Source organism: Myotis myotis, unplaced genomic scaffold (genome assembly GCF_014108235.1).
Source record: "Myotis myotis isolate mMyoMyo1 unplaced genomic scaffold, mMyoMyo1.p scaffold_m19_p_16, whole genome shotgun sequence".
Taxonomy (NCBI): domain Eukaryota; kingdom Metazoa; phylum Chordata; class Mammalia; order Chiroptera; family Vespertilionidae; genus Myotis; species Myotis myotis.
In genome coordinates this window covers 8294997-8439175 of record NW_023416320.1, presented here as the reverse complement: position 1 = coordinate 8439175, position 144179 = coordinate 8294997, and the positions used below count along the sequence as shown (strand labels likewise).

General features: G+C 44.9%; 3 protein-coding genes, 1 long non-coding RNA gene, 1 other non-coding gene and 1 pseudogene across 16 annotated transcripts; 3 read left to right on the top strand and 3 right to left on the bottom strand.

The window, feature by feature from the left end:
• The first annotated feature begins 12592 nt into the window (after positions 1–12592).
• LOC118670769 lies at positions 12593–13634 on the top strand (annotated as a pseudogene).
• Positions 13635–31318: 17684 nt separating this feature from the next.
• PLEKHF2 (pleckstrin homology and FYVE domain containing 2) lies at positions 31319–50154 on the bottom strand. Of its 4 annotated transcripts, none has more exons than XR_004972415.1 (3): positions 50016–50154; positions 32904–33923; positions 31319–31537 (listed from the first exon to the last, which is right to left on the bottom strand). XR_004972415.1 is itself a non-coding variant. In XM_036337771.1 (3 exons), exon 3 carries the CDS (start codon positions 33907–33909, stop codon positions 33160–33162), a length of 750 nt encoding a protein of 249 aa, XP_036193664.1. In that variant the 5' UTR covers positions 33910–33923; positions 43836–43956; positions 50016–50136; the 3' UTR covers positions 31319–33159. The 4 variants fall into 4 exon arrangements, 3 of the variants coding, with proteins under 3 accessions (XP_036193664.1, XP_036193663.1, XP_036193665.1); XM_036337771.1 differs by adding an exon at positions 43836–43956 and having other exon boundaries at positions 31319–33923; positions 50016–50136; XM_036337770.1 differs by having other exon boundaries at positions 31319–33923.
• A 372-nt stretch (positions 50155–50526) lies between these two features.
• On the top strand, positions 50527–54489 carry LENG8 (leukocyte receptor cluster member 8). The gene is made up of 6 exons (XM_036337773.1): positions 50527–50870; positions 50932–51287; positions 51454–52060; positions 52135–52663; positions 52747–52815; positions 52901–54489. Exons 1-6 carry the CDS (start codon positions 50662–50664, stop codon positions 53399–53401), a joined length of 2271 nt encoding a protein of 756 aa, XP_036193666.1. The 5' UTR covers positions 50527–50661; the 3' UTR covers positions 53402–54489.
• A 21604-nt stretch (positions 54490–76093) lies between these two features.
• On the bottom strand, positions 76094–104274 carry NDUFAF6 (NADH:ubiquinone oxidoreductase complex assembly factor 6). Of its 9 annotated transcripts, XR_004972414.1 has the most exons (10): positions 104091–104274; positions 101429–101528; positions 99984–100121; positions 95486–95542; positions 90787–90889; positions 89375–89508; positions 86293–86394; positions 84552–84687; positions 84272–84328; positions 79558–79642 (listed from the first exon to the last, which is right to left on the bottom strand). XR_004972414.1 is itself a non-coding variant. In XM_036337762.1 (9 exons), the coding sequence occupies exons 1-9, from the start codon at positions 104258–104260 to the stop codon at positions 79514–79516; spliced, it is 990 nt and encodes a 329-aa protein (XP_036193655.1). In that variant the 5' UTR covers positions 104261–104274; the 3' UTR covers positions 76094–79513. The 9 variants fall into 9 exon arrangements, 8 of the variants coding, with proteins under 8 accessions (XP_036193655.1, XP_036193656.1, XP_036193660.1 ...); XM_036337762.1 differs by lacking the exon at positions 84552–84687 and having other exon boundaries at positions 76094–79642; XM_036337763.1 differs by lacking the exon at positions 84552–84687 and having other exon boundaries at positions 76094–79642; positions 99999–100121.
• On the top strand, positions 91750–91884 carry LOC118671089. The gene has a single exon (XR_004972601.1). It is a non-coding gene; the product is annotated as a small nucleolar RNA SNORA20 (small nucleolar RNA).
• Positions 104275–124379: 20105 nt separating the features above from the next.
• On the bottom strand, positions 124380–141601 carry LOC118670726. Its single transcript, XR_004972464.1, has 3 exons — positions 141384–141601; positions 139013–139149; positions 124380–124432 (listed from the first exon to the last, which is right to left on the bottom strand). It is a non-coding gene; the product is annotated as an uncharacterized LOC118670726 (long non-coding RNA).
• Between the last annotated feature and the right edge of the window lie 2578 nt (positions 141602–144179).

Below are 144179 nucleotides of genomic sequence, written 5' to 3'. Positions count from 1 at the left end.
GCAGACAGGAGAAGTCACGATTTCCTAGGGAGTTGCAGTTGTCGGTCTTTTATGGTAAGTGGCTTTGATTCTGGTCAGTACCAAACATCAAAATACAGACATCTGCAGGCCGAGCTAGTACATTTAGGCTATTTCACAACCTAGTGAAACTCAACACTGGACATTCCCCATTTGCTCATCATTGATTATAACATCACCAGAATGGAAACTGCCAGCACGTGTGTCAATACTTGTGCTAGAAACATACATTGCTTCCGGGCGGGAGAAAGGAAAGCTTAAACTTCCCCTTTTCTAGTCTACAATTCTTACTGCAATTTTGGGACAGCTGTTGAGTCATCAAGTCACACATCTGAGCCCAACCTTGGCCATCACTGAGGCCTAGGGGACCCAGCCAAGGAAGGCTCTCCTGCAGGAGCCTTTACAGGGCTAAGCTAGTGACCGTGAAGAAAAACAAGATAAATTTGGCTCCAGGGACTTGGGACTTTATTTATTTTTTTTAATTGTTTTATTGCTTAAAGTATTACGAAGAGTATTATATATGTCTCCTTTTTTTTTTCCTCCCCTTGACCCTCCCCTAGCCTCCCATGCCCCCCAGTGTCTTGTGTCCATTGGTTATGCTCGTATGCATGCATACAAGTCCTTCGGTTGATCTCTTACCTACCCCCCCTCATTTATGGATAATTAAAACCATTATAAACTGATGAGCAAAAATAGATACAGAGGCAGAGCAACATCAAACAGACTGTCAAACTACAACCGGAAGGCTGGGGAGGGTTGGGGACTTGGGGACTTTAAAAGACTCAACATTCTGAGCCTACAGGTTTGGTGAGACTAATAAATTGAGAATCTAACCCATAGGGGGCAGGCGTGTACTGAGGACCCGATCTCCTTTCCTTCATGGGCTTTGGAAATCTTCTAAAACATCATCCGTTCTGTTTTTCATCAAAATCTGCCTGCTGTTTTTATCGGAATGAAAATAGAAATCGCCCCTGGTTGAAACCACCCTGTCTAAAGGGATAGGTCCCAGGCGCTAGATTGGTCTGACCCAGGAAATTTACTCAAAAGCACTTGTCATCTTCAGCTTGTGGAAGGAAAAGGAAACGTGTTAACTGATTCGCCTCAAAAACCAAGCCTTTAAGCACTTCCAGGATTCAAAGTTAAAGAGCAATGCGCTAATTCCTCACCTACAACAAAAGGTGGGGAATCAAGGTGGCTCAGCAGAGGTGGCGGAGGAAGTTCCTGGCACCAATTATCTGGGTGTCGGGAGTCTTGGAAATTATCAAGTCCAGCCAGGAGCAGGTGGGTCCCAAGAAAGAGTATTTTTGATGCTTTGCCTGCCCTTTAGCCTAATCCTTCTTCCTCTCAACTTGTCCAGTGTGTGACCTGCACAGGCCAGATCTCTCCAGATACTGCCCTGGGATTTTCGCCCCTCTTTTCATCTCCCCTTCTTCAGCCAAAACAAACCATCCTGTTAAGCCTATCAGGCTGTCCCCCACTGAAAACAACTCCCCCACCGAAAAAAGAACTGATAAATAAGTGCCCTCCACCAGCTGTTAGAGCTGATAATAGCTCCTAGTGGTTCTGCGCTCTCATGGATCATCTTTTTTAACTTAATTTTTGAAAAGACAATACATTCATGGGGCTCAAAATTCAAACAATATAGAAATTCTCATTCCTAGGCCTGTATGCCTTCCATTGGGCCATTCGCATCCCAGCTCTGTGGAAGTGACCATTTTAGTTAGTTTTTGTGTCTCTTTTCAGAGTTACTTTATACTCATACAAGCAAGTACAGATTATATAATTACAGAGAATTCTCAGGAGTTCTCAGGACTCTGTTAATCCTGCTACCAGTGGGACTTCAGACACTGAAAACCTCACTGAGCGACAGGCCTTTCCCAGGGCCCCTTCGTCATGACTTGTAAGTGGCTGCCCTCTCCGAGTTGAAGTTCCCTGCTCCATAAACAATTGGTTCCAATGGGATTCTGTCACAAGGCCATCACCAGGAAGAACCACAACCCGCTGCCTCACTTCCAGGTCTCAAACGAAGAAGTCATGGCGTTGGAGAAGCTCTGAGGCCCTTCTTTTCATTGGTTGGTTCACTTGAACATTCCTATGGGCCAGTCACGGAGCCAGACCCTGAGGACACAGATAAATTCCCTGCGTTCATGGCGAAAGGAAGACAACAGAAGCCAAGGCTGTCATTTAGAGTAATTCAATTGCAACTGACAGCAGATCCAACCCAAACAGGTCTATGTTTCAAAAGGGAATTGAAAGGTTCTCTAAGGGAAATGTGCAAGGATGGAGTTGGCTTTAGACACAGCTTGATTCAGCGCTTAGATGATGTCACTAGGAGCCGTCTCTTGGTTCTGCTCACTCTGGGTTGGGTAAGTTTTCAGGCTCCTGTTAAAGAACAAAACCATGCCAATTTGAAGATCTAATTGGCTTTATGAAGTGACTCATGTGTTGGGCAGCATCCAATCTAACAACCAGAAGGGCTCTGAGGGGTCATACAAAATGGAAGGTTTTTATAGGAAGAAAGGCAGAACAAGGGAGCTATTAGCAAAGAGTAGAAAGGATTATTTTTAGGCCAAGACAGCTTTATTAGAGGGTGGGGGGGATGCAGGGTTTTATCATGCAGATTGCCTCTCTTCCTATGGGAGGGATGGAGAGGGCCCGCACTGAACACCTCATTGGTGTTGTCCGGAATATTCCAGACTGGTTGTTTACGATTACATTTCTGGTGTATTCCAAAACTGCAATTAGGCCGTGAGCCCTTAGCACAAGTGACGCCATACTGGGTCTGTGGTTTTCTCTTTTAACACTATGAATGGTGGCCCAAGCAACCTCAGGCTCACACCATCACCACCTTAGGTCAGTGGAAGTGAGTCAGTGATCTCAGACTTAAACACTTGTTCACCCCACCCATCAATTACAAGTGAGGTGAACATTTGAAAGGGGAGCTGCAATGTGCAAAGAAGGAAACTGACTTGGGGTGAGGTGTCAGGGACGTGCTCCCTAATGAAGAAGCAGACCTCACTCAGGTGAAGGCTGTAGGTTTGTGTTCACGGAAGGAGAAACTGGCATGAGAGGCCCAGAGGCAAGAGAGAACAAAGCCCTTTTGAGGAACTTAAAGCTCCACAATATGATTGGTGCCCAGAGAACAGGTGTGGGGAGAGAGGGGGACCAGAGGGAGTGACCTGAGTGAGGCAGCTCAGATGGGACAGGAGCCTGTCAGATGGACCTGTCACCTTGAACCCAAGCCAGAATCCACTGCTGAACTCGACACCTCACGGTTCTCTGGTGGGCTGAGTGTTCAGACATGTCACCCACATGGTTGCTGGGGTCCCAGTGCTGCATGAATATGAGGATCAAATCTGACCAGTAGGTCACTTCCCTATTTTAAACACAGAGGCTCATATTCAACATGGCCTTTGAGGCCATCCCAGAGCAGCTGCTGCTCACTGCTGATGGGCCAGGCTGCCTGCAGTCCGGGCTCCTGTCTCTCCCCACCTTGGCTTCTCCCTGGCTGCTGGTCCCACACCCCCAATCCAGAGGGGAATCAGGACAGGTGTGGGCACAAGCTGTGAGCCTGTCCCTAGGACCTGTGCTCAGGAGCAGCGTCTGGCCTCAGGCTGTACTCACCGGGGCTGCCTCTCCCTCAGACACCCACCTGGACACCCACCCTGTGGACTGTGACAGCAGGAGGGTGAGCAGTGACCATCTAGGGTGAGGAGAGAGCAGCAGAGCAGGCGCCACAGGACCGAGAACATGGTCCTAAGCACTACCTCTGGGCTCCGACAGCTGCTGGACACTGATCCAGGCTCCACCCAGAACTCCTGCTGAAATTTTCTGTAACTTCTTTGGAGGGAGCTATGGCAAATGCGCCGTCTTCAGGGCCACATGTATAGGAAGGTGGACAACTCGATAAGAGAGTCAGGACTCTATTTCTTGCCCAGGGTTCTAGGTAGAATTTTCTCCCCACTTCCTCTCTGGTTTCTCATCTCTTTCTGACATATGTAAGATGCCCGTTTACATATGTGTTTTTAATTGTCAGTTGCCTCCATTACTCTCTGGAAGTAGACTAATAAATGAAAGAAGACTGTCGAGAAAATGGGGTTGGTTTTTGTACTAGTAGTTGCACAGAGGGGCCTTGGGTGTAACTAGTTTGCTGTAGACCAACCAGGTCCTCCCCGGCTGTAGGGCACTTCCTGGTCATCCTGTGCTGTCAGAGTGGAAACACAGTCCCCACAGGTGAACGGTCAGCTGCCCCTGTTTAGCTAGCTGCTCCTTAATGCACAATGTACAGTCTCCTCCTGCCAGCCAGAGAGTAGCTACAGCTGCGAGTGCACATCTGTGTTTGGCTAACAGAGCAGCCGGGCTCATGCCAATCATCGCTTTTATGCAAAAGGACAGAGAACGTGCGTAAAGCTGCACAGGCCTCCAGTTCTCTGAGTGTGGTTTATCTGCAGGAATTGCCATCTGCATGGTCTCATTTGTCAGCTAGAAAATTACCCTCCTCCGGGCCTACTCTTAGAACCTGACTTCAGCGAGCAACCCCAGAACCCCTGGTGGCAGAATTGCAGACTGTCCGAGCGCACGCTCTTCGTTCAGCTTTGCACAGTTGGTGAATCTCGATTTTATATTTCTCCACATTAGAACTACGGGAAGCCGCACAGAGCTGCTCGCTGGCTGGAGCTAGGGTTCCCAGACCTGTGAGAGGCCCTCCCAGCCGAGGAGAAGGCCCCTGCAGGATCCAGACCCTGGCAGTGCCCGGAGCCACCCGACTAGGACATCAACCCTATTGCTCAGCACCCAACCGCCCATTCTCCTCTTTTCTGCAGAGTGTCTCCAGGCACGTTATAGAGATGGCTTAGAGCTCTTTAAAGCAGGACCTAATCCCTGTGAATGTCAGTGCGACCATAACCAGCCCTCCCTCCTCCTCCCCCGCCAGGAGCTGAGCAGGGCAGGCGGAGAGCACGGCTCTGGGCCTCCCACAGGGTCTCCATCCCAGAGCAGCTGCTCCTCCCTGCTGACGGCCAGGCTTCCAGGCTCCTGCGAGGCTCCTTCCCAACAAAGAAACCGAGTCCAGCAAAGAGCCCAACAGCAACTGTCCCCACACAGTGGGAGGCCAGGTCTGAACAGCCATCTTCCTTGCCAAGCCCCACACCACTTACGGTCTCTTTAAAAACAAGTCCTAGCCCTGGCCCTGGCCAGTGTAGCTCAGTAGGTTGGAGCGTCATTCTATATACCGAAAGAAAGGTCGTGGGTTCAATTCCTGGTCAGGGCACATACCCAGGTTGCAGGTTCAATCCCTGGTCAGGGTGGGGTGCGTATAGGAGGCAACAGATCTATGTTTCTCTCACATTGATCTCTCTCCCTCTCTCACTTTCTCTAAAACTCAATGAAAAAAATATTCTGGGGTGAGGATTAACAAAAAACAAACAAAAAACATCCTCAGGTGAGGATTTAAAAAACAAAAGATAAAGAGCCACGCCCTGGATGCCTCACCTCCCACAAGCCCAGCCCCTCAGGAGTTTTGCTGGATACCAGGCCTTCCACTCCTGAGACAGCCCTGCCCGCCCTCCCCTCTCCCAGCAAAGCAGTCGCTGGGGGCTGTACACCAGCATCGCCTCCCGCACTTCAGAGGATCTGCCTGGCCACAGCGAGCAGCGCGCAGGGGGTGGGGCGGCTGGAGGGAAGACGGGATGGAGAGAACGCTGCTGGGACGGAGAGATCAGAGAGCGGTTATGACAGGGATGCTGAGGTCTCCCAGGACGATGGTCACATGAGACGGAAACTAGCACCAACATCCTCCGAGCTCGTGAGGACGAACCAACCTGCAGGTGGAGGGCAGCGATCAAGATGGCAGAGAAGGGTGTGGGGAAGTGAGAGTTGCCACCCAACGTCCATCCGCCCCTTCAGCCTCAGCAATGAGCAGTTTGTGTTTTCGCTGGAACCATTGCCACCGGATTTTCAAAAATCACATTGCCCAGCAGAGCTGGCAGCTGGGAGTGGCCACGGGGCTGCCCTCTGTGCCTCTGGAGGCCCGTGTCCCTCCCTCTGTGGCCGATGTGGAAGGCCGTTGTGCTGACTGAAGCTTGAACTGCATCTCGGGTCCTGAGGAGAAGGGTCCCGTCCTAAGAATGGCAGATAGTGAAGGGGCAGAAGCCTAGGTCCCCGAGGACTTCCTGAAACCCATCTTCCTGCTCTCGACTGTCTGATTCTGAGACATCTTAAACTTAAAACATACAATCTGGTGTGTTGGCGATTGCTATTTTAGGGTTTCTGTCAGGAGAGGAACTAATCCTGCACATTGCAGATGGTGTGGGAGGAGGGCACCGATCTCAGGAGGGTGGCACGGGCTGCCTATAAACAGCAATGAGAGGCGACAAGAAAACCAACTCTGGGTTCCGGCCCGAGGTAGATCGGGGGTGTGAGTACAAACCACCTCCACGCACAAGGGCTGCAGGCAGTTATGGTCCTTAGCACAAGCGAGAAGGGAGAGAGAGCTTCCGCAAGGAGTTGGCGGCCATGAAAGGGATGTGGTCAATGGAAGAGAGTTCCTAAAAGGCAAACTGAACGGCTTGATAAGGCCCTAGGCAGCGAGAAGAGTTGAAAGCTGTCAGATCAGAGCCTTCTATGGGCAACCACGAGAGAGACCCGTATTTAGACAGGTCAACCACGAGAGCCGAGGGTCGAACCAGGCTCACATTTTTCCATGGAGTTGAGCCAACTTCCTGCTCAGCTGGTCAAGTTTGGGGCGACTCTGCTTCTTCCCTGCAGCTGCCTCCTGACGGTAGAGGCGAGAGGAGGCCAGCCCAGGGCTGGGAGGGCAGGCAGAGAGGCTGTCCCTCTGCCGCCACAGCCACCCCAGCATGCCAGGGAAGGGGGGCGGCTCCCCACGGAGAGCTCCTGAGGGTGGCCCACCGTCTTCTCTCTCGGGCCCAGGTTTCCCGCTTCCTTTTACTGTGTGTTTCTAACCTCATCTCCATATTGACTTCAGAGGACTCTACTGTACATCTCCATTTTGCAGAGCAGACCCTTACCCAGAGTGGAAAGTGTAGATTGTGGGTCTTTAAGGGAACCATTTCCCGGGAAGAAGCCTGCCAGGACTCCAAGGGAAACCAGCACAAAACCAGACTGAGGCACAGGAACTAGGGACTGTCATTCCAAAGGGGAGCTACAGGGACCAGAGGCTGGAGAGAGCCTTGTCCCTCCCTAAGTGAGATGCCGGGACCGTCCTTGAGAAAGGAGCCGCATTCCTGACATTTTGGGCGGAACCGTAACTAGGTCCACAGTGCAGGCCCAGAACAAAGTCCAAAGGCTGGTGATAGGAACTTAGCACAGGGTTGGGCCCATTAACAACCAGGAATTCTTGCTGATGACGCACTCTTGAGCTGCCTTGAATCTCCCCCGCTCCTCCCCGACCTCCGTCCACCCAGGATGACACTGGGCAGTGGGCTCCGGTGGAGTGGGGCTGGATTCGGGGGCGAGATCACGGTTTCCGACTGTGGGGAGAGGAGCCGAGCAGAGGCTAAACATCAGACAGGCCCTGACAAATGGCGCAGGAGCCTGCAACCACGGCCACTGCCCCAGACTCACATTCCTCCTCTCTGTTAACCCCAAACAGAGGAATCTCGGCGTGCTGCAAGTGCCGGCCCACCAAGCCATGAGCATGGTGCCTGCAGAGCATCAGCTGCCTCTTGCAGGAAGACTCTGGAGGGTATTTTATATTAGAACTAGAGGCCCGATGCACAAAATTCGTGCAAGAGTAGGCCTTCTTTCCCCGGCTGCCGGCACTGGCTTCCCTCTGGCACCCGGGACCCGGGCTTCTCTAGCAGCCCCGGCTTCGTCCGGAAGGTTGTCCGGTAGGACATTCGATCAAATTAGCATATGACCCTTTTATAATCATAGATCACTGGGTGCCTTATAAACAAAACAAAACCAAAGCTGGTGTTCGGGTGACACCCCAAACCCATAAAATTAGTATTTCCAGGGGCGGGAATCGGGCCCGTGGGATTGTAGAGCTCTCCAGATGTTTCCAATGTGCAACTAAGGTTAGAACCTGAGGCTGAACTCTGGCTTGGCCTTGTACCAGCTGTGTGATTGGGGGCAATTCCCTCGCACTGTGCTTCCGTTTCCTCCCTTGTGAAATGCAGATACGACTAGCACCATTTTATAGAGTTCTTACGGGCTGAGCATGCTCAGGCGGTGCCCGGTACGTAACTCTTTCAGTGCTAAATGCTAGCTACTAATATTAATGGTAGTCAGGATACAGTTTGAAACCCAAACCTAAAAAAAATGGCTAGCCTCTTTGGCTTTTTGGGGGATTTGTCAAATCTCACCCTTTTCATCGGAGCATGATTTGTGGGGGTGGGGATGGGTCAGGTTCTGCGGTGTTGATGGGTGGTCACAAGTACTTCTAAGCAGGATAGGGTAGGAGAGAAAACCACGTCCCCACCCAGGCTGGTCAGTCTGTCTTTTTTGTTGTTGTTAATCCTCACCTGAGGATATTTTTCCATTGATTTTTAGGGAGAGTGGAAAAGAGAGGGAAAGACAGAGGTAAACATTGATGGGGGAGAAATACTTCAATTGGTTGCCTCCTGCATGCGCCCCAACCAGGGCCCGGGGAGGAGCCTGAAATCAAGGTAAGTGCACTTGACTGAAATCGAGCCCAGGACCCTTTGGTCCACAGGCTGATGCTCTTTCCACTGAGCCATTATATCTTAAAGTTAGAAACTACCTTTCCAGGGAATCATCTATTTTTCAGCATTAATTCTTCTCTTTTGGGGGTGGGTAGGTGGGTGTATCAGTTTTGAGATACGATTCACATGGTATACGAGTCATTCTTTTAAAGTGTACAACTCAGTGGTTTTTAGTACATTTGCAGAGAAGCAGATTCTCACTGTTTTCCTAACTTACCTTGCAAGCCCCAGTTGAATTCCTACCGTATCTGATGCTCTTGGTCCAGTCTTGGAAGAACGCTGGTAATCCAGCTCTGATCCATTCCGCACTGCGACGTGCCTGGTACGCCTGGTTCCTCCCAACGTGACCATTGGAGCATGATCCCGCTCAAAATGTGGTCTTCAAGTTCCTGTTGCAGAAGTCATGTCAGAAAAGCTCAGATCCCAGCAGCCGTGGATTCAGCAAGCAGAGCTGCCCTGTTGGCAGCCGGGGCCCCAGACAGGAGACCGAATGGGGAGAACGGTGCTTAGAAAGGGATGGGGCAGGGGAGGCGTGAGAGTCTCAGCCTCTCGCTGGCTCATGTCTCGCGAGGCTGGCGAGGCAGGCCCTTCCTTGTCTCCAGCACCTGGGAAAGGGTTAGGCCTCCGTTTCCTGCTGAAGGGCCAGTCTGGGAATAGGTTCCTATGGTGTCCTGGGAAAAGCATTTTAGGGACACTTGCAAAGGAGGAGTTGAGCAACAGTGGCAAGATTTATTTTTTATTTTATTAATTTTTTACAGAGAGGAAGGGAGAGGAATAGAGAGTTACAAACATCGATGAGGGAGAAACATTGATCATCCCTCTACTGGGGATGTGCCCACAACCAAGGTACATGCCCTTGACTGGAATCGAACCTGGAACCCTTCAGTCCTCAGGCTGACACTATCCACTGAGCCAAACCGGTTGCCGTGGTCGGCAAACTGTGGCTCGAGAGCCACATGCGGCTCTTTGGCCCCTTGAGTGTGGCTCTTCCTAAGCCTTAGGAGTACCCTAATTAAGTTAATAACAATGTACCTACCTATATAGTTTAAGTTTGAAAAATTTGGCTCTCAAAAGAAATTTCAATCATTGTATTGTTGATATTTGGCTCTGTTGACTAATGAGTTTGCCGACCACTGGGTTAGGGCTATAGTGGCAAGATTAGAAGGACGCACAGGGCACAGATGCCCTTAAAAGGCTGCCGCACTCCCCCAGGCGCTTCCCCAGTGGACCCAGCAGCAGTCTAGCCGAGGCCGACAGCTGCCAAAGGGAGACTGGGGTCTTCTTAAGCCCCCCTGGATTGCCTTGGGCTTGGGAGAGAGCAGGCTTCTTTCAAACCATCTCTTTCCTGGCTCTTCCTGGGCTTGCGTCCGTATCCTGTCTGATTTTTTCCCCAGATTGTCCTAGGTTTGTCTCCTCCCCTTTATGGTTGCCATTCTGACTTCCACTGCTCAGGCACTCAGTAAAAGGACTTCCCCCTTAAGTGTTCCTCCCCCCTTTAATCCGGGGACAAGGCCTCTGTCCTCTGGGGTGATTGGAAAGCCGGTCTTCCCTGCCCACTCGGATGGACGGACGTTAATCCACATGGCAGAGCGACTCCGCTTCCCCCTGAAGTGTCTGAAACGCAGGTTCCCAACTTAATCAGGCTCAGCCAGCTTTCTCCCTTCTCCTGTGCTAACACCTGACAGGCTCCTCTGCTCACACTCCCCACTGCCCACCCCGACCCCCACCCCGCCCCCGGTGACAGCAGCCTCTGAAGCTGCCCTGTCGCCAACGGTGACAGAAGCAAAGACTGTGGCGTTTTGGCCGCTGGACCCACCACTCAGGGCTGAGTCTATTAGCCGAAAAATAAAAGGCCATGTCAGAAGTCCCTTTAGGGCCTAACGTTTAGGCCAATCATTCCCAGTTGATGGTGCGTGAGAATCCCCTGGGAGGGTGTTAAAGACACCGTCCTGTCCTCAGAGATTCTCATGTCTAGGGCGCAGCCGGGAATCTGCATTGTTATAAGTACAGCCAGTGATTTTGGTGTAAGTAACTGAAGGGCGAAGCTGAGTAAAGAGAAAGGGGGGATGGGCTGGAAAGAGGAAGGAAAAGAAGGAAAAAAGGGCCCTGAGTGAGGAGCAGAAGGAAAAGAAGTCCTCCTTCCTCCCTCCTCCCTCCCCCGCCCCCCATGGAGGGCGGGGGAAGCTGCATCTGTAGTGACTTCTGTCCCTTTCTCCAAGCCGGGCCATCCCCGGGCCTCCTGCAAGCCCAGCTCCCTGTCACGCCTCCTCTGTGCTGCTTTTTCCTGTGGCTCCAGAAAGAGTGGAGGCAGCTCCCTCCGGAATTTCACAGCCCTGACATCCAGGCACCGGTTCCTTTTCTTCATCCTCTTGGCCCAAGGGGCAGCTCTCACTGCTTAATGCTTTGTGGGTGGTTTATGCGCCTGCAGGTGCAGCCACCACTCCCAGGGGCCTTCTGCAGAGCTGCCCTGGAGGGGCCCGGAGCTGGGAGGCCCGGTGGCCTGAGCAGGTGCTCACAGGCTGACGAGCGCTGTTACTGCTGCAGGGGTGACACCCCACACCCGCCAGGACTCCCAGCCCTGAGCACAGGGACCTGCCAGTGCCTCGCCCAGTGTTCGGCACCAGGTGGGCTCTCGGTCAAGGATGCTGAGGTGTCCTGGAGCCTTCACCTCCAGTCACAGGGCGGCAGTGCCCGGAGGGCTCTGTGGACAGGATGAGCCGGGTGTCAGTTCCTGGGGAAAGAAGGCCGAGTGGTTATGAGGTCTGCCTGGTCCCAGGAGGCTCACGCCTGCCTCTTCTCTGCCTGGTAGTTTGCATTCGTTTCCTGGGGCTGCCCAAACAGGTCACCACAACTTGGTGGCGGACACCAACATGAGAGAAGCTCATGTGCTCTCACGGATCTGGAGGCCAGAGTCTGAAATTACCGTCACAAGGGTCGCGCTCCCTCCGAAGGCTGCCCTGCCTCTTCGGGCCTCTTCCAGCCTCAGTGGCCCAGGCGGTCCTTGACTCGAGGCCACATAAATTCAGTCTCTGCCTCTACCTTCGCATGGCCTCTGATGCCTGTCACCTCTCCCTCTCTTAGAACGACACCGAATATCCTTTATGAGGAGCACCTGTCCAGCCCCAGCCCCCCACCGCACACCTGTTGCAGCTCTGTGGAATACTGTGTGAAGGTGAAAGTGCCGCTCAGTAATAGACTGTGTTCACTCAGTGAAAAAAAGAAAAACACTGGATGTAGGGACCCAGCTTTTAGGGATCCAGGGCCACCCTAAATCCAAGATGCTCTCATCTGGAGTCTGTTAGTTACACCTGCAAAGACCTCTTTTCCAAATAAGGTCACATGCACAGGTGCGGGGGGCTAGGACTTGGACCACCTTGGTGGGACAGGGGCGGGGGTGGGGGACCACAATTCAACCCACTACCCCAGCCTTGTACTAAATGTGTCATTGCTTAAGGACCCCGCACCCCCTTTGTTCCCCGCCTCCCACCCCCTGTGCAAACCTTTCAACACCTGAGGCTGGTGAGCCCCTGGCCCAGGAGGGGCAGGCCTGCCCGGGTGTCGTTTGGCTCAATGTGTCCCCCACTCCGGCTCCGGCCGCTAGGGCAGCAGGGGAGGTGGAGGACTGAGAGTCAGGAAGCTCTCTCCAAACATGACCCGGAGGTCCCTGTGCTGAGTCTCCCCAGGGGGGACTAGATGCAGAAGCCAGTGTGTGAATCTGGCTGGGTCAAGGTCAGGGTCAGGGTCCTCGCTCCACTGACTCCTGCAACCCCCTGAGAGCATCCAGTTCCATCTCAATCTAAGCATCTCCTGCTCAGCCACCCAAATGCCTGCGGGGTTGGGCGGCTGATCACCGGGGTAGGAGGGGTCGACGTCCCAGAACCTGAGCCATGGCCACCTCCACCGCCTCCTCTGAGCATTTCAAAAAGCCGCACATTTTCGCAGCCTCCATGAAGACCTGACGGGGCGGGGGCGGGGCAGGGACAGAATGGCTCCTGGGGACTGGAAGGCCAGAAGAGAAGTTGATCAGAGATTTTGATGAAAAGCAACAGGAAGCAAGTGAGATGCTGGCAGATATGGGAGAGGAAGTACGTTACGCACTGCTATCTTTCCAGAGCCCTATGATGTAAGTGTCAAATCTACCGAGGGATCTTGCCAGCCCCACCGGGCAGTGAGAAGCACACCTTTGATGGCCACACCTGGGGGCCAAGGTCACATGTGGCACAGACACTGTAGAGAACCAGCAGTCTCCACGGGCGTTGCTTTTACCAGGCACTGCCAGCCTCACCAGGCCGCCCAGAGTAGTGAGCATTCTCTTTTTTTAATTTCATTTAATTTTATTTTTAGAGACAGAGGAAAGGAGAGAGAGAGGGGGGCGGAGGGAGAGAAACATCGATGTGAGAGCAAAACATCAATCGGCTGCCTCTTGCATGTCCCCTATCAGGGATCCAGTTCGTAACCCAGGCATGTGCCCTGACTGGGACTAGAACCCGCAACCTTTCCATGCATGAGCAATGCCCAACCAACTGAGCCACACCGGCCAGGGCGAGTATTGAGCGTTCTCAGCAGATTGCTGCAGAGACTGACCAGCATGGCTCAGAAATCATAGACGAGCTGGTGTGTGTGTGTGTGTGTGTGTGTGTGTGTGTGTGTGTGTGTGTGTGTGTGGCGGGGGGTGGGGGGCTGGGGGGGAGCAAGGCTCATGCACCAAGAACAGACTGGTAAACACAAGTGAAAACTTGGACAAATGTTGAAAGTTTCTCATCCACGTCCAGATAAGTGACAGCCGACGAGCTGCTGCTTCCCATGGCCGCCTCCCTGGAGCTGGCCGTCTGGGAGGCCTGGCTCAGCACACGCTCTCTCCCAGGCCGGGAAGGGTTCGCGCACCAGGACGCTGGCCCTGAGGATGAGGGTGCTAGAGATGTGGAATAAGCACATGGCTGCTGTGAGCTACCGGTGCAAGGATGCACTGTGAGCCGGAACGGGGAAGAGGGAGGGAAGAAGGAAAACCAGTGAAATGTGAGGGAACAGCAACAAGACCAGTGTGGCCTCCCAAGGTAGTAATGCCGTCTATGACTTCTTTTCAACAAATAAAAGCCCGGCTGGCGTGGCTCAGTGGTTAAGCGTCAACCTATGAACCGAGAGATCACACAGTTCGATTCCCAGTCAGGGCACATGCCCGGGTTGTGGGCTCGATCCCCAGTAGGGGGCGTGCATGAGGCAGCTGACCATCAATGTTTCCCTCTAACATGGATATTTCTCTCTCTCGCTCCCTCTCCCTTTCTCTCTCTCAAAGCAATAAAAACGTTTTTAAAAATAAATAAAAATTTAAAAACCCGCTCCCAATCCCCCTGCCGCCTGTTGTGTGGTCCAAGCTGGAGGTGCTCAGTTCACTTCTCTAACCTCACTGCCAGACGAATAATGAAACGTACAGACCCAGTCCTTTCTCCAGCGGGGCAGCCACCAGTGGACAAGCCCTTCCTCAAGGCTTACTCGGGGGCGGAGGAGGTAATGGCGAAGGTTTCGGGCCCACAGCCGGCATCCCAGGAGCATTTTTGATTGATTAACACTGTCTCCCACCTCAGCAGGCCCATCACAATGTTCACCATGTATGAGCACATTCCCATTTTTCACCGGCACCTGGGTGTGCGGCGCTCAGCACCGCCAGGGGTGAGCCTGAGGGCGGGCAGTGAGGATTAAAGAAGACAGACAAGAGAATAAAGCCGGGAGCTGGGTGGGATGCTGATAGAGACAACGCCAGGGCCTGCAAGCCGAGTCTTTATTTTATAGCAGATTCCACGAGGCAAAGTAAGGGCGTGGTCAAGATGTTTACAATGTTCTCTGGGGTTTTGAATCTGCTCAATTACATGCACCTGAGCTCTATCAAGCTTTGTTTTGGCAGCACTTGCTGCACCTCCCGCCGCCCATATCACTCAGCCACCTGGGCCCACAGGTTCGGACCAGAAGGTCGAGCTCACAACCATAGCTTTGGCTATAATTGTGCTGGGAGGGCTTTGCCCTCCAGCTGGGACTTGCACGTGGCTTTGCCACGAGGGGACCGTGCCCTCTCATTAGCCTGAGGCTTGAGCCTGTCCAAACGCTGCAGCCGCTCTCCACACCTGGGCATTGGCAACTCCTAAATCTCACCTTCCTCCTGCGTGTCTGACGGACCCATCTCGGAAAACACCGCTGTCAAGCTCCACCTCTCCTGGCCCTCACCTGCTCCTCCTGGAACCTTCATCTGCCTGAAAATCGCCCAATCCCAACATCCAGCAGGGATCCCTCCTTCCCCCATCAGCCTCCCTGCTGCAGGGCCCTGTTCCTTAAAATCCCTGACTCTCTCCACCTCTTTGTGTCCACCTGTCTCCACACCGTCAAAGCCACACCGTTTCTCACCTGGAATATTGCCACCGCTTCCCTTCCTAGCCTCTTCCTTGCTAAGGCTGAGGATGACCAGGCTGAGGTTTCCAAGCCGCGGATCTAATCACCTGCCCGGACTGCACGGAGACTTCGGGCCAAAGAGTCCACATGACCAGCCCGGCTGCCTCTCCCGGGTGCCTGGCTTACTCTTATCCCCGCCTCAGCCAGGGGCCTGCAGGGCCACGTGCAGTTCCTAACACCTCCACCCCACCCTCTCGTTTCTCCAGGTCTTTGCATCTGCTGTTCCCTTTGCTGGGAATGTGCTTTTACCCATTCCTCACATTTATTAATTATTCAACCTTCAAAACTCAGCTCCTTCAGAAGGCCTTCTTCAGCCTCCCCTCTCCAGGCTGCCCTGGCACGTTGCCCTATGTGGATCTCTCACAACACTTAACAAATTGTATCATAAATGACTATTACTGGTCTGTCCACTCCAATGCCACACACCCCTACACCTCGCCGCAGGCTGTGAGCTCCTTAAAAGGTTGGAAATCTGTCTTTCCCTCTATAGTTCTAGCACTTGGCACAGTAACTCTCAACAGTCAGTGTCCTAATAAACATTTGTTGAAATGTTGAATGCCAAGGACAGCAGCATGATACCAAGAGATATATCTGGCCGATTCTTTTTTATTAGTATTATGACTTTTGTTTGTTTTTAGTATTCCACATTTTAAGACGACATTGCTATGCATGAAAAAAAAATGACATTGTTTAGTAAATCACACAAAAATCCAGGAGAAATCATGGAAACTATGAAGGATAACATGGTCATTTCAGAAAAGCAAGACAAAAAGGTAGGGCATGAGCTAAAACAGTAACATTAAACACATGTACTCCAAGGCCAAAAACCAATGTAGAAGTTCATGAAGAAACCTTCAGTTATGGTCTGTGACAGCACACAGGGTCTCTATAAATACATTTAATGTTTTTAGGTGGGGGTTTTTTTTCCCCCAAAGAAAAATATCATATTATATGATGAACAAGATAGTGAGCAACATCCTTAAAGTTTTATTGGAACACACCAGAGTGTTCATGTGGCTGTTTCTTCCAAAGGTTTAACATAAAATCCAACACAGTGAAGCTCTTTGGCTAGGATACTGGGCTAAGGTAGTGTTTGGATAGAACTTTCTAGCAATGAACATAAATGCAAGAATTACCGTTGAAACCGGCACATACTTAGAGAGCCAAGATTTTGATAGAATCTAGATGGCTATCATTTTAAGATTAAATTTCCTGAGGAGGGCCAACAGCACACACATCCGGTGCGGTTGCTTAAGAAGAGTCAAGTTTCTGGATGGCAGGTAACAGGGCCACACTCTGCGGAAAGGCTGAGGAGACTATTGAAAAGAGGAGGCCTGCCCCATCTCCGCCCAGGGCAGGGGTTCTCAGCCGTGGCTGCACATTGGAATCACCTGGGGATCTTTTAAAAATCCTGATTTCTGGGCCTCGTCCTCCGGAAATTATGTTTCTTTGTTATGGGGTGGGGCCACAACATTAGTAACAAAGAGACAGAATTTCCGGAGGACGAGGCCCAGAAATCAGGATTTTAAAAAGATTCCCAGGTGATTCTAATGTGCAGCCAAGGTTGAGAACCACTGGCCTGCCGTGGTCAATCAACTGCGGCTCGCGAGCCACACACGGCTCTTTGGCCCCTTGAGTGTGGCTCTTCCTAAGCCTTAGGAGTACCCTAATTAAGTTAATAACAATGTACCTACCTATATAGTTTAAGTTTAAAAAATTTGGCTCTCAAAAGAAATTTCAATTGTTGTACTGTTGATATTTGGCTCTGTTGACTAATGAGTTTGCCGACCACTGGGGCCTAGAGCAAGCATGTCAAACTCGCGGCCCCCCGGCTGCATGCGGCCCACAGCAAATATTTTTGCGGCCCAGCCAATATAACGGAATATAAGAAACATTTTAATAAAGAGGAAATGTCATAAGGACGTGAGGTCTGGGGCCAGACTGCTGGGTTTGAATCCCAACTGTGCCGCTTAACAGCTCTGCAACCTTGGACAAGTAACTTAGCCTTTCTGTACCTCCATCGCCTCTCCTATAAAACAGGTGGTAATAGTACCTACTCATGAGGTTGTTGCAGGAGTAAGTGAGTTTATACACTAAGGCACCTAGCACAGTGCCAGGCTTGTTCCCCGACCGCCCTCGTATTGACTCCTGGAGAAGCCTAAGCCAAATGCCCATCCTTGGGGCCAGCACCCTCCTCACATTTGCCTTCAGGTGGAAGAGATTTCAGATTCCAGTCCCTTCCTGACCAGGTGCCTGACCCCTTAGCACAGCCAGCAGGATGGGCCTGGGAATTCCTGTGTCCCAACAGCTCCAGCCCACACCCCCTCCCAAGCATTATTGTATCTGTATTCCTAGTAGGTCTACCACACAGCAGTTACATAATAAGGATTCCTGGATGGATGGCTTTCAACTTCTGATTCCTGGGAGTCTATAGACCATTTTGTTAAAATCTTTCAGATCAACATCAATGAAGCTCAGCCTCTCCTCCATTTCTGCCTCAGGTATAAAGGCCACTAGGAAATTCTTCTTCTTCTTTTTTATGATTTTAGAGAGAGAAGAAAGGGAGGGAGAGAGATAGAAATATCAGTGAGAGACAAACATTGGTCAGCTGCCTCCTGCACACCCCCTACCAGAAATCAAGCCCTAAACCCCAGCATGTGCCTCCATGGGGCTTCGAACTGGCAACCTCTTGATGCACAGGATGGGTGCTCAACCAACTGACCTCCCAGATGCGAGAGGTCAGACTCTGAGCTTCCTGGGTCATCCCCCAAACCTGGTGTGTCAGTTTCCTGTGATTACCATCACAAGTTGCCATAAAATGGGGCACTTTAAACAACAAAAAGTTATTCTCTCACAGTTCTGGAGGCCAGAAGTCTGAAATTACTATCCCTGGGATGAAATCAAGGAATTGGGAGGGCTGCACTCCCTTCAGAGGCTCTAGGAAAGAGAATTCATTCTTGCCTCTTTTAGTTCTGATGGCTGCCAACATTCCTTGGCTTGTGGCTGCATCACTCCAATATCTGCCTCTAGGAGATGAAGGTCGCATCATCCTCTACTCTTCTGAGTGGGTTATATCTCCCTCCACCTCCCTCTTATAAGATATGTGTAATTGCGTTTAAAGCCCACCCGGATAATCCAGGGTAATCTTCCAATTTGAGATTTTTAACCATATCTGGATTAAATTTAACTTAATCACAACTGAATTATGGTGATGTCCTTTTTTCCCATATAAGGTGACACAGGTTCCAGGGATTAAGATCTCGATATATTTGGGGGGACCATTATTTAGTCTAACATACCTGGCCATGCATAAATTCTGGATCAGGAAGCTCTAAATCATCCCCAGCCCTAAATCCATACCCCCAGACATCTCAGAGGATCTGCAGCAGTTAAGTAAATGAAGAAGAGATGGTGACATGGAAGTAAGAGCACTGAGCTGAGAGTCCTGTCCTTGAGCGCCACTTTGCCCGTTGCTAAGTCTGTGACTTGAACAAGTTGCTTAGTTTATCCAAATGTTTACTGAATGCCTTCTGTGTGCCAGGCACTGTGCTAGGCATGAAACAGTTCCCTTGTCTGAGAAATGGAAGAAATAGTGCACTGAATACTGTGATACTACATGGGGCAGTGTCTGGAATTGTACCTGAGTCATAGTAAGCACTGAATAAATTTTGGCTCTGACTATTACTATTAGACAGTCGGGGTTCAGTGGGTGGGATTTGTTTTTAACACTCAGGCCACGTAGGCATGAGAAAAAAACAGGACAAAACAGGATCATGGAAGTCAACAGAGAAAAGGGTCTGTCTATATCTTCTTCGGTTTTCACAACCACTATGTGAGTTGGGTGATATTTTGCCAAGGAAAGAGTGGAGTTCAGAAAGCTAAGATCCGCCCTAACCGGTTTGGCTCAGTGGATAGAGCGTCGCCCTGCGGACTGAAGGGTCCCTGGTTCGATTCCGGCCAAGGGCATGTACCTTGGTTGCGGGCACATACCCAGTAGGGGGTGTGCAGGAGGCAGCTGATCGATGTTTCTAACTCTCTATCCCTCTCCCTTCATCTCTGTAAAAAATCAATAAAATATATTTTTTTTAAAAAAAAGCAACTAGTGGGCCCCTGTGACCAGTTCTGTCCAATGGACTACAAGCAAAAGGGACACGTCTGACTAGCAGGGAAAATCCCAGCTCCCCGTCACCTGCCATTGTGGCCATGGAGCGCTCACGCTGAGATGGCATAACCTCAATACGGAAACAGCCCGCATCCCCGAGTCGCCGCTGGGAGGCAGCTGTCTGATCCACGGAGGGCTTCACACAGGTGGGAAAACAAGCAAAACACTAAACTTGTGTGTGTTAAGTCACTGCGATGGGGGTTTGCTTGTAATCACAGCATAGCCTGTCCTTAACTGACTAAACAGCCGCGTCTGTGAGCAGGTGTTTTTCCATCATTCTTTCTCAGTCAAGCTTCTTGAAGGAGCTGCCCGCCCTTACGGTCTTTACTTTCCCACCTCCTATCCGCCTCTCCGTCTCTCAGTCAGCCTTTACCCACCAGCCAGTCCACAGGTTAGCATCAGCCATCACCTGGAATCAATTCGGCCTCCTCTCCTTCTACCAGTGAAAAGGTACATTTTCAAAAACCTCACTGAAAGATTTCCAAGCACTTTCCTCTTTTAAAATTTTTTAATTTAAATATTTTTGCTTTTCAATAAATAATTCTTATTTTTTAATTACAGTTGACGTACAATATGATATTCGTTTCAGGTGTACAGCCCATTCTATAACTTACTAAGTGGCCACCGGCTGAATCTCGCGCCCATCCGACCCCATGCACAGTTATTACAATATTACTGACTATATCCCCTGTGCTGCACGTTCCATCCCTGTGGCTATTCTGTAACTCCCAGTCTGCAAGCACTTCCAATACATTTTGTAGACCACTTTGCAGCATACAACGGCCTTTTCCAGGTAATATTTCATTTACTCTTACCTGAAGCCTGAGGGATGTGAGGGACAGAGTACTGTGCCCATTTGGTAGGCAAGGAAACAGGTTCTGGAGGACAGGTGTCAAGCCTCCATCACAGCAAGGAAAACGGCAGAAAAAAATCCAAACCCAGAGCCAAGTGCAAAGTCCCTCCTCGTCCCACTGCACCAAGTCAACGCCCTGCTGCGCGGGTACCTACCTCATCGGCAGCCCACTGAAGGGGACCTCCGGGGTCCGCACAGCCGCCCCAGCCTGTGGCTCTGGCCCTGGCATGCCCCACCCCTCTCCTACCCCACCCCCACCCCCACTCCCACCCCCACTCCCACCTTCCTGCTGGAGCAAATAGATTAATTAGGCCATTAGACACTCGCCAACACTTGGTCAGCATTCACCTACCACTGGCAGGCAGGGAGCAGCTAAAATGAGAAGATTAGCCATTCCTGCCTATGTTGGCATTAGAACATATACTTCCCTGCACTTTCCCCCAGCTTTTTGTAGAGAAAGCACTTCACAAATAGGTCAGGCTCAGGGTGAGTCAGACAGAAGCCATTCAGGTCTGCTGAGGTCAAGAAAACTCAGGTGGAGAGAAATGTGCTAAGCAGCTCACTGCAGCCAGTGCAATTGTTTCTATGTGGAATTCTGGTGGGAGCCTCGCTCTGGGAAATGTTCACAGAACCTGCCCAGAAAATTCCAGGCACGTGACTCTCCACCTCACCTTATTTATTTGTCTGTTTATTGATGGTAAGATTTGGCACTGTTTCACTAAAGTTGCTCCGGCACAGTCTCCTGAGATTGAGATGGAGGCCCCCAAAAGTTATCGAGTTCACACGTGGGCCTCCTTATTCCTGAAGCGGCCTCTGAAATTCCTGTCCCTTTCCTCACCCTCTGGGGAGCCTGGCTGTCCTTCCGGGCCCGGGGCGGGGGAAAGCAATCTGGTAAAATTATGGCCTGGTAAGGTGTGCTTGTCACTCTTCCTTGAAATGATGGGTTCGATTAAACAGGATTAAATTTCCCCATCTCAAGGTACTTGATATAATGGCATCCGCAAGTCCCTTTTGCCATTAAGGGGACATGGTCACGGTTGGAGGATTTTGTGGACATCTCTCGGAGATATTATTTAGCCATTGTCCTTCCCTGTCCCTCAGGGAAGCCTTCGGTAGGATCTTTGAAGACAGCCTCCCAAGGGGATCGCCCAGTGCTGTCCTTTCTCTGATCCAGGCAACATGGGTGATGCCCTCTTCATCTAACTTTCTACAAAAATCCCTCAGCTCCTGCTTGAAGATACAGCCCACAGAGGTGCTCTGCTGGGTCCCCCCCCCCCTCCCCCGCAGTAGGCAGAAGTCATGGGTGGAGTTCCCTCAACGGATCACCTCCCAAGGTATCAGGCCTCCTTGGACCCCAAGGAAACATTCCAGCCCTGACCCCCAACACATTTTGGAGGTGTGTGCCATTCCCAAGAAACAGTTTAAAGCAGCCACATGGGGTGACCTGCACGTTCTTTCTCATTAGAGACATCCTCGACTTTCTGAGCGATCTCTCCCCCTTTCTTAGATGTAGGTTGGAAGTAGGTGATGTGCCAAAACCATGAGTTGCAGGACCGGTTTGGATACTTCTGAGCAAGTCTTCATGGATGGCCTAGCGCCTCGCTTTAAAATATATGCGGTGGAGCTAAGAGTGGGGGTGGGGGAGCTAGAAATCGCCGACTATTCTAAGCTTTGAGTTTCAGCTGATATCCCCAAGCAACTTAGGAAAGTCTAGCCTATCTTTCCGGACAAAAGAAAAAGTGACTCAGACAATAAATACGTAGGCGTGATGTGGCTTATCCAGGAGGTGACATTTTAACAGAGAAGGCGATGAATGACTGATTCCAATATTTGCATTGCTAATGGAAAAATGCCCCACATCAGTCACAGGAAGCTCTCCATACCCCGGGCCACCTCTACCTGACCCCAGCACCAGCCTTCTGCAGGGGGAGCTGGGCCCTGAGATACATCTGAACTGTCGCAAGGAGCCTGGTAATGGCCAATTGGAAGGCAGCTTGTGTGGTGCCAAAGGCCCAAGAGCTTGGTTTGTGTGCCCACCCTCCAGGTCGGGAGTGGTCAGCTGTGTTCAGAAGAGCGCTGAGGCTGGCCCGGACTTGGCGAGAAATAGTGTCACAATCCACAGGTATGGGAGGCAGAATGGTGGTTTGGCGCCCAGTCTGAGCCGGTGGGAAGGTGGCTGCAGAGTCACTCCTGGGCATGAATCCTGACTCCCCCACTTAGTTCTGTGACATTGGGGTTGTTGCTAAACCTCTGGGTGCCCATTTCTATAAACTGATAAAACCTACCTATGAAATAGGGTTCTTATAAAGATTCGATGAAGTGATGTTTGCAGAGCACCTGGGCCCCTAGTTACACCTAATAAATGTTACTTCCCTTCTTTCTGCCTCTAAGAAGCTCGCATGTCAGCGTTTTGGGGTACCTTTCATAGTGGGGAAGGGCATGTAATAAGAATAGAGCTACCATTGTTTAATAATTCTTCACCTTATTAACTACAGGTAAGAAGTTTTCTTACAGGTCCTGGGAAACTGGAGGATGTGCTGCAAGAAGAAAAACGACTGTGAGAAGATAAGAGACACCTAGGGCAGCGGTCGGCAAACTCATTAGTCAACAGAGCCAAATATCAACAGTACAATGATTGAAATTCCTTTTGAGAGCCAAATTTTTTAAACATAAACTATATAGGTAGGTACATTGTTATTAACTTAATTAGGGTACTCCTAAGGCTAAAGAAGAGCCACACTCAAGGGGCCAAGGGGCCGCATGTGGCTCTCGAGCCGCACTTTGCCGACCACGGGCTAGGGGCCCGGATGGGTCCATAGCTCAGAAAAGAAAATGCATTTTGAGAACAAAGGACAGGACACGCTTTGAATTGGTTGCTGTGTCTGGACCCTGACCCCCTCCGGGAGTTTGCCTCAGGAATGCTGACCATCCTCTGGCCCCAGGAACTGGCAGAGCTGGTCTTAACACCAATGAACATGAACTAGCTTGTTACTGGACTTCACCAGCCTGGAAGGAGACACATGGACCACAGACCCTGCAGCCACTCCTCCCACCCTTCCCCCTGGGCAGGCAGGCTCTCTTCATCCCGATATAACCAGCCAGCTGGCGGGAGGGGTAGTGCAGATTTTCGTGGCTGACCTGCTGCTCTCCCACACCGCCCGCAGGATTGGAATAAACGCTCATATGATTCACCCCTGTCTCTGCTTAATTGGCTCAAGTCGTGACAGGCAGCCCGGACCCATTAGTTGTCTGGCTTCACTTTCTGGCGGCTCCGGTGAGACCACAAGTGGGGAACTCCTCTTCAGCTCGTTTGTACAATGTTTCTCTCCCTCTTAGTAAATCAATAGACAAAGGGAGTCAGGAGGCCCTCGGACCTGCTTCTTGAGTCGTTTTCACGTCTCGGGTTCAAATTCCACTCTTGTTAATTTTTTTGGTTTGTTTTTAGTTAATCCTCACCCAAGGACATTTTTTTCCCGTTGACTTATAGAGAGAGTGGAAGGGGGAGGGAGGTGGAGAGAGAAAGAGAGAGAGAAACATGGATGTGAGGGAGACACATCCAGTGTTCGCCTCCCGCACACGCCACGACTGGGCCTGGGATGGAACCTGCAACCCAGGTACGTGCCCTTGACCCAAAATTGAACCTGAGACCTTTCTGTGCAGAGCCTGACGCTCTAACCACTGATCACACTGGCCAGGGTGCACTTCTATTGGTTTTTAAGATGTCCGGTTGTTTGGGGAAAAGAAATTCTATGGTCAGTTCTGTGAAAGTGTGGTGAGCTTAGAGAGAAGGGATTCGCATCCAGCTGGAACCGTGTCCCCTCTTTAATTAGGGCAGAGCTTCATTTGAAAGTGAATGCTTCGCGGAGTCTTCCCGCTTGGCTCCCCAAGCCTGTCCCTGCGGGCTGGCCCGAGTGGCGCTGGGCCAGCGGGTGGAGGAGGCACTCACTGGAGATTGGGGCGCTGCCCGCCCCACCGGGGTTCGTCCAGCTCGTGCAGAACGAGGAGGGCTGGGGCACCTGCTCCTCACTCCCCACTCCCACCGGAACTCGGCGTGAATGGCCTCTGGTGTTACTCTTTGTGGGCATATTCTGCCCACGTCCCTTCAGCGTCAACCCTGGCGTCTCTGAAGCTGGCTTTGTCTCCCACCCCATTGTTCAGGTCGGGCTGTGTTTCTGCATTTCGAGGCCCTTAAGGACTTCATGAAGTGGAAGGGACAAGAGCAGGGCCGTCAGACAGGACGCACAGGCTGCCCTCTGCCCGCCCGTCCCTGCGGGTCCCTGGAGCGCCCGCATCTGGAGTAGATGATAAAGGCTAAGGCGTAGCTGGCCCCTGACCCCCTACCTTGTCCTAACAAGCTGGACACAGGCATCCCTTAGGAAGGCTCCCGGGGCACAGGGCCGGCCACTCTAAGGAACAGTTTATACTTGCTGGTGTCACATTAAAAAAAGAAAAAGTCAGCGTAGGTTCACTGATGATAACACAGGTACCACGGTGGGGCCGGCTGGCGGTGGTGTGGAGGTTTGGGGGGGGTGGGGGGACAAAGGGACACATGCCAACTCTTCCCGCTTTCTTGTTTCTGTGAAGGTAAAATACTTTAAAAATTAAAGTTCATTAAAGGCCAAACATTTTTTTAAAAAAATATTTTTATTGATTTCAGAGAGGAAGGGAAAGGGAGAGAGATAGAAACATCAGTGATGAGAGAGAATCATTGATTGGCTGCCTCCTGCATGCCCCACACTAGGGATCAAGCCCACAACCCAGGTATGTGCCCTGGGCCAGAATCGAACCTGGGACCCTTCAGTCTGCAGGCCGATGTTGTATCCACTGAGCCAAACCAGCTAGGGAAAGATCTTAGTTCTTTGATCTCAAAAGAATGTCTTCTCAATGTCACTTAAGCGACCCTTCCCTTGGCCACCCCTGGACCTTGTCAGCACCCAGAATTGCTCTACCCATGAAAAATTAAATCCAATCTTGTTTGATCCCAAGTTCTCACTTTTCATTCCAATTACAGTCACCACATCTGTATTTAATTTCCACCAGACCTTCATTGTTTTAGTTCCTGTTTTCTTCTATCAGTCCCCTTCTGTTCTTCTCTCCTAGCAACTCCAGACTCCATGACCCATCGCATCAATCACTGCTTTACAAATAACCTCAACTCTGCCGCTCGCACTCACCTGCCAAAAGTCCCCAAATGTGAATAGCTCCAGCCCCATACCCTGACTCTCCTGACCCCGCTTCTAAACCTGGCTTCAAAGGGAACCTACAGAAACGTCCTTAACCTGGTGGTTGGGCCACTACAGTTCCTGGTCTCCAACTGCAACTGGACCTCCAGGACAGTCCAGCAAAACTTCCAGATTGTCTGCCAGTCTCCATGACAGCCAACTCATTTTCTTCATTCCTCAACACTTCTCCCCACCCTCCGCTCCTTCCAAAGAACAGCACGCCCTCAACTTCACAAGAAAAGAGAAGCCATCAGAAGGGACCTGGCCAGGCCACCGACAAGCCCATCTACATCTACACCGCAGCTTGCCTCCTCCCTCCAAGTGCAAAGGAAGCGTGTTCCGCCTGCGTGGATCGAAGACTCCTCCGTTATTCTTCATCTCAACCCCTCCCTCTCACCGACTCCTTCCTGGCAGCCTTTAAACAGGCTCAGCGGACTCCCAGGTTATAACAAAAACAGAACTCTCACCTCCGAGCTGCTCTCGAGCAAGTGCCCTTCCTTCTGTGGACAAAAAACGAGCCACATACTAAGCCTGACAAGCTCGGGAGAGGCCTGCATGGCGGCTTTGCAGACCAGGAGACCTAACGTAACCACATAGGATGGTCTGAAATTACAACTTGCTTCTAAAAGTGAGTCATGGGGGTAGACATGTCCTAGGCCAGTATCTTCTTGACAAAGGTCAAACTTAACTGGGTTTGTCTACTGTTTTTGCAGCTATGATAACATACCTTTGGAATGTCAGAGTCATCCCCTTTTTTCTAGACCCCCCAGGGCACAGAATCCCGCATTGTCATCTCCTCCCGTGTCCTATCTCCATGTACTATACTAGCACATGGTCATTGTCTAGAATAAGGTGCAACCCTGCCATTCTCTGGAGCATTTTCTCAATCTGTTGAGATTTTGCTTCCTGCCAATTATCGTCAGTTTGGCTCAAATAAAGTCGTAACAATTCTCTCCAGGTTTGGACACTGACACTTTCTAGCCAAACCAGATGCAAGGATTATTCACATTTTTCTCCTCCATGCCCTCTCCCGCCCTGGACACCACAACTGGACTTTGGACCCAAGTCTCCATAAAGGAGCTCTGAGCCAGGTGATCCACGACCCCCTTACTCACTCCAACAGACACTTCTGATGCCTTTCCGAAGGGAAATCCCTGCCGTGCGCCTGGCCTTCTGGCACTTGGAACAAGGGAGGGCAAGCCACCCTCCCGTTAAGTAGGAGCAGGCGGCCTGGTGTTCCGTGGCACACTGCACTGACGGATTAAATCAACAGGCAGCAGCGCGCCTTTGATGCTTTCAACACTCGCTTAAAGAAAATAGTGCACATACGCAGACTCGGAAAACATGCATCTTTCTCCGAAGAGGCGATACTCAAAAGACTTTTATCACGTTCAATGCACATGCCAGGCACTGTGTGAGGCTCTGAGCACAAAAGGTTAAACAAGGCAGCCCCCTGCCCCTGCCGGGTCCCAACTAGCCTAAGAAACAGGCACGGATGAAGCAACTCTAGGACAACAGCAGCAGAGGAGACTAGGGTGTGGAGAAGGCAGGGGTGAAGAGGATGCTGGGAGAGCTTTTCAGAAGCGGTCACATTGGAGCTGTTTTCTCAGAGTCAGGAAGCAAATCCCAACCTTTCAGAGTTCATTGTTCTAGGAAGGACTCACAAAGACTTGAAAAGAGCTGCATTCTTTCAATGCACAGCGTCCTAATTAGTGGCTGTCCTTCAAAGCCAAACAGGGCCACTGGGTAGCAGACTTCAAAGCCACTCATCCGGTGACAGACTAGGACACAGAATGACTTTCAATGAGAATAAGCCCTGGCTGAGCTACATTTTGTTAACGTCCCAATTATCTCCGTTGCTGGCATGCTTAATTTATTCCCTCATAACAGTCTTTTTCTCATTGTCATCCCAAAGCGAGATAAATCTTTCTTCAGGAGTCCTCTCTCGATGGGATATATTAACAAATTCATTAATTAAAAGATGCATGCACACTTGACCCTGAAAATTGTTGTTCTGTTTCAATTCAGTAAGTGAGCCAGTTCTTGAACCCGAGTCAAGTATTTCTCAGCAGGGCCTACCTTCATCTCGGACCAGAGGCTAACTTTACGGACAGTCCCTTAAACAAATGTTCACCCTTCAGAATGGGATGATAAGGCGTTGGTGGCATAGTGGTGAGCATAGCTGCTTTCCAGAATGGAATGATAACCTAACAGCTCATTCTAGTTTAAGACAATAGACTAAATTTCTATCTTGAGCTTAATTTTCATTCATTCCAGCAATTATGAAGCACCCACTATGTACTGTGTACACAGTAGGGATGGAAACTGAGCTTCCTTCACCATTTTCAATCCTCCCCACCATTACCTCATTTGCATCTCAGCACTTTCATGTTGCCTGGCCTTGTGTTATGACACACTGAAGCATGAGCTTCGTAAGGGCGGGAACTCCAGATGCTGCCAGAATGGCCATAATCCAGACGGCCTAAAACACTGCCTGATGGAAAGGACTTAATAAGATACTGTTTGTTCACCAGGTGAATGAAGGAGCCAGGCATTAGACCGTGTAGTTGAAACAGTCAGAGGACACGGGGCAGCATATGAAAGGAGTTGATGCGTGGGAGGCTAGGGACAGACGGGATGCGTCTCACAGTTGGTGAGTATAGCGAGCACAGTATTTCTACGTGGATTGTATGTTGATTTGGGGTGATTTGGTGGGAATATTCAAGATTATGGGAGAGCATCTAAATTCCTGCCACTAACTGGATAAATGAATAAAAGAGTAAATGTGTTTGAATAAATATCAAAGTTCTAAAATAAAAACTTCCCCCAGGAAGTCACATTTCGTAGGGAACAGACCCATTATGACAAACCTGGAGGGTGCACACATGCATAAATAAAGTGTTATACGTCCTGGAAAATCAACAACGAAATGAGGAAGGCAGTGAGGGCAGATGAGGACACGTGAGATCAGGCTTACCGTTAAGAGTGGGGATTTGCCAGTTTGGCCCATTTGCAAAAATCTTCAGTTAATTCCCTCAAACACACAAGACTACCCCAAACTTGGTATGGCCTCCTTAGGTTAAACATGGGAGCATGAGTTCTGAAGCAGATTGCCTGGGTTCACCAGCCTGGGCCTGCCACTAACTACAGGTGTGACCTACCTCTTTATCCCTGTAAGTTACGGATAATACTATTTATACCGCACACGATTAACATGAGAATTTGTTGACAATAAATGTACTTAGATCAGGGCCCGTCATGCAGAGTAACATCAAATGTTAGTTGTATTTGTTGTTTTTAATGAAGTAATTGGTGGTGGTGTTATGAACAGAGTAGCATGCCTAAGGATGAAATAAATTACCAATTATGATTTAAAGGCATTTTAGTTTCCACCCTAGTCAGTGACGTCAACTAGGCCCAAACCAAATGAGGGCCTATCCCAGAGAGAAGGCCAGTTTTAACAGTCCAGGTAAATCTTGCCCCTAAAACACACAGAACAGCTTTTAACGTAAATGAAAATCTAATTGAATTATTTACACATATCCACCATGAGCTAATAGTCAGACATTACATAAAGGGGAGGCTCCCATTAAAAAAAAAGAATCATATTCATTTATAACATTCAGCCTAGGCTCTGTAACTTGCTTTGGTTGGGATTAAGATAATTTGGCATTTTAGCAACTGTCTAAGCACAAGCTACCTTTAACATTTTGTCATTCTTTCTGCTTTTAAGACCTTAAAACAGTGGTTCTCAACCTTCTGGCCCTTTAAATACAGTTCCTCATGTTGTGACCCAACCATAAAATCATTTTCGTTGCTACTTCGTAACTGTCATGTTGCTACTGTTATGAATCATAATGTAAATATCTGATACGCAGGATGGTCTTAGGCGACCCCTGTGAAAGGGTCGTTTGACCGCCAAAGGGGTCGCGACCCACAGGTTGAGAAGCGCTGCCTTAAAAGCTGGTACTAAATATTCTAAATCACAGAAGCTATTTTTCAACTACTAGATGTAAAAATGTCAAAAACCACTAAGTTTAATGACATTAGCACTGAAGATTCCCTATAATCGATATATATAAAAGCCTAAGCGACCATTACGACCAGTCGACTGAATGACCGGTCACTGTGATGCGCACTGACCACCAGGGGGCAGACACTCAATGCGGAGCTGCCCCCCAGGCGTCAGTGCGCTCCCACAGCCAACCTCCTGTGGTCCCTCCTGCTGGCTGGCCAGCCCCAATCGGCCCCAATCGCTGGCCAGGCCAGGCCAGGCCGAGGTTCCCCACCCATGCACGAATTCATGCATTGGGCCTCTAGTCATTTGCTTATGATCATACATCAAGCATACTTTTTATCCGTTTACTCATGAAAAGAGGATTTTTTTTTTTTGCCTTTATTAGTACAGGTTTCAGCTTCTATTACCAAAGATTTAGATAAAACATCCCTTTAAAATGCTTTTTTATTTTTTTATTATTATTTTTTTAAAATATATTTTATTGATTTTTTACAGAGAGGAAGGGAGAGAGATAGTTAGAAACATCGATGAGAGAGAAACATCGATCAGCCGCCTCCTGCACATCTCCCACTGGGGATGTGCCCGCAACCCAGGCACATGCCCCTGACCGGAATCGAACCTAGGACCCTTCAGTCCGCAGGCCGACGCTCTATCCACTGAGCCAAACCGGTTTCGGCTAAAATGCTTTTTTAGAGATGGAAGTCTAGCCTGGCTGGTATGGCTCAGTTGTTGAGCATCGACCTATAAATCAGGTCATGGTGTGATTCCGTCAGGGCACATGCCCTGGTTTGCGGGTTTGATCCCCAGTGTGGGGTGAGCAGGAGGCAGCCAATCAATGATTCTCTCTCATCACTGATGTTTCTATCCCTCTCCCTTCCTCTCTGAAATCAATAAAAATATATTTATAAAAATAAGAAAAAAAAGAGCTAGAAATCTATGAAATTAGGAGTCATTATGCCCCAAAATATGCTTTATTATATCAATTTAAAAGTAAACTGGTTTTCAAGAAACCCAGGTATTCAAAACAATACAATCTTTTAAATTCACTGTTCTTGTTCTGCCAGTTTGCTCTGCTTTTTCTATTTCTCAATGACACATTATTCTATGTAATTATTTTCATTTAATTAGCAATATGTCCTTTGTACGTGTGACTATCAAGGTTTCTATTTACCTATTTTTATTTTTCTGAAATATACCATGATTTACCATATTGGCTCAAACACAAATGTAGAGTTATAAATTACAGTGGTCACTTATTTTTTATATCACAAAAACAAATTTCATTCACGAATTCTTCATCCAAATTAAGGTCCTATGTCTCCTTGACATCTACAGAATCTTGCTTCCTTTATACCAGTGGTTAACAATTTAGACCAAGTACTGGGTGTCCTGCACAGTCCAGGTAAATTTCATTCAGGAGAAATGGCATGAAAAATTGGCATCAAAATCATGTCAAGTTTATATATAACTTAAGATTTATAAAAGTTTTAAGAATTATAGGGGGAAAAATCTGGAAGAAAACACATGGATTCTATTTGCATGAAAAGGAGGGAATTTTTGTTCACTGCTCTACTCCAAGGGCCTAGAACAGGGGTGGGCAAACTTTTTGACTCGAGGGCCACAATGGGTTCTTAAACTGGACCGGAGGGCCGGAACAAAAGCATGGATGGAGTGTTTGTGTGAACTAATATAAATTCAAAGTAAACATCATTACATAAAAGGGTACGGTCTTTTTTTTTTTAGTTTTATTCATTTCAAACGGGCCGCGGGCCGTAGTTTGCCCACGGCTGGCCTAGAACAATGCCTGGCACAACGAAGGCACTCACAGCTTTGGAATAAAGCAAAAAATGGGTATTTCCATTACATTGGGGGGGGGGGGGGGCGGGGATCTTCAAGTCACAATATGCACAGAACAGAAGGTAAGTTGCAAGGTATTTTTTATTGTAAAGAAGTCATTTTTTATTATAAAGAAAAGTCAAGAGGCTGACAATGCAAATGTAATCACAGAACACTTTCCCTTGGTTCCTGACTCTGCTAGGCTCCTAGGTACCAGTAAGTCTCCATTAGCACTTCTCAGGTTTCATGTTTCTTTTTAGATATGTTGATTATATGATATATTGCTTGGAAACAAAAGTCCATCTGATATTAAAACAAACAAAATTATTGTGCCTTTCTTTCACATTTCCTATAGGGAGATCTACATATCTCAATGCTTTCACAATTTAACAGTAAAATGAGTGCCTTAACCAAACCAAAGAATCCTCCACACAAGTTACTGAGTCAAATCTCTCATAACATATGCAATATATCCAGATTTAAAGGCTTAAAAATAAAAGAATTTAGGATTTAAAACTATCTTTAGACTGATTTTTCATATTTGAAAGACTAGTTATTTGCAGCAAACAAATGGAGAGAGTATTGCAAAATGCATCAAGTTTTGTATGATAAATGTACTTTCAACATAATGGCTGCCTCAAAGCAGAGTGAAAAATTACCACTTCTCAAAAGCAATCTAGACTGACTCAGCAAAGTTCACAATTTAGAAAATCAATTGCTACTCTAGTTCCATACATGACAAAATTATTTCAGAAACAGATTAAACATACAATTGTCTTACAAAAATAGAAATATTGTTTGGGACTTTACAAAACTTTATAAAATATAACACTATATTTGTAAATTCAAGATAGTTTCACACTGAAATAGACAATACTTCCATAGAAGTCTACTCAATCCTGGTCTGTCTTGACCATTCTTACATATTATTTCTTCCAAATCTTAGCCTAAGTAGATCTGTGCTATCATAGGATTTTAATTCATCACAAGGATTTATAAGATTTTTCATTCTAGAAATAATGTTAAAGCAAATGTATTTATACCTACAAATGTCTTACTAAAAACAGAAAGTAATGCAATATGACAGTTCTATATTGGATAAATTTCAAACCAAATTCCTAAAAAATGACCTCCTATTAACTTAAAATTTTTGACAATTATAATTTGGTACCTATAAAACAAAAACATAATCATAACTATTTTATGGAAAAATATTTATGCATACAGAATGAAGAACCTCTAAATTTAGTTATTTGTAGCTGTCAGATGACAAGTATTTTCTAATTATACCCACTCATAAACACTCATTTTATCGATTCAAAGAGCACCAGTGTATTTTTATAACTAAAAGGTGAGAAAGTAGGGGTTTATTTCATGTAACAGTGCTATTATGATAAGGCACCACTTGGTATATAAAAAAGCCAAAGTATTTCTAAATCATGTATTTTTGTGACTGGTGTCTTAACCATTAGATAGAATGGTTAGAAAAAAAGCTTATATTATTAACTAACCACATTATACTCCTTTTTCCATCATTCTTTGCTTTTAGTTTTTCCACATAACAGAACACAGAATAAACAATGTAGTACATGATCTGTTATATAAACACCTTTTCCCAATCTTCCAAGAAAATAATCTAAAATTAAACAAGAAGAAGCCAAAACTTTACCTGCTATATTTGCAATAGGCTATCCCTGTAGGAGAGTGGGGAGTTGGGGGTTGTGAGGGGAGTGTGGCAGTGGTGGGGTTGGAGTAATCAAAAACAGGACCTATTTTCTATAGAATATATTGAGGCACATGGGTTAAAAGTTTCTCAGGCAAACGCATGACTGGAGCAAAACTGAGAGTGAGCTCAGAATTTGACATTCTCCCCAAAGCTGATTTCTCAGATAGTCATACCCAATTAAATATTTCAAATAATGTCTTTAGTCACTGCTATCATCGTCATCATCATCATCAGATACATCATTTAAAGGAGACTTTAATGACTGACTGTAAGAGTCTGATCTAGTAGGCTGGCATGAGGCCATGTCCCCAGTAGAAAGCAGGTCATAGCAGAAGTCACATATCCGCACAGGCTTAGAGGACTGGCTGGGAAGAAGAAATCTCTTTTCAGAGCAGGGTCCACAGACAACAAAACCGCATTTCCGGCAATGGTGGCGACGATTAACTGGTGTAAATTTTGCTTTCTGACAACGCATACATACAGTTGCCTCAGAGTCAGGAACCCAGACAGCAGCATGTTCATTACTGGGTGTCTTCCCACTTTTGGAGAGTAAGTCAGTAACACATTTATTTATATGATTCATCCATTCCGATTTCTCAGTGGCAGTGGCAGCATAAACTGCAAATGATTTAGTTGGTGTCTTGATAAGCCATCCATTCCTCAAGTCTCCCTCATCTTTGATGGAATCAATGGTGACATTTTCCAGAGGAATAATATGTTGTTTGTTATATTTTTTCTTCTGGATGACAATATTGCCATATACAAGAATATCATTAAATAAGAAAAACTGCCTGGCTTTGGGCTTTTTTCTGCACAACTTAGTCAATACTCCTTCTCCAATAAGAACCCGTCCGGGTATAGTTAAGGGTTGACCAGCTGCTCCAAAACAGTTTTCTACTATATTTATACGCCTAGTATTTGCTTCACTGTTTGCCAAACGATCCACCATCTTTTGCTAATAGCCTTTAAAAAAAGAAAGAAAAAGAAATTAGCATACAGGAGTTACAAATTCATGTAAGAAATTATATAACCTAAATTTAGTCTAACAAATCATTACTTGCACCTGAAAGGCAAAATGCTCCAAAATTATTTCCCTCTAAGACAACCACTAAGCATGCCAAAAGGGCTAATATCTCATAATTTTTAGAATCGTCAAAAACACTTATTGCCCTAACTGGTTTGGCTCAGTGGATGGAGCATCGGCCTGCGGACCAAAGGGTCCCAGGTTCGATTCTGATGAAGGGCATGTACCTTGGCTGTGGGCACATCCCCAGTGGGAGGTGTGCAAGAGACAGCTGATCGATGTTTCTCTCTCATCGATGTTTCTAACTCTCTATCCCTCTCCCTTCCTCTCTGTAAAAAATCAATAAAATATATTAAAAAAAAAAACAACAGAAAAACACACCACTTATTAACTATCTCCATATAGCATCATGCCAGTTAGGCAGTTATTTATAAAAGTATAAACTAACTTCTTACAGACCTAAAGGAACAACAATAGGACAATGACTATAAGTCAACTCTGCAAAATAATAGTTTCATGAAATTTAATCTCAGAGGGATTCTGAACAAGGGGGCCAAATATTATATAAACTAAGAGAAATGACTGATTTTTCCAGTAAGAAATTATCATTGAGCTAAAACCTTAATTATTATTGAGCTCTGACCACTGAGCTAAAGCCTTAATTCAGCAGTTCTCAACCTGGGGGTCGCGACCCCTTTGGGGGTCGAACGACCCTTTCACAGGGGTCACCTAAGACCATCGGAAAACACATATATAATTACATATTGTTTTTGTGATTAATCACTATGCTTTAATTATGTTCAATTTGTAACAATGAAAATACAACCTGCATATCAGATATTTACATTACGATTCATAACAGTAGCAAAATTACAGTTATGAAGTAGCAACGAAAATAATTTTATGGTTGGGGGTTATCACAACATGAGGAACTGTATTAAAGGGTCGCGGCATTAGGACCCTTTGTCTGTTTTGTTCTCAACCCACTGCCTTAATTCTTTCACATGGATTACCAGAACTATTTCCCAGCAAGTCTCCTTGCCGTTGGTCTTGCCCCTAAATCAATTTTCAGGCAAGTATCTCTCAAATGCAAATTTGACTGAGTTATTACTCAAAATTACTCCCCTTGACCTTTAAATGTAGAATCTTTAGCATGACAATTAAGTCCCTCCCTTATCTGGTTCTTGCTTATCTCTCCAAACTCATCACAGTCAGTTTCACCTCAGACTTTATGTTCCAAGAATACCCTACTCATAAGTCCATTTCATCCGTCCATTTCCTTTCTCATATTGCTTTATCTTTTACTACTTACTACCCACCAGCTAACTCCTGGTTATCCTTCAATACTCAGTTGATCTTATCATATCTAATCTAGAACCCCTTCCTTAAAGTCTTAGACTAAGCACCTTCCTCAGTGCTCTTCATGTTCTAGTACCTTCTAGCTGTCTCTTGCACAGGATATAGTGGAACCTAAAAGGCAGAAACCACCTGATATCTATCTTTGAAACTGACAGACTCTGTCATAGCAAAGATGCTCAAAAATGTTAAGAACATTTTTGAAATATGCAAAAAACCTGTATTAATCTAAACTTAAGCAATCACAGATTTAATCTCTAGATCCCCTGTTGACTTCACTCAAGTCCCAGAGTTGTGCCCTATTTCACAACTACTAATCTAATACTCTATACTACAATCAACTCATATTAAAGAGAAAAGGAGGCCCTGGCTGGTTAGGCTCAGTGGATAGAGTGTTGGCCTGTGAACTGAAGGGTCTTGGGTTCAATTCTCGTCAAGGGCACATGCCTGGGTTGCAGGCTCAATCCCCAGTGGGGGGTGTGCAGGAAGCAGCCGATCAGCGATTCTCTCTCATCATTGATGTTTTTATCTCTCTCTCCCTCTCCCTTCCTCTCTGAAATCAATAAAAATTTATTAAAAAGAAAGAGAGAAGAGGATTTAAAGTGTAAAGACTAACAGTATAGTCTAAGTTCCAGTATTCAGCTACACACTAATGATGCTGTAACCCTTCCTGGTCTCCATTATAAAGGAAGTAATTCTGATTATTCCTGAATTCTGTCTCACCCTCAATCTTGGGTCCTTATAAGTCTTCTTGCCTGCTCCCTCCTACCCACTACACCCCCTACCCCCCGTCAAGGATGGGTTGTGCCCTGAAAGTTGTTCCTAAGAATTAATATGATAATGCATGACTCCAAACTGATGCCTCCCTCTTTCTAATTAAGACAAATCTGCCAGCCAATTAAAGGTCTACTATCCTATTCACAAGTGCATCACAGAAGAGGAAATAAAAACAGCTACTAAACATAAAAAGAAGCTCAATCTCATTCATAACTAAAGAAATTACATTAAAACAGGATATTGTTGCACTTACTGGATTAACAAAAATTTAAAAATTTTCCAAAAACACAAAACAGGTATCCTCATACACTAAAAAAAATACATATGTGTACCCACTGATCTAGGAATTTAATCAAAAGAAATTTCACTCAAGTGTATAAAGATATAGACAAGGATATTCAACACAGTACTGTTTTATCAAAAACTGGAAAAGCTCTGAATGTCCATCAAGAGGAATTAGTTGAACAATTTATGATACACCCATAATAATATGATAAATATGTTAAGAATGAGATCTAAATATAGTGATATGGGGAAATGCTCGAGATATTTAGGTGGGGAAAGAACTGAACATCATGATCTCATTTTTATTTCAAATATACATCAAATCTAAAATGCTATAGATTTTAATACACACCCTCATTTTATGTGGCACCAAGGCAGAAAATGCTGCCAACTTAATCATGACATACCCTTGATTGTATGATATCCCAATTTCAGACATAAACTATAGTAAAACAATGTTCATCTTTAGACTCAATGATATATGGTGTAAATGCATAATCATAGACATTTGTAAATATGTAACCGCCCATATAGAAAATAAAATTAGAAAACCATCCTATTCTATATAATAAAAGCATACTATGCAAATAGACCGAATGGTGGAATGACCAGTTGCTATGATGTGCACTGGCCACCAGGGGGCAGACACTCAACGCAGGAGCTGCTCCTGATGGTCAGTCAGTGCACTTCCACAGGGGGAGTGCCGACCAGCCATTAGCCAGGCCCACAGAGCAATGAGCCAGGCCGTTAAGGAGCAGCAAGCAGGCGGGCGGTAAGGAGCAAGGGGTCCCAGACTGTGAGAGGGATGTCCGACTGCTGGCTTAGGTGCTCTATAAGTCAGAGAAACTTCTCTAGTAACAAATTATAGAAATGACCCCTGAAAACAGTCTTCCGAAATCCAACTTTACCACAACACTGAGGTGCCCTAAGCAAGATGAACTCTTAACGACTTTTGTGAGTGTTAGCATTATCAGGCCTACCCAGTTCTTTACGTATCTTACTCACTGAGGGACAAGAAAGCAGCAGCAGAAAACTACAAAATGTGACCCAACAGGAGCTGCCTGCGTTTCTGAGGAAGGAACACTCGTAAACACAGGAAGAAAGTTCCCCACCCACTGGCAGAGACGACATCTTTAGGATTGATTCCAAGAAGTAAAATTACTGGGTCAAGAGGCATAAATGTTGAAGGATTTTGCTAACTTTTACAAAATCTCCATTCTGAAAGGTAACACCAATTTACCAATCAGCACAATGACTGTATCCATCCATTTTGTCTTTTTTTTTTTTTTTAATATATTTTATTGATTTTTTACAGAGAGGAAGGGAGAGAGTTAGAAACATCGATGAGAGAGAAACATCGATCAGCTGCACATCTCCCACTGGGGACGTGCCCGCAACCCAGGTACATGCCCTTGACCGGAATTGAACCTGGGACCTTTCAGTCCGCAGGCCGACGCTCTATCCACTGAGCCAAACCAGTTTCGGCCCATTTTGTCTTTGAGACAGTAATTTTTTAATAGGACTATGGATAATTTTTATTTTTTATTTTATTTTCTATTTTATAATTGTATCATTTTCTAAATTTTCTATATGAACAATGAATGCTTTTGTACGTTTTGTGGTTTTCCACTTAATCTTTTTTGTTGTTGTTGACAGGATTACAGATGTCTACCATTTTCTCCCTTTTTGCCCCCCCCCCCAACTCAACCCCCACTCAACCCCAGGACTTCCCCATGTTATTGTCTGTGTCCATGTGTAATACATACTAGTATATGCATACACTGTATGTTCTTTGGTTAATCTCTTCCCGTCCCCTCTGCCCACCTTCCCATTCCACTGAGGTCTGTTATTCTGTTCCATGCATCCATCCATACCTATGACCCTATTTTCTTCATCAATTTATTTTCTTTAGATTTCACTTATAAATGAGAACATGTGATATTTGTCTTTCTCTGCCTTATTTCCCTTAGCATAACACTCTCCAGGTCCCTCCATGCTGTCTCAAAGGGTAAGAAGATATTTCTTTCTTATTTTTATTTTTTAAAATATATTTTTATTGATTTTAGATGGGAAATGAAAAAATGAAGAAATCTAAAATTTCAAATACAGTAAATGAAAGCGTAAACCAAACAAGCAAAAAGACTGATAAGGATATGTCCAGACAGCTTTTGCATCTTCTTCAAAGATGATGCAGTACTTTGGGCAATACAGTAATTACGACTATAAATAAGAAAACTTGACATTTTGGGGGGGGGGGAGGTCTCCACATCTAGCCACTTCACAGAACTCTAAATTTCAACAGTTTCCTTTGTTTTCTTTTCCAGCAAGTAGTGTCTGGAAGTCTCAATTCAGAGTTAAAAATGTAAGAACCATAGCAAAAGCATGTCACCCCCCAAATCTCTTCATTTTCATAAAGCCAGCTTTATATGCCAATTTTTAAAACTTAATTCAAAGTTTAAAGTTATCTCCTTTACAAATGTAGACAAGAACTGCATTTGAATTGTCCACCCTAGTCTTCTGGTAACATCTTGTTTCTAAAATAGTGTTCTTCAGTGGAGTGTCTACCACTTGAGAAAAATGTCATACTAGACAAATTAAAAACTCTTAAAAAAAAAAAAAAGAATACTATTTACAATTGAGAAGAGATCCCAACTGTCACAAAATACTATGGCCCAGTTCTTCTTACTGAAAATCAATACTGTATTACTTACCTCATCCTTGAAAGTGAGTTAAAACAAAAAATCATCTAATTATCTTCTTACATGTACCCATGATATCTGATATCAGTGAGCTTCAGTATTCAACTGTTTGTTATAATGAAAAAAAACCGAATGACCTATGAACCAGAAGACCTGGATTCTAATCTTAGCTCAGGCACTGGTAAGAGATTTCACATAAACGACAGATGAAGGAAGAGAAGAGGAGGTCAGGGAGGAGAAGGGAATAGGTAAGGAGGAGGAGGAGGAGAAGGCTGTGGCTGCAGTACAGCAACAGCAAGCAGCAAGCCTTACTTCACTACAAATTAATTTTTAATCAAAGTTTTGACTATCTTAATAAGAATCGGGATTTTAAAATCTGTGTTACTGCTAACTTGGGACTTCACAGAAAATGTATAAGGAAAGGAAGAAACAAACGGAAAGAAGAGGTAAAAACGAACAATAAATTACCCGAGGTACATCCTCCCTGAGTAAATGTGTTAAGTATTAGAGCAAACTACACCCTCTGCTAATGCATCTAAGTCAAAACGAACAATTATTCTGAGTGCCTAACATACGCAAAGAACAAGACAGGTCTTTTTAAAAATACTTTTATTCATTTTAGAGAGAGGAAGGAAAAGAGACAGAAACATCTATCGGCTGCCTCCTACACGCCCCCTACTGGGGATCAAGGCCACAACCCAGGCATGTGGCCTGACTGGGAATAGAACCAGTGACCTTTTGGTTCATGGGTTGACACTCAACCACTGAGGCACACCAGCTGGGCAATAATTTCAATTTTGTTAAATGATCCATGTCACAAAAAATTAAACTGAGTCATGGGCTATTTTATCCACGGTTTCACAACTAGTTTTTATAAGAATGCATTTTCTTTCCATTATATTTTTCTACTTTCAGAAATAAATATTCTACGAATAGTTCATTCATGTGGACTTTATTATGTACTTGGGGAAAGCCACTGATAAGAGAAAAAATTTAAAGCATATGGTAATACGTATAAAATAGCTCAAAATGATTCTTCAAATACAGAAGTGAAAAGTAAAGCTATGACTAATTTAGGGTGTCAGTACAGGCAGTTGCAAATAGGTTTGGCTTGATAGAAACTCACCATGATATATAAGAACAACTAAGTCATAGCTGAGGAGTTTAGAAAATTAGTTTGGAAAACCAGAAGAGCCACATTAGGAGTTACAAATGGTCTTTCTTTAGAAAGGTAGGAGAGAGGTTAAGAAGATGGACCTCAAGTTTTAAACAAGTCCTTTCTCAGGTCTTTAGCATTGAAAACATATCACACAAGGCAAAATTAACTACAACTATGATCAGGTAACTATTCAAAAACCAAAGGTTCCCTGGCCAATCAAACTAAATCCAAAATCTTTAACCTGGTATTCAATGCCCTTCACAGTTAAGGCCCAGCCTGTCCCAGTCTCTCATTCCAGTTTTACCTCTTTCCGTATGTTCTGTTACAGTCAAACCAGACTACTAGCTATTCCCTCAGAATATGCTCTAGGCTTCCTCCCCTACCTCTGGGTTAATATGTCCTCCCTCCCCTGCTATTCTGAAATCTTATAAGTCCTTCAAGATGCAGTCAGCTCAGTAGCCTCACAGCCAGATACAGTTTCAACTTTAAATCCTCATACCATTTTATCTGTACCACTTTATGGCATTTACATTCTACTAATCTATACTAATAATAGAGGAATATGCAAATTGTCCAGGACGCCATCACAGTAACAGTAACGACTGAACAGCAGGCTGCACGGGGTGACCAGGCCGGCAGGGGGTTAGTGAGGGACGACCAAACGACTGAACAGCAGGCTGCGTGGGGCGACCAGGCTGGCAGGGGGGGCAGTTAGGGGTGACCCGGCCGGTAGGGGGGCAGGTCGGGGTGACCAGGCCACAGAGGGGGGGCAGTTGGGGGCAACCAGGCCAGCAGGGAGGCTCAGTTGGGGGCAAAACAGGCCGGCGGGGGGGGGGGGGGGGGCGGCAGTAAGGGGTGACCAGGCTGGCGGGGGTGGGAGCAGTTAGAGGCAACCTGGCCAGCAGAGGGGGGCAGTTGGGGGTGACCAGGCCAGCTGGGCGGGCGGGGGGGGGGGGGCACACGCATTGGGGGCGACCAGGCCTGCAGCAGGGGCAGTTAGGGGCGATCAGGCCAGCAGGCAGAGGCAGTTAGTGGTGATCAGGCTGGCAGGGGGTGCAGTTAGGAGCCAGTGGTCCCGGATTGTGAGAGGGATGTCCGACTGCTGGTTGGCCCGGGATTGGAGAGGGTGCAGGCTGGGCTGAGGGGGGATCCTCCCGTGCATGTATTTCATGCACCGGGCCTCTCGTGTTTATAAAGCTTTGTGTACCTGTTTGTTCCCAACAGATCTGAAGGTTCCTGAAAACAAGATTATTTCCTACAACTGTGTATTCCCAACAGCACCTACAGAAATGTTTGTGTGTACATGCCAACAGGTGCACTGAGCTGAAGATGCCAGCTGTTAAAGTGGCAGCAGCTTCTCTGACTGGAGATGGACAGAAATCAGATTTTATTTTTGACATCTATACTAATCTTCACAGAAAACAGGAACCACCCCCCAAACATCAATTGCTTCACTAGACCCACAGATTTTAAATTTTTGAGCAAATGTTCTGGCCCATTTAACTATTGTATAGTATCTAATTATGAATTCCAACAGATCTTGTTTTAAGAAAGTCTCAATCTCATAATAATATATAGAAATGATTTCTTCTTCTCTCGCCAAAAAGCACAGCTGTTTAGCTAGCAAATAAAAAGTGTGTGCATATTTTCATCATCAACAAAATTCAGATAAAAAACTGCATCGTTTCAAAAAGTATTTATACAGGGGCAGCTGTACAGTGCTGACAGCTATTAGAAACCATTGTATAATATTTGAAAAATAAAGCTGGCAAAGCTCAACCAGAATACTGCTATGGAACTGGTTATCCCATCACATCCCTAACAAATTTTCTTTAGTATTTTTTCAAAGCAGTTACAATCTGCTCACTACATTTTTAAGGTTTTATGCTAGAAAGAAAAAAAGAATGAACCAGGCCCTGGGAGTTAAGACATATACCACAAGGTTTTTAATATAAAGCACAACGAGGTAAGCACAATAATAAACATATTAACAAAGTGGTAAGCAAGCTAAAAAGGAAAGAATAAAGGCATGGCTTGGAAAATGTAGCATTTGAATACTTGGTAAAGGCTGTGAACAATAACTGGAACTTCAAAATGGTAAGTAAAGGCATAAAAGCTCTGCAAGTAAAAAAGTGTTGTTTTTAAGAAAAAAGTCCCATATACAGCTGTAGTGGAAGCTGAGAGGAATTATTTAGTAGAAAAACTGGGGAGAACAAGTAAGACAAGAGATCTGGTTGGTTCCTGAGAGTTCTTTCTGAAGCTTTTGGAAGGAGTGGCCTGATTTGATCTGGATTTTTCTAATGGGAGATAAACTGAGGAGAGAAAGTCTGAGAGCATAAAGAGGAAAGTTGATGAGTCTGAAGTTTGCAACAGGAGAATAGGTTAGATTCAAAATTGCCCTGACTAACTGTGAAAGAATAAAGCTGAAATTAAATCCCCAGGTGTTTAGTCTATGCAATATGGAAGCTAGTAAAACTGGTAATAATATTCTGAGTTTCAAATAGAAAACATTTATAGGCCACTTACTCTTAACAAAGTAGTATTAAAAGACAGAAGCACTCAAAATCAACACTCTTTGTGGAGAAAGACAGCTATATCCCCAAGTGTATATAAACAAGTATATATAATTTATATCTTATACATTCGCGTGTGTTTCTGTAACAAAGAGGATTATGGAAGTAATTGATTGATAAGGAAGGAAAAAAACAAAATAAGGGGCTTTGGTATCCGTGTAGTGTGCTATAGGCAGAGGAATATAATTAACTCAAATGTGTGAACTCAAAGTCTAAAGGAGTAGAGGAGAAACAAACCAAAAACATAATTTTAATTTAAAAAAAATAAAAAGTGATGAAGCCTGGGGCCAAAAGGTTTAGTTGGGAGGTAATTTTGATTGGGAGAGAATTTAGGAAGAACTGTTAAATGACTAGAAATTCAAGCTGGGCCTTAAAGCAAAAGTAGTTAGTAGGGGATGATAATATGTAAATATATTCCCCAGAGAGGACACAGTTGAGCCCAGGACCAGATGAAAATAACAGTGGTAGAACAGAAATCTGGTAAGATGGAGAAAAGCCAAACTGCAAAGGAAAGTAAGCATCAGACGGAAAACAATAGAAAAACAAAGGTTTTTAAATAGGAAAATATTAAATATGTACACAGAAGCGGTACACAGGACAGACTGGAGTGACTATTAAAGAAGCAAAATTGAAGGGGAAAAGGTATTACAACAGTCTGTAAGTGAAAGGTAACGAAAGCCTGAGCCCCAATAACTGACAGCAGAAATAAAAAGGGGAAGATGTAGCCCTAGCCGATTTGGCTCAGTGGATAGAGAGCATCAGCCCGTGGACTGAAGGGCCCAGGTTTGATTCTGGTCAAGGGCATATGCCTGGTAATCTATTATTAAAAAAGGGGGGGGGGAATGTAAGAGATTACTGAGGTATAGCATTTATGATTTAGGAACCAACTGAATATGTGGATGAAAAGTGAATAAGACGTCTTCAAAGATTTAAGCATAAGCCATTGGTCAGGTGCTAGTTTTGTTCCAAGGGGGAGAAGAAATCAGTTTGGGACATATTTACCTTGAGGTACTTTCAGGGTATCCACAAGACAAACATCTGGCAGTCAAGTGGAAATACCAGGATGAGCAGGGAGCTCCAGGACAGAAAGCGGTTTAGTAGTCATTCACATAGCTGGCTGATGCTATGGAAGAGAGAAGAGGGGCAAGAAGTAGACTTTGGGAAACACCTCGTTTAGAAAGGAGAGAAGTAAGATGAGAACGAAGGGGAGACAACAGAGCAGTACAAAACACTTAACATGCTTTCACATGTTTCACAAGTCTCAGGGACTTAAATAGCCTTATTGTGCCAAAAGGTCACAATAAGCAGTGAAACACATGGAAAAATCAAAAAGTAATGGTAATATATAATATTTCAGAAAGCAGTACCCTTTGACCTTTCAATTTTTAACCACAGAAACTCATGCTGAGAAAAAAAACTATTGTGGGGGTGGAAGGAAAGGGAGAATACTACATAAAAAGTCTCCCCTTTGGCATTAACTCTAAAAGTGAAAAACAGAACCCAAATTTCTAGCCATAGGAAGGAATGGATACATATACTGTGAAAAAGCCAACTATCGTAACACATTTTACCACATAAACTTTAAAACTTCAACACTGTGGGGGGAAAGCACTAACGGAAAAACATTTGCAGGCACATAGATCAGTGGAACAGGAGACCCCAGAAATCAGCCCAAGGCATTATGCTCAATTAGTATTCGACAAAGGAGGCAAGAGCACACAATGGAGTCAAGACAGTCTCTTCAACAAATGGCGCTGGGAAAACTGGACAGATAAAACGCAAAAAAATGAAACTAGACTGCCAACTTACACCATACACAGGAATAAACTCAAAATGGGTAAGACTTAAATGTAAGATGTGAAGCCATAAAAATCCTAGAAGAAACCATAGGCAGCAAAATCTCAGACAGCTCTCATAGCAATATTTTTGTGAATATATATCCTAGGGCAATGGAAATTAGGGAGAAAGTAAATAAATGGGACTATATTAAAATAAAAAGCTTCTGCACATCAAAAGAAACCATCAGCAAAATAAAAAGGAAGCCCACTGTATGGGAGAACATATTTGGCAACGATATACCTGATAAAGGGTTAATATGCAAAACATATAAGGAACTCATACAACCTAACAAAAGACAATTCAATTAAAAAATGAAAAGGACCTAAATAGACAATTCTCCAAAGGGGACACACAGAAGGCCAAGAGACATATGGAAAAATGCTCAAAGTCACTGATCATCAGAGAGACGCAAATTAAAACGACAATGAGTTATCACCTCACACCTGTCAGAATAGCTGCCATCAACGAATCAACAAATGACAAGTGCTGGTGAGAATGTGGAGAAAAGGGAACCCTACTGCACTGCCGGTGGGATGCAGAGTGGTGCAGCCATTATGGAAAACAGTCTGGAGTTTCCTCAAAAAATTAAATATGGAACTGCCATTTGACCCAGTGATTCCACTTCTAGGAATATATCCTAAGAACCCTGAAACACCAATTAGAAATAATGCATGCATCCCTATGTTCATACCAGTGCAATTTATAATAGCTAAGATCTGGAAACAGCCCAAGTGCCCATCAGTAGATGAGTGGATAAAAAAGCTGTGGGACAGCCCTAACTGGTTTGGCTCAATGGATAGAGCGTCGGCCTGAGGACTCAAGAGCCCAGGTTTGATTCCGGTCAAGGGCATGTACCTTGGTTGTGGGTACATACCCAGTCCGGAGGCAGCTGATCGATGTTTCTCTCTCATCGATGTTTCTAACTCTCGATCTCTCTCCCTTCCTCTCTGTAAAAAATCAATAAAATATATATATTTAAAAAAAACTTATAAAAAAAAAAGCTGTGGTACATTTATACCATGGAATACTATGCAACAGTAAAAAAGAAGGATCTCTCACCCTTTGAGACAGCATGGAGGGACCTGGAGAGTATTACGTTAAGCGAAATAAGCCAGAGAAAGACAAGTATCACATGATCTCACTCAAATGTGAAATCTAGTGAACAAAATAGATCCAAAGACATAGAAGCATGGAACAGACTGCTGAATCTCAGAGGGAAGGCAGAGGAGGATGGCTGTGAGGGAAGAGATCAACCAAAGAACACGTATGCATACATACATAACCCATGGACACAGACAATAGAGTGGTGAAGGCCTGAGGTGGAGGCTGGAGCAGGCTAGAAGGGGTCACTGGGGGGAAAAGGGAGACATGTAATACTTTCAACAATAAAGATTTTTTTAATTAAAATAAACACATTTGCAATATATGACAAAAGGTCAACATTTTAAATATATAAAGGGTTCCTATAAATCAATAAGAAAAAAGGAAAATATCCCAAAAGAAAAATGGGTAAGATACAAATGGCAATTCCAAAAGAACAAATGAAAATTACTAGTTTAAAAAAAAAAAAAAAAGGTTGCCTCTTCGTGGCAATTGAATAAGTTAAAATTATATATTTTCATCTAGAAAACAAGTATTTAACAATCACCACAGCTGTGGCTTTTTTCAGAGGTGCTAGGCAGGGACAGAAGTAGAAAAAGTAAATGGTGACATTTACGAGTTGAGAATTGACCAGTTATAAACAGCAGGTCAAGGAGAGAACTGCACAGTGCTAGTGAGTTCGCAGGATGTGAACTACAGAGTTCAGGAGTGCAAAGAAGGAAGAAAACTAACATCCTGGGAGGGGCTGGAGGTGACAATGAAGACGAAGAGCTTGTTCATCAAACACGATGTAGGAAGGCTTGAATCACCATCTCTAGCCACAGGGCTTAAGACCAGAGGTGGTTGTGAATGGTGACAGGGTTAAATGACACAATGATCCATGCAGAATGTGATGGAGAGTGCAGGTCTGAAATAAATGTAACTGCTACTTTAACATGTATGCTCTTCACTTCCCTCCACTACAAATACATCTTTTCTAGCCTGAATGATAAGAATTTGGCTGGCACTTCACCTCTCTCTGCACTTTATTCTACCACAAAATGAAGAAAATAAGGAGAAAGGAGACTGAATTAAATCAATGGTTCTCAACCCCAATATTTTAAAATCATGGGTGAAAAAAAAAAGGTAAAACTACTTCTTACCCAAACCCAGTAATTCTGATTTATTTATTCAAGGGTGGAGTTCAGGCATCAGTATTGTTAAGGAGCTACTCAGGGAATTTTAATGTGCAGCCACGTTTGAGAACTGAACTAAGTATCTCCAAAGGTTCCCTTCCTTTTAAATTTTTTAAAATCTACTCTTCTAAATAATTCACCATCTCTCTGTTAATCTGTGAATATAACTTATTAAATATCATATACCAGGCACTTCCACAAATATCTTAGTAAATCCTCACAACTGTGAGGCAAATAGCTCTGTGTCCCTTTCACAAATGAGTCCAGTAGAGCTCAGAGAAGCGAAGGGACTTGTTCATGAGTCACAAGCTGGTAAGGAGCAGCGATAGAATTCAGGTTTGCTTTTTTGTTCCAATCCACTCTACACGCAACTTGCTCTCTCTAGCACTAGACCCAAATGTCTTCTATTCAGGACCTACCAAATTGAGAACACCAGTGTGTGGTTTATGGATTCACTGGAGAGAAAGTTATCATGGGTAGGGCACAGAATTAACCTCAAATTCTACAGTAATTTCATTACAGAATTACAGAATACCTTCTCATACAGGGGTCTTGCAACTTACAGTACTCTGCAAGCATATCTATGAAGCACATTTTATTCGGTTAAGCCAACATGCACATTGCTATTAAACAGACAGCTGGTGTAAAAAGCTGGTTGTCAAAGATAAATTTATCAATAGAAAAGCATTTTTTATATGCTTTCCATTAAGCAAGGCAAAATCCTAAGACAATTCTAACAAAACAATAACTGGTAGAAATAACTGAGATCTACTCTAGTATAAGCATCACACAAAATGTTTAGACATTAACTCTATTGCCATCCAGTGCAAATAAATTCAACTGTACTTTAAAATTCTGATTATAATCCTTTTGTTAACCCAGGGCTTCTTTGTTGTTTATATTTCAGTCCATCATCTACTTGGAAATTTCATAACATTCAAGTTCTGTGTTCCCAGGCCAAAATTTGAGTTACCAAGGTAAATTCTCACAAAAAAAAAAAGGGGGCGGGGGGGGGAGAACAGGGAACATTTAGCTACTATGACCATGAAAATGGAAATTTAATGAGACATTCATGCAGCATATTTACAAGGAACATGTGTGTACCCGTCCACTCAAACCTCCCCTGAGCATGTGCTGTGTTCTCTGCACTCGGGGGTTGGAGAGGCCAATCGGACTGGCCAAGCCTGCTGCCCGGGAGGTGCCATGCAGATCAGTGTAATATTTACTGGATGTCATGTGATAAGCGGATTATTCTTGGGGAGAGAAAGGGGCTGTGGTTAAGCAGGGCAGGACGGGAAAGGCTTTAAAGAACACACAGGCTGAAGTGAGTATTTTTAAGAGGAACTTTTTCAGTACAAGGAACCCTCGTAAACCAGCTCTTTGGAAAGTATGTACTTAAACTGAGAAACTAAGTTACAATCAGAAAGAGCAGCGAGACACAAGGTGGACAGAGACTGTCCCGCAGGAATGAGCTGTGCCTCCGACAAAATCCTGCCGCAGGGAACATGAGAAGGCTTCAGAGCCCTAAGACCCGGGTTAGAAACCAGTTTGGCTACTAGATTTGTAAAGTTAGTTAAGTCAGCTCCTTTCTAGATCATTCCTCATCCAGAAAAACAAATCTGTACAATGGCATATACTTGACAGTGAAGCAAAACAAAAAGGACACTTTTTTTTTTTTTAAAGAAAGAAGAAAATCAGCAATCAAATCTGAGCGTGAGCTATATTATTACCTATATGGGTTAAGAAGCCAATTTCTTCTAGGCGGGTGTTGGGGCTTATCATTCCAGGTAGTTAAGCGTCCTGCGGTTAATTTCACAGGACTTGACAGCTAAAACGCCTGCATGCAAAGAGAGCAATTCCTACTCCTTCCCTGGACAGTCAAGTAAATGAATCTGCTTGGATGCCTGGGTCAGGACACCAAGTTTGTGTGTGTGTGTGTGTGTGTGTGTGTGTGTGTGTGTGTGTGTGTGTGTGTGTGTGTGTTTGAAGCGCTTGCATGTGCTTTCCAAATAAGTAATTTAATACCATTCACCTGGAGTGCCGTCAGGATCCAAGGAGAATAAAAATAGCCGCCCTCGTTAATGCTGCAGGAACCTGCGGACCCCGAAAGCCGGCCGAGTCCGGGCGGAGGTCAAGGCTCACACCCCGGCAGGCGCGCGCCTCGCAGGGACCCACGAGGAGAGCAACTCGGCGCGGCCAGGACCGCTCGCCGCGAGGGACCCACGCGCGCCCGCAGGGCTCCCCGCCCGCGCCCCCGCCCGGATCCTCCTTTAACGAGCCGCTGCCGTCACGCACCGAAACACAACGAGAAGGTACTGATCAACTGATCAACACTTTGCGAACCTATGAATTACAGAGAAAGAAAAAAAAAAAAAGCAACCACACACACACAAAAAAGGAATTGGACAATTCCTCCTCCGCCCCAGCGCACGCACACGCGTCGCTGCCACCATGGAACCCACCAGGGCGCCCGAAGCAACAGGAACAGCGAGCCGCCGGCCTTCCGCAACGTTTTAGGGGAAAACAAGTTCGGCGAAGACCGCACAACTTTCAGATCCCAAATAAATAATGTGCAAGAGCCCTCGCTGCTCTCGGAGCAAGTCCTGCCATTTTCGACCCCGAGTCACTGAAAACACGCTGTTCCAGTTACAACGCCCCTGATGCCCGGACTCGGAAAACTTTTGGGCAGAAAGAGGTTGGGGCGCTCAGACGCCGAGGCCACGGCTGGGACCCCCGTCCTCACGCCCCGCAACTTCCAGCCCGACCTCGGGGCCCCCGCCCCGCGGATCCGCAGACCCGCCCGCGGCGGCGCGGACCCCGGCGGCGGCCAGCGGGCTGCGCGACCGGCCTGGGCGCCGCGGGACCGCCCCGGCGCGAGGGGAGCAGCCCGGGAGCGCCCCGTTTCTCACCGACCCCAACATGGCGTCGGCCGCCGCCGCCCGCGACGACGACACCTCCCGGCGCCGCGGGCGGCCCGGGGACGGCGGGGAGAAGCGCCGGAAAGTTTCGCTTCTCCTCTCCCGACGCGCCGGGGGCCGGCGGGCAACCAACCCCCGGCTTCACCTACCCGGCCGGGCGCGGGCAGCGGCGGCAGCCGAGGTCCGACTCCTCCTCGTCCCGAGCGCCGGGCGCGGACTCTGCCCGCTCCCCGCCCGGGCCTCCCAGGGTGCGCGGCCAGCGGGCCCGCGAAGCCGGCGCGATCCGGTCGCGGCGGGCGGGCGGGCGGGTGTCGGGCGTTGTCGCTCTCAGGTGACTCTCCCGCCCTCCAGGCGAACCCCACTCCGGCCGCCGGGGCTGCCTCGCCTGTGCGCGCGCACGGGCGCGCCGCCGCCCACACCCCAGGCGCGAGCGCGCGGGCACGAGCACACCCGCCCCGCCCGCTCCCGGCCCTTTCCTGCCGCTTCCCGCGCCCCGCCCCGCCCTGCCCCGCCCTTGGGGCCCCGCGCGACGCGCTCGAGGGGCGGGGCCACGCGGAGGCCACACCCACCGAGGCCTCCAGGCCTGTGATTGGTGGATGCAGGTAAGCGGCTTTACCCGGCCCGCCTGGCTCCCGCCAGTCTTTAAAAAGGCTTGTTCGCAGTCAGCTCGCGAGCTTCCCCTCGGAGGTGGTGGTGTCGCCTTGGCCCGCAGCTGCCGAGTCCCCGGGCGAACGGCGGAGACGGTGAAGAAGCAGTCTGGCTCCCGAGGTCCCCCCCTTACACCCCAGGGTCCAGATGGCGGCCAATGTGGTTGATCAGCGCGGCACCGACTGGTCCTCCCAGTACAGCATGGTGGCCGGGGCGGGCAGGGAGAACGGCATGGAGACGCCCATGCACGAGAACCCGGAGTGGGAGAAGGCCCGCCAGGCCCTGGCCAGCATCAGCAAGGCGGGCGCTGCCGGCAGCTCCAAGGCCAGCAGCAACGGGCCTGTGGCCAGCTCACAGGTGAGGAGGCCACACGGCCTGGGCACCCTGGCGGGGGGTCGCTGGGGGAGGGACAGCTTGGTATGTGTCTCAGGCAGAAGCCTCGGCCCTGCAGCAGCATCAGCACTTCTGCCAGTGGTACCCGCAGTACAGCTACGCCTACCCCGTGCCCCCCACCCCACCCCACCCCTGTCCCCGCATGGATGACGGCGGGTCCTACCAGGCCTCTCCACCGCAGCTGCCAGCAGCTCAAGCCCCTCAACCCTCCAACCCCTCGCATGGGGCTCCCGCTCTGAACAGCGGCCCCTGGCCTGGGGCCACGCCAGCCACACAGCACAGCCAGGCGGGGCCGACCTCGGGCCAGGCCTATGCGCAGCACAGCTACCCCGAGCCGGCCAAGCCCAAGAAGGGCCAGCAGCTGTGGAACCGCATGAAGCGTAAGTGGGCAGCGCAGGAAGCCAGGGCGCGGCTGGGCCTCAGCCTCGGCAGGGGCACGGGGTGCAGGGATTGTCCCAAGGCCTCGGGGGCTGCCTGGAGCTGGGCCCGCTGTTCCCAGGGTCTGGGGTGGGCCTAACTCCAGCTTTCGCTGCTCCCCACCCCCAGCGGCCCCCGGCACTGGTGGTCTCAAGTTCAACATTCAGAAGCGGCCCTTCGCTGTCACCAACCAGAACTTCAGCTCCGCCTCGGAGGGCCAGCACAGCGGCTTCGGCCCCCAGCCCAACCCCGAGAAGGCCCAGAACCACAGGGGGAGCCGGTCCGGGAAGCCCGACGAATGGCCGCAGGACATGAAGGAGTATGTGCAGCGCTGCTTCGCGGCCTGCAAGTCAGAAGAGGACAAGGGCCGCACGGAGAAGCTGCTCAAGGCGGTGCTGCAGGCCCGGCTCCAGGTTGGCTCCGCCTATACCGTCGCCTGGAGCCGGGAGCCTCTGGCCGGGCTGCCTCGGGACACTGTGGCAGGGAACCCCAAGAAGAAGCGGTGGGAGGCCCCCAGCAGCCTTCACCCTCCCAGGGGGGCAGGCGGCACGACCAGGGGCGGGGGTGCCCAGTCACAGCGAGGGACGCCAGGGGCTGGGGGTGCTGGCCGAGCGCGGGGCAACTTTGCCAAGTTCGGCAACCGCAATGTCTTCATGAAGGACCACAGCTCCTCCTCCAGCACAGAATCCCGTTCCCGCTCCTCCTCCCGGTCCCCGACCCGCCACTTCCGCCGCAGGTGGGTGCAGCTCCAGGCGGGGGTGGGCCTGCGGGGGCGCCGGCTCCCGCCTCACCTTCCTGCTGCTTCCACAGTGACTCCCACTCGGACTCGGACAGTTCCTACTCAGGGAATGAGTGTCAACCTGTGGGCCGCAGGAACCCGCCCCCCAAGGGCCGGGGCGGTCGGGGGGCCCACCTGGAACGGGGCCGAGGCAGGGCGCAGCGAGGGAGGAGGCCTGATCCAGCTCCCACCAAGCGCAAGCGCAAGCGGATGGCGGCGCTGGAGGGTGAGGACCCCGAGCGCGAGCTGAAGAAGCAGAAGCGGGCAGCCCGCTTCCAGCACGGACATTCCCGCCGCCTGCGCCTCGAGCCCCTGGTGCTGCAGGTGGGCGGCCTGGAGAGCAGCGGGGGCGACCCCGACTGGCAGGAGCTGCAGATCGTGGGCACCTGCCCCGACATCACCAAGCACTACCTGCGTCTCACCTGCGCCCCCGACCCGTCCACGGTGCGCCCTGTGGTGGTCTTGAAGAAGTCCCTGTGCATGGTCAAGTCCCAGTGGAAGGAGAAGCAGGACTACGCCTTCGCCTGCGAGCAGATGAAGTCCATCCGGCAGGACCTGACGGTGAGGGGCTGCGGCTGGGTGACGGGCTGGGGGTGGGGGTGCGTCCCGCCCTGCTGTGGCCTGACTCCTCCTTGCTGCCCCAGGTGCAAGGCGTGCGCACCGAATTCACCGTGGAGGTGTACGAGACACACGCCCGCATCGCCTTGGAGAAGGTGAGTGGGCTGCCGGGCTGCTCCCCGGCTCCTCCCCGGCTCCTCCCCAGCCTCACGCTGCTCCTCCCCGCCTGCCCGCCCACAGGGTGACCACGAGGAGTTCAACCAGTGCCAGACGCAGCTCAAGTCACTGTACGCGGAGAGCCTGCCCGGCAACGTGGGTGAGTTCACCGCCTACCGCATCCTCTACTACATCTTCACCAACAACTCGGGCGACATCACCACGGAGCTGGCCTACCTGACGCGGGAGCTGAAGACGGACCCTTGTGTGGCCCACGCCTTGGCACTGAGGGCAGCCTGGGCTCTGGGCAACTACCACCGCTTCTTCCGGCTCTACAGCCACGCGCCCTGTATGTCTGGCTACCTCATAGACAAGTTTGTGGACCGGGAGCGCAGAGCCGCCCTCAAGGCCATGATCAAAACCTTCCGCCCTGCGCTGCCAGTCTCCTACCTGCAGGCCGAGCTGGCCTTCGAGGGCGAGGCCGCCTGCCGGGCCTTCCTAGAGCCCCTAGGCCTGGCCTACACGGGCCCGGACAACACCAGCATCGACTGCCGCCTCAGCCTGGCGCAGCTGTCCACCTTCTGAGCACCGCGCCACGGGGGTGGGGGCAGGGCTGCGGCCCCTCGCCACCTCTGCAGATTTTGTTTTTGAGCCATGGACTTGGGTTGTAAATTAATTGTGGGGAGTGAGCTCCAGGAAGAGCCTGGAGCCGTTTTCCTGCCCCCGTTTTCCTACCGGGGAGTCTGTACAGAGATTTTTCTACGTTTTTATTTTTGCCTCAGAGGAATGGGATGGGGAGGAGGGGGGCAGCCGAGGGTTGGGGGCTTGGTCTGTCCACACTGCACCTCTACTAATGCTGTCTCAGTGTTTTCTCTCTCTCTCTCTCGCTTGTACTCCAGTACCAACTCGGCACCCTGGCCCATCTCATGCCAGGGGGCCAGCAGAAGAAGACAGGCCGCTCCGCCCGTGCCCGCTGCGGCGGGGGCACCAGCACGCTGCCCGCCGCCCGTCGCTCGCCGCCCATCCGCCTACCTCACCACAGACTCTTGTTGCCCAGCCCTCCGGGGCCTCAGTGCTCGGGGCGCGGGGAGCCGCAGAGACTGTGTCTTGCCCTCGGCTCCCGCCCCAGAAACGCCATCGCCGCACCAGGCCACCAGCAGATCCACGTTGCCACCTGCACGGAAGACTCCGGAGGCCATCGCGGGACCTCACCGGCCGGGCCGCCTCGTCTGCAGTTGTATTAAGTTGTCTCGTGTCCCCTCCTCCTGCCACCCCAGTGTTTCTTCTAGTTTTTTATTTCCCCTTCCCCCCCTCTTCCCCCTCCTGCTCCCTCCTCCCTTGGTTCAGCACAGGTAAACGGTTCCCCTCCCCGCCTTCATGGATCACCAGCTCACGTCACATTTCCTTCTCGTTTCTTTTTGTGTGTTTATTTAAGTTATTTTCCCTCCTTCCTCCCCTTTTCTTTTCCCCTCCCTCCCTCTTCTGCCATGTAATTGGAGGTTGTGCAATGAGTTTGCAAACAGCTGGACTGTCAGGCTGCTTTTTTTCCAGATATTCCTTCTCTGCCTCCCCATCCCCTCCTCTCCCTCCCCCTTTCTTTCCTTCATTCTTTCTTTGGATCACTGAGCACGTGTGGAAGCTTGAGAGAAACCACAATTAAAGAGAGAGAGAGAAAGAGAGAGAGAGAGAGAGAGAGAGAGAGAGAGAGAGAGAGAGAGAGAGAGAGAGAGAAAGGATTGTTCCTCTTCTGGGAAGTTCTTAGGTAGCTGGGAAGGACGGAGGGAGGGCTGGGCCTCCCAGGAGCGCAAGAACTGTCTGCAGCCGGAAAAGAAAGGCTTTGGATCTAGACACCCAGAGGCGCTGGGGGGACATTTGTTTGCTGCTCCCACTTAGCAGGCGATCCCTCTCGGCACGTCTTCCATTGGCTTCCCCTAAAACTCTGAGGGTTTGGAACCGAGAGAATGGCTGCCACGCTTGCCCCGGGTGCCTTGTACAGCCCACCTCCGCCTTTTTTCTTTTTTTAAGTGCGTGGCTTTATTCCCTTCCTTAGATCTCTCGTCCTTCCAAAACTTTTCTCTGCTGACGCAAAACCTCATGCACTACTTCACGTCCCTGGAAACTGGAATGACAGTCTGTAAGGTTGAGCCAGCCCTTTTTCATGGATACAACAGCCACTGTTTGCTAAGTGCACTGCAGGGTACATGGAGAGCTGCACAAAATTTCTAGGATGGGCCGAAACCGGTTTGGCTCAGTGGATAGAGCGTCGGCCTGCGGACTGAGGGGTTCCAGGTTCGATTCCGGTCAAGGGCATGTGCCTGGGTTGCGGGCACATCCCCAGTGGGAGATGTGCAGGAGGCAGCTGATCGATGTTTCTCTCTCATCGATGTTTCTAACTCTCTATCTCTCTCCCTTCTTCTCTGTAGAGAATCAATAAAATATATTTAAAAAAAAAAAAAGATTTCTAGGATGGACAAAGAATTGGGGGCGGGGGAACGGCATACTCACTTCAGGCAAAGTGTGTAGGTGGGAATTAGATTTGGGTAAATGTATCTTCCCCATTGATCTCTTTCAGGGATCATTTACCTTCATTTGATTGCATTTGGATTAGAGCCACCAGCAGAGAAACCAAGATGGTGGCATAGGTAAACACCGGAGATTGCTGCCTCGCACAACCACTTCAAGAATACAACTAAAAGACGGAATGGAAATCATCCAGAACCACAGGAAGGCTGGCTGAGTGGAAATTCTACAACTAGAAGAAAAGAGAAAAGCATACTGAGACTCAGAGGAGGTGCGATGTGGAAGTAAAGTACAAAGGTATGGAGGCACACGTGGAGCGGGCTGGCGGCTGAGGACACGGTTGTCTTTTTCAATCGGGAGGGAGTCTCAAGCTCTGAGCTCCAGTTCCGGGCGAGTCTCTGGGGACCCAGACGCATACGGGAGAAACTGGACTGTCTGGCATCGGTGGAAACTCGAGGGCAGCTTTCTCTCAGAGGTGCTTGCAGCGATTGCCGGGACACTGAGAAGCAGGGCCTCTGAGGGCAGGACTGAGAGCAGCCATAACTGCTCACTCCACCCTGTTGATCCCCTGGGACCCCACCCCGCTCAAGCTGTGCACAGAGGCTTTTGCATATGAAAGGCCTGGCCCTTTGCAATCTGAAAATTACCTAACAAACTGCAGCTGGCCGAAGGCCCCACGGCAACTTGCATTGCTTCACAGCTGGCTCCTGCTGGGTAGCCTCAGGCAGAGGCTAGATTAGCACCTCCTTAGAGATCCAGGAGCCAGTGTACCCGGTGGTCAGAGTGGGACCATCCAGATTGCAGCTTCTCGGATCCATAAAGGACACACTCAGGGGGCAGACTCAGTGAGCACCAAAGCCCCACTGAAGCAAGTCTTGCCCCAGAAGGGTGTCTCCAGCTCAGAAGTTCTCCCACTGCAGACACAGATGATTCTCACAGCCAATTGACCTGGAGGTCAATTCCTCCCAGTGATACCTACAGCAATCAAGGCTTACCTACAAGACTGTGCACAAAGCCCACAAGGGGGTGCATCAAGAGTGTCCACCTCAGGTAATGGGGGAGGCTGAGCCACTGGGCCCTATTGGACACCTAGCACAGAAAGCCACTCTATCAACACAGGGAAGCATAAAAAATGTGGAGACAAAGAAAAAGGACACAAATGACAGAAATGGAGGAAAGCAAATGACTGGATATAGAGTTCAAAACCACACTTTTAAGGTTTTTCAAGAATTTTCTAGAAACTGCCGATAAACTTAATGAGACCCTCAAGAAATCTAGTGAGACCCTCGAGATTGTGAAAAAGGACCAACTAGAAATTAAGCATACACTGACTGAAATAAAGAATATTATACAGCCAGCACCGGTTTGGCTCAGTGGATAGAGCGTCGGCCTGCGGACTGAGGGGTCCCGGGTTCGGTTCCGGTCAAGGGCATGTACCTGGGTTGCGGGCACATCCCCGGTGGGACATGTGCAGGAGGCAGCTGATCGATATTTCTCTCCCATGGATGTTTCTAGCTCTCTATCCCTCTCCCTTCCTCTCTGTAAAAAAAAAAAAAAAAAAAATCAATAAAATGTATAAAAAAAAAAAGATTGTTAAAAAAAAAAAAAAGAATATTATACAAACTCCCAACAGCAGACTAGAGGATCGCAAGAATCAAGTCAAAGATTTGAAATACGAAGAAGCAAAAAACACCCAACCGGAAAAGCAGAATGAAAAAAGAATCCAAAAATACAAAGATAGTGTAAGGAGCCTCTGGGACAACTTCAAGCGTACCAACATCCGAATTATAGGGGCGCCAGAAGAAGAGAGAGAGCCGCCAGCAACAAAGGCTCATGAGGCTGAGCACCCAGGGAGGGAATGTGAGTCCTGGATTCTACCCTCTCCAGGTCTTCCACCTCCCACCCTCCCCTACTCCAATGTCGCAGAAACAAGTACTTTTAACTAGAAAAACACTGGCAAGGGCAAACTTTTTTTAAATGGGGAAGCTTATAGGATCACCACCACACAAATCTTTACATGCGTTTGTCCTAGTTGTCTCTGTAGAGGAGTATGGATGACTCTCCACTCAGCCACACCCTGCCCCACCTTCATTCATCCTCACACCCCTCTACATACAGAGCAACATCTATCAGTGGAAAAGAGACGGATTTTATTATCCCCAAAATACCTTTAAAATTTGAGATTCGGAATTGCAGTGTCTCATTGGTTGTTGTTGTTTTTTAAATGTATTGTGGTGACATTGGTCAACATGAACATATAGGTTTGAGGTGTGGGTTTCTATGTTACAAGATCTGTATATTGCACCATGTGTCCACCACCCAAAGTCAAATCTTTTCCAGTCACCATATCTTAGGACCCCGTTGGTTATTAAGGTCTAGTATAGAGCATTAGTCACCAAACATTCTTGGTCACTCACCCATCGGTAAAAATATTTGCTTTCTCCCCCACCCCACCCCCCTCCCAATGTATTACCTAGTTTACCCTAAAGAGCATGGACTTTGAAGTTAAAATGTATTCAACTTGCTACCAACTACCTGTGTCCTTGGCCACATCCAAATAGTGCCTTAGTTTCTTCATTTGTTAAATGAGGATAATAAAAGCATCTACCCAACAATGTCATTATAAAGATTAAATGAGTTAATATTTGTAAAGCAAAGTGGTGAGTGCTATCTAAGTGTTATATAAAGATTATCATATAAAATATATATTAATTATATACAATAATTATATACCTAATATTTAGGTATATTACAGGAAAAAAATGAGTAATGATTCAAAACGTGTGTGTGTGTTTTCTCTGCATATTCTGTTCCCTCCCTGGGTTGCATGGACCCCTATGGAGACCTTTGACTTAAAGCTGTGCTGCAAATACAGTAGCCACTGTCGTTTTCTAAATTAAAAATTCAGTTCCTCAGTCACACTGACCACATTTCAAATACTTAAGAGCCACAGGATTGGTGGACAGCGCAGGTGTAACGTATTTCCACCATTGCTGAAAGTTCTATTGTATGGCATTGACAAAGCGGGGGGTGGGGGGTGGGGTGCAACAAAGTCTCAGGCAGGAGCTACTGTGGGGCCATGTTCAAATCTCTAGGTCTCACACCTCCCCTGTAAAATGAAGATTAAAAAAAAGGAAATACCTCATGGATGGCTGAGGGAAGGAAATGAGAAAAGGTGTGTAAGTCTGGCAGAGTGCTTACAAAAATAGAGGAACTTGCAAATGTTAGTACAATTTGAGTATAATGCAATTCTAAACGTCTGAAAGGCTCAGATCTTGTTATATCCCTGATTCTAATGGGTAAGTTTATCAAGGGTACTACTGATTTTGGAAAAGACATGAGTTTAGTTAACTTTTAGTTGTAAACAGAACATTCAAGAGAAAATGGGCTTTACTTGCTCCTGATTTCTTTGTCTTCTCCACCCATAGACCCTAGTCTTCTCCCAGTCATGCCCATCTCAGCGAATGGCACTGCCATCCACTAACCTGAGTCATTGCCATCTCATCCTCTTTGCCATCTCCTCACCCAATTCCTTTGCCTCCAAAATATTGTAGTTTCAACCTCCAAAACACTCCTCCTCCTCTCCTCGGTCCTGTCTGCACAGGCCCACACAGGATGGTGTCCCTCCTGGGCAGACACCCTTCTGTGGCTCCCCAGATACAGCTCTATACACAGCTTGAAGGACAACCCTATGGAAGAGTGCCTTTCACATTGGAGCATGGCAAATGCTATGTTTATTATAAATATTCTCAGGTAGATTTTAGTGAAGGGCCTTGTTCCAATAAAAGTATTTTACTACAATTTTCCAACGAAATGGAAAAGTGTTGGGGAGTGGATGCCTTCCACTCTCTCTAAAAAATCAGTGGAATCAATATGCGCTGGTATGATTAAATAAAATACATTTCTTAAAAAGAGAGAGGGAGGCAAAAGAGACATGACAACGAAATGCCATACCTGAGCCTAGACTAAATCCTGCACAGGAAGGGGAGAATGAAACAAAGGACATTATTGACAAAATCGGGGTATGAACAGAAAATTAGATAAAAGGGTTATACCAAAGATAAATTTACTGTTCTAGTTATATAAAAGAATATCCCTATTCTTGGACTGCCCACATGAAAGTATTTAGATAAAGGACCATGATGTATATAATTTACCCTCAGATGATTCAGAAAAAATTTCACATAACATATAATTTAAATATTGTATATAAAAGAGAGAAGACACCTACATAAATGATAAAACTGCCCAGCCGGCGTGGCTCAGTGGTCGAGCATCAACCTATGAACCAGGAGTTCACAGTTCGATTCTCAGTCAGCGCACATGCCCAGGTTGCGGGCTCAGTCCCTAGTGTGGGGTGTGCAGGAGGCAGCCAATCAATGATTCTCTCTCATCATTCACCTTTCTCTCTCTCTCTCCCTCTCCTTTCCCCTTTGAAATCAATAAGTAATATATTTTTTAAAAAATGATAAAATAAATGGTGTAAAATGTTAGTAGGTAAATCTGAGTAAAGAGCATATGGGTGTTCTTGGTACTATTTCTATTCTTGGAAACTGTGTCTAAATTTGAAATTATTTCCAAAAAATTTTTAAAAAAATATATATAATAAAGCACTAAATAAACTATACTAAATAACTCAAAACAAATGAGGTTAGTTGTCTTAACTATCCACTCTCACAATAGGCCCAGACTAACAACTACATGATTTTTAAAAAAAAAAAAAACAATACATTTTATGCTTTTTATCTAAACAAAAGTGATTTTATTTTTCTTGCAGAAACAACATGCTCCCTGGCCATGGGAAAACAGCCTATCATGGACGTTTGTGGCTTTGCTGGCCACTGTCTTACAAACCAGTTTGGCACTCGCTGCAGATCCTGGGCTGCAGGAAGTGGGAACAGATACTATATAACTTACAAATAACATCCACCATGTAAAGAGAATAACCCAAGGTGTAACCACATCCCCAAATTACAGAATTGCACATTTTTTTGCTTTGAAGCAGGAAGATCCTGAGATGCATGGAAATACAGTTCAATGCCGTTTGATCAGATAGCCTTATGGTCACCAGTTAGAAGATTATCTGGAAAGTTATTTAAACTTTTGTATAAAAAAAAAAAAAAAAAGACATTGCCTTAACCGGTTTGGCCTGGTGGGTAGAGCGTCAGCCTGCTGACTGAAAGGTCCCAGGTTCGATTCCAGCCAAGGGCATGTACCTGGGTTGCGGGCACATCCCCAGTAGGAGGTGTGCATGAGGCAGCTGATCGATGTTCCTCTCTCATTGATGTTTCTAACTCTCTATCCCTCTCCCTTCCACTCTGTGAAAAATCAATAAAATATATATTTTTTTAAAAAAGACATAAACTACACAATTATATTAATTTTACGTTTGCTAGGATTATCCATTATTTTTTTATTCTTCTCTGTAATTTATCACCTTCTATAATAAGTATGTATTATTTTATTTTTTTAAAGCACAATCATGGCTAAGTTTTAGTTTAATTTTATTGTTTTTAGAAAAAGGAGGGAGAGAGAGAGAGAAACATGGTCGGTTGCCTCCCACACGAGCCCCAACTGAGGATTGCACCCACAATCTAGGTATGTGCCCTGACCAGGAATTGAACCCATGACCTTCCAGGGCATGGGATGATGCTCCAACCAAGCCACACCAGCCAGAGCCATGGATAAGTTTTTCAATGAAGTAGAAATCATATTCAAGTACTCACACACAAAAAGACACAATAGCTGCTTTATTCTATAGAAAATTCCTAAATTATTTACATATAACCTTGCCTGCCAGTTGAGGGAAATTATACAACAAATACCTTACTCCTCAACATTACCTTCTGTAAATGACAAATAAAACACAAACCTCAACAAGCAGTCATTGGAAAGCCTTACCTTCTATAATACCAGGTAAAAAAACCCAAAAAACAAACTAGGTTAAAATAAGTATACAACCTGGCCACCAGTGTGGCTCAATGGTTGAGCATCGACCCATGAACCAGGAGGTCACAGTCAATTCCAGGTCAGGGCACATACCAGATTGCAGGCTTGATCTCCAGTAGGGGGTATGCAGGAGGTAGCTGATAATTGATTCTCATCATTGATGTTTCTATCTCTCTCCTTTCCTCTCTGAAATCAATAAAATATATTTAAAAAAATAATAACAATATACAACCTGCAAAGTTAGAACACTGTATTAAGTTTGTACAGTGCCAGATTAAATAAAATTCAACAGAAACTTTAAATATTATCAGGAGAATCTATTTTAAGAAGCAATGTTTTTTTTCCCTAGAATACTGGTATAGATAGATCATTCATACTTTTATGTAAAGAAAAAAACTTAAGCATGATATAATTAAAATTCATTTTTATTTTTATTTATTTATTTATTTATTTTTAATATATTTTATTGATTTTTTACAGAGAGGAAGGGAGAGAGATAGAGAGTTAGAAACATCGATGGGAGAGAAACATCGATCAGCCGCCTCCTGCACATCTCCCACTGGGGATGTGCTCGCAGCCCAGGTACATGCCCTTGACCGGAATCGAACCTGGGACCCCTCAGTCCGCAGGTCGACGCTCTATCCACTGAGCCAAACCGGTTTCGGCTAAAATTCATTTTTAAATAAAAGTAAAAAATTGTATAGTTAAGAGCCAGATAGACCTGGGTTCAAATTCTAATTCTGCAATTTATTAGCTGTATAACTTTATGTAAATGACTTAACTGTTCTGTGCCTCAATTTTCTTACTAGTAAAATTTGTGAAAGCAGGAAAAATAATCTCTGCTCCCTAGGATTACAAAGATAAAGGATAACAGAAGTAAAGCAAATAAATATAAGTAAATAGGAAGTGCCTGGCAAATAGTAGGTGCTCAATAAACAATGGACATGGTGGTAGTAGTAAATATTGTTGCTACTGAGATAATTAATAAAACATATAGTTTTACCACTTGCCTGAAAAGGCAGGAAATAGCAAATGAAATCTTCACATGCCTGATTCACAGATCCTGGCCAACTCTACAAAGGCCCCTCCTCTATATTGATGCCTCTCTGATGACTCTTTGTACATTTTAAGTTGCGATAAACAAGGAATGCTCACAAGCAGGACAAATCGTCTATAAACAAGCTGTCCTTCAGCAACAACACCCTATCACACTCTCCCTCTGACTGTATGGAGCCACCCCTGGCACCCATCTCCAGCCCAGGTTTCTACCCAAACCCATCCCCATTTGGACTCAGGGACCCAGGCTGCCTTTGCTCTTATGGTTTTACCACCTCAGTATCTGGCCCTCACTATCCCCCTGCAGGGGAAAGGAGAGCGGAAAGTTCGCACAGGTCTTTTCACTGCCTCAGTCCAGAAGAGACACACTGATTTTTGCTCACAGCCTATGGGTCAGCACCAGGCAATTGTGCAGCCGGGAAGGAGAAAAAATGATATACTGGTGAAAACGAACACTGTCTACCATGCCCTTATGCTACTTTCACTTTTTAGTTGAGAAATATTGGAATCATATAACCCCAAGCACTGCTGGCAGCCATGTCAGCACCATGAAAGAAGTCTGCCCTCAGATGCAGCTCACATAGTGGAAGGCGAGCAGAGAGAGGAAGAGAAACGAGACCTTGACATCATCAAGCCGTATCTATAGCCTAAACCATCTCTGTCTGGTCTTTTTAGGTGGAATGAGGAATTCCCTTGAGTGTTTAAGGCAGTGTAGGTTGAGTTTCCTGTTGATTTCAACAAAGACTCCTAATTCACAATATCAACACGCTGATCCAGCCACCTTGAGTCACTCTTGGTTCTCTAAAATACATTTATTTTTATTTCAAAACTGGAGGCCCGATGCACGAAATTCGTGCAAGAGTAGGCCTTCCTTCCCCCGGCTGCCGGCACCAGCTTCCCTCTGGCACCCAAGACCTGGGCTTCCCTCACAGCCCCGGCTTCGCCCAGAAGGTCGCCCAGAAGGATGTCTGGTCTAATTAGCATATTATGCTTTTATTATTGTAGATAAGCCCAAAATGAATTGAGCATAATCACCATAAAAAGCAAGATCTGGGCCCTTCTTGTTATGGCTGAAGAGCAAAATGACCATCGGTGACATCTAGGAAAGCTTTTAACAACTGAGAACATGGCAGCTGTGGAGGAGTGCCATTCCTTAAGTGTTAACTTGCAGATATATCGGTCCTTTTAGGGCATCTGCCTGGATAAATGACCGTGGGCTGCTCTCTGAGGCCCAAGCTTCTCTCAAAACTAGCTGCTGAGCAATCAGGTTGGACGCTACTGAGGAGAAACCTGGGCACCGTGTAAAGACAGACCCTCATCTGAGGCCTGCCGACTCCTGTATGAAAAGCACATGGGTAGAAAAACGCCTGTTGAGTCAAAGTTGTGCTTCTAACTTCCTGATGTGGTCACATGAATGGGGAAGTGTGTGTCCGGCTCGGTGTGCGCTCCGCAGCTCCAACCAGCGTGGCTGAGTCAAGTGGAAAGCGCTTCAAGCTCACATCAAAAGGGGGAAATGGAGAAGCATCTTCAATCGGGGGAGACAGACTCCCCCGCCCTTCGTATTATAATGCCCTCACTCTCTCGCCACATTTAAACCGCTAGAGAAGCCCCCAAGCAAAGTGATAGAACAACATTTGAAAGTTGCCAAGGGAGACCTTCCAGAAAGAGTGTGGCGAATGAAACACTTGGTCTTCTCAGTCCTACCACTTCACCTTGTCTTTGGTCACTAGATTTTTTTTTTCTCTCCCTCTCTCCTTCAGCCCTCTTGGTGTTGACAGAAACTGAGGTAGGTGTTTAGGCTTCGTAGTAATGATGGATGAAACAGATCTATTAAACATTAAAAAAAAAAAATTGAAGAGTTGGCAATTTGGCAAGATGGGCCCACAATTGGATGAGCCCTTCAAATGCAAGGCTAACTTGACATACACTTTTACTTGTTGCACATCTCAGAAGAGCATTTATATTAGCTTATTTGTCACATCAGGTGTAAGTGGAAGCACTCGTGTCAGTTTTATAAATCTCCATGAAATATTAAAGAAAACCATGTGCCTTTTTGGTTGTTGATGCTGCCTTGATCTCACTGAAAAAGAAAAGAAGAAAAACAGGGGGCAAGGTAGGAACATAACTATCACTTGTGTACACCGAATGAAAGAATGCAATTATAGAACAGTGGTAGAAAATAAAAAGTCAGCAAGTGACTCATAAGTACAAGCCCTGAAATAGCTCAGCTTTGCATATGTGCGATAGATCTGCTAACGACTAACTAATGAAATAGAACAATGAATCACTTGGGACTAGATTTAAAAGCTCCAATGAAGTCCACCTACATTTGTAGAATCAGAAATGCCACTGGCTTTCAGCAAGCCTGGCTCTCAGCATCCTGTGGAACAGGAAAGAAGGCCAGCTACTGGTGAGTGCCATGGCACCAGCCCCCTTCCTTCCTTCTCCCCCTGCCTGTCTGGGGAGCACAGGTGTTCAGTGGTTAAGCCTCAGGGGCCACGCCTCTGCTGAGGTAGGTCTCTCTGGTTCCTCTTCTTCTCTTCTGCTGGCCTCAGGCTGCTGAAGGCTCTTCCCTCTTTCAAGGGGACACCACCCTTTTCCTCTGTGGCTTCACTTCTCCCTCCCCCGCCTAGAGATGCAGGTGTGCTTGCCTCACCTGGTCTCTGCTCCCACCTCACCTAAGTACCTGTCCTCTCCACCCCGAGACCTCACTGCAGATCAGTTCCGGTAAGCAGGCAGGGAGAGAACAGCACGTGTGGGGGAGCCTTGGGGCTCAGGAAATCTCACCAGCTTCTCACCTCCTGGGCCCTGGCTATGAGACAGGCTGGTAAGCGAGGACGGCGGAATAGGGCAACTGAGACAGGGAGCTAAACAGCAGTTTGCAGCCACCTAGTAAATCCTATCTTCCCTAAACCAGGGACGCTTCAGAGTAAATGGTTTGCACTTCTCCTCCCCAACCAGAGGGTGAACAGCTTAAATCTCCCTACTCAGGGAGACAGATACAGAAATCCAACTAGTGCCATTTGCCAACCACACCCAAGGACAGAGGAAGTTAAGGGAATAAACCTCATTTTGGTCCATCAGCATAAAGCTGACGAATATTCTATTGTGATCCTCCCCTAAGACCTCTCTGTCCAGCCTTTAAAACCCCTCAAAACAAAGGTCCAGTGTGCCCTCTCCCTCCCAGGAGCACACTCCTGCTTCCCCCGCCTTTCCCCCCTACAGGCATGCACCTCCTAAATTCTGAGGGACCCCATGAGGCTTGCAACCAGGGCAGCCATGGGCAGTGGCAGGTCATCCCAGGCAACCCCACTGAACCTGTCTCCAAGGCCCCCTTTACTCTGACTTCTTAGCCAAAGCAGCCCGGCCTGGGCTCACTTCCCAGCCCTTCCTTGTTTCACGTTCCCAGCTTTAACACACGCCCTCTAAACTCACCTGGACTGCTGTTGTGAACTTTTTCCTGCACGAAGTCAAGAACCCACACACCACTGCTGGCCCTAGGCAGACCCGCTCAGGGCCAGGGCCCCTTTCCAGAAACAGCTAAAACCACTGCCTCCCGGAAGTCCCTGGGCCTCTGCACACTCTGAGTTCTCTGTCCTGGATTGTCTCGTGAGCACAGAGCTCACCTCTCCCTGGCACTTGCTTAACCACCTGTGCGGCCTTGGGCACCTCACTGAACCCCTTTGCGCCTCAGTTTTCTCACCCCTCAGGTTGTAGTGAGGTTTCAGGAAGGTAGTCCCCTTAGCACAGTGCCTGTGCATAGTGGGAATTACCATTAGGGCTCTGGCCCAAATCTGGTAGCCACGACCCAGCACCCGAAGAGGTAATGCCTGGCATGGCGGGGCCTCCTGGACTTTGCTCCATCCCTGCAGCCAGCGTCCATTCTGATTGCTCAGCACCTGTGCCTTCCTGGTTGCTAAGCATTTTTTCAACTTAATGCTGGTTGTACTGTGCGTACGAGAGCAAAGTCAGAGAAGTGTGTGCCGCTGGGTCATTAAAGCACAGGAGGGGTGAGACGAGAATCCCAGCAGCAGCATGGAGGGATGGGAGGGTGGAGGATGGCAAGGTGTCGTTTGTTTGCAACATGACAGGCAAACAGGATCTTAATGGCTTTCACCGTAACAGACACTGTAAGGAAGATCGCTGTGTTGGTCTTCGGTGGTGCCATGACAATGCCACAAACGGGGCTTAAAAACAAAAGGAATTTATTTTCTCCCAATTCGGGTGACCAGAAGTCTGCCCTCCCTCGGAAGGTGCTGTCAGGGCCACGCTCCCTCTGTAAACTCTAGGAGAGAATCCCTCCTTTCCTCTTGTCTGGTGGCCCTGGGTGTTCATGGGCTTTGGCAGCACAGCTTCAGTCCCTACCTCCCTCTTCACAAGGCCTTGCCTCTGTGGGTCTTTGTGCCTCACATTCCCCTCTGCCTTTCTCGTCCAAGAACATCTGTCGTTGGAGTTAGGGTCCATTCTAAGTTCAAGATTATATCATCTTGAGATCTTTAATTACATCTGCAAACATTTTTTTTTTTATATAAAATAAGATCACATTCACAAGTTCTGGGGTTAAGACTTGAACATATCTTTTGGGGGAACCACTAGTTTGTACTATCAGCCCAATACAATGATATGCAAAACCAGTGGCTGATACACAGCTTCATAGATTTTCAGAAGGCTAATTCCACATCGAAGAGTATAATGTAGTAGCCTTGGTTTTTACCCAAAATGTTCCTCAGCACCCTTCAGCTGCTCTTTCTCCAGGGGAGAACCTGTCTTTTTCAGCTTCTAAAACCCACTTGCATTCCTTGGGTCATGGCCTCACCTTCCTCCTATCTCTACTTCTATCATCTACTTGTAGATGATAGAAGATATAATCTTGAACTTAGGATGGACTTCTCTGACTCTGGCCTTCCTGCCTCCCTCTTATAAAGGACTCTTATGATTACATTAGGCCCACCCAGATAATCCAGAATAATCTTCCCATATCAAGGCCCTTATTTTAATCACATCTGCAAAGTCTCTTTCGCTGTGTATGGCAACATAATCAGGTTCCAGGGATGAAGATGTGGACGTCTTGGGGGCTCTTACTCTGTTGACCACAGTTGGAAACTTAGGTTTTATTCTAAGAGCAAGGAAGTGAAACCAGCAGAATAAGAATCACAAAGCTGAGGAAGAATCATACTGGACAGCAGAGACCCAAGGGTTAGTCGTGGCCAGAGGATGTAAAAGTTAACATAGAAGACCCCTATGCAATATTTTGAAACTGATGGAATATCTGGTCATGTGTAGGGCAACTAGTATAGAATCTATTTTTTCATAGTCTGTTTTTGTTTGGTCTTTCTCAATTAATCCTTTGAGGTCTCTATGAAGCCCCAAGTCTCAGGACACCTTTGGTTATTGTTACAGGTGAAAACCTGGACAAGGTGGACCAAGGATGACTATTTTGGTCAAGATCCCATGCCTACAATGAGCAGGCCAGGGGGATTGTCATTTTAGCAGGTACAGTCCTATAACACCTTATCAAAGCATTGCCCAGAAGGGACAGATCCTAGAACCAATTCAAGAATAAGGAAATGGCCAATTGGCAATAGAAAGAAATGTCACAAAACTACCAGAAATTAAAGAATATAGACTATTTACAACACTAAGAAGAAAGAATGTGCAGAATTGTTCATACTGATTACATATCTGTAAGGCATAATAAGTTAGTAAAGGGGATAAGGACACATATGTAATACCTTAATCAATAAAGAAAAAATAAATAAGTTAGTAAAGATTTGAATAGCGGTTTAAGTTTTCTCTACAGTCTGTGACGTTTATTCAAACATGCTTGTGCTTCTGCCAACACCTTCCCGTCTCTGATGTAGCAGAGTTGCTCAAAACTACCCACAATGCCCTTCAGCAGCTGTCTTTGGGTTGCCTCTCCTTCTCCTGTCTTCACTGGGTTTCTAATCCCATTCCACCTGGCTTCAGCTCTCTTTACCTACCTCATTGCTCTCTTGTTTCATTGACCCGTTATAATAAACTTTCCGAGTTCACTGGCTGCACTACCCCATCTGGGAGTCTTGGTTCCCCTTTCAGAGCTGTGGGTAAGAACCTCAGTGTCCCCGGCAGGCCACTCAGGGTCAGACAAGCCAGGCCAGCCCAGCAGGCCTCACCTCCAAGGAGAGGAGCAGAGAGATCCCATGATAATTCCTTTCCAGAAACACATTGCTTGAACAAGTTATAGGTTCTTTACCAATCCGCAGGAACATTGTATTCAGTCAGAAAATTTTCACAGCAACCCAAACCTTAGAGCTGACGCTGAATCTTGGGATCCAGAAAAGTTGTTATCCGATGACACCTTAAAAGGGAAAAACAAGCAAACAAACATGCCCTTCAGGAGACTGGGAGAAAGACAGCTCGGTTCTGATGTGTAATAATCCCCTATATCAAACTACACAGTAAGGGTGGGGAAGAGGGCAGAATAGCATAACAATTCGAAAACACAGATTCTGGACCCAGATTTTCTGGGCTCAACTCTGCCATTGATGGGCTGCTGCTTTTGGATGTGAGACCTAACGGCTCTTTATGCTCATTTCAACATCTGCTCAATCAGGACAACAGCAGTACTTGCCTTACTGCGTCGTTTTGAATGGTGCCTGGGATGCAGCAAGCACTCGGTGTGTGTTAACTGCTAGTGTTTTCATGGAATGTTTCCAACTACATCGCCGGTATTGGAAACTGCTGACATAGCCCATCTAGCTTTGTAAGCAAGTGGCCCCCGTGCACGGAACCTCGCAGAGCAGTTAAATTGTGTCTGTTAACACAAAGCCCCACAGAAGCATCTTGGTGGTTGCTGGGTAGGAGGCTGAAGCATGTTCTCTCTGGTGCTTGGTTTGTTGGTGAGGCAAGATGCTAATGAGACCACCACTGCAGAGTTAAATCCATCATTCGTCTGTTCTATGACCCAACCTGAAGTCTTTGCTTCTCCAACTATCCCTCAGGCATATGCCATTGGCTCTAAAAACGCTTGGCAACCATTATTGGCTATTTTTGGACTAAGGTCACTATTATTAATTGCCACAGTTCCATAGGCAACCTATGATGGGTTATTAGGATCCCCTTCCTGAATGAATAAGGATATATTTTGCCATCAACAGAATTGGATAAAGGTAATTCAAAGAAGACAAAGAGGAGAATTCCTATAAGGACATACTAATACACAACTTCAAAGTGTGCTTCCAAACAAATTACTCCATAAAAGAGGCAGAAAGAGACCTGCTTGCATAATCTTGGATAGTTGGATAAGTCTGTTTCACTTCACCAACTGAAGTTTCTGTTTCCTTATCAGAGGGGGGCGGAGAGGAGGGAAGGAGATAGTGGCCTAGATCAGCCTTATTAGAAAGCAAATCCTTTTCCACAAGGAACGCCTGGATCTCACATAGTTATTAGAAGCACTGTCCTAGAGGATCTATAATGAGGCCTGGTGCATTTACGGTGCCCCCAGGGCACCAGCAGCCCACCTGGCTCTGACAAAGGCTTCCTCCTCCAGGCTCACACAGCACTGCCTCCCCTCAGCCCTGCTCTATGCCCTTGGGTCTAGAGCAGTGGTTCTCAACCTTCCTCATGCTTCAACCCTTTAATACAGTTCCTCATATTGTGGTGACCCCCAACCATAAAATTATTTTCGTTGCTACTTCATAACTGTAATTTTGCTACTGTTATGAATGTAACTATCTGATATGCAGGATGTATTTTCATTGTTACAAATTGAACATAATTAAAGCATAGTGATTAATCACAAAAACAATATGTAATTATATATGTGTTTTCCGATGGTCTTAGGCGACCCCTGTGAAAGGGCTGTTCGACCCCCAAAGGGGTCGCGACCCACAGGTTGAGAACCGCTGGTCTAGAGGGTATGTCCACTTATACTATTCCAATTTACAGACTCCAAGTACATATAGGAGTATGGATGTGTATGCATAAGCTTGGGGACTGAGAGAGGAGAGCCCCTCTGTGTTCCATTCAATTCTTCTGGGTTCTTTATCTTGATACAACCTGGGTGATGGTCTCTGGTGTCATTTCATGCCCCTTGTAGGTAATCTCACTGTATTCCATCTCAGGCATTTCCTTCTCTATAGAACACAGTGCAGTGTGGAGGCCCCTCTACAGCGGCTGCACCATTCACCTTCCCACAGCAATGTACAAGTGTTCCGATTTCTTCACACCCACACCAACATTTATTATTTTCTTCTCCTTCTTCTTCTTCTTCTTCTTCTTCTTCTTCTTCTTCTTCTTCTTCTTCTTCTTCTTCTTCTTCTTCTCCTTCCTTTTTTTTTTTAATAGCCATCTTAATGAATACAAAATGCCAGCAGACGTTTTTAAGATCATTTGGGTGGGAGGGCTTGCCAACACAACCTAATCAGACACCTGCCATTCAAGCTATTTATACTATAATCAGGGGGCGTCCTGGTACTGCCCCTCTACCCTCACCCCAGATATCCACCACTTATTTCTGGGACTATCGAAGCTCCTAGGCCACACGTCCCAATCACCCCAGGCCACTCGGTTATCCCTCCCAAGCTCCTTCTGCTCCTGAAAGGCAGGCTCAGGCTGACTCACACATTAGTCTTTAATCACCTCTCTGATGCCTTGAGAAAATGCGTACACTCACTTTTTTAAAGAACATTTTTAATATCAGCTTTACTGAGGTACAATTTATATGCCATAAAATTTGTCCTTTTGCCCTAACCAGTTTGGCTCAATGAGTAGAGTGTCAGCCTGCAGACTGAAGGGTTCCAGGTTCGATTCAGGTCAAGGGCATGTACCTTCGTTGCAGGCACATCCCCAATAGCGGGTGTGCAGGAGGCAGCTGATTGATGTTTCTCTTTCATTGATGTTCCTAACTCTCTATCCCTCTCCCTTCCTCTCTGTAAAAAATCAATAAGATATATATTTTTTAAAATTGTCCTTTTAAAATAACATTTTTAAGATGTATTTTTATTAATTTCAGAGAGGAAGGGAGAGGGAGAGATAGAAACATCAACGATAAGAGAGAATCATTGATCGGCTGCCTCCTGCACAACCCACACTGGGGATGGAGCCCGCAACCTGGGCATGTGCCCTGACTGGGAATCAAACCGTGACCTTCTGGTTCATAGGTCGATGCTCAACCACTGAGCCACACCAGCTGGGCACGCATCATTTCTTTCTTCGCCATCATGATGTTATGCTTGTTAGTAGACAGCGCTGGAGAAACATGGCACAAGACAAGGGTTTTGCTTCCTGGTTCCAACGTGTTCAATGGCAATGCGGGCCACTCCTCCAGTGTCTGGCTCTTGCAACATGGGTGCCTTCTCTAGCATCTGGGTCCTTCAGCAGCACCTAGCAGCCCACACTTTATCATGGCACTTCCCTCAGGTAAGCGTTCTCATATACAGCTTTCCCCAGCATCCTAGAGAACGAATTCCCAGCAAGTTCCACTGGAATGGTGTGGCTGTGACTTGTCTGTCCCTCAGTAAGACACAGCTGTGCCCTCTCCAACAATGTCTGGATCTCAAATGGGGGTGGGGATATGGGAGTGCCTGGCTCTCTACATCTGCTATTCCTGCTTCTTTGGAACTCTTTTTACATCTTGCTAGCCAATCCCTTATTATTCCAATCGCCTGTTACAGTTAATAATTCTTTAGGTTAAACTTTGATCTAATGTTCAAATGATCAAGTGGCTCCTGTCTTCCTGATGAGCTCTGCAGGACACAGATGGCAAGTGAGACCAGGCTCTGATGGCATTGACTGGGCCAGAAGCCACCTCTTCCTCTGGGCTCTTCAGTTACATAAGTCAACACTACTTTTCCTTTATTTGAGCCATTTTGAGTTGGGTTTCTACCTCTAGCAGAATCTCAATTACATAAACCACAAAAGGAGAAGGAACAATGAAGGTTTACCCATCAAAATGTCATCTACTTAGTCCTGGCCGGTTTGGCTCAGTGGAGAGCGTTGGCCTGCAGACTGAGGGGTCCTGAGTTCGATTCCGGTCAAGGGCACATGCCAGGGTTCCCAGTGGGGGGCCTGCAGGAGGCAGTGATCGGTGATTCTCTCTCATTACTGATGTTTCTGTTTCTCTCCCTCTCTGAAATCAATAAAAATACATTTTAAAAAATGTCATCTACTTTGGGGGCAGTATGAGAACTATTTACATTTCCACTGTGTGAAGGAAAAATTTGAATGTTAAGGTCAGTTTGAATTGTAGGACCATACTATACCAAACGGAACCAATGGATGAGAAACATGATCTCAGTTCATTGTGAAAGCATGAGGAAGGACTTGCCAGTAATTCAGTGGAATGAACTGCCTTGTCCATGGCGAGGGCCCTGTCCCTGGTGGTGTTGGGGGACAAGGGGGGACAGTCACACTCAGGTATGCTATGGAAGAGATTATTGCACTGGGTGGGAAATGCAACTAAATGACCTATGAAGTTCCTCCCAGATCTAAATTCTGCTATTAGGTTTGTGAAAATTCCTTAGCCCGAACCCCATTAGACAGTCCCAATTAGGAGAAAACCAGACAAGGACTACATTGTGTATCATGTGACTCCCTCGGGACCAGAACTTTGGGTACTGCTGGATGTTATCATTCGATGCAAAGAAAAAGGACTAAGTCACCAGATAGGCGTGTTTAAATAAGACTTCTTGGCCCTGCTAAGAACACAATGTATGGCATGAAAAACGGGAAAGCAATTACTGTAAATAAAATCATTCTGAAAGTAAGTGTATTTATTATTATTATTGTTATTATTTTGGATTACAACAGCCCTCTATTTTACCCTTATGACACCTATCAGTCCATCCCAAAGCTTTCTCAGTGTCTCTCCCTCTTCTTCCCCCTCCTAAAAGTCCCCTCAGTGTTTTTATCCCTGTCCTCCCTGCAGGTCTTCTTCATCAGAGTAGAACACCCTGCTACCATCTCCCTTCACCCTTGCAGGCAGGGTCTTGGGCGAAAATAAGCATATTTAAACACTTAATTTTAATTTGGCTTAAGCATATTTACCTGACTCAGAATTAGATTGCTTAAATGGGTAGGTAAATATAAAGGGTTCCAAGATCCCAGCTTCACACAAGGTATGGAACATTAAGCTGGAAGGCAGCCAACATTGATTCTGTTCCTGCTTTTTATAGTGACCTTGGGACAAGGGGGTGGGGTGGAGGCGAAGAAGAAAAAGAACTTGATTTTGCTGAGCTTTGGCTTATCCCAGTACAAGAATAAAAAAAATAAAAAACAACAGTCACACCCACATCACAGAGTTTGTGAAAGTTAAACAGGATATGCCTACAAAAATAGAAAACAATGTATTCATTATGAACATAATAGGTATTTTTAGTCAGAATCTTTTAATGCACAGGTTTTGGGGCGTAAGTTATACTGAAAGCTGCAGTATTTAGTCAGTTATTTCCCAGCACCCTCTGAATTAATATAACTTTTAAAGATATCCAATCAAAAACTAGCTAGTTCTAACACATAAGTTGGTTTAACATATACAAAAAAAAAAAAAAAAAAAACCCACACAAAAAACAGAGCAAGTGAAACTGAAACCTATAGAAAATCAGTAACAGTGGACTCAAAGGCATAATGTACTCAGGAAGTCAGAGGCAACTTTATATGGAGTAGTCCTAGACCAAACATGTCAGCAAATCAGATCATTCTTTTTCACTATCAATAATTTTTTCCTTGTCTGTCAGGGGAAAATACCCAACCACAGCTTCATCACAGGTTTTGTGGAGCAAAACTTGCTTCCAAGTTTAATCACTTGCTTTGCCCTTCTATTTGCTCTTGTTCTATTTAATTTTTTTGTATGCAGACCGCATCCTGAAGGGAAAATCATTTTTAAACCTAATTCTTACGGATATCCTCACCCCGGGAACGTTTAGTGATTGCTTATTTATTCCTTACACAGTGGGAGGAAAGGCAGGAACAGGTTAGAGGCAAGAAGGGTCGGGACGGCCCCAGAATTAAACCTTCAGTGTCTGGTCCGTTAAAATCAGTTTCTAGAGCACGTAGATCTATCCATGTTCAAGTCACTCCAAAGCCTCATGTATGATTTAGGGATCATCATCCACTGCCCAGCCCATCACAGAAGAGCCTCAACACTCTGCAGCTGAAGGGAAGGGGCTTGGGAAGCCACATTTGCGATGGTCTCCTAAAGCCTGGAGCTGTGAAAGGAGACCAAAGAAAGCACCGGTGATCACTTGCAGATGCTTTATTATAGGAAACTAGAGGCCTGGTGCACAGATTCATACACATTGAAAGTAAATTAATTAGAAGGTGGCCGGCGGGGCAGGGCTGGGAGAGATGGGCTGGACACACCCTGGAGTCAACCTCCTGCGGGCCCTCCCTGGCCGGCTGCACCTGGGAGACACCGGTACTCAAAGGGCATCTGCTGAGTGGGGTCCCTTGGCCTGGCCTGCGGGGATCAGGCCAAAACCCGCAGTCTGACATCCCCCGAGGGGTCCCAGAGTGCGAGAGGGCACTCTGCAAAGTTGCTTTTGCTTGGCAGCTCTTGCGTTGAGGGTCTGCCCCCTGGTGGTCATTGTGTGTCATAGCTACTGGTCGGACAGTCAGCTTTTACACACACACACACACACACACTTTGGAGATGAGACAGAAGTGGGGTGGTTAGGCATAAGTAGAACTCAACTCCAAGGGTGGGTGTGTGCCTCCTGCAAGCCCCAGTGTGAAGGCTTGGGCCCTGTAACCTGGAGTGAAAAGATGGGAAAGGTGGAACACCCAAGAGGCGGATCTCCAGAGACCATTGCTAGAGGAGCTCTCCTCTCTGTTCAGAATAGGGAAGGTAGCAGGAACTCAGCACAGCTAACCTCTTGCACGAACCATAGAAATGTTGGCCAGTCAGGGGCATCGAGGGAGTGGAATGTGGAGGCCGACACGGTGAGCACAGCCATTTTTGTTGGCTAGCAACTCAGGAGAGTGGTGGCTGGGGGTGGTCCATAGAACACACCCTGAGAGGGAAGCCGGCATTCAAGGAAACCAAATCTCTCTGGATTGGGGTGGTGCCCCCATGGCGTTGGCAACGTGGTGGCACTGACATGAAGAAAGGCCTCAATTACACTAAAGACTTTGAGGTCTCCATGTTGGAGGATGGATCTGACTGAAATCTACCATTCCTTGTGCGGACCCTGGTGGCTAACCGGGCTCAAATTTTTAAAAACAGAGCCTAGCATGTATTTCTACAGAGTCCGGTCACCCACCTTGCACTTCAGAGAAGCCTATGAACTCCCTGCCTGCACGGTGTTTCTGCCATCTGAGCCAGCCCTTAGAAAAGAGTTCCTGGAATCCTATTTCAACTAATAAGACTGAGGCTTTCCCCACCCAATGGGAGCTGCCCAGCTATAGGGTCCTTCAACATCTTCACCAAACAGAGCAGCTCCACTCTGACCAATCAGAAATTACCCTTTCAACCAATCAACTGCATGTATTTGGAGTCCTCATTTGCATGAGAACTGGCCAATCAGGGACCAGAGGCAGGACCTTCTGTCCATATCGGCTCCCTCCACTCTGGCTATGGGAGCACACTTTTCCTTTCCAGCGAAGGTGGAAGACTGCATTTGCCTAGCTGTGCTAACACACACCTGAGCTGTCTTCCCGGAGCAGAGCAGAGTAGACCAGCACAGTGCAAAGTGATGGGCCTGCAATGGCGCAGAGCTGTCTAGCTGGAGAGGGGCCTGGCCCCAAAAGCATGGCTACACTTTAGTACAGAAAAAGTTACATATTTAATAATTTATTGTGCCAAATGCCATTCCTTTTGTTTTTGAACAAATTCTTTTATCTGGTACATACAGATATGATAAGAAAATTCATGTCCATTGAAGGTTCCTAATGTTTAAGAAATAACTTTCCAGTTGCCCAAGAAGTATATGTTCATTACAAGAAAAAGGTAGAGTGGTATCCAAGTTACTTAACATATTCTCAGTCACTCCCCCAACTCCTCTCCCATTGTTCCAACTCACTTCCAATATCCCTCCCAGTTCTGGGTGCATGTGGTTTTGTGCCTGGTCCTCCTTATAGGCACAAACAGTAGGATGCTTTGTTTTCAATACCTGTCTGCATGTTTACAACTCGGTAGACCTTTCTGGACAAGGTAATCGATTAGGTCAAGCATCTGCAGAGATGTCCTACTTATGAGCTAAACAAATCTAAGGGCACCTAGAGATTTGCTGACACAGGCAAAATATCAACTCCCAAGTCTTTTATCTTAATTCCAAATGTTTCACTAGACCAGGAGATGTGGCCACTTTATATTCACAAACTTATTTACTAAGAACTCTGAACATTATTACATTGTTTTCACTTCAGAGCCAAAAATTAAGTCTTGACACAGGCTATCCATTCTGCCTTTGCTGGTACTGCTCCCTCAGCCAGGCCTTCCCATCTACACCCAGTCCCCAAACCCTGGCTCCTACCCAACTTTCTTGGCACTTCCCCCATGCCATCTCCTTTGGGCAACCTTTTTCCTCCCAAGCGGTGCTGTGCCCTCCATGCTTATACCACCCAGTGACCAGCACTTCATGTCTATTTCCTCTGCCCAGTTCCCTCCACCTAATTTGCAGTTGGAATTTATGTAGTAACCATACCTTTTTAAACCTAATTTGTACCTAAAATTTATGTAGTAAATTTTTCTGAAAAAAGTCCCTTGAACTCTTCAACTTGGCAATTTATTTTACCATCTCAAGAATGGTAAAGATACACGGGTTGGGCTTTGGCATTAATTAAAGTAATGTAGGTTTGACATCCAGCTCTAGTACTAATGGCTGTGTGACCTTGAACTTAACATCTCTTGAGGCAGTTTTATCATTTCAAAAATAAAGACCTACTTCTCTGTGAAGATGAATGCATAAGAGTGCAGAGCACACCACCTGTCCAACTCATGCTCGGTGTTAGCTGCTGCTGAAGTTCTCAAGAGTAATTTAATTTCATCAAAAGGAGAGATTTAACTAAAAGGAGGTAAAGAATAATGTCAGTTGATTGGGAACTACCCAAAATATATTTTATAATAATATGCAACTTGACCTGCATTGAGATTAACCTGTAATTAGTACTTAACATTTGTAATTTATTACACTCCACAGAATCAGTATCAAAATACATCTTAAATGGTTTGAAAATGTATCTGACTCCTTTAAAATGCTCTAATAAAAAAAACCCAGAGATGTGAAAAATGAAAAAGAATGTTGGCACCATCTAAGTATCTTTTATGCCAGGAAATGAATAGAAGAGTAAGTGTCTCTGAAGAAGATCCCATCTTAATCTCTAGGAGACTGGAAACTTCAGTTTATTCAAATCTCTACGCATCAAATTTAAAATGGCTTAGAAAGTATTTTGAAATGATTTACTTAGTAGTAAACAGACTTCTGAGCCAGTGAAAAAATCCAGCAATCCACCAGAGTTTAAACCCTTCTTTGTAAGAACCTTAGATAAGAACCAAGATGCTTAGCAGCTGATTGCTGCCACACTGAACCTAGGAAGACCCACAGACAATGCTAACAAAGACTATCCCTAATCAACTCTTCAACCCTGGATCACTCAGAATCCCAAGGGGAAATGTGTCCCATTTCCTTGTACTTGCCTTTTTCAGATAAGCTAAAAAGTCTATAAAGCCACACATTTAAACACAAGAATATTCTTTCAGCATCAGGATCAACTAAGAGTATACTTAGCACATATAATCACATTGCACATTCATTCAATTATACATTTATTAACCTCTACTTGCTCTAAATCAGAAGCCATTCTAGGTGCTGGGGATCCCAAGATGAACAAAACAATGTATTCTTACCCACAAGCAGCTCTCAGTTTAAGTTTTATTTGCAAAAAAAAAAAAAGAGTATTTTTTAAAAAATATATTTTTATTGATTTCAGAGAAGGGAGAGGGAGAGAGATAGAAAAATCAACAATGAGAGAGAATCATTGATCGGCTGCCTCCTGCATGCCCCACACTGGGGGTCGAGCCCACAACCTGGGCATGTGATCTCCTGGTTCACAGTCTGATGCTCAACCACTGAGCCACACTGGCTGGGCCAAAAAAACAATAATATTTTAAGCCACAGTTGTAGTAGGCACTAAGCCATAGCTGAAACCAAAGGCTCAAGAGAGATGGGATATGGAACAGTACATGGGAGGTGTGAACGAACAGGAGACAAGACCACTGGAGACAGGAAAAGGAAACTGGGGCATAATCCTGGCCTTGGGAGTCAGGGACTCACTCTCAGAGTCTAGATCTGCCATTACCAGCAATGCAAACAATTTTGTTTTTGCAACTAGTGTGTATTTTATATTTTAAATTTTTTAATGACCAAAAAATTCTTTATTTCATAGAGTTTTAAAGATCAAATGAGACCACTGATCAAAGTATGTAGCCCAGAGCTTATCAGTGGGAAGATCAACTAGTATACACGATTTTAAAAATGCAGTATTCCCTAATGAATGTTCAATATAATTGTGCTAATATACTTCACATTAATACACTTTATGAATACAACTTTGTTCACGATCACAGTAATACAGAATGAGAGAGAGTGAAGCAGTAGAGTTACCAAAAAAGTAAAAGCTTTCAAATCAGCCAGACCTAAAGTCGAAATAGGGTTCCAGCTCTTGACAGCCAACTGTCTTACCTTACAGAAGTTATTTCACAGGGTTGTAAAGATGAAATGTTAGGGATAAAAACCCTCAACATAGTGACTGACACTCCCCAAGTATTAACTTCACTCTCTGGGACCCCTAAATAAATTCATTTCACACCTGTACTGGCACTGAGTTCTGGCTCTCCAAATGCAAAGCCAGCACTACCTAGTCCCTCCCCCTCCCCCCAGGGTGAGGGAGGGAGGAGACATTCTTCTCTCTGCCCCCTGGTGGTGCAGCACGGCTCCACCTGACAGGGATGGGACAGCAGACACTGTCTGGGCTGGTGGAGACAATGGCAGTGTCTGAGGCAGAATCTCAATGTTTTGGCCCCCAAGCCCCACAGTAATTTCTCATTGATTCTATACGCTATTCACACCCATCCAATAAATTCATTTTTGCCTTAAGTAAACAGTCAGTACCTTCTGTTTATAAACAAGAACCCTGACTAGTATACTTTTGTAAAACTAATAAAAATAAATTAGTATCAGTGCCATGAGATTATTTTTAGTATCTTCTTCTCCATGACTGAATATACAAAGACAATGGAAGTAATGTATTCTTCTGTTGTAAAGATGGGTGGAATATATCAAAATTTACTTGTTGAATTTTCTTTAAATAGTCCTCCAGAGCAACCTGGAAAAAGAGAAAAATGGTCACTAGATCATAGGATGATTAAGTCTTTAAAATAAACTAAAGAAACAGTATCAGTATTAAAGCTATTTTAGTTTCCCTGAGGTGGTCTTTAATATACTAAGAATTTAAATGAGAATTATAAAAGGGAGAGAGAAAATAAAGACATCTTCTAAGAAGTTTCTATTAGGCCGGTGAAACAGGATCATAGAACTAGTACTGGAAATATCAAGTCAATTCTGATCATAATTTATACTGTTCTGGTCAAAATGTAAAAGATCAGAGAAATGACAGTTTACCAGGTTTTTTTACTAGACTGCAGAATATAAAAGGGATGTTTCAATCAAGGAGAATGAACACCACGCCAAAAAAAAATGCATTGTATCCTGAGGAAGAACTCAAGCTGTTTGTTTAAAAGATTATATTGTTAAAAAGTTCAGTGGGTCTGCATGCTCTTGCAAGAAAATGATTTGCACCTAAGGAGAACAATCACAGGTCCCTACAAATGTCACCCAGGCTCCCCCATCACAGAAAACCTGACAAAACTTTCTTTGTGATGGGGGAGCAAGGCTGGAAAACACTGACAATGGCAATGTTTGTTACTTTATGGTTCTCACTTATTTCTACTAATTTATAAACTATTTATTTCAGGAACTTTCTTATACAGAGAAGCCACTTGGTTTTGCACTGACACTTCCAAAGGCACCACTCCCTTCTCAGTCCCGTGCACAGCTCCCCTGGAGTTCCTCAGCACAGCCTGTGTGATCCAGAGATGATGCTTGTGGAGTCTCTAGAGCAGCGGTTCTCAGCCTTCCTAATGCCGCGACCCTTTAACACAGTTCCTCATGTTGTGACGCCCAATTTCATTGTTACAAATCAAACATAATTAAAGCATCGTGATTAATCACAAAAACAATATGTAATTATATATGTGTTTTCCGATGGTCTTAGGTGACCCCTGTGAAAGGGTCGTTCGACCCCCAAAGGGGTCGCGACCCACAGGTTGAGAACCGCTGCTCTAGAGTATACAGATGAGAAAAAGAAAACAAAAAGAATTGGATTTTCTCCTATACACTTATATACAGATGAGTGTACATATAAATAAATTCAGTATCTACTTTTAAACCCTAAACTTATACATATATGCATAACAGGAGATATGTGCATGAATGTGAACAGCTGCCTTGTGTTATATAAGCAAAACACCCAGAAATTCTTTGACAAAAAAAGATAAACTTCACACAATGAAATATTATGTTGCAGTAAAATAAATGTGCAATAGCTATATGTAATAACGAGTAAATTTTAGAAACATGTGTGTGTAACCTAGAAGACAAACAGAAATGCCCCATTTTTATAAGCCTCAAAAACAAAAGTAAGCAACATCCTGTTTAGGATTACATAAAATGGGAAAAGTTTTTTGGAAATAAAAGCAAAATCATAATAAATACAAAATTCAGAATAGCTTTTTGGAGGAAGAAGGCAGAGGCAGTGTACTTTAATGGTAACATTCTAGTTCCTGGGTTGAGTGGTGAATTTGTGGGTGTTCATTATGTTATACGTTATCATACATACATACATACATATACAGGTATGTCATATTCATTTGTAAATATCAAATATTAAACATTTCAAAAGAGAAAATGAACATTTTTTTTTCTTTTTATATATTTTATTGATTTTTTACAGACAGGAAGGGAGAGAGATAGAGAGTCAAAAACATCGATGAGAGAGAAACATCGATCAGCTGCCTCCTGCACATCTCCCACTGGGGATGTGCCCGCAACCCAGGTACATGCCCTTGACCGGAATCGAACCTGGGACCTTTCAGTTCACAGGCCGACGCTCTATCCACTGAGCCAGACCGGTTTCGGCAAAAATGAACATATTTTAGTGCAGTTTCTTTTACATTTAAAAACAGAGCTCATGTTACGCATAATGTTCTATAATCTGCTTTTTTTTAAATCACTTAATTAGAGGCCCAGTGCATGAAATTCATGCACAGGTGGGGTCCCTAAGGCCTGGCCAGCGACGGGGCCTGCCGGCCAGGGGAAGAACAGAAGGAGGGACAGCGGGAGGTTTGCCAGCCGGGGGAGGGACCAGGGAAGGTTGGCTGGCTGTGGGAGGTTGGCTATGGGAGCACACTGACCACCATGGGGCAGTTCCTGTATTGAGCGTCTGCCCCCTGGTGGCCAGTGTGCATCATAGCGACAGGTCAACTGGTCGTAAAGGTTGCTTAGGCTTTTATATATACAGATATATTGCAATCAACTTTCCATCTCTAAGAATTCTATTATGCTCATTTTAATAGTTTTACAATACCTAACTATAAGAAATGATGAAATTAAGGTACAGGCATATAATAGGATATTATACAGCCATTAAATATTATATTTATAAATATTTTAATGATGTGGTTAAATGCTTGATAAGTAAGGTACTCAAATATAAAGTGTGATTTCAACTATACACAAAAATTCATTACAAAAAAAGAACAGAATAAACAGTGGTTTGTCTCTGTGTCCTAGAATTATAGGTGATAGTTATTTTCTTCTAATATTATTTTTATGTTGTCCAAATCTCTAAGAATGCTATTTCTTTTATAATTAAAAAATTCTATTAAAATACAGATAAAATGTGACTTCAACTGGGCATTCACAAATTAGGATTTGGTTCAAAGGAAAGTTTGGCTAATATTAAATAAATTGTTTGATATAACAATTTACTGGAAACTCTCAAAGACATTACAATTTCTGAATATGGCATATTAAAGCTTTACCTATGAAGAAGAGTATATACTATAGCTTCAGATAGTTTTTAAACAGCAAAACCTTTTCTTTGAACAAAGTAATTCACAGATGCCCCACTTATAAAACAATAAGAAGAGATGTGTCCCAGCTGGAATGAGGACACAGGACATTAGCAGTTTTTCAGGAATTGCCATGTGGTCCCTCCGGTTTCTGCTGGCACAGATGGAGACAGAGCTGGGCGCCAGCTCCAGGTCTGCCGTGGGGCCCACCATCTGTATTTCAAACAAGTTCCCAGGTGAGACGAATACTGCTGGTCCAGGGACCACACCGTGAGAATCACTGGTCTAAGGTAGTGGTTCTCAGGCTAGTTGCACTTCACAATTACCGGGGCAGTTTTTAAAAAGTATTAGTGTCAGGATCCAAACTCTTAGATATTGTGATTTAACTGGTTTGGGGAGGGGCCCAACACTGCTTTGGTTTTTTGGGTTGTTTTTTTACAGTTCCCCCAGTGATTCTAAAGGGCATCCAGAGTTAAGAACATTATTCACAGAAGTGAACAAAACAGACAAAGTCCTTGGCCTTCATGGGAGCTTAACTTGTGTGTGGGGGGGAGGTTGGGGGTTAATGGGGGGGATGAGGACACATTTGTAATACCTTAACTAATAAAAAAAAAAAAAAAAAAGAGTAAGGTAAAAACAGATGATGGTGCATCATCAAATATCATTAAGACCTGATAACAAAATAACCATTAAAAATGGTGACATAGAACAGTATATGTTGACACAGAAGGAAATGCTTAACACCCCATTTATACAAAAAATACATATGTAATTATATGATCATAAAAAGTCCAGAAAGATAAACAGACTCTCTCTGGAAATGATGGAATTGTGAGAGGATTCTTATTTCTTCCTTTGCCTCCTCTAATACGATGTGAACATCTAAACTATTAATGTATTACTTTGTAATAAGCAAACCCAGTAAAGAAATAAAATGATTGGGAACACTCAGATCTGAGACCTAGAAGATCTGAAAGGGTAAAAATGAATCTTTAAGTATATTTTTGGGGAAAAGGTAGAAGATATGTTTGGTATTGTAGAAAATGCATGAGTTTTCAATTTTTAAAGATCACAAATTTTTGAACTTTGGTTTTTACCTATAAAATGAAGTAAACCATGCATAAGGATGATTAGGAATAATGTATGAAATGACCTAATTCAGAGCCTGTCCTGTAATAGGTGCTAAATAATTGGAAGCTATTCTCATTTCTTTATATATTTTTCAACAATAATTCCCTAACTTGGCTACATATCAGAAGCATCTGGGGAACTTATTAAAATCACAGTTTCTTTCCTAGGAATTCCCCCTCCTCAATCCCAAGTGTTATTTAGTAAGAACAACCCAGGAGTCTGTTTGTTTTAAAAACTTTCCCAGGTATGTGATGCGGCAGCTCAGCACTGGTCCATGAGCCACACTGCTCAGGAGCCAGTGCTACAATGTGGTCCCAGTGGAGAAAATATTGCTAGAATAATAAGTAATACTCATATAGCTATAAGCAGCTTAACAACCCTACAAGACAGTGTCCCACATGATTCCCATTTTACCTACGGGTGCACTGAGGAACATGGCGGTTAGGGACCTTAAACCCCCACGGCTAGTAAAAGGCAAAGCAGATTCAAACTGCTGCTCTCCTCACTGGCCTCTGGGAAATACAGGCATGGCCACTGCCTAAAGCGGAAGGCAACTAAGAAACCCACCACAAGGAAGAGAAACAAAAATAAAGCCTCCAAACTAAAGACGTGCATTTGAACCTCATAAAACAGAAAAAGCTCATATACACCTACTTCATTCATTAAGTAGCCTTCCCTGTTAATCTACTTACCGTCTGAAGAAAGGCAGGAAATGCCTTCACAGGAACACTTTTGTGGAGGGACCTAGCCTAAGAAGGAAGACAAAAGGAAACTGGTTTGAAATATAAATATTTCTGGAAGTAAACACTCTCCCTCAGAAAGTGAACACAAAGCAACTGGTCATTTAACAACACAGCTAGGGCCTCTTTCAAAAGCAAGAAAACAGCTCTCACTCCTGCAGATTACAATTAATTTCTTAAGCTTAAAGGACTCAGGAAAAAGAACTATATTAAGAATTCCATTCTCCCTTACCAGTTGACTTTGGCATTTTCCGGCTGCCTTATAACATCCTGTAACTTTGACCCTCCAGCTCTGTGGTTGGGGGTCAATGAAGAAAGACTTGTGTTCACAAGTCCCAGCACCTCCCAGCTTAGACGGTCATTATCTCCTGTTTAGATGAATAGAAGATCCTCCTAGCTGATCGTTCTGCCTCTGTGTTCCCCAACCTTTAAATCATTCCACACAGCCAGCCAAGTGAATGTTCCTAAGTCACTGTTTTATGTTTATTTTCTTTAACATATGTCCCTCATTGAGCAAGTCTCAACTATGCATCTTGGGATTCAGAGGCCGCCACACCTTGACTAACCTCATCTAACTCACCGCCCTACTTCTCTGGACTAGGAATCCCCGAAGCTCTCAGGCTGATGCCCACCTGCTCTCACCAAGCCCACCCATTTCCAGGCCTTTGTGTACACTGTCAGATACCACCTCTGCTTCCTGACTCACATCTTCACCCCTCCCCTGTTTCACCCGTCTACTAAAATTGCTGTCTTCAAAATCATCCATGCCCTACTGTTCGCCCTACCTCTTTTCTCTTCATCTCCCTGTAGCATGCACAGTTTTATCACTCCCCCTTCTTAGAATTTGTTCCTCCCTTGGTTTCTAACACACTGACTCTCAGGTTCCTACTTCTTTGATCATTCTTTCTTTCTTCTTCCTAAGAAATGGCCCTTTCTCCTTCCACCTGAGGAATGGAGATGGGCCCTAGGCCCTCTTATCCAGATGTACATTCTCCTTGGGCAACGACATCCAAACTCAGAGCTTTAACCATTTCCTTCCATGTGGATGGCTCCCAAATCTCTCTCCAGTTCTCATCTCCTTTCAAAGTCACAATCCTGGATTCTTTAACAGCCCATCTCCCTAAATGTCTTCTAATCCCCTTCTATTCAATGATGTCCAGCAGCTAGTCTGTCTACTGATCCTAGTGTACCACTGCTTTTTTACTACTATAGTCTTTGAATGGCCCCATCATCATCTCTACTTGAACTCTGTGCAGCCTTCAACTTCCCCTCTTCCTGATCCTGCCACAATCCAATGAGTTATCAAGTCTAGTTGATTCTAGCTCTGGGTTGTGTGTGTGTGTGTACACATAGATAAACATCCACCTTCTCTAAATCAGACACTCTTAAATGTGGCAAAAGGAGATTATTCACTAGTGATTATTATTAGAGTAGCAGGATGAAAGCCAAATTACAGCATGAACAGTGTCAGGGTGGTGAGGGCCTTGAGGTAACAATGAATGCAGACCACTTATTCAAAAAAGGTTAATTGTGAGGGAAAAATAAGAAACAGGAGGGTCCACAGGATGCCGATAACTTCAGAAGGCAGCAGCAACAAACCAGAAGATAAGAGAGACAAGTTATCGGAGAGGCCAACTGAAAACCCCAGCTGGGACCGCTGAGCATGCAAGGTCCTGGGAAGGGAGGAGAGGCATCAGCCCTGCAAGGCAGAAAGGCACGCAGCCCGAGAGACAGAAATGGTGAGCGATGATCAGAGTGGAACCTAACTGAGGAAGCCCAGTAAAGGGGCACACATTTGCTGAAAGGGAGAAAGCGGTATTTTTTAAAAGTGGAGAAAGTTTACAATAGTCCCTGAGATAAATCCACTGGGATTTCAATGAAAGTTGGAATACAGTCTGCCAAGTAGGGAACAGTATGATCTAGGAACAGCCACACCTAAATGATTTGTGGGGGGGGAGGGGAAGGCTACTTACATGCTTCAAGTGCAAGTGCGCCTGGCTGGCAATGTCATATATCACATCTCTTACATTTTTATCTTGGTTCTTCCGTAGAAAATCCTCTTGTGAAACGCCATGCTGTGTTGAAAAATATTATATTAGCAATTAAAAAGCGTACTTAAAACTAACTTAGCTCAAGAAAACAGGTGAGAGAACAGTAAGTACAATATAATGTCTATTTTGTTTTTAAAAATATATGGATGTGTACATATGTGTACGTATGGCTGTGTATATACACACAGGCGCGCTCTCTCTCTCGGAAGAATATGCAACAGGATGATAATTAACAACAGTTGTAGTAGTAGAACAAAAATACACAAGCAAGAGCCCTAGCTGGTTTTGCTCAGTGGATAGAGCGTTAGTCCTGGGTTCGATTCCGGTCAAGGGCACATGTCCAAGTAGCAGGCTTGATCCCCAGTAGGGGGCGTGCATGAGACAGCCGATCAATGATTCTCATCATTGATGTTTCTACCCCTCTCTCCCTCTCCCTTCCTCTCTGAAATCAATAAAAATATATCTTAAAAAAATACACAAGCAAGAAAACAAACATATAAGACATCTTAAAAGCACAGACAATAATGATTCTCATACAGAAAATAAAAGTTCTCATGAACTATATTCTTGTCTTAAGGATGATTTCCTCCTCTAAAATAAAGAACAGGCTGGTCCTGGCCAGGTAGCTCAGTTGGTTGGAGCCTCATCCCAATATGCTAATAAGGTTGCGGGTTTGATCCCCGGTCAGGGCACATACAAGAATCAACCAATGAATACATAAGTGGAACAACAAATCAATGTTACTCTTTTTTTTTTTTAATTAAATCTTTATTGTTCAGATTATTACATTTGTTCCTCTTTTTCCCCCCCATAACTCCCCTCCTCCCAGTTCCCGCCCCACCATCCGCCCTCACTCCCCACCCACTGTCCTCATCTACAGGTGAACGATATTTGTCCAGTCTCTTCCCGCATCTCCCACATCCCTTTTCCCCCCAAGAATAGTCAGTCCATTCCCTTTCTATGTCCCTGATTCTATTATGATCACCAGATTATTTATTCACTTGATTCTTAGATTCACTTGTTGATAGATGCATGTTTGTTGTTCATAATTTGTATCTTTACCTTTTTCTTCTTCTTCCTCTTCTTAAAGGATACCTTTCAGCATTTCATATAATACTGGTTTGGTGGTGATGAACTCCTTTAGCTTTTCCTTATCTGTGAAGCTCTTTATCTGACCTTCAGTTCTGAATGATAGCTTTGCTGGATAAAGTAATCTTGGTTGTAGGTTCTTGGTATTCATCACTTTGAATATTTCTTGCCATTCCCTTCTGGCCTGCAAAGTTTCTGTTGAGAAATCAGCTGACAGTCGTATGGGTATTCCCTTGTAGGTAACTGAGTTTCTTTCTCTTGCTGCTTTTAAGATTCTCTGTCTTTTGCTCTTGGCATTTTAATTATGATGTGTCTTGGTGTGGTCCTCTTTGGGTTCCTTTTGTTTGGGGTTCTCTGCGCTTCCTGAACCTGTAAGTCTATTTCTTTCACCAGGTGGGGGAAGTTTTCTGTCATTATTTCTTCAAATAGGTTTTCAATATCTTACTCTCTCTCATCTTCTGGCACCCCTATAATTCTGATGTTGGTACGCTTGACGCTGTCCCAGAGGCTCCTTACACTACCTTCGTATTTTCGGATTCTTTTTTCATTTTGCTTTTTTGGTTGGGTGTTTTTTGCTTCTTTGCATTTCAAATCTTTGCCTTGATTCTTGCGCTCCTCTGGTCTGCTGTCGGGAGTCTGTATAATATTCGTTATTTCAGTCCGTGTATGCTTAATTTCTAGTTGGTTCTTTATCATAACATCGAGGGTCTCATTAGATTTCTTGAGGATCTCACTACATTTATCGACGGCTTCTAGACAGTTCTTAAGAGACCTTAAAAGTGTGGTTCTGAACTCAATATCCTCCATTGACAGTTTTGTCCTGTTTCTTTGTCTCCGCATTTTTTATGCTTTCTTGGTGCACCCCCTAGTGGTCTTTGTGCGCAGTCTTGTTGTAGTTAAGCATTGATTGTTATCGGCAATAGTGGGGATGATTTGACCTCCAGGCTAACTGACTATGAGAGTCAGCTGTGTCTGCAGTGGGAGAGCTTCTATGCTGGATCTCTAGGGCGGTGCTAATCTAGCCTTTGCCTGAGGCTATCCAGCAAATGGCTCTGCGCAGGGCTTGGGCAGGGCGGGTCCCCGGGGATCTACAGGGCGGGCCGGAGCGAGCAGTTATGGCTGCTCTCAGTTCCGTCCCTAGGGGCTCTGCCTCACAGAGTCCCAGCAACCGCTGCAAACCTCGGAGAGAAAGCTGCGTTCGAGTTCCGACCGAAGCCAGACAGTCCCGCTTCTCCCGTTTGAGTCTGGGTCCCTAGAGACTCGCCCGGATCTGGAGCTCAGAGTCTGAAACTCCCTCCCAATTGAAAACAACAACCGAGCCCTCCGCCGCCAGCCCGCTCCGCGCGCGCACTCTGCACCTTAGTATTTCACTTCAGCACTGCGCCTCCTCTGAGTCTGGGTATGATATTCTCTTTCCTCCTAGTTGTAGAATTTCCCCTCAGCCAGCCTTCCTGTGGTTCTGGATGATGTCCGTTCCGTCTTTTAGTTGTTTTTTGAAGTGGTTGTTCGAGGCAGCAATCTCCGGCGTTAACCTATGCCACCATCTTGGTTTCTCCAGCGATGTAACTAACTCACCAATGTTACTCTTTCTCTCTCTCTCTTCTCTCCTCAATTAAAAAATAAAATAAAATAAAAAAGAACAGGCTAAGCTAACAGCAGGAATAATTACTGTCATTGCTTGGAAAGGAGTAAGCATCCACATGAAGCTACACCAAGTGAGGTTCTCCAGATTTCCTTACTCATAGCTCCACCAGAGACCGAAAATGCCTGACTGACAAAAATTCTCACTTGATAACCAAGGAGCCGAAGAGAAATATGCATTCATTTCAAAGCAGTTACTTGAATAGACAAAGCAAAGAGCCAAGAAATAACATCCTTCCCATCTTCCTGAGGTAAATACAAGTAACAGCCTTACCAGCATACAAATGTCCATGGGAAGGAACACCCTTCTTCTGCTAGTGTGATACGGCGTGGCTCTCAAGCAAGTGACAATGCCGTGCGCCTTTCCAATGTGACTTGCAGCGTGATCTGCATGAAGATCCTTTACACCTATGGTTTTGAAAGTAATCAACAGGACTGCTCTTTAAATGCATAAGTCAACAGAAGTACAGAGAAATCACCTACACATGTGAAACTAATTGTTTATCCTAATGCATTCACATCTGAAAAACAGGGTCTATGAGTAAAATGGGCACAAAAACAAGCTGACTACTAAGCAGGTTTCTGAACTTGAACTTCTAAATAAGTTGTCCTCAGACTATATCACACTAAGAGCACATGTGGAATTATAATCAGCTATCATGGAAAAACAACACGAGTGTTTCATTTCTTCTCAGTGCAACGTCCATACGACCTCACTTTAAGTATATTCTGCTCTTTGCTCCCTCCTTTCATTGTGTTGGCAAACATGTCACCAAATGCGCAGGCAGAACAGGCCTGGGAAATTCAATATGCACAGGATAAAATAACATTTATTCCTTTAGGGTGACATAAAAATATATTACCTTCTCCAAATGGATGTTACTGTCCTTGTGCCAAGTAATTTCCTCATTACAATCCTCATTACTATAAGACCTTCCCAGCTTAGAGGCTTAAAAAATCATCAGCCCTGACCTGTTTGGCTCAGAGGTTGGAACATCGGCCTGCGACCGAAAGATCTCGGGTTCGAGTCCCGGTTGGGACATATGCGGGAGGCAACCAATCGATGCACCTCTCTCACGTCGATTTTTTTTTTTCTCTCTCTGTCTCTCCCCTTCCTTTCCACTCTCTCTAAAAAAATCAATGGAAAAAATATTTTCGGGTGAGGATTAACTAACATAAAAAAATAAAATAAACATCAGCAATTACCAGATTATTAATTATGACATTCCCATGAAGTAGATAAAGTATTTTTTTAAATATATTTTTATTGATTTCAGAGAGGAAGAGAGATAGAAACATTAATGATTAGAGAGAATCACTGATTGGCTGCCTCCTGAACACCCCCCACTGGGGACTGAGCCCACAACCTGGGCATGTGCCTTTGACCAGAATCAAATCCGGGACCCTGTAGTCCGCAGGCTGATCCTCTATCCACTGAGCCAAACCAGCCACAGCTAAAGTATTTTTATTGGAGCCTAAGTATTGTGATTAGTCTGCACTCCAAAGACAAACATATATTCCTCTTCTTGCTCAAAAAAATATATATATAGCTGTTCCTTTACAAAAGATGCAAAGAAAAACTTCAGTGTTAAAGTGGTTAGATTGTCAAATTATGAAAGAATGAAGTCTGAAACGTGTTTTATTCAGAAAAAGAGAAGTTATGAAATTAAAAAAAACACAACTTACCCAATACTTCTAGTGTTAAATAAAGAAGAGAACTCTGTGTGTTTTCGGCATAATTTTCCAGTTCCTGGATATTACGATATGCTTTGTCATCCAAATTTTTTTCCTATAATCAAACAAAAGGCAAATCAAGTTTGCTGAATTATCCAAATTTATAAAGACACGATTTTTTGCCCAAAAGAACTGAATAATAAAAATATTAAGTATATACTGTTTATATAAAGTAAAAGAAGATTAAAATAAAATTAAGATATGAAAGTTCTACACAATCATACAAATCACCCCTCAAAATAAATACCTCAGGATTAATCTCAATGCACAAATCACCATGAACATAGGTTGGCTTAATTTTTAATTCCTTCGAAAGCCCAAGTTATCACGAAAAACTGACTTTACTGAGCTCTTACTTCAGCACTAGATATTATCTTTTTAATCTTAGCATCCCCCCAAAGATAACAAAATAATACTTTTCCCATTTTGCAGAAGAAGAAACTGAGTCATGGACACATTAAGTAATATTCCTAAGGTCACATTCTATATAATAAAACCCTAATATGCAAATCAACAACACGGTGGAATGACCGGTCACTCTGATGCACACTGACCAGCAGGGGGCAGATGCTCAACACAGGAGCTGCCCCCTGGTGGTCAGCACACTCCCACAAGGGGAGCACCACTCAGCCAGAAGCCAGGCTCGCAGTTCCTTAGTGCTGCCGCGGAGGCGGGAGAGGCTCCCGCCACTGCCACTGCGCTCGCCAGCCATGAACACAGAGCGGGCCTAAGCTGGCAGGCGGACATCCCCTGAGGGGTCCCGGACTGCGAGAGGGTGAAGGCCAGGCTGAGGAACCCTCCCCAGTGCACGGGCCTCTAGTAGCTAATAAATGGTGGAGATAGGATTCAAACCACACATTTTGACTGTCAAGCCCATGGTCTCAATAAGGAAAAGGTGCCTAGGAAAAGAAAGGACTTCCCATTTATTTGCTGCTATAGTCTTTACAATGATATGAGCAGTTATATGCACAGGATAAAATAACATTGGACCACTGTCAATTGAGATGGAGTAACCATTTCATCTCTTCTGCATGCATAGTTTAGACAAATGTAAAAAAAAAGAAAAAGAAAAAGAAAGGAGACTTATAACCCAGTCTCTCCATCCCCAAAATAAATCTTCTATAATAATAAGAGTTTAATATGTTAATTAGACCAAACAACCTATCCACTGGCGCCAGGCCAGCCAAGGCAGGTGAGATGAAATTGGTCGGGGGCTCAGCCATCACCCCATGATCACCCCATAGAGGGAGGCCCAGGCCACTGACCGTGGGGCTGTGGTGGGTGGGTGGGGCCTCCCTCTGTGAAGGAAGCCTGGGTCCCGGGTGCCAGAGGGACCCGGTGCCAGCAGCTGGGGGAAGGAAGGCCTACTCTTGCATGAATTTTGTGCACTGGGCCTTTAGTGGTCAATAAAGTAACAGGATTAATGAACTGAGCACAACTCTATTCACTCTATTCAAGAAACAAAAAGTGTAAATCTTAGTAAAAGCTAGCCACTTTTATAATAATACATTAACAAAGACTCTGTTTTCAAGGTGATACACCCTTCCTCTTCTTTTTAATCAGAAAAAATTGACACCAGCAATGATTCCAGGGGAAAAGAAATATGTCCAAATCTTTTATATTTAAAAAAATGACATAACTCATATACCATAAAATTTATCTTTTTAAAATATATTAGGTCAGTAGTTTTTAGTATATTCACCAAGTTACGTAACCATCACCACTACCTAATTCCGGAATTTGTTTTTTGTTGTGTGTTTTTTTTTCCCTGTAATCCTCACCTGAGGATATTTTTCCACTGATTTTTAGAGAAAGACAGAGAGAGACACATCGACTGGTTGTCCCCTGCACAGGCCCCAACCAGGGCTAGGGATTGAGCCTGCAACCAAGGTACGTGCCCTTGACTAGAATCGAACCTGGGACCCTTCAGTCCATAGGCCGAGGTTCTATCCACTGAGCCAAACCAGCTACGGTGAATCCCGGAATGTTTTCATCACCAAAAAGAACTCCATATCCAGGAAGCAGTCACTTCCCATTTCCCTTCCCCCCATCTCCTGACAAGCCACGAATCTACCTTCTGTTCCCATGGATTTGTCTGTCCTGGACATTTTATAAAAACACAATGATACAATATGTGGCTTTCTGTATCTGGCTTCTTTTAATTAGCAGGTTACTAAGTTTCATACAAGTCTAAGCTTCTATCAGTACTTCATTCTTTTTAATTGAAGAAATTATAAACAATATTCCATTGTATGGATATACCATGTTTTGTTTATTCATTCATTGATAGACTATGAGTTGTTCCTGTTTTTGGATTATGCTGTTATAAACATTGTATACAAGTTTTGTGTGGACATATATTTTCATTTCTCTTGGTATATAACCTAAGAGTAAAATGCTGGGTCTATAGTAAACTCTGTTTAATTTTTGAAAAACTGTTTTTCCAAAGCAGCTGTACCATTTTACATTCCATGGGGAATGTACGAAGGATTCCAATTTCTCCACATTCTCACCAATACCTTTTTTATTATAATCGACATAATCTACATATGAAGCAGTATCTCACTGTGTTTTTTATTTACGTTTCCCTAATGAACACATACTGAACATATCTTCAGGTGCTTATTGGTCATTGGTATATCTTCTTAAAGAATGTTTACTCAGATCTTTGCCTATTTTTATATTGGATTATCTGTCTTTTTTAGTGTTTAGCTCTAAGAATTCTTTACATATTCTAGACACTAGTCTCTTATCAAATATATAACTGGCAAATACTTTTCCCCATTCTATGAACTGTCTTTTAACTTCCTTAAATTTTTTAATTTTGATAAAGTCCAATTACCAGGTATATATTTTATTTCTTGTGCTTTTATCATATCTAAGAAATCACTGCCCATCCTAAAGTCACAAAAACTTATGCCTATGTTTTCTCCTAAGAGTTTTACAATTGTCTTACATTTAGGTTTTTGATCCATTTTGAGTAAGTTTTTGTATACGGTGTGAGGTAGGAGTCCAAATTCATTCTTTTGCATGTGGCTATCCAGTTTTCCCAACATTTGTTGAAACAAATATTTTCCCCACTGAATTATCTTCACGCTCTTGTCAAAAATCAACTGACTATAAATATATGGGTTTATTGTTGGACTCTCAATTCTATTCTATTGATCTGTATGTCTATTCTATATCAATACCACAGTTTGATTCCTGTAACTTTGTAGTTAAGTTTCGAAATCAAGAAATATGAGTCCTCGAACTTTGTTCTCCTTTTTCAACATTGTTTTGGTGATTCTGGGTCCCTTGCATTTGCATAAGAATTTTAGGATCAGCTTGTCAATTTCTGTAAAAAAAGGCAGCTGGAATTTTTATTGACACTGCATTGAATCTATGAGGGGAGACTGAGCACAGTCCTTTACTTTTAAATATTTCTCCCTACAAATGCTAAGTGTTATTATTCCATTAAACAGGAAAGCAATCTCTGCCTTAAGTTTTCCAATTTTCTTAATGTCATAAAACCAGGACATCTGAAAAAATGATTTTCTTAGTGCTAATTAACTCTATAGGTCAAATGAGCAATTTTTCTTAATGTTGAAGTCACCATCTCATTTTGGCTAATATTATTACTAGAGGCCTGGTGCACTAATTCGTGCACAGGTGGGGTCCCTCTGGGTGGCCTGTAGGGATCGGGCCGAAACCCACAATCCAACGCCGCCTGCAGCTCCTACTTGCCGCTCCCACTTATCCCAGCCCCACTGTGCCTGCCGCAGGCTTGTGCCCAATCAGTCCCGATAGGGAGAGGCTCGCAGCGCTCACCAGCCATGAGCCCTGCGTCTGGCGCCCTCCCAAGGAGAGTGGCCTGCAGATCGGGCTGAAACCGGCTCTCCAACACTCCCTGAGGGGTCTCAAATTGCAAGAGGGCGCAGGCCAGGCTAAGGGCCCTACTAGTGCATGAACAGGCCGGGGAGGGATAGCGGGAGGGCTCCAGGGCATGTCCAGCCCATCTCACTTAGTCCCAATCAGCTGGACCCCAGCAGTAAGCTAACCTACCAGTTGGAGTATCTGCCGCCTGGTGGTCAGTGCGCATCATAGCAACTGGTCGACCAGTTGACTGTCTGCCCCCTGGTGGTCAGTGCACGTCATGGCAACCGGTTAACCAGTTGACTGCCACTTGGTGGTCAGTTCATGTCATAGTGAGCGGTTGAGCAGCCTTAGCATATCATTAGCATATTTTGCTTTGATTGGCTGTTCAGTTGTTTTGCTGTTCGGTCTATTTGCATATTGCCCTTTTATTATATAGGATTACTGTAGTTATGGTTATTCATAGGTTATATCCACATAAAGTTAAGTAAACTTGCATTTCCATGGCAACAGTGCATTATAAACATCAGGCCAATGAGGACATTGAGCCAACAATGTATCAGAAAGATTGCACAAGTTAGCCCAGGTCATTGAGCAATTTGTGGGAACTATAATAGAACTCAGTTCTAAGAACTTAGCATAGGATTCTATTCACTAGAACCATCAAACTTTCCTTATTTCCTCTACTCTTTGGACAGAGATCCAAGAACTGGGTTGACTACTCAAATTTTGATGAAAAATTAGTTTAAAGATTAAAAAGGAAGAAAAATGTAAGACTTGAGCAATTTCAACTTACTCTTTCATCAATGATTTTCATAAGCCATCTTTTAGTCAGGTTATGTCTTTTGACAGCCTAAAAAAAAGAAGAGTATTATAAATTTTTAGAAAGCACTAGAAATGACTTCTGCAGACCTGAATAAAAATAAGCAAACCAAATACAAAACTAGGAAAGGGAACATTTGTAATAACTCACCACCAAATAAACAGCTGTGTTAAAGCAATACCAGGAAAAAAGAAAATGTCCCTAGAAAATATTTCCAAGTAAAGATAATACAGTGGGGCCTTGACTTACAAGTGTCCCGACTAACAAGTTTTTTTGAGATATGAGTCGTCTCTTGGCCGATTTTTTGCTTTGAGTTGCAAGCTCAAAAAAATTCGGGTTACCAGCCAGCTTCAGATACCCCACCGCTAGTTGGCGCAGCGAACGTCACAGTGATTTGACATACGAGTAATTTGAGCTCCGTCACGGAACGAATTAAACTCATAAGCCAAGGCCCCACTGTATATCTAAAACTTTTCCACTGGTCTGTACTTTTTATTATACTATTAGTAGTTTAATGATTCCACTTTCAAACAAACACAAGAATTAAATACCCAAGCTTCTGTTATTGATGCACCCTGATGTCTATGCTTGCTTATTACATGCAAACTTCTTTCCATAGGATAAAGATTCTAATGAATAAGAATAACCACTTATCCAAAAGGAAAAGAGTAACGAAAACTCCAAAGGGAATAATCTGCAAGGCACAGTATTACTTAAGCAAGTAAAATCACTCTAGTAGAAAAGACCACACCTTGTGCCCACATCTCAGTCTCTAAAAGCATTTCTCCCAAAGAAACAGGGATCCAAAGAAATGAGCAATTTCCAGAGTTGGGCAAGGAAGAGTTAATATGATCCCTAGAGTATCTTATTGTTCCAGAAAATAGAAAATGCTCAAAAAAATTATGGGAGGCAGTTTGAAAGGGCTTCCCACTGTCCAAATCTGGGACTATTTGAACACCAAAATAATTAAGTTTAGTAATGAACTATAAATACTGGAAAAAAATAGAATTTCATGAGTTTATAACAATAATTAATAGACAAATAAATAAATATAGGAGAGTGAGAGATAAAAAATTGGTTACTGCCAACTGGTAAATGTGCTCGGAGTATTAGAATTGGAAAATGAGCATTTTGCAATCATAATAGTAAAGGCTGAATCAGATAAGAACCATCAATGAATGCTATGTTTCAGGGGAAATTAATGAGGAACAGAATATTTGCACTGTCTTACAGTTGCCAGGAGAATTATAATTATACAGTGGGAAAACCAGGCAACATCTTGACTGGATGATGAACGTTAACAATGCCAATAAGGTACAGATGTACAAAATATGCCTTCAGATATTGCCGGGAGCCGGTCCATGCTTGCTGTTTCAAGGGACCTGGCATATATGGCATACTGTTCTTAATATGTTTGCTCACCTTCTTGGCACTATGTGTTTTAACCAAGGTCTCTGAGAAAGGTTGTTTCCCCAGGTAGGGATTTTCCCCTGAAGTTAGGGAGGGAATAAAACCTCTTAACTAAGTGCCAGGTGGGTAATTAATCACTTTAACTACGAACAATCATGCTTAAGCTACATAATCTTTACTCCCTGGAATGGAGATAAGAAACGCCCTAACCTTTGAAATAGAGATTGATAGGATTGGAATCAACTGGTATAAATACAGATGTAGGAGGCACAGAACCTACACAGAACGTTCTCTAGAGACAGAAGAACTTCGCTGGGGAGAACATGGCAAAAGATCCTGGACTGAACCTGACTACAGAAATTGGCAAGAGAACCTGACTAGAACCTGGTGACTGAACCTGGCTGGAGAACCTGGACAGAACCTGGCTGGGGAACCTAGCAAGAGAACATGGACACAGAACCTGGCTGGAGATCCTAACCAGAACTTGGCTGGAGATCCAGACCAGAACTTGGCTGGAGATCCTGGCTAGGCTGCTGATGAACTGAATGCTGCCTCCATGTCATTCCTTCTTAGCCGACTCCATCCACACCTTTGGGGACCCCTGGACCTGCTGGGGTTGGACCCCGGCAAGATATGACACCCGAAAAAGACATCGTCTATGCAGTATTATGGCCAAGAATGCACAACCTGAGAAAACACCAGATGAAACCAAAATGAGTTATGTTCTATTAAAAAAAATTGGAGGGGCTATCCTCTTCGAAAAGGTAATGTCATAGAAAAGAAAGGAAGGCTGTGGAAATGTTATAGATTAAAATAGGCTTAAGAGATAAGACAAATATTACCTGACCTTAGACTGGATCCTATACTGGAGGGAAAAAACACTACAGTGGACATTATTGGGTCAACTGACAAAACTGGAATATAAATGGAAAATTAGATAAAAAGTGTTATATCAAAGTTAAATTTACAAGTCGTCACTGTTTTGGTTATATAATAGAATGTCCCTATTCTTAGGAAATACTCACTAAAGCATTTAAGTTCTTCTATCTCATTCTGAGGGGAATCCGAGATCAAGGTAAACAACAAATTATTTGTAGGAAGCTGAAAACCAGCTGAATAAAGCATAAAGACTTTGAAAACAGAAGTCGAACAGAATAAAGACCTTGGCTATAAACATAAATTTAAACTACAGAGAAATGGAGAAACCCATATGAAATGTCTGAGAAATTAGATATTCAACTACTTTGTACTCTAAAAGCACCAATGAAAGAGTGCAGCAGGAACGTGCCCTCAGACAACATGGTCACTGTTTCTCTACTTATCTCTTAAGGAACCTGAGACTCTTCGAAGAACCAATGGGAGGTTTTACTGGACAGTGGTAATATAAGCACATGCTCCTGCAGAATGAGGAGGATAAAGAACATACAAGGAGGGCAAATGCTCTGAACACTACTTGCTCCTTTCAAATATTCGTATTAACCTTCAGCACTGGTCATATAAAAGAGCTGGCCAGCCCTGGCTGGTTTGGCTCAGTGGATGAAGCATCAGCCTGCGGACCGGGGGGTCCCGGGTTCAATTCCGGTCATGGGCATGTGCCTTGGTCGCAGGCACATCCCCAGTGGGAGGTGTGTAGGAGGCAGCTGATCGATGTTTCTCTCTCATTGAAGTTTCTGACTCTCTACCCCTCTCCCTTCCTCTCAGTAAAAAACCAATAAAATATATTAAATAAAAAAAAAGAGCTGGCCAACATTAATCATTAAAATTTAAGCTGTTATTATAAAATTGGACAAATTGGCACAGATTTAAACATTCTGTAATTCAGATATGTCTTGTGTTTAAGAAAATCCAAAGCAAGATAAATTTGTGTTAAAGGAATTCTGACTCTTCATGATATTTCCTGACTAAGGCCAGAACTTTCAATGCAAGTCTTAGTATAAACCTCTACTGCAGTGAGGTTTGTGTATAAAATAATAAACAGCACCAGCCGGTTTGCCTGTAGATTCTGGTCAAGGGCTCATGCCCGAGTTGCTGGCTCGATCCCCAGTAGGGGGTGTGCAGGGGGCAGTCAATCAATGATTCTCTCTCATCATTGATGTTTCTATCTCTCTCTCCCTCTCCCTTCCTCTCTGAAATCAATAAATATGTATTTAAATAATAATAATAATAATAATAATAATAATCAACAGAAAGTTTCTGGATTTTAGAGATACTTTTCTCTAAACTGAGTCACCTAGGTTGAAGTTACTGAAGTGGGATGAATAGAGGTCAACAACTAATCTAATACTCACAGCTTCCCATCCACTTTTTCTTCTCAGTCCCTGCTGGAGGGGCCTGGCTTTCCATCCTTACTGGGGCTCTGTGAAGTCAATCTGGGGCCCAGAAACGGGGTCTGCCTCTGCTGGCGCACAGACCTGAGAAGAGGTGTACCACTGTCAGGTCTGTGAGTGGCTGCTGGCACAGAAACTGTCTTTCGGCACTCATCATATTACAATGGGGACACAGATCAGTGACAAAAGCACCTAATTCCCTTCCTCTGTTCTTAATTTAGCATATTTCTAAACTGTGCAAAGCTGTGTATGAATGAGGGTTCCATACAGCTGCTTTAATGTAAAACTATTACATACATCTATCTATACAAATAATACTCTAGCCCTTCGGTTTCCATTCTCTAAAACCTAAAATTCACCAACAAATAGGCAATCCTATCAAACTAGAAAGGCAGTTTTAGATTTCTGTCTAGACAATATTGAGAGCATGTCTCCCTTCAGAGGTAGAACAGAAAATTTACCTGCCATTGCTTCAAATGTGTAGGGTTTAAATTCTGCAACCAAATATGTGGAAAATAATTGATAACAAAAAGTGACCAGATCCCTCTTTTTTCCTTTAATAAAGAAATACATCAAAAATCTGTGCAAATTATTCGTGTATAATTTTAAATTCTTCCCTCCAAACTAACATATATCAGAACATTACATGAGCCTAACAATCATTTTAGGACAGACTGCCTATCACTATTATCCAAATTGTATGCATCAAAAATATGCTCAAATAAAATTCTTACAATTTTTTTTTTTACCTTCCACAGTTCAACGGCCACAGGCTGACGTGGTGGATTGTCACTGTATATGTCATCCACAGTTTTCTTCCAAAACTGCATTCGTATCAGTCCAATTGTCTTCTCCGAAACTGAATCCTTAATCTATAAATAGGGTTTTAAAACTTTAATAAATGCACTGTTGACAGTCTAAACAATCAATATTTATGACTGCATAATCACATAATTCAGCCAAAAACTATATACATTTGTTTTAATTTTTCCTTAAAGTTAAACTGTCATTATGAGTTTTCTAAGTAAAAGCTACAAATTACTTGGTGCTTATTCAAAAATATTTTCGAAAATAGAAGAGATTCTAGAAAACAACGGCAAGAAAAAACAAAGAGGAGGAGAAGTTTAGTTTAAAAAAAATTTAAGAACTAGATCAACTGGCCTTTACATGTAAACCTTACTGAATCCTGATTTGAAGAGAGAGAGAAATTGGAAAATCTGAACACCAGATGTTTAATGATATTAAGAAGTTACTATTAAGTTTTTAACGTATGATGATGGCATTATGGTTATTTCTAAGTGAGTTATCTTTTAGAGATACATACTGAAATGTTGACAGATAGAAAAGTTTATCTGAAACGTACTTCAAAATAACCTGGAAGCAGAAGGATCTGTAAAATAGTATGGGTGAGGGGTGAGGTTGACTATAAAGGGAATTTTTTGGTTGCTGGAATTGTTTTCTCATGACTATGGTGGTGAGTACATGACTATGCATTTTTCAAAACCTATAGAACTGTACACCACAAAAAGTATTACTGTATGGACATTTTAAATAAACTCATTCAATCACTAGGTAATTATTTTACAGTCTCCTTCACTCACTACTAATTAAGAATGGCCTTGTGAGATTCAGGCAAGAAGCACCAATGCATGCTAAATCTAGGGGGTAAATATTTAAAAACTGAGATATAATTGATACATAACAGTACAGTAGTTTCAGGTATACAACGTGATTTGATATATGTATATATTGTGAAGTAATCACCACAATAAGTGTAGTTAATATCCATCAGTACACAGTTATAAACTTTCTTTTTCTTGTGATTAGAACGTTTAAGATCTACTCTTAGTAACTTTCAACATACAATACAGTATTACTAGCTATAGTCATCATGCTGTACATTACATCCCCAGGACTTACTCGTTTATAACAAAGCTTGTACCTTTTGACCACCCATTTCACCCATATCCCAGCCCTGTCGCTGGCAACCATCAACCTGGTCTCCGTATCTATGAGTTTGGGGGCTTTTTCTTTTGTCCTGCTTTAGATTCCATATATGAGGCCATACGATTTGACTTTCTTTGTCTGACTTATTTCACTTATATTTCTTTATTGTTCAGCATTAAACACGTTATATCACCATTTTTGCAAATAATTTTAAAGGAATTTTAATACCAGCCTGAGCCAGTTCCACATTGAAGGCTCTCAGTGCAAAAGCAGAGCTTCTGGATTCTGTAGGAAGCAGCAGGGAGCATAAATAGCCTTCATAATCTCGTTTCCTGTAACAGATAGGCAAAAAGAAAAAAAGACAGTTACTTTTGACTTCCAAACTGCCCACAAAAAAATACTAACCAGAATTATCTGAAAATAATGAGGCTTCAATTCAAAAAAGGCCTGAAATTTCTTATATTCTATACCTGTTTTTCTACAGTTACTAAAAATGTATCTGCCTACAATCCCAGACCAGTTAAAAATAAGAAATAATTAATCTCCATTAATTTATTTTGCCTTATATAGTACTTATAATTTCAGTGGTTTCAGAGTCACTTTGTAAGAATTCAAATGAGCTACCAAAGTAGTTCCAGCAAGTCCTGGTATGAACTCGCAGTTTTTAATACATAGATAAATAAACAGATAAGACATAAAGACAGAAAACAATAGAGGGGTGTGGGGGTGCTTGCATGTATGCACACCCACTAGCACATACTGTACTTGTTTCCTAGCGATGTCTGCTGAGTGCGCCTAGAAGCAATGCTACTCCTCCCACCTTGGCCGCAGTATCAGCAAACACCCGACACCAAGATCTTGGTTTCTAAATACCTTTCTCCACTGAAAAAACAAACAAACAAACGCTAGGAATCCTTGGAGGAAAGACTGACTCCAGGACTGGGGCAGAGAAAATACAAGATAAGCCTGAAACACCTTCTTGAGCAGAAAGAAATGTTCAAAGAATGAAGGGGTTTGTCAAAAGGACAAAGAAATGGACATGATCAAGTTCCCTTTGGCCACATCTGGGACAATTTGAACATCAAGAAATAATGACAGTCAACAGACTGTAACAGGACCCATGAGCCTGTATCAACATAAATGAAGGACTAAATAGCCCTGGCCGGTGTGGCTCAGCGGTTATGACCAGCAGCCTAGGCTCGGGAGGGTTGTGGGCTCAATTCCAGGTCAAGGGCATGTACCTGGGTTGCAGGTTCCATCCCCGGTCCCAGTCAGGGCACGTGCAGGAGGCAACCAATAGATGTGTCTCTCTCACATCGATGTTTCTCTCTCTCTCTCTCTCTCTCTTCTCCCCCTTCCCTCCTTCCCTCCCGTTCACTCTCTCTAGAAATCAATGGAAAAAGTATCCGTAGGTGAGGGTTAACAGCAACAACAAAAAAAGAATAAATAGGAAGAGAAGGAAATACTTCACCACCAGTACAACATCAACTGATAAACCTAGAAAACATGGTATTTTTTTAAAATTTTCATTTGATAACTATCAAAGTAACAACTGACTCAAGCAAAAGAAAATCAATCTAGAAATGATAAACAGATGAAAGCTGGATAGAAATGGGATACTTACACAGTACCGAACTCCTCACAAAATAGGCACTACTTACTAATTAGCATTCTTTTTAATATATATTTTATTGATTTTTTTTTACAGAGAGGAAGGGAGAGGGATAGAGAGTTAGAAACATCGATCAGCTGCCTCCTGCACACTCCCTACTGGGGATGTGCCCGCAACCCAGGTACATGCCCTTGACCGGAATCGAACCTGGGACCTTTCAGTCCGCAGGCCGACGCTCTATCCACTGAGCCAAACCGGTTAGGGCCTAATTAGCACTTATTCATTAAACTTATTGGGGAGAAACCTGAAAGACACCTTCTCAACCAAAGAATAAAAAGTTCATATCCCAGGAATAAGATAAATCAATGTCCTGTGCTTCTTGACAGGATGCCGAGAAAAGCACAGCAGGACCTGTCTAACACACCGGCCAGAAATGCATAAATCACGAGGAAGCATTAAGTGAACCCAAATTGAGGGGTTCTATAAAGTAGCGGGCCTATGCGCTTTTAAAAACGCCAAGATCAGAGAGAAAGCCGGGGAGCGGGCGGGGTGAGAGGTCACCCAAAGGCCTCGTGCGGGTGCACATCCGGGCGGTGAGGGCTTGTCCTGGGTGCGGGAGGGACGTCAATCGCGGTAAAAGGAGACACATGTAATACTTTAAACAATAAAAAACAAAAATAAAATTGACAGGAACCTAAAAACAAAAACAAATGTCAAGCTCATGAAACATAAGCAAAGACTGAGAACCGGTTCCAGGTTGGAGAAAACGAAAGAGATGTAACAACGAACGGTAGCATGTGATCCCAATGTAACGAAGGGCATAAGAATCACCAGCAAAATCCACACCGATTCTATGGGTTAGAATCAGTGGTTCTCACCCTTCTGGCCCTTTAAATACAGTTCCTCATGTTGTGACCCAACCATAACATTATTTTCGTTGCAGGATGGTCTTAGGCGACTCCTGTGGAAGGGTCGTTCCACCGCCAAAGGGGTCGCGACCCACAGGTTGAGAACCGCTGGTTAGATGGTCACATGGGGTCCATTTCAATGTCCTAACTTTGACAGCTGTACCGTGACCACATGGGAGAGAACCCTGTGCCGCGTAAAAGCTCCCGGTGCCTCACGCCCCACGCCCCCTCCCCCGGAACCCCCGCGCCGCGGGACACGGGAAGGAGCGGGTCCGCCCGCCCGCCCCCCGCCCGCGGCCCGAGTGCGGCCGCCCCCGCCCGAGCGCCGCCCCGCTGCTCCCCGACCTCCCGCGGGGCAGGCCGCGCCCGCTCACCGGAGCAGCTCGAGACAGTAGCGGTCAGTGCCCGCGCCGCCGGCTCCGCTGGCTGCAGCCACGCTCCGCCCCGAGCCCGCGGGCCCCAGGGGCCGCCGCCCGCGCGCCCACACGCCGGGCCCGCCCGGCCGCAGGGGGCCCCAGGCCCAGCCCAGCATGGAGGCCGCCATGACACCGACGCCGCGTGCCCTTCGACCCCGCGCCGTCGGCCCGCGGCCACGCCAGGCCACGCCCCCTGCGACCCCGCGCGCTCCCGGCGGCGGCGGGAAGCGGCCCTGGGACGCCGTGGCTCGGAGGAGCGGCAGGGGGCGCTGTGGTTCTCTGCTCCGCGCCGCCGCGCTCACTGCTACTGCTGCTGCTGGGCTCCAGGAAAGCCCTGCGTCAATGCAACCGCTCCCGCCAGCTCCTTTGAAAGATGTATGCACCCAGGTAGGAGACTGGAGAATACTTGGACAGATTGGTGGCTGGGTGTATAACTTTTAAACGTGTATCTCCATACTAGGTGAGCCTCCTTTGGTACTCGCTTATCCTCAGGCCCCTCGATATTAGAGTTGGGTCTAGTTGCGACGACCTGGCCTGGTGCAAGCCAGCAGCTGCCTGCATCTGGGTCCCCGCTGGCACCTCCTGCCTCCCGGGTTGCCTTAACTGCTCATGCTGCAGCCAGCCCGGTTCTTTCTGAAATGTGCATCCATCCGATCGTGACCCTTCCCTGTTGGACCATGATCCCTGCGCGTTGGATAGAGCCCCTCCATGATATACCCTCTTTAGCTTTCACTCTCAACTCTGGCTGTGTATTTGCAGTTGTGCCTCCAGCGTAACGTTTCTCCTAAACTCTGTGGTCGGGGCCCAAGAACTCTCTCCAGCCCCGGCTGGTTTGGCTCAGTGGATAGAGCATTGGCCTGCGGACTAAAGGGTCCCAAGGTTCGAACCCGGTCATGGACACATGCCCAGGTTGTGGGCTCCATCCCCAGTGGAGGGCGTGCAGGAGGCAGCCAATCAATAATTCTCTCTCATCATTTATGTTTCTATCTCTCTCTCCCTCTCTGAAATCAATATCTATATCGACAGATAGATAGATAGATAGATAGATAGATAGATGATAGATAGATAGATAGATGATAGATAGATAGATAGATAGATAGATAGATAGATCCTCTCTCCAATTCATCCTGCTTTGGTTTTGCCTCTCTTCAGCCCACGCAGGGCCTCAGTCCTTCCTGCACGATGTCCTCTTTTCCCTCTGGGCTTCTGTTCCTTAGCTCTGGCAGGCACACACTAGTGTTCTCACACCAGTTTAAACCTGCTCCTTTTAAAAAGAAAAATCACTCACCTTCGTCTCCAATTCTGATCTCCCGCCTGCCTCGCTGGCCTTTTCCATCTGGACACCTTGCCATTACTTCACAGGTCGCATGTCTGAAAACCAAGTCAAACGGCCTCCTCTCCTGACTCTCTTTACTCATCTGGACCGTGTCCCCCTTCTCGCAACCAAGGGAAACACTTTGGAGTCGACATTACCTCTTCCTCACCTGCATGTTCAAGACGACCTACTGCGAGTTCCACATGAGTGACAAAAGGGCCAGGGGCAAGACAGGAAGGAGTCCTTCGCCACTTTTGCGCCCTGACACATAGCAGTATGTGTGCTGCTGTAAGCATTAAATAATAAGGTCTAGTCGTGAGTCTAATGTCAGATTTCATAGTGGTGATGACTGTAAACAACATAATAGATATCTGTAAAACCGTTATGTGCTACTAGAGGCCCGGTGCAGGAATTTGTGCATGGGTGGGGTCCCTCGGGGTGGCCTGCGGAGATCGGGCCCCAGTTCATGCTCCCAGCCTCGCAGCCCCACAGCCCGGCCTGGCACCCTGCCTTAGCCTGGCGCTGACCCCTCACCTGCTCCACCATCCGGCCCTGCTCTTGTCCTCTTGTTGGGGCCCATCGGGGCTGGCAGTGCCTCCACTGCTGCCCACTGCCAGAACCGCATCGCCAATGCCCGCCATGTTCCACACTGCCCCCTGGTGGTCAGCGCACGTCAAAGCAAGCGGTCGAACTCCTGGTTGAAGGGCTGCCCAAGGGGACAGTTTGCATATTTGGCCTTTATTATATAGGATGAAAATGTCTGTGATTTCATTTGGTGACAAGATCACAGTTACTGCTGATACTTTATGCTTTGTTCCCTATATTCATAGTTGAAGCAAATGCTGAATTTTAGTTAGCAGTCAGTGAAAATACAGATGTCAGTTTTTCCCCTGCCGCTTGAAGGATACAACCCAGAATTTACACATATCGCATTAGCTCATAGCCCATTGGTCAAAACTTACTCTTCTACCAAGGAAGCTGGGAAATAGTCTTTATTCCAGGCAGCCATGTGCCCAGTTAGAAATCAGGGGTCCTATTATTATTGAAAATAAGGAGAATGGATTTTGGGAAACCACTGACCAAAAAAAAAAAAGAACCAGATGCTATGAAAGAACTTAACAAGGAGTCCTGGCTGGCATGGCTCAGGTGGTGGAGCCTCAACCCATGTACCAAAAGTTGGCAGGTTCAATGCCAGGTCAGGGCACATTCCCAGGTTTCAGGCTGGATTCCCAGCAGGGGGCATGCAGGAGGCAGCCAGTTGATGTTTCTTCTTTCTCTAAAATCAGTAAAAACATTTTTTTTTTAAATAAAAAAGAATCTAACAAGGAGTCCTAATCCAGATTATGGGGTCAGGGAAAGTATCTCTTTCCCTGAAAGTATTTCAGATTTAACAGTTAATCTAAATCTGAAATATATTTAATAGTAACTATACCTGTTACTTAGCGTGTTTACCATGTACTAGGAATCCTTCATTCAGTTTCACAGCAACCATGTTCAGTATAGGGTGACTCGTCAGATTTTAGCACAAAAAGTCCTGCATCCCAGAAGACCCCTCAGACTGGGGCAGACCAGATGGCTGTCACTCTATTGGTACTATTGCTATCATCCCCATTTTACAGAAAAAGGGTCAGTAATTTGCCCAAAGTTACACAGCTAGGAATTGACAGCAGCAGGTTTTACAACTAGGAAGACTGCTTCAGAATTCAGCTGCTTAACTACTGTACAGTTTGCTAGAGCAGCCATGACAACTTCTTTTCTCACAATTCTGAAGGCCAGATATCTGACGTAGATATTAGCAGAATTGATTTCTCCTGAGGCCTCTTGCCTGGGCTTGTAGATTGCCTTCTCCCTGTGTCCTCACATGCTCTTCCCTCGATGTGTGTTTGTGTCGTAGCGGATAAGCGCCTACCCGAATAACCTCATTTTACCTTAATTACGTCTTTGAAGGCCCTATTTCTAAATAACAGTCATATTCTAAGGTACTGAAGGTTAGGGTTTCAACATAAGAAAGGGGGTGGAGGGAAGCACGATTTAGTCCTCAACAACTACTGTGTTCTGCTGCCAGGCAAAGAGTAGGATTAGTGTTCCACCAGAGGGAATGGCATGTGCAAAAGCCCTGCATCCATAAAGGGTTCAGCACATTCAAAGAACACACACACACACACACACACACACACACACACACACACACGCAGATCCGTTTCCTCCAGTACGCACCCTGACTGGGGATCAAACCTACGACATAGGTATGTGTCCTGACTGGAAATCGAACCTGCAGCCTTTTGATGTACTGGACCATGCGCCAACCAACTAAGCCACCCAGTCACGGCCAGCTATAAACATTTTTGTTTAATATTTTCGAATAGGTAATATATTCCTGTGGTAGATGAAATGTGGCCACAGATAATTCTTTGCAGCCACTCTTGTCAAGAGGTGGACTGTATTTCCCACTGGCCAGGAGCCGTCTTTGACATTTGCTTGGACCAATCGAAGATAACTGAAGCGACACTGAGCAAGTTCCGGAGCCTGTGCCTCAGAAACCTTGCCGGTTCCGCTTTCCCCTTCTCCATACCTCTGTGAGGCTGCCATGTAAGAAAATTGGCCTAACCACTAGGGCAGTGGTTCTCAACCTGTGGGTCGCGACCCCTTTGGGGGCTGAACGACCCTTTCACAGGGGTCGCCTCAGACCATCGGAAAACACATACATAATTACATATTGTTTTTGTGATTAATCACTGTGCTTTAATGATGTTCAATTTGTAACAATGAAATTGGGGGTCACCATAACATGAGGAACTGTATTAAAGGGTCGCAGCATTAGGAAGGTTGAGAACCACTGCTCTAGAGGATAAGAGGCCACATGGAGGAGAACCAGGCAAGAGCCAAGTCCAGCTGCTAGACATGTGAATGAAGCCAATGTGGACCTGTGGGCCCACCAGGTCTCCCAACTGAATGCCACTGTGGACAGAGGCAGGTTAACAAGCAAAAGAACCATCTAGCCAACTCACAGAACCAGGAGATGGCTTATCATTGCTGTGATAAGCCATCAACTTCTAGGGCGGTTTATTATGCAGCAATTGATCACTTATGCAATTTCCATGGCACAAAAAAGTTTTAGATATAAAAATATGTATGTGAGGACTCAAAGAGATATTTGTACGCCCATGTTCACAGCAGCATTGTTCACAATAGCCAAGGGATAGAAGCAACAACCTACATGTTCACTGACTGATGAATGGGTCAACAATGTGGTACATACACAAATGGAATATTATTCAGCCTTATAAAGAAAGGAAATTCTGATACATGCTATAAAATGGATGAAACTTGAGGACGTTATGTTAAGTGATATAAACCAGTCACTAAAAGACACATACTGTATGATTCCTCTTATATAAGGTAGACCTGGAGTAATCAAATTCATAGATATACAGAAATTAGAATGGTGGTTGCTGGGGTCTGAGAGGAGGGGAGTTATTGTTTAATCGGTAGAGTTTACGTTTTGCAAAATGAAAAGAGTTCTGGTGGTGATGGTTGCACAACAATGTGAATGTACTTAATGCCACAGAACTTGTCTGACCGTGGGGCAAAGGTATAATGGCCGTTGTAACCAAAAGGTGTCTTCAGACCAAAGACCAATACAAGCAACTCCATAGAATATAACAGAATTTTATTATAGGGTAATTTACGTGGGGGACGATTATTCTGTGCTACAGACCTGTGTTACTGTAAACTGTTAATAGTATAACAAATAGTGTATGGCCAAAAGTAACTAATAGTATATGGCCAAAAGTAACTAATGATTGACAAGAGAAAGTGACAAAGAATGCAGTAGCACCAGGGGCCATACATACCTTCTGGTGGTCTTGTGATAGAAGCTTGTTTATAATCGACATGATCATCAGTTTGATACTTACCTGCATTGTCATGCTATTACTAACAAAAATAATTATGGCTACATTTTAGGGTAGACAGATAATCATCAACTAGAAGGCTTTGACATGCTTGCTAAGGATAGTAAAGTTGGTCAGAGGTCACAGCGTGAAACTTAAAAATGAAATTAAATCGGGGACATGGATCTGGAGTTGATTTTGGTAACAGAACTGCACACTTAGAAATAGTTAAGATGGTAAATTTTATGTACCATTTTAGAGATACAAGTGAAAAATTTTCTTCTACCCATTCCTCATTTGCCAATCCCTTCATTGCCCTACAAACCCTAGATAACCATCATTAGTTAGTGTGTATCTGTAGTGGTTTAAAAAATATGTTTACAAATTCTGTGATACTTCCTCCTTCAAGAGATTGGTTTTAATTCCCTTCCCCATGAGCATGAACTGGATTTGCTTCTAACAAATGGAATCTAGCAAAAGTGATGATATTCCACTTCTGAGATTAGGTTATAAAAGGTCTGCATCCCCATCTTGGTCTATCTATCTTGCAGCTGTGGGCAAACTACGGACCGTTTGAAATGAATAAATGAATAAAACTATTGAAAAAAAAGACCGTACCCTTTTATGTAATGATGTTTACTTTGAATTTATATTAGTTCACACAAACACTCCATCCATGCTTTTGTTCCGGCCCTCCGGTCCAGTTTAAGAACCCATTGTGGCCCTCGAGTCAAAAAGTTTGCCCACCCCTGACTCTATCCACCCATATCTTTCTATCTCTCTGTCTCCCTGCCCCCATCACTTGCTCTGGGGAAGCCAGGGGCCATGTCATGTGAGCAGCTCTATGGAGAGGCCCGCATGACAAGGAACTGAAGCCTCCTGCCACTAGTTATGTGGGTGAGATTAGAAGTGGATGTTCAAGCCCCTTAGGATGACTGCAGCCCCAGCTAATAACTTCACTGCAACTTCATGAGGAACCCTTAGCCAGAGCCACCCAGCAAACCACTTTCAGATTCCTGACCCTCAAAACCTGTATGAGATAATAAGTATTGGTGGTGTTAATCCATTAAGGTTTGGGATAATTTGTGATTTGGCCATAAGTAACTAATACAGTGTCCTTTTCTTTATTTATGCATGTATATATGCAAATATAAATATAGATTCTATTCTCTCCCCCACCTTTTTACATAAAAGATAGTATATTCTAACCGGTTTGGCTCAGTGGATAGAGTGTCGGCCTGCGGACTGAAGGGTCCCAGGTTCGATTCCGGTCAAGGGCATGTACCTTGGTTACGGGCACATCCCCAGTAGGGGGTGTGCAGGAGGCAGCTGATAGATGTTTCTCTCTCATCAATGTTTCTAACTCTCTATCCCTCTCCCTTCCTCTCTGTAAAAAAAAAAAAAAGTTAATAAAATATATATATATTTTTTGAAAGATAGTTTATTGTTCACATTATCCTGCACTTTGGTTTTCCTTCCTGATAATTTCCCTTATAAATATTTCCATATAAATTCATAGTGCGTTTCACCATTCTTTCTATTTTTTAGACATATATTATTTTTTAAAATACGTTTTTATTGATTTTATTTATTTTAAAATGTATTTTGTTGATTTTTTTACAGAGAGGAAGGGAGAGGGAGAGTTAGAAACATCGATGAGAGAGAAACATTGATCAGCTGCCTGGGGATGTGCCTGAAACCAAGGTACATGCCCTTGAGTGGAATCGAACCTGGGACCCTTCAGTCCACAGGCCGACGCTCTATCCACTGAGGCAAACCAAAACTGGTTAGGGCTGTTTTTATTGATTTTAGAGAGAGGAAGGGAGAGGGAGAGAGAAATAGAAACATCAATGAGAGGGAAACATCAACATGGATTGGCTGCCTCTGTATGCCCCTACGGAGGATTAAGCCAACAACCCAGCTAACCAGGATTTGAACCAGTGACCTCTTGGTTCATGGGTTGACTCTCAACCACTGAGCCACACCAGCCTGGCTCACCATTCGTTGTTTTTTTTTTTACTAATTAATTTAACCAGTCTTCTATTGGTAGACATTGGGTTTTATTCAGTCATTTGCTCTGATAACCAGTGCTTCAGTTATCAGCTTTGTACATCATTTTTGCATGCAAATGCATAAATTCCCAGAAGAATTTCTAGGTCATAGGGCATATAAAATTATAATTTTGATAAATGCCACTAAGTTCTCTTCATATGGTTTGTGGTACTTTGCACTCCTACTTGTTATTTTGAGAGAACTTAGTTCTGCACAGTCTTGCCAAAAGGATGTGTTACCAAGTTTTGGGATTTTTGCTAATTGGACAAATAAAAATTGTATTTCCATTGTAGTTTTAATTTGTATTTCTCTTATTAAGAGTGAAGATGAGCATCTTTTCATAGTTTTAGAATCATCTATGTCCTTTCCTATAAACTGTCATTTCATCAGCTTTGCCTATTTTTCTATAGGTTACAGGTCTTCCATATTGATTTCTAGAGGGAGATTAGACCTTTGTGTTATAGGTTAAAAGTTTTTCCCAGTCTGTTTTTGCTTTGACTTTTCTTGTGGAATCTTGCCATGAAGAAATTTTGTAATATATGTTTATATAGTCAAACATCAGTACTTACACTTACAGCTTCCTGGAATTTGAGTCATCATTAGAAAGGCAATCTCATTAAAAAAAATTTTTTTTTAATTTTGGTTTTCTTCTAGTACTTCTGTTTTCCTCTAGAGTACTTCTATAGTTTTAATTTTTACTTTCTTTTTTTTGAGGAGATAAATGTTACAACAAAGGCATGGATCCAACTCTTTTCTTTATATCTACCTAGTTGTCTTACCACCCTTTATTCATTAGTCTATCTTTACCCTTTTGATTTGAGATTCTTCCTTTTTCATCAAATAAATTCATATATGTATTTTGTTCTATTCTGTTCTGTCTCTCAATGTTCTAGTGCTACATGCTTTTTTTATGGTTTAAAATATATTTTCATACATATATCTGGTAGTATTAGGCCTTTCTAGTTGTTTTTTCCCTCCCAGAATTTTCCTGGCCATTCTTGTTTATTTTTCCATTTGATTGTTAGGATCACTTTTTCTATTAAAAATTTTCTGACAGTATTTTCATTGGAATTATGTTAAATTATAAACTTATGGAAAATATATTTTTCTTACATTGAGCCTTCATAATATCATTTTATGATATTATAATTCATTTTATTGACAGATATGGCACCATAAATTTAACTGTGCCCTAGTTATTCATCCTTATATTTTCTCCAACTTTTGATTTTATAAATAATTCTTAGATGAACCATTATAGTTGAATCTTTGTGCATAACTGATTATTGCCTGTGATGAATTCCTAAAAATAAAATCATTAGTCAAAAGCTGTGAACTTTTGAAATATCTGACATTGCCAAAATTCTTATGTACTCCCACAAACTTTGGATAAAAAAATAATAGATTTTTTTATAAAGTCTTGCTACTTTCACAGGCAAAAAGTGATTATCTCACTGTTAATTTTTATTTATTTGATTATTAGTGAGATCTCTTTGTTTAAAAATATGTTAAGACATATGTTAAAAACATATAATATAAAAAAGTAAAAGTTGTTACGCCCCCCCCACCACCACCCCCAACTATCTCACTAGCTAAGGAATATTTTTACATTGGAGGGGAGCCAGAGAAGAGTATGTAGAAACCAGCAGGTGGGCTATTGAGGTTGCCTGGGCAAGAGTTATTGTGGCTTGGACTGGGATGGTGGCATTAGAGATTAAAAAAAAAAAAGGATAGGTCAATATATAATTTGGAGGTTTACTTGCTGATGGATTGATGGTGTGGTGGGAAGAGGGTAATGAAAAAAGAGAGAAGTAAGTGATGGTTCCTAGATTATGGCATAAGCAACTGGTGGAATGAGGCTATCTTTTTCACATTCCTGAGCTGAGGAATGTCAAGTCTTTATAGGGCGACTGAGGATACTTTCCCAGGGATTGACATGTAATTCCCCTTTGGCAGGATCCTTCAGGACAGGCTGACACATCCCTTGCCTCTCTGTGGCTGCCCTCGGTCTTTCTTCTTTGACCTGACATGTTTCAATGTGCTTGCCGACTTCGTATGAATGTTCTTTTCATGTTTACGAAGTGTTCTTGTGTTTATCTCACGTTCACCTTGATGACTTCTTTCTGGGTACTAATGTGGGCAAGCCCCAGTCCCTGGGAACTGAGAAGGGGTGTTTCACAAACAAGGGCAGGGAAGGGAGCTGCTCCTCAAAGCTCTCTGTGGTTATCAGATTGTTGCAATGAGGGCCCTTAGGCAGTTTCTGAGGGCTGGTGCTGCATAACTCACCACCACCTTTTATTTCAACATAAGGGTCATCAAAGGAGAACCTGGTTTACGAGTGTGTGGCCTGGAATAGCTAGTTTGGAACTAATCAGTAAAAACACAGTCAGCTGGTTCCTTGTTGATGTTGTTACTGTGCAGAACAATGCTCAGTGAAGCTTCTAGTCCTCCTGCAACTCCATTAACAGCTTCCGAGGACACCAGCTACAGCACCCTCCCTACCTACTTATAGGGAAAGAAAGAAAAGCCATTACCTCCAACCCCCACCCCCACCCCCACCATCAGTCTGATGCCTGAGTATGACAATTCTCCCTCTGATTTCCTGCTGAAAGGACACCCACAGAGTTGTTTTTCTGAGAGTTACGGTGGCTTGTGTGGAGCTATGCTATGTGCATGCTCCCCTCTGCTTTTGGCAACCAGTAGCACATGCCAACAAGGGAAAAGGTTCACTTGCGTTAGGAATGTAGTCTGTGGTCTTGGAACAGCTTTTCTGGGCAAAACTAACTGATCCTTCCAGGGAAATAAGCAGTGTAGGTCTCTCAAAAAGAACATTCTGAGTCACAATCGTATTGCATAACCAAAAGTCACACCTACAGCAAATTAAACATGTTTGTCACTAAGGGTATTTTCATTGGGCAAACAAAATACTGTAGGATTATGCTGTTCTCACTTCCTGGAATGTCCTGTGTGCTGTATCTTCAAGGAGACCATTGGGCAACACTCCCCAATCCCTGGCCTTTGACCAGCCACCTACGGCCTCCACAGACTCCCAAGAGAGCTATGTCGGGGGACAGTGCTGGCAAGTGAACACTGTTTATTATACTGTTTATACAAACCCCAGTGCTGAGCCTGTCTGGATGACTTCAAAAGCAAAGAGACAAAGAAAGACAAACCCAGTAAAAACGGTGGAGCCCAAGACTAGATCAAAGTGGTGAAGCTTCAGCCCAAGGCTCTCCTCTGGTGGGGGGTATGGGAAGAGGCCCTGGACCTTGTCCTGATCACCAAACGTCTTCATGCCCTGTCCCACTTGGTTAATCTTTAGGCATCTGGTGAACCCCAATTCAAGTGCCTCCTCCTTTCTGAATTTTCCTTGACCACAGCCCCATGCAAGAAAAATGAATAATTCCTTCATTTGTGATCCTATAGCAATTTGTGTGTTTCTCTTTGATCACTTTATTAGGTCTTAGGGTGATAATCTGTTTATATGGCCCTCTTCCCAGACTCCAAAGGTAGACTCTGTATTGCTGCTCTTGTTATTTATTGCCAGTGCCTGGCCGAGTGCCCAACATTGGAAAGTGTTTGGTGTATTGTTCTGAAAGCCATGTGTTTTGGCACCACATACAAGGCACCTGGTTGTACGGTTTATGCTTGCACAAATGTGCCTGGCCAGGGGGACAAGTGGGACTGGTGCGGGCTGGTTTGGGGCTGTCTCTGAGGAAGGGGAGCCTTTCTTTTCACAGAGAAGCATGAACTTGCAAGGCTGCATGAGCCAGAAGGGGTACCTCCTAATTAGCAACAAGATGCTATATAGGTTTTCAGTCTTCCTGATTGGAAGAGCAAACCAGACCCAGCAAAATGCGAAGAACTTAAAGCTCGAAAGGAATAGTTATCCTTGTGAGAAGTTTTCAGTATTCATCCAAGAGTTATCCTTCATGTTTGTCACGAAGGGTATTTTCATTGGGCAAACAAAATACTGTAGGATTATGCCGCTCTCACTTCCTGGAATGTCCTGTATCTTCAAGGAGACCATTGGGCAACACTCCCCAATCCCTGGCCTTTGACCAGCCACCTACGGTCTCCACAGAGAGAACTTATTGTTAATTATGAGTAAGAGGAACGTGAATGCATAATGCTTTCCAATATAGTATACTTATCCCCAAGTACTATTTTTTTTTAACATTTTTTATTGATTTTAGAGAGAGGAAGGGAGACAAACATGGATGTGGGAGAGAAATATGGTTGTGAGAAACATCAATTGGTTGCCTCCCGCACACACCCCAACCGGATCAAACCCGCAGCCTGGGTATGTGCCCTGACTAGGAATTGAACCCACCACCTTCTGGTCTACAAGATGATGCTCCAACCAACTAAGCCACACCAGCAAGGGCTACTATTTTTTTTTTTTAAATACACACAATTATATATTTTTAGACCTAAAGGTTATCTATTGATTTTTTTGAGCATTTAATACTGTGCTTGTACGGACTGGGCACTAGAAACTGTAATAAAATTGGCCAGTGTCAAATACCTAGGAAGTGGCAGGTTTTTCATGTTAAAAGGGTGCCCACCATACAGTTCTGTGAGGAACAAGAAGAGGCAAAGTGGTCTCTATAGTTAGTGCCATTTCAGCTTTGTCCATTTCACTCTTTTGCTTCCACTGTGATCTTATATTGCCAATTTTTCAGTGCCGAAGCTATCATTTCTTTAGTTTTTTTTCTTCATATGTTCCCACTCACCTACTGAAAATAGACCATCAACCCATTCTCGGGGATATCACTACTAAATGTTCCATAGACTGGCACAAAATCATATGTGTGAGGAAGGAAGATTGATGGTGGCTCCTATACAAGACACAGCAAGACCTATCATAGTTGTCATGTGGTTATGATGGGCTGCCTCTGCATAGATTGTTTTGGATCAGAATTAAAGAACCAAAATTTGAAAATAGTTTATATATATATATTTATATATATATATATATATATACACACACATACACTAGAGGCCTGGTGCATGGATTCATGCACATTGAAAGTAAATAACTTAGAAGGTGGCTGGTGGGACTGGGCAAGACTGGCCGGACACACCCTGGAGCCAACCTCCTGCGGTCCCTCCCCTCCCTGGCTGGCCTGGGGCAGCGCCAGGGCTCAAAGGGTGTCTGAGGAGTGAGCAGGGTCTCTCCAGCAGGTGGGGTCCCTCGGCCTGGCCTATGGAGATCTGGCCGAAATTGGCAGTCCAGCATCCCCTGAGGGGTTCCAGGGCGCGAGAGGGCACTCTGCAAAGTTGCTGTTGCTCGGCAGCTCCTGCGTTGAGCATCTGCCCCCTGGTGGTCAGTGTCATAGCTATCAGCCAGTCGGCCAGTTGCTTAGGCTTTTATATATATATATCAGAGATGATTCCAGGTTATCCCTATGATAATGCATGGGACAAAAAGAGGTGGAGTTGTAGTATGGTTCCAGAAGCTGCAAATACCTTATCTAAGCCACAGCCCCTAGTTCAAGTGCCCAGGGGGGGCATAGCATATCTGTGAACAACACCCTTTCACCCACTGTGTGTGTGATGTAGGAGGAAATGGTTAGGAGCCCATGGGCTTATGATGTCATTTTTTCCTCTCTCTCTCTCTCTCTCTCTCTCTCTCTCTCTCTCTCTCTCTCTCTTTCTTCTCCTCCTGATCATTCTCTTCTTTCCTGTTTTGGTACCTGCATTGGGATGCCACCCACAGCTGTTTGAAAATCAGTTCAATACAATTTGTATTAATGAGCATCTTTACACGTGTGTTTTTTATCCCAGTGTCTGGAATGCACGCTCCTTTTTTTCGCTCCCAGTTGTCCCGTTGCCAGGTGTTTCCTTATCTCTCCCCACACAATTAGGTTGGGAGTGCCTCAAGGAAAAGAAACAAGTCTCAGTCATACTTGTTATTACCCCCTGGCTTTATAATGTAGTAAGTTGGTGCTCAATACATCTTTCTTAAATGAAAATTAATGAATTAATGCATGAAAAAAATAGGTTAATGAGAGGTGAAAAGAGACCTTCAACACTATCTGTGATATTCTATTTAAAAATTCTGAAACCAACATGTCAAAGATTAACATTTTCTAAGTCAAGGTGCTGGATATATATAAGTATACATTATCTTATTCTCCATACTATGTTTCATGTCTGAAAATTTTTGCAATATTTAAAAGTCAAGATGAGTGATAGCAATATGAAAAAAAAAAGTCCTTCTTCAAGGATCTCATCATTTATTTAGGGAATTGTTCCAAGCACACAAGATTACAGAAGCCTCTTGGACTATACATTCCCAGGAGTTGACTAGCTAGGTAAAGAAAGCAAAGAACTCTGAAACTAGAAAAGCATGTCTAGTTTGCAGAGTGCCCTAGGAATCAGCAGATAAGCACTTTGGGTATTTTAAATACATATCCAACCTCTATGAAGTATGGTCAGGAAGAACTGGATGGGTCAAGGCAGCATGATATTGGCTAGCTAAATCCCTGGGGGTTGGTAGAAAGCCTTTAGAGAACCGTGGCAAAATATCTCTGTTTGTCCCTTCAGGTCAGATCTGTTCTTCTCCATCCTACTCTCCTGGGAGAGTGGTCTGTATGGACCACATCAGTGGATACTCATGACTTCTGGCTTCTAGTTGTTTTCAGCTAGAAGTCAAAGGGAAGGAAGAAGGAGAGCACTGTCAGATTGCTTAAGCCCCTTGTTCCTTTCCTGTCAAGTTGCACCTCTACATAACTCTATATGACTGTGTGTGTGTGTGTGTGTGTGTGTGTGTGTGTGTGTGTGTCTTGGGTCTAATAACCATCTTTTCTCCTCATCTCCTTGGGCATGGGTATTAAGAAAGTTCACTGAAGGAGGTAAAAGACCTGTACTCAGAAAACTATAAGACACTGAAGAAAGAAACTGGCCCTGGCCAGGTGGCTCAGTTGGTAGAATGCTGTCCCTTACACCAAAAGGTTCCCAGTCAGTGCATATGCCTAGGTGGCAGGTTGGGTTCCATCACTGGTTGGGGCACGTATGAGAGGCAACCCATCAGTGTTTCTCTCTTACATCCATCCATCCATCTCTCTCTCTCTCTCTCTCTCTCTCTCTCTCTCTCTCTCTCTCTCCCCCTCCCTCCTTCCTTCCCTCCCTCCTTCCCGGCTTTTCTCTCTCCCTTCCTTGCCCTCTAAAATCAATAAACATAACTTTGGCTGAGAATTTTTTTAAAAGAGAAAGAAACTGAAGAAGATACAAGTAAATGGGAAGCTGTACCATGCTTATCTGGTGTCCAGCTTTTTTATTTTTTTAAGTCCCTTTCTCCTTACCTGCCATAAAGTTATAGAAACAGAAAGGTTAAACAACTTCAAAATACTTGAAAACACATTGTCAGCACAGAATTATTACATTCATCCTTTAATAAAGCCCACATTTTGACCACTTGTGGTTACTTTGTGATCTTCATATATTAATATGTTAATATATAAAAATTTCAATTAGAGGGGGAAGAGCTAAACAGTCAATCTACCATATTATGATGAGATGGAATGTGTGTGATTTAGTTAGTTTGAAATACTGTGGAAAGCAACAATGGGAATGGTAAGTGGGACCGTGTTCCTGGGCCAGGCCAGGGATGTCTGGTGATACCCAAAACTCTTTCCACATACCATTCCCTCTCCTGGAAAACTCTTCCTCCCTCTCTGCTCTTCATCTGGTTAATCTTCTGCTTTGATGTCACAACCTTAGATAAGTCACTGATTCCAATCTAAATTAACCCCCCCCCACCTCCTTTCCATTTTCCCTGATAGAGCTCCATTACTTTCCTTCTTTGTAATTATCACAGTATAAAGTGTATATTTATTTGTGTGTTCATTGTCCCATGTCCATCGTACTCATGAGGGCAGTAACCAAATTTGTTTGCAATATGCATCTCCTAACACAGTGCCTGCCAACATGAGGGGCCCAATCCATAGTCATGAACTAAATGAATGCACAAAGGTCTTAGAAAGGAAGACCATTGCATTTATGAATTGCAATTTCACTTATACTACTGTTACCAAAGGTGAATTATGTGCTTGCCTTAAGTTCTTTTTTTTTTTTTGTCTAAAGTTTTACATATGTCTCCTTTTTCCCCGATTGACCGCCCACCCCCGCCATTTCACCCCCCAAGGGCAAGCCCCCACTGCCCCAGTGTCTGTGTCCATTGGTTACGCTAATATGCATGCATACAAGTCCTTTTGCTTGCCTTAAGTTTAGGAGTATGCCTAAATCAGGGATATTAGATATTATTCCCTAAGTAAATGTATTTCTATATATATTATAGATTTATATTTTATGAATTATATTTTATTCCAGGAAGCCAAAAGCTCAGCCAATACCTTGCCATAAATAATCTTAAAAAATAAGTGCTTTCTAAAAGTTATAAATGATTAAACTAGCTTTGTAATTAGAGATACTAGGGGATGCCTACTGTTTTTGCCTGTACACTTTCTTTCTGCCTTCCTTGGGCTACTGAGCCAATGACTATCATGTATGGCCTCTCAAGGGTTGTGTGGTGCACAGCTCCAGGAGCCCCATTCACATAGACTATGACATGAATTAGAGTTCCAGAGCTGTACAACGTGTTGGCCCTGACTTACGTAGTTCTTGGTAAATTTTCTTCATCCACCTCCATAATCCAACATGCGCTTTAGGTCTGGTCCCTTGCCACAGAAGTGGACATCTGATCTAAGCCAGTCAATCAGACAATTATCTCTAGAAATCACCATTGATTATTGTAGGTATAGGCACGTGACCTGAAGAAACCAACCAGCACCACTTATAGGACCTATGTGGATGGTAGGAGAAAAAGAATCTCTCCTGAGATTTCTAATACTAAGAAGCATGAAAGCCTAAAGCTACTAGGGGTCCTTTTGCTACACAACAGTAAAAGCCTACCTGCAAGTAAAGTCAACATAGAGGAAAGCAAAACTAAAAGAAGCAGAAAAAGGGACAGATTCTTTTTTTTTTTTAAGGAAACATTTATTTATTTTTTATTGATTTCAGAGAGGAAGGGAGGAGAGAGAAATAGAGACATCAATGATGAGAGAGGATCATTGATAGGCTGCCTTCTGTACGCCCCCTCCTGGGGATGGAGCCTGCAACCCGGGCATGTGCCCTTGACCGGAATCGAACTGGGAACCTTTGCTCTATCCACTGAGCCAAACCGGCCAGGGCAGGGACAGATTCTTAATGATATGGTTGATCCCCTGCTCTGCCTAAACTACCTTGAGGATTTGGGTTGTACATGAGCTAACAGGTTCCCTCCCTTGTTTAGGAGAGTTTCAATTGGATCTCTGTCACTTCAACCCCGAGAGTTGGCTAATAAGGATGCATGAACAAAACCATAAATCAGGAACTCGGAACTTGTTTTCCATTTAACAGATTACAACAATGGTGATGTCATTTCTCTGCCCACAGCTCTCCAGTGGCTTCTCATCTTCTCCAGAGAAAAAGCTAACTGTCCACATATGGCCAGTAGGTCCCTACATTATCTGGCTTTCTCTCCTCCCACGTCCCCCCATTTGCTGACTATGTATCTGGAACCCTGACCTTGGTGATCCTTGCCATGCATACTTGCTGTTTCCTCCGCCAACTTTGTTCTCTGTCCATAAGTCAACTCCCTCATTAACCCATCTAAGACCTTCCCTTCCCTCTGTACTGTTTCCTAGGGCTGCCTTAACAAAGTACCACAAACTGGGTGGCTTACACAACAGAAATGTATTGCCTCACAGTTCTAGAGGCTAGAAAAGTCTGCGATCAGGGTGTTGGCAGAGTTGGCTTGCTCTCAAGGCTGTGAGGGAGAGTCTGTTCCATGCCTCTCAACAGCTTCTGGTTAGTTTTCTGGCCATTTTTGGTGTTCCTTGGCTTGTAGAGGCATCACCCAGATCTGCCTTTATCCTCACATGGTGTTCTCTGTGTGTGTGTGTGTGTGTGTGTGTGTGTGTGTGTGTGTCCAAATTTCCTCTTTTTTATAAAGACACCAGTCGTATTGGATTAGGACCCACCCCCAATGACCTCATCTTGACTTGATCACCTTCAAAGATCCTATTTTCTTTCTTTTTTTTTTTTTTTTCAAAGATCCTATTTTCAAATAAGGTGACAGTCACAGGACTTCCAACATCTTTGGGGGGACACATTTCACCCATAACACTTCTCTTATGCTATTTTTCTTTGCAGTGTGTATCACCATCTGACATATAAGCTTATGTTTTTACCAACCTAATGTCTCTCCCCCAGTTAGGGTGTAAGTTCCATGAACATGTGGATATAACGTTCAAATATGTGTTAAATGAGTTGAATGCTAAACAGAAAACGAGGCTCTCCTATTTTTAAATACTAAAGTCTGAAACTTCTTTTTGCATAATCAACTATTTGAGGAAACTAAGGTTTCTCAGATGTCTATATTCAGAGTCTCAAGACTCACTGGAGATCTATCCAGACGCTCTGTAACTCCATTCCTTTGAAAATAGAAACACTCTGAAGAAGAATGGAATCTGGGAGTGGTAGGTGGAGAAGGGGGCATGTGAGAAGTGGTGAAAGTTGAGTGAGGTTAAGAGTGGTCAAGCTCCGGCAAAATCTATAAGTAGTGATCTTGATTTCAGAGAGGAAGGGAGAGGGAGAGAGAGAGAGAAACATGCCGGTGGCCTTCAATGGAGTTACATTGTTCTCATTACCCATTAAAAAGTATTTTTAATGTGAAAACAGATTTTGCCTGCTGCAGATATTAGAACTTACCCCTCTGGCATTTATTGAGATGTATTATCCATGTAAACTTGATCAAGTTGTATTATCATTATCTGTCTTTCACCTGATGCCCCCGTTAGAATATGAGCTGAGGGACAGGGGCTGTGTCTTTGCTCACCCACAGGCAGTCAAAAGACAAGCAGTAAATTAAAATATTTGGCCCTACCTGGTTTGGCTCAGTGGATAGAGCATCGGCCTGCAGACAGAAGGGTCCCGGGTTCAATTTCTAGTCAGGGCTCATGCCCGGGTTTCGAGCTCGATCCCCAGTGTGGGGCATGCAGGAGATAGCCAATCAATGATTCTTTCTCATAATTGATGTTTCTCTCTCTCTCCCTCTCCCCTCCTTTCTAAAATCAATAAAAATATATTTTTTTAATTTTTTAATTAAATCTTTATTGTTCAGATTATTACATTTGTTCCTCTTTTCCCCCCCCATAACTCCCCTCCTTCCAGTTCCCACCCCACCCTCCACCCTCACTCCCCACCCACTGTCCTCATCCATAGGTGCACGATTTTTGGCGTCTCTTCCCGCATCTCCCACACCCCTTTCCCCCCCAAGAATAGTCAGTCCATTCCCTTTCTATGTCCCTGATTCTATTATAATCACCAGTTCATTCTGTTCATCAGATTATTTATTCACTTGATTTTTAGATTCACTTGTTGATAGATGCATATTTGTTGTTCATAATTTGTATCTTTACCTTTTTCTTCTTCTTCCTCTTCTTAAAGGATACCTTTCAGCATTTCATATAATCCTGGTTTGGTGGTGATGAACTCCTTTAGCTTTTCCTTATCTGTGAAGCTCTTTATCTGACCTTCAATTCTGAATGATAGCTTTGCTGGATAAAGTAATCTTGGTTGTAGGTTCTTGGCATTCATCACTTTGAATAGTTCTTGCCACTCCCTTCTGGCATGCAAAGTTTCTGTTGAGAAATCAGCTGACAGTCGTATGGGTATTCCCTTGTAGGTAACTGAGTTTCTTTCTCTTGCTGCTTTTAGGATTTTCTCTTTGTCTTTTGCTCTTGGCATTTTAATTATGATGTGTCTTGGTGTGGTCCTCTTTGGATTCCTTTTGTTTGGGGTTCTCTGCGCTTCCTGGACCTGTAAGTCTATTTCTTTCACCAGGTGGGGGAAGTTTTCTGTCATTATTTCTTCAAATAGGTTTTCAATATCTTGCTCTCTCTCATCTTCTGGCACCCCTATAATTCTGATGTTGGTACGCTTGAAGCTGTCCCAGAGGCTCCTTACACTATCTTTGTATTTCGGATTCTTTTTTCATTTTGCTTTTCCAGTTGGGTGTTTTTTGCTTCTTTGCATTTCAAATCTTTGACTTGATTCTTGCGCTCCTCTGGTCTGCTGTTGGGAGTCTGTATAGTATTCTTTATTTCAGTCAGTGTATGCTTAATTTCTAGTTGGTTCTTTATCATAACATCGAGGGTCTCATTAGATTTCTTGTAGATCTCATTAAGTTTATCGGCAGCTTCTAGACAGTTCTTGAGAGACCTTAAAAGTGTGGTTCTGAACTCTATATCCTCCCTTGACAATTTTGTCCTGTTTCTTTGTCTCTGCATTTTTTTATGCTTTCTTGGTGCACCCCCTAGTGGTCTTTGTGCGCAGTCTTGTTGTAGTAAAGCCTTGATTGTTGTAGTTAATACTGGGGGGATTTGACCTCCAGGCCAACTGGCTGTGAGAATCAGCAGTGTCTGCAGTGGGAAAACTTCTGTCCTCTGGGGAGGTGCTAATCTAGCCTTTGCCTGAGGCTATCCGGCAAATGGCTCTGTGCAAGGCTTGGGCAGGGCAGGTGGCATGGGATCAACAGGGCGGGTGGAGGGAGCAGTTATGGCTGCTCTTAGTCCCGTCCCCAGAGGCTCTGCCTCTCAGAGTCCCAGCAACCGCTGCAAACCTCGGAGAGAAAGCTGGCCTCACGTTCCAACCGATGCCAGACAGTCCCGTTTCTCCCGTCTGAGTCTGGGTCCCCAGAGACTTGCCCAGAACTGGAGCCCCGAGCCTGAGCCTCCCTCCCGACTGAAAACGACAACCGCGCCCTCAGCCACCAGCCCGCTCTGTGCGCACCTCCGCACCTTTGTATTTTCCGCACTGCGCCTCCTCTGAGTCTCAGTATGCTGTTCTCTTTCCTTATAGTAGAAGAACTTCCCCTCAGCCAGCTTTCCTGTGGTTCTGGGTGATGTCCGTTCCGTCTTTTAGTTGTATTTTTGAAGTGGTTGTGCGAGGCAGCAATCTCTGGTGTTTACCTATGCTGCCATCTCGGTTCTCTGGTTGTCAATAAAAATATTTTTTAAAAAATTAAAATATTTGCAGCATACACACGTAAAAAAGTTAAGCTAAGGCTTTTATAAATCAACTAGAGGTCCGATGCATGAAATTCGTGCAAGAGTAGGCCTTCCTTCCCCTGGCTGCCGGCACCGGCTACCCACCGACACCCAGGACCCGGGCTGGCTTCCCTTCGGCTCTGGCTTCATCTGGAAGGATGTCTGGTCTAATTAGCATATTATGCATATATTATTATAGATAAGATAAAGGACCCAGTGGATCAAAGGAAGTACAGATGCCATATAAACACATGAAAAGTTGATCAATCTTGGCAGTAGCCAGGGAAATGCATTAAAAAATAACAGAATTAAATTTTTGTTCATCTGCTTGGCAAAAGTTGAAAAGATTGATAATTTCCAAGCTTGTGAGAGTGGAAATAATCAGACACTCTCATACTTTTGGGTGTGCGATAGTATGTGGAACTATATGTTCACATTCAAAATATACTGACTTTTTGACCTAAAAGTCTCATATTTAGGAATCTATCCTACAAAAACAGGAGGGGGGCAGCCCTCAAAATGATATATATCAATAGGGCTCCCGGATTACTATAGGAAAGACATGGGTACCCATTTGTTTTTTTGTTTGTTTGTTTGTTTGTTTTTAATATATATATTTTATTGATTTTTTTTACAGAGAGGAAGGGAGAGAGATAGAGAGTTAGAAACATCGATGAGAGAGAATCATCGATCAGCTGCCTCCTGCACATCTCCCACTGGGGATATGCTCGCAACCCAGGTACATGCCCTTGACTGGAATCGAACCTGGGACCTCTCAGTCCGCAGGCCGACGCTCTATCCACTGAGCCAAACCGGCTTCGGCCCCATTTGGTTTTAAACAAATCAAGAACATGGTTTTTGCCCTAACTGGTTTGGCTCAGTGGATAGAGCTTTGGCCTGCGGACTGAAGGGTCCCAGGTTCAATTCCGGTCAAGGGCATGTACTTTGGTTGCGGGAACATCCCCAGTAGAGGGTGTGCAGGAGGCAGCTGATCAATGTTTCTGACTCTCTATCCCTCTCCTTTCCTCTAAAAAAAAATCAATAAAATATATTTTTAAAAAAAAACATGGTATTTTACAGAGTGAGAAGAACCTAGATTTTTCCTGGGGAAAGGGAGAAGTTGAGGGTCAGGGAAATACGTGAGATTTGAGGGTTTCTAGGGTGAAAGGGGAGGCTCACCGAGAAATGTGATGAGTGTGAGGCTGGCATGGGGTACCTGGAGGCTCTCTGATGCTCCCCCACCATCTGCCTCCCAGCAGGAACAGCGTGGGTGGCTGGGCCACCGCGAGCTCACAGTCTCACGCTTTCCCAGGCAGCCGCAGCCCTGACTGAGGCAGGCGGTGGGCAGGCCTAGACATTTCCTCCAAGCTGTGCTTTGCCTTTTGTCAAGTCTGCCCGGGTTGGATGGCTCCCGTGCCCAAACCTGCTTCCTTCCCCTTTGTCCTCACAGCTTTTACTCCCCCAGAAACCTTTCCCACTGCTTCCCTGCCTCAGCACCTGCTCCCCAGAGAGCCCCACGGGCACAGCGAAAGACCCCTCACTTGCAACTACTGAAGTCTCACATGCTATAAAGTGGGACTTTCAAAAGACCCCTAAAGGAACTGTTTCTCATTTTAATTTCAAGTTCAGGAATTAAAGCCAAATAATTGCCAGTTTGTTCTCTGCCACAAAGTCACAGCTTAACTTTAGCTGGTGAGTGGCTTTGTCTGGGTGGACAATCACAAATTCTCTCAGGAGCATACTCTTTTCTTGTCATTAAAGAGAAATGAAATAAGGGGGGGGCTGCAAATATTGCTGTAAAACTTCCTCATTTTTATGAGCAATCTTCATTTTAGAATAAGAAAGGATCTTGAAGTTTATTTTCATATGAGACCCTCGTTTTGCATCGAGCTCTTATCCAAAGAGCCCTTCCAAATTGTCCTCTAGGTCTCCGGTTATAAAAGCAGACAAACAGAAAACGACTCTGCAGCTGTCTTAGTAAAAACAGTTAATTTTCAAGGAATTATAACTTGTGTTTGACTTATTCAGAATTATTGTAGTTACCCCCACTAGAGAAACTAGTATGTAAGTTATTAGGTAGAAGATAAAGTTTGAATCTTTAAGATCTAATGTTGTTTTTTTTCATTTGGATATATTTTTGTTTTCGTTGTTTATTAAACTTAACCAATTGTAGTTCTTAAAAGGACAATTCAGTTTTCTTTTTCAGAAAAGCAACACAGAAGGCCACTTGGCGTTTCAGTCTATATATTGGGGAATTTGCAAGCATATTAATTCAGTGTAGTATTTTTGGAGGGGAAGGGGCATTCTGTGTTTTGTTAAGAAGAAACATGACTTTAAAATATATAACTTATTTTTTTAATATATTTTTTATTGACTTCAGAGAAGAAGGGAGAGCGAGAGAGATCAAAACAGTGATGATAGAGAATCATTGATTGGCTGCCTCCTACACACCCCACACTGGGGATCGAGCCCACAACCCGGGCATGTGCTCTTGACCGGAATTGAACCCGGGACCCTTCAATCTGCAGGCTGACACTCTATCCACTGAGCCAAACCAGCTAGGGCTAAAATGTATAACTTTTAAAAGAAATATTAATAAATATTACTTGTTTAATAAGTTTTAAAATATATTAAAGTGACGGTTGACATTCAAAATTGTTTTTCTGTGTTTAGTAAGGAATAAAGTTGTCAATTCCTTTTATTCTCTAAACACTCCTTTCTCTGCCCTCTTTTTCGATCTCTGCTGAAATTACATCTGCACTTGGCTCTCTCTCCTTTATAAAAAGGAGAAGCTCAACTTCGGACCCAGGCTGCCCAACCTTCCTTCACTGATCCACTTTCCGCGCAGGCTGGCCTGGGGCAGGTGAGGTGATAGGGAGATTCCTCAGCCTTCTAGGAAGACCCCAGTCCCTACATCTTTTTCTATCTCTGCTGCACTATCCACCCTCTTTCTCCCATGACACACTGACCCCACAGTTCCCAAAGCAAGATGAATGATGATCTAAGTCCAACTATCTCTGGTTTCATCGACACCATGGAACAGCCAACTCGTCTACACAAAAGGGTGGTTTCAGCTACAAATTACAGGCAGATGGCTGAGCATCTCTTGTGCTACTAAAATTGAGACGGTGTGTCCAAGTCAAAGGCAATCCTTTGAATGAATGTCATTTACTTATGTAGGAGTGCATATGTATGTATGATGTGGTGGCTAACAGTGACATTGTGTTCATAAGCATGGAGCTCAGGACATTTCTATGTCTATACATCTATATGCATACATATGTATCCCATGACATAAATAGAAAATTGTTTTCGTATTTAAATCAGAAAATAAACGGTTTAAATGGGAGTTACCCAAAAATATTAGTTAGCATTTTTAGTAATAGCTCAAGATAAATTTAGTTCCTTTATAAGGAGCTTGTGATTGAGAAAAAGACAGGTCAAATCGACACCTATAGAGATAGCTTAGGGAAACCTAGGCTTTAGTATTTGGGGGAGAAACTGGCCTTAGAATCTGCCCACTTAACTCAAGCAAGGATTATTCAAAGTTCTTCTTTAAACAGCAGGGTGGCTAAGACCTGATGATGATTATCTTTAATTCATTATGTGTTACTAAATTGCAATGTCCCTCTCAATTATTAACTAAATATTCCTGTCCTATGGTGAGGGAGAGGGGGAAGTGAGAGAGTCAGAGGCCATCTGGCCTCAGCCCCATATTTATGAAGGGCTTTGAATTTATGAAGGCTTTTGACATTACCTCCAAAGGAGGCAACACAAGGAGATTCCGATAGGATTGAAAGAAAACATCCCTATCCAAATTTAAAATTAAGTTCCATGGCTAAACAACACCACCTTTGGTATACTCTGGACTTTAAAATTAAATCCTTTAATTACCTTCTAACTAGCATAGCTATTTTGTGTTGTAATTTTCTTGTTGAAATGAAAACTTTTGAAACACAACAATTTTTTAAATCTCGTTTTAGGGTTAAAAAAATGCTTAATATATTCTGGAAACCTCAAAAATGATGGAGGCAGCCTGGATCTCTTGCCACCTTTGAGAAGCCCTGTATTACTTGATTAGAATGCAAGTATTTCCCTGAGGTAACAGGAGCATTTTTGTATAAGGCACTCTAGACTAAGAAATCCAGAAAAAAGGGAAATTGTAGGAAAGACTGAATTGTATTTTCCAAATGAAAACTCTAGGCATTCCTCCCCTTCCCCTACCCCTACCCCCAAAACTGGGTTTTAAGCACTTCAAGGAGTCTTACTATTCCAGAATGTTGATGCATATTTAAAATATGCAATATTTGTATCTTTCAAGCATGCTTTCTCAATCTGAAGTCACTCACATGCCTTGGCAACCTGATAGAAATGGCACGTGTGTGCAGTTGCGAATGTTCGGCCAGAGTAGACTGCATGAAGAACAAGGGTTCTTGGACACCCCCGGCCTGGAGCACTAAAATAAAGCCTGATATATAAAGCTTCTTTGAAAGACAAGTCTTACAGAGAGGTTTTGAAAGAGAAAGCAGTGACAACCGAAGCAATAGGAAAGTCAGCTCGCATGCGTAGAAGGGAAGGTTAATTCTGGGTAGCAGGTTACAGAGGTCATTATTTGAATTATTGATACCTTGCAAAGGACCTTCTTCCTCTTGCCCAGCTCCCATATTGCATTGCCTCCTGGGGAAGCATTCATAGTTAGCCCAGCACAACCTCATACAGCATGTGGGAGACAATTATTTTGGTTCCTCTTAACAGATTGAAATATGAAGCCAGCTATGCAATTGGGGTGGGGAAATTATAACCTTTGAGACCAATAGGATGGCCTAAGCGCAGTTAGAGCAGACTAGAGGAGAAGAGGCTACAATGGGCACCAAAGGTGAAAAGAGGGTTTGAGTCTGAATTCCATCTCTGCTATGGGGCTAATGTATTCCTAACGATCTTAACTCAGTGCTTAAAATAAAAGAACCGTGAAGGAGGAGGGCTCGTATCATCAGTCCGCCCTAAGGAGCCCAGAGTTCCAAAAGCTACAATACTATCTATGGAGCCACGACGGCACAGTTGTAACTGCCTAGGATTCCACAGCGGCAGGTTTAACAGCCTGCAGTGGGACTCTAGGAAGGAGAGTCATAGACACAGGAAACCGATGGCTTGTTTCATGGTGACAAGAAATATACTTCAGAGGAAACCCCCGCCAATGGTCTCTGATGTCTTTTGGTCTCTGTGTCACGTCTCAGGATGCCTCGCTCGATGAGGATCTCGCTCTCTCAGGCGAGGTTCAGGCTCGGCGCGTATAATCTCAAGGGTTCCTCGTGGCGGCACAGTCTATAGATAAGCCGTCTGACTTCAGGGAGATGTCAGCTCATTCGCCCAAGGTTGGGTTGGAAGTTGGACTTTAGATCCATCTGACCCTAAAACTTGTGGTATTTCTACAGTATCATTCTTTGTCTTTTTGTTGTTATTAATCCTCACCTGAGGATGTTTTTTTCCATTGCTTTTCAGAGAGAGCAGAAGGGAGGGAGGAAAGCGGGGAGAGTGCGAAAGAAACATCGATGTGAGAGAGACACATCAATCAGTTGCCTCCTGTACCCAGGGATCAAACCTGCAACCCAGGCACATGCCCTTGACCGGGAATCAAACCTGCAACTCTTCAGTGTTGCGGGGGCCGATACTCAAATCACTGAGCAACACTGTCCAGGTGTCTCTGTCATTCTTATTGTTATTTTAACTATTGCTTGCAAATTAACCTGACTTCCCCTTCTTTGAGAGGAATTAGCCAGGCTTAAACTTTGGAATATCTTTTTTTTTTTTTTAAATATATATTTTTTATTGATTTTCCACAGAGAGGAAGGGAGAGAGATAGAGAGTCAGAAACATCGATGAGAGAGAAACATCGATCAGCTGCCTCCTGCACATCTCCTACTGGGGATGTGCCTGCAACCCAGGCACATGCCCTTGACCGGAATCGAACCCGGGACCCTTCAGTCCACAAGGCGACGCTCTATCCACTGAGCCAAACCGGTTTCGGCAAACTTTGGAATATCTTTGACCCTCCTAATCAATCACTTCACCAATATTCATTCAGCACCTACTAAGAGCTAGGCATTGGGGTTAAAGGGTGAAGGAAATACAGTTCCTGCTCTTGGAGAGCATGCAGTTCATATGTGGGACCAGTTACTAAACTCTGTAGGGTTCATTTATCGTGCATCTATCCACATCTTTCTGGTTTGTCTCCTCCTGACTCAGGTCCTCACTGCCTCTTGCTTGGACAACAGTCTTATAACTGGTCTCTATCTGTTATTAGCTGGAGTCAGAGAAGAACTACTTGCAGAGTTGTGGGCAAGGTAAAGAATTTTAAAACATAGTGGGGGGACATCCAGAACCTAGCAACTGTGGGAAGCCATAACCACACCTAAGGCCAAAGTGTTCCAGAGCTGCTGTCCCTGAGGAGCTATAGCAGTGGAGGGCAGCAGCGAGGACACCCCTCTGTCCGCCCTCTGATTTGCTGGTGGCGCCCTCGGCTCAAGCTCAGGGCCAGCCAGGTCTGCAGGGGTCAGCCACCCCTTGCAGAGAAGTCGGGAATTGATCAGGTGGGGGCAAATGGAGAAAACCAGTTCTCTGCCTATTCATTCACTCAACAAACTTGGACTGAATGTGTAGTCCATGGCAGGCACTGCTCAGCTACTCAAGTCAGATAAGGAGATAGCACAGAAGGAGGGCCTCGCCTGGGTTAGAGTTCCCCCCGATAGTACAAAGTTGGAGGTGCAGCAGAGTTTAAAGCAGAAGAGGCAGGGGCCACAGGGAGGCTCAAGGGGGCCCAGGTTCTGCAGGTGGGGGAGGAGTGGCCGGCAGGGTCCGCAGCTGGGAAGTAACATTGCTGTGTGTCACACACACTTATCAGGGGAGCTTTAAAAAATTTTTATCTTATTTTTGTTGTTGACATTATAGATGTCCCCCATTCCCCCCTCCCCTTTTGCCTTCCTCCACTCAGAACCCTCCTTCCCCGCCTTCTGGACCTCACCACACTGTTGTCCGTGTCCATGGGCTATGCATATATGGTCCTTGGCTAGTCCTCACTTTCTTTCATCTCGTCCCTGCTCTCCCCCCCCCCCCACTCCCCTCTGACATTTGTCAGTCTGTACCATGTATCCATGTCTTTGGTTCTATTTTGTCCATCAGTTTTTAATTTTAAAATTTATTAAATTGATTGGAGAGCTTTTTTAAACTACAATTCCAATCACACCCCTCCCTTTGAACCCATCAATTTAAGTACAGACTGCGCTTGTATTAAAAGCCTTCCCCAGTAGGTCCCAAAGACACTGCTTGGGCATATCTCCAAAACCTTCTCTCGTGTCTTCTCTCCTTCTGTTCCTCTTGGTCTGCCAACCTAAGCCAAATCGGACCTGAATATCGCCATTGCTGTCTCACCTTTATGCCATTGCTTATGTATTTCGCTCCTTCTGGAATGCCCTCTCCATGACATAATCTCTCCCTTTCCAGTGTTCTTATGGTACTTAACGCACCTCTGTTACAGCCCTAGTCACGTTTTGTTGTGATTTTTTTGTTTACATTTATAGAGGGGATCTGTTTTATTCATCTACCCAACATCCCTTCTCCCATGAATTTAAAGAATTGCCCCTCCTTCACTCGTTGTGGATCTGGTGTGACTCCTGAATTATGCTATAATTATGGGCACGTGACCCAAATCCATCCAATCGGCATCTCTTCTCAGCATCGCATATGTGGGAAGTAAGAAGATCCCTCTTGCTTTGGGTCTACTCACTGAGATGATGTGAGCCAGAAGGTGTCTGTGGCCAGTGTCCGCACCACGACGTCTGACCACTACCACACAGAGGAAGCCCCAGGATAATGGGGGGAAGGAGGAGACTGAAGCGGGGATCACAGTATTTGACCCGAGATCCACTTATGCCCGATACCGCCTACTTTCCTGCACCTCACAGCTGTACCAGCCATTTCAGTGACTCTTTTGCTTAAGCCAGCACGAGCTGGTGCTGTTTGCCTGTCCCTGAAGGAGTTCTCAGAGAACACACGTCGTCTCCTCTGCGAAACTCAGTCCTTGGCTGTGCAGAGACTTTGCATCCCAGCATCTAGCATAACGGGTGCTCAGGACTGTGAGATAAACGCTGAAATCCTAACAGTTACTCCAGGTCCAGTTTCATTTCCTTCTGTAAAAATTAGGGTCGTTCACAGAACCCTAAACAATTGCCTGCGGCTCCTGTGGCACTTCATAGATCCTGCTTCTCATTTTAGTTGTTTGTGTCCTTGGCCGTCTCTTGCTACCGGATGATAAGTAAGCAGGATGCAGGGCTTATGTCTGTGTAGTAGGTACTCAATAAAAATTAACTGTTCCACATCGCACGCCTATGTGCCAGTTGTGCAGAGGGGAAAAACGTAGGTGAGGCTGAGTTTGCTCTTGAGGTATTTGCTGCACGTGTACTAGTACTTTGCCTTGGCCTGCATAGAAAATGAATAAAGGAGGAAGAAAGTAACTTCCATTCCCCTTTGGAGAAACAACGGCGAGCAAAGGATATTTTTATCAGGAAGTTTCAGAAGAATGCGGAACAAGCTCAGAAACATTTTATAAATAGATCAGGAGCCCATATACTGGAAATATAAAACCCCTCATAAGTAACATCGGGCACATTTGCCTGAGCACAATTTAGCAACAGTAGGAGTCACTAAATCCTCTTTTCATTGTCTCCACATTTCTTTCCAACTAAATAGGGTAAGTTAATTTGATCTTCTGCATGTGCCTAACCCCTGGGTAAACACGATGGCTGTAAAACGCCCTGTTTCTCCAGAGAACGTGCATGGAGCTGTTCCCACTCTCCCGTGTTCCACTCTGAGGCCCCCATTGCCACCCACACAGGAATTTGCAATGGGCAGAAATTCTAGGAATAGCTGTTGAGTGAATGGGGAAGGACTCAAACCAAATCTCCCTGAGGGTGTGATTATATCCAACTCCATCACATTGTTTCCTCCTCAGCCCCTTTCCTAAGTTTAAGAGTCCAGGCCTGGGCAGCCGAATTGAAGCAAACATTTATGCAAGAATCCAGGAAGCTTAGTGTAATCTTCAGCGGCCTTGGGGGAATCAGGCAAAAAGCATCTAGGGAAATGTGCCCACAGTGGTTATGCCGTCTCAGCAGGAATAGCACTGTTCAGTGTCCTCGGTCCCCTGGAGGTTGCAGTTAAGATATGGACAGAGTAGCTGGCTGGCTGCTCAGGACGATGTCATCCCCAAGCAGCATTCCCAAGGGGAGGCATCAAAGGCTCAGAACTTCAACTTTCCCGGATCAGAAACTTGATGAGACCTACTCTCCTAAGATAGGTGTATTTAGTCAAGGTTTTCCAGAGAAACAGAACCAATCCTATCTAATAAAGAGGGAATATGCTAATTGACCATCATGCCCTCACAAATGGCGGTTCCCACAGCCAATAAAAGTGGGAACATGCTAATTGACTATCACACCCTCACAAGATGGCGGCGCCCAGTCCCCTCAGCCCTGCCTCACCCAGTCCCCGCAGCATCCAGCCTCAGTCCCCCAGTCCCCTAAGCCCCATCTCATCCAGCCAAAGTCCCCCAGTCCTCTCAGCCCCGCAGGGGAGAGCAGTTGGGGACCATCATGCCGGCAGGGGAGCAGTTAGGCATCAATCAGGCCGGCAGGAGAGCGGTTAGGGGGCTATCAGGCAGGCAGGCGAGTGGTTAGGAGCCAGCAGTCCTGGATTGTGAGAGGGAGTCCAATTGCCTGTTTAGGCCCGATCCCTGTGGGATCGTGCACAAATTTCATGCACTGAAATCTATAGTAGGATAGGATTTATATATATATATATATATATATATATATATATATATATATATATAGAGAGAGAGAGAGAGAGAGAGAGAGAGAGAGAGAGAGAGAGAGGTAAGAGGAGGTTCACTATAGGAATTGGCTAATGTGGCTGTGGAGGCCAAGAAGTCCCACAGCCTGCAAGCTGGAGTGCCAGGAAAGCTGCTGGTGTAAACCTGCCTACGTCCAGAGGCCTGAGAATGGGGGTGGACAGCGATGACGTACGTCCCCATCTGAGTCAGAATCCTCAATATCCGAGGGCATGAAAAGATGAATGGATTCAGCTACAGTTGAGAGAGCAAATTCACTCTTCCTCCGCCTCTATATTCTAGTCAGGCCCTCAACTGATTGGAGATGCCCACCTCATGGGGGAGGGCCTTCTTCTTTACTCAGTCTGCTAGTTCCAGTGCTGATCTCTTCCAGAGACACCCTCACAGACACACCCAGAATTATGTGTTTTAAACCAAGGATCTAGGCACCCCTTATCCAATCAAGTTGATACATAAATGAACCATCACAGTAGGCGCACTCAGACTCTGGGAAACTGAATGGACTCCCCTTACAAACACTGCCCAAGGGTCAGAGACTCAACCAACCTGAAATTCAGTCCTCCTATTCTTGTGTAATAAATACAGAAATTTTATGCACAGAAAGGTAAGAAGATTTTTTTAAATTTTTTTTTAAATTAGAGCTTTAATACTGTGATAGAACTGGAGTTTTGTTTTTTTTTTAATATATATTTTATTGATTTTTTACAGAGAAGAAGGGAGAGGGATAGAGAGTCAGAAACGTCGATGAGAGAGAAACATCGATCAGCTGCCTCCTGCACGCCCCCCAGTGAGGATGTGCCCACAACCAAGGTACATGCCCTTGACCGGAATCGAACCCGGGACCCTTGAGTCCACAGGCCGACGCTCTATCCACTGAGCCAAACCGGTTCAGCAGAAGATATTTTTTAAAGTATATTTTTATTGCTTTCAGAGAGAAAGGGAGAGAGATAGAAACACCAATGAAGAGAGAGACTCACTGATCAGCTGCTCCTGCACCCTCCTCCCTCCCCCGCCACACCCTCAGCTGCTAGGGATGGAGCCCACAACCCGGGCATGTGCCCTGACCAGGAATCAAACTGTGACCTCCTGGTCATGGATCAGTGCTCAACTACTGAGCCACACCAGCTGGGCTTAATCCCCTCTTCTGGTAAGCACACAGAAAGATATCTCCTTACTGCCCGGCCGGCGTGTCTCAGTGGTTGAGCACTGACCTGTGAACTAGGAGGTCACGGTTTGATTCCTGGCCAGGGCACATAACAGGGTTGCAGGCTCGATCCCCAGTGGGGGGTGTGCAGGAGGCATCTGATTAGTGAGTCTCTCTCATCACTGATGTTTCTATCTCTCTCTCCCTTTTTCTCTGAAAGCAATAAAGAACATTTTTTTTTTTTTAAAGAAGGGATTAGTTATACTCATGTAGCTTGAATTTTGTTACAGGTATATTTTACTTTTATATTAAAATGTGCATTTTTAATTATTACATCAAATAGTTCATCTGTGAGTCCAATTTTGGGTTCTATGAAGGTAAAGATCATGTTTTGTTTTGCTCTGCCACTGTGCCTCTAGCATGTAAGCCATTGTAGGTGCTGAATAAATATCCACATGAGCTCCACTTGTCAATCTATTCTAAACTAAAAGGTAGTCACCTTCATGTTAATCAGGGACAGGCCAATTAGTTCACAGACTATCAGAGTCACAGACAGTATATAGGCCATAATTTTCCAGCTTGTAAATAGTGCCTGTTAGTGGTTTGTGAAATCAATGTAGTGAGTCATGACTGGCCTTTTAAAAAATAGAATTCAGTAGGAAAGAAACCAGAGTACATTTAATAAGGGTATTGTTTCATGAAATTTTGTTTCCGTTTTGCATAAACTCTGCGGTGATGCAAAATGTATTTCTTAACTCTGGGTTGTGGTAAAAAAAAAAACACAAAAAACTTTGAGAGCCACTGATCTTGTCTAATGCACGTGTGCGCGACACACACAACACACACACAACACACGCCACACCCACACACATACAACACACACACTCACACACATCCCAGCTCTCCAGGCAGATAACAAACCACTTTCAGTTCCCCAGAACACCATGCCATTTTCTACGGTAGAGGACTTGGCACTTCCTGTTCCCTTTACCTGAAATGTACTTGCCCAGCTGTCTGCCGGGAGGGGCAGGGGGCTGGCTCACTCTTCTAGATGCTGCTCAAGTACCTGCTTATGAACCCTCTGTTACCTTCTGAGCAAAGCCAGACTCCCTCCCATGTGCTTCCATCTCCTCTTCTACCTGATTCACTGCAGTGCTGTGCCCCGGACGGTGGTCACTTCCACAGGTGGCTGTCTCTCCTACCAGTGTGGCTCCTGAGAGCAAGGACCCCGTGGTCCTCACCTCAGTGTTGCCAGAGCCCACATGATGCCTGTAGCACTCAATAATGACAGGGAAAAGCCTTATGATGAAGAAAACAGCTCTTCGTCGGCCTGCAGACTGAAGGGTCCCAGGTTCGATTCCAGTCAAGGGTGCATGCCAGGTTGCAGGCTTGATCCCCAGTAGGGGAGGTCCAGGAGGCAGCCAATCAATGATTCTCTCTCATCATTGATGTTTCTATCTCCCTCTCCCTTCCTTTCTGAAATCAATAAAAAAAAAATATTAAAACAGCCCTGACCGGTTTGGCTCAGTGGATAGAGTGTCGGCCTACAGACTGAAAGGTCCCAGGTTCGATTCCAGTCAAGGGCATGTACCTGGGTTGTGGGCACATCTCTAGTAGCAGGTGTGCAGGAGGCAGCTGATCGATGTTTCTCTCTCATCGATGTTTCTAACTCTCTATCCCTCTCCCTTCCTCTCTGTAAAAAAGTCAATAAAATATATTTTAAAAAAATATTAAAACAAAAAGAAAGCATCTCTTTATTAATGAAGTAGAATAGCATCCAAAATTTTCAGCAATAAGTGAAAATAGCAAGGTGCAGTTCAGTAGACATAACACGCTGCCATCGTATCTGTGTGCGCGCTGTGCATTTGATCGTGGGGAATAGCTTTGGAAGAATGCAAAGGAAACTTAACAATGGCTGCCACCCTGGGCATGCCCAGAAGAGAGACTAATATTTCACTGTCTGCCTCTTGATTTTTGTGCTATGTGCAGGGGTAACCTATCACTAAAATTAACTAGTAAATATTTCTCCAAAACATTTCTATAGGCAATGAATATAAGAAAGACAAGATTTATGGCTTCCAAATATCCCATAATGAAGAAAGACATAGATAGTTGTTTTCTATTAACTGACTTTTTAAAATTTATTGAGAGAGAAAGAGAGAGATCAATTTGTTTTCTACTTCTTTATGCATTCATTGGTCAATTCTTGTATGTGCCCTGACTGGGGATCAAACTCACAACCTTGGTGTATGGGGAAAACAGTCTAACCAGCTGAACTACCTGGCCAGGGCTTATTCACTGATTTTTTAGAAAAGGCCTTTATTGTCTGTGAAATTTAAAGGTAAACATAGACCTTTTCTGATTTACAGCAAAAAGGGGAAGTGGCATCTCCCTCTAACCAGGAGAGCAGCCTGGGAGTAAGAAAGGGGGTAGGGGTGGGGGTGGAATTGCAGTTTCTAAGAAATAAGCAAACCTCCAGTCTTTATGGAAAACCACAGATCATTAGGAAGGCCTGACTAATGGACCCTTGGCAGTTGTCAAAGAAGGCAGTTGTAACAAAGGATAAGCTAATTTTGTAACTATCTGGAGAGCAAGGTTCTTCTTCCAACCATTCTCTGGCTGGGCTCTCCAAATACTTCACTTCATTAAAATATTCTTTTATATAAGCCTAATTGTAGGAATTAAAAGAGCTGCTTATTACAGACCTGGGTTTCTATGGCAACAGTAAAATAAATGCCCAAGTGTCTGAAGCATTGAGGAAAATAATGCACATTAATAATAGGTAGCCCTGTGAATCCTTTAATAAAACAACCCGTTGAGAGTCAGCTACTCCACATGTTGTAACAAGAATGGCTGAGGAAACCTGCAAACTTCTAAAAACCCAGCAAAATGTCTCCTGTTAAAGTCGCTGAAATGATTCTGGGTAAAAATATATATATATATATATATATATATATATATATATATATATATATTCATGGTGACTTTAGGAATATCATGGGGATGTTCTAATCACGTCTGTTAGTAAAAGAAAATACTTTCTCTTTTACGTTATATGCTCAAAATCTGTCTCTTGAATTCCCTCCCCCCTCCCCGCCTCTCTCTCTCTCTCTCTCCCTCCCTCCCTCCTTCCCTCCCTCCCCCCCATCTCTTTCTTAAGTGCCTACTGAAATCCTGGCAGGAGTGACTTTGGCCCCAGCCAGGACCTGCCCTGTGGCTCCTGTGGAAGCAGGGAACTCGCCTCCTTCTGCTGCATCTGCCAGGTTCCTCTCCTCAGAACAGAGGATGGACTCCAAACAGGGGGCCCTAAGATGGGTCCTTTCTGATTCATGTTTTCAAACGAAAGTTATTTTCCGAAATAAGTTCTTTTCTTGACTTACTGTAAAGCAAATGGCATAATCCTTTGTAGTAGTTCGCTAGAACCACCATAACCAAGTACCACAGACTGGGCGGCTTAAACAGCAGCAGTTTATTTACTCACAGGTCTGGAGGCTGGAAGTCCAAGCTCAAGTTGCTGGCAGGGGTTGGTTTCTTCTGAAGCCTCTCTCTTTGGCTTGTTGATGGCCATTGTCGGGGAGGAATTAACTTCCCTCCACCCTCAAGGTTCTTTCTGCCGGTCTAATAACCAAATAGACATGAGACAGATTAGTAAGAGGAAATAACCAAATTAAACTGCATGCATATTATGGAAACCCTGCATACGGGAAAGAGTCAAAGACCCCACCTGCAGGGGAGGTTCGGAGACAAAGGGAAATGGGTGTGTGGTGGGCAGTTAGAAGGACGTGAGCAGAGCAGGAGGCTGGACCAGGTGGAGACGGTCACCAGGGTGGAGAGCCCCGGGTGCCCAGCAAAGGACAATTGTAAGGTGGGACCTCGCCCCCCAGGGGGCCTTTCTTCCCCTGGCAGATCGCTGGTCCTGCGGGTTGGACCCCCTGACCTTTCCTCTCTCCAGAGCAGTGGTTCTCGCCTTGGCTGCACGTTAGAATCACCTGGGAATCTTTTTAAAATCCTGATTTCTGGGCCCGAGGCTTTTAAAAAGATTCCCAGGTGATTCTAATGTGCAGCCAAGGTTGACAACCACTGCTCTAGAGATCACATCTAGGGTCGGTTATATTTCAGCTCAGGCCCCGAAAATCAACAAAACCAGCCACAGCTGACCTCAGGACCAGCTGCATTGAAGAATGGCTCCCTGCCCCGTGCTGGCCAATCCATCATTGGGGAGCACGACCCTGACAGGACACACCTGGAAACCTGCTGAATAATCTATTGAGATCGTCCCCTGGTGCCTCCCCTGAAATCTCTGCCCTTAAAACCCTTAGGACCGAGGACCCGGTGCGCTCTCCCTCCCAGGACACGCTGTGCCTTTCCCTTCCTCTTCTTCCTCCTCTAGTTCCAGACGAGCAGGTACAGAGGTTGCTGAACCCAGGCCCCGTCTGACCCCGTGGCTCTAGCACCTGGTGCCATTCCCGTACCTACAACAGGTAAATAAAACATCCTGAGCTAGGAACAGGGGTAACGCATCCTGGGGCTGCAGAAGGTCATTGCCCGGAGAGCACAAGTTCAGTAATTAGTAGTTTGCCCTGCCCTCTAGATAGGCCAAAAAGGTTATCTCACCCTGGCCGGCTTGGCTCGGTAATTAGAGCATTGGGCCTCAGACCAAAGGGTCTCAGGTTCAATTCCTGGTCAAGGGCACGTACCTCGGTCGCAGGCGTGATCCCCGAGATCCTCAGCTGGGGTCAAGGCGAGTGTGAGAGGCAACCAATCATGTGTCTCACATCAATGCTTTCCCTCCCCCTCCTCCCTCCCTTCCACTCTCTCTAAAAATCAATGGAAAAATGTCCTCGGGTGAGGATTTCTTTAAAAAAGGTTCTCTCCGATAATCTCATCATGGGCAAGGTCCCCAATTTAAGCTCGAGGGGCAAAAGTTTCTCTTGAGCCCGAAGCTAAAGCTTCCTTTTCCTCCCCCTGGGCTTTCTCAGTTCTAGTTACCTTTAGTTCAAAGCAATCCACGCCTGTTGACATTCTGAACCCCCACACCATTTTCTCCTCCCAACAGAACTTGTGTCTTCACATTCCCTTCCCTCTGTGTATGTCAGTGTCCCAATCTCCTCCTCTTATAAAGGCACAAGTCACGCTAACTGGTTTGGCTCAGTGGATAGAGTGTCAGCCTGCGGACCGAAAGGTCCCAGGTTCGATTCCGGCCAAGGGCATGTACCTTGGTTGCGGGCACATCCCCAGTGGGAGGTGTGCAGGAGGCAGCTGATCGATGTTTCTAACTCTCTATCCCGCTCCCTTCCTCTCTGTAAAAAACCAATAAAATACATTTAAAAAAATATATAGGCACAAGTCATGTTGGATTAGGACCCACTCCAATGAACCCATTTTAACTCCACTACCTCTTTAAAGACCCTGTCTCTGTATATAGCTGCCTTCTGAAGTACTAGGGCTAGGACTTCAGCACAGGGATTGGAAGGGTGGGGACGATTCAGCTCGGAACAGGAAGCAGGCTCCTGTACAATAGGACTTTGTTGTCCTTCCCGGCAAGGTGAGCACCATCCAACATGACTGGTGCCTTTATCCGAAGAGGGGGTTAGGATTCAGACACACACAGAGGGACTACACCACGTCACCACGAAGACGGCCTATCTACAAGCCAAGGAGCGGGGAAGGGCCCGAGAAGAAACCAGTCTCACCAACACCTTGAACTTGGACTTAATAGCTATTAAGAAGAAATCTTCTCCATAACTATAAGAAGATTCCTGTTGTTTAAGCCACTCGGTCTGTGGTATTTTGTTATGGCTGCCCGAGCAGTCTAATACACTTAGAGAGCTGGGAGAAATTATTGCAGCTACCTTTTTCCACAATCTGCCACACCCCAAGACCTTAAGTCCCTGGTGGTTTGGGGTTCTGTTGTTCTTGGGCATCTTCAGCATTCAATAAATATTGCCCGTCCTGGCCCGGTGGCTCAGTGGATTGGCACGTCTTCCAGTACAGTAAAAGGTTGTGGGCTCCATTCCTGGTCAGGGCACATACCAAGGTGTGCCGCGCCAGCACGGCCAAGGGTGAGCCTGAGGGGAGGTGGTGAAGGATTTAGAAAAGACAGACAAGAAGATAAAGCTGGGGCTCGGTGGGACCCTGCTTCTCTGATGGAGAGACAGCGACCCAGCCTGTCAGCCGAGTCTTTATTTTATAGCCAGATTCCACGAGTTAAAAAGTAAGGGTGTGGTCAAGATGTTAACAATGTTCTAATCTACTCAGTTCCCTGCACCTGAACTCTATCAAGCCCACATCACTCAGCCACGTGGGCCCACAGGTTCGGACCATAAGGTCAAGCTGACAACTACAGCCTTTGGCTATCATTGTGCTGGGAGGGCTTTGCCCTCCAAGCTGGGACTTGCACGTGGCTTTGCCACCAGAAGACTGTGCCCTCTCATTAGTCCGAGGCTTGAACCTGTCCAAACACTGTAGCCGCTCTCCACACCAAGGTTGTGGGTTTGATCCCTGGTCAGACACATACAGGAGACAATCAATCAATGTTTCTCTCTCTCTCTCCCTTCCTCTCTCTAAAGATCTATTAAAAAAAACATATCTTTGGGTGAGGATTAAAGAAAAATTTTAAGGTAGTTTTAAATAAATAAATAAATATTGCCTGTTTTTAGCCTTGTTTTTCAAGGCAAGAGAAGAAAGAGAAGCCAGAGAAGATGGCGAAGGATCAGAGAGCTATGGGAGAAACAGATGAATGTTGATGTCATGGTGTTACCCACGGTGTTGGCTGTGAAACTAGACTTCAGTTCTTGAGTTTGGCAAAGGAAGACTTCAGAGCCAAGAACTCAAATGATAAGAGGAAGTTTATTTAGAAAGTTACAGAGGTAGTTCAGGTGAGCCAGCGGGGCTTCGTAGGCGCAGGACACGGTTATGGAAGCAGAGGAGGGCCCTTGGACGGGAAGGGGAGAGGCCACGGTGAGGTACCAGGGGAAGAAGAGGGGATGGGAAAGGCGCAGGCATGTCCCCCAGAGGGGGCGGGAGGGAGAATGTGCGCGGGTGTCCTTCCTGAGGGTTTTAAAGGCTGGGGGTTTAAGGGAGGATCTCAATAGAATAGTCATCAGCTTTGTGCTGATGCACCAAAATGAGATTTATTCCCCTGACTTCACCCACTCTTGGCTGTGATTGGCACAGATGACGCTAATTGGATTACTGTTACCTATCTCCCTGAGTAGGGTGATTTACGCTATTTACCCTCTCGGTGGGGAAGAGAAGTGTAAACCACTTACTCTTAACTGTCCTGGGTTAGGGAAGACAGGATTTTGCGATTCACTAGATGGCTGTAAACTGGCCACTAAACTATCTGTCTCAGTTTCCCTACTCTACTTGTCCCGGCTTGTTAGCTTGTCTTGATGGAAGCCACAGGAAGAGAGAAACTTGGCAAAGAGGTCTTTGGAGATCTCAGATCTCAAGGAGGATGGGGACTGAGAGTGGATTTGACAACGGTGATTGACACACCCAACAGGGAGGGGCTGGGATTGGTTGCAGGGAAAGAAACAGCATTGATCAAGGAGATCTTTACATTCTTACCATATATTTCTGCTGCTTTGAAATATTTTACTGTAAGATATATCTATATGTAAAAAATGTTGTTAACATGCCCTGGCTGGGTAGCTCAGTTGTTAGAGCATCATCCTGATATGCCAAGGTTATGGATTCGATCCCCTGTCAGGGCACATACAGAGATCAACCAATGAATGTATCAATAAGTGAAACAACAAATAGATGTTTCTGTCTCTCAAATCAAGAAATAAAAATTTAAAAAAATTTTTTGTTAACATATAGTGATTTTTAAAGCAATACAGTCAAAGTCCTCTCTGGGCCTATCCTTGGGAAGGATACTTCTAGGAGTGTAGTGCACATCCTCATATATTGCTGGGGAATACAAAATGGCACAACCCCATTAGAGGCAATTTGGCAAAAAAAAACTATCAAAATTACAAACGCAGTAAATTACATCTCAATAATGTTTTAAAAATATGACCAGTGCATTAACCCTTTTGATATATTTACACAAATGCAAAATGGCACTATATACAAGGATATTTGCTGCAGCTTCATTTGTTATAGAAAAAAATCTGGAAATAATCCAAGTGTCTCATAATTTGGGGTGGTTAAATAAACTGTGCTACAGCCACACAATGGAATCTTGTGCTGCTGTTAAAAAAAAAAGAATGAGGAAGCTCTCCTTGTGCTTGATATGGAAAGATTTCCAAGGTAGATTAAGTGAAACAAACAAAGTACAGAGCAGTTGTATGCTCCGTCTACGTAAACAAGGAGGCAAAAAACCCCACACTGATATCTATAAGTATAATATATATTGTGTGTGTGTGTGTGTATATATATATATATTTAATTTGCTTATATTTGTATAAAGAAACTGGAGGGTTAAGAAACGAAATTGGTTATCTGGAGAGCAGGGTGTAGAGAGGGTGGGCTTAGTCTAGGTTTTTATTTACTCATATATACAGTGTCATTAGATCCCATAGCAAATGTGAGGCCAGTGTTCTTTTCCCCATTTTACAGATGAAGATCAGAAAGATGAAGTCATCGACTGCCCCGTTTACCAGGTTACACAGCTGGTAAATATGGAGCCAGAGTCCAGC

Bases quoted from the DNA above. Each gene is read 5' to 3' on its own strand.
- PLEKHF2 (XM_036337770.1), bottom strand. From the start codon at position 33,909: ATGGTGGATCGTTTGGCAAACAGTGAAGCAAATACTAGGCGTATAAAT.
- LENG8 (XM_036337773.1), top strand. From the start codon at position 50,662: ATGGCGGCCAATGTGGTTGATCAGCGCGGCACCGACTGGTCCTCCCAG. The intron at 50,871-50,931 runs GGTGAGGAGGCC...AGGGACAGCTTG, and splicing joins GGGCCTGTGGCCAGCTCACA to GTATGTGTCTCAGGCAGAAG. The intron at 52,664-52,746 runs GTGAGGGGCTGC...TTGCTGCCCCAG, and splicing joins CCATCCGGCAGGACCTGACG to GTGCAAGGCGTGCGCACCGA.
- NDUFAF6 (XM_036337760.1), bottom strand. From the start codon at position 104,260: ATGGCGGCCTCCATGCTGGGCTGGGCCTGGGGCCCCCTGCGGCCGGGC. The intron at 100,122-101,428 runs GCTGGTATTAAA...CCCTATTTATAG, and splicing joins TCAATGTGGAACTGGCTCAG to ATTAAGGATTCAGTTTCGGA. The intron at 90,890-95,485 runs GTAAGTTGAAAT...GTTTGATTATAG, and splicing joins TGAAAATCATTGATGAAAGA to GAAAAAAATTTGGATGACAA.